Below are 116,132 nucleotides of genomic sequence, written 5' to 3' on the forward strand. Positions count from 1 at the left end.
GGAATGGGAATGTGATAGTCTAGGAGCTTCTGGAATAGGCACAACTTGAGCCATTCCAGGACCCTGGGATTCCCTCTAATGGATAGCTTCCTAGTGTGTCTGAGGAATCAGATACCTCTACCGCTATAGGGAGACAAAATTGAAAGTCACCTGGTCTGTCACCAGTAGAGATAAGTCTGTTGAGGCACTCTCTGTTTAGGACATACATGAGAGGCTGGTGTGGGAGTCCAGGTCAAGGGTCTGGGTGAGACTTCACCAGATTGCTCTGGTCTGTGTGGTGGCCATCCCTGGTTGTCATTACTGTGCACCTCTACATGTTTCTGTCAGTTCCTTTGATATAAGATGAAGGGAAAGTGAGCCCTCCTGGGGCTACAGCTGCTGCAGGCCCTGAGATGACACGCAACTTCTCAGAGACGCATGGTCCACAGTGAGCCACCCATGCAGCACTCCCTTCCATCTGTACACCCCACCCCCACCCCCACCCCCACTTCAGGCATGAGCTGTGGCTGTAGGGAGTTGCTGCCGTGTTTTGTGGAGGGGAATGGATACAATGACTATTTCTGTGAAATCGATTGACCGTCTTTGGAGTCAGGTGGTCCTTTGACAATTCGGGCAGAACATGGTGACTGGGAAAGCCCAGGAACGCCAGCCAGTTTCTTGTGTTGACTGGTGACTATCTCTGGTGTGAGACCCCCAATCTCCCAGTTGAAGACCTGTGCACTCTTGTTGGACTGTTCAGATCACCCAGAGAAACTCCAAAACTCTGTGTCCTCTCAGGCCTGCTGGAGGACATTTACTTCTCCGTCTGCTCCCTGAGCACCAGTTTGAGACTCTAGCTGCTTGGTCGCTTGCCCCAAACTGTGTACTCCCCACCCCAACCTGATCTAAGCAGCCAGTCGTGCCTGGGACAGGGAAGTGGTTACACTCCTTCCTCTTTTGGGTTTATGTCCTTTATCAATCAGTGATCTCTACCCAGGGGAGGCTCTGATAATTTTTGTCTTAGGATTAAAGGCAGCTGCTAAAAAATACTGCTTTTATCATGCAGTTGGCCCCAGATATTAGAAAATAAACTTCAGAAGTTAAAAGGATTTGACAATATGAATAGGCCCCAAGGATTGGAAATTGCTCAAAATGTTTACAGTAACTGTGACTCTGTAAAAAAAAAAAAAAAACAAAAAAAACCCAAACAAAACAAAAGGTAAAAGAGGTCCCAGAGAAGGAAGTCAGAGACACCAGGAAAGAAAGAAAAAAAAGGATGTCCTATCCTACATAAATGATTACACAGGGTTTCTTTGCCTAGGCACTGGGACCCTGGAAGAGGCCAGGTGCCTATCTGTCCAAAAGACTTGATCCTGCTTCTGCCTGTTGACTGGCTTGATTGTGGGTAATTGCCAATACAATCATGCTAGAAAACAAACTGACTTTGGGCCAGGAACTCCTCCTAAACACCTAACACTCTGTAATGACCCCAGAGAGAGGCGAATGTATAATGCCCAAATAACACATTATCAGCCATCAACCCAGACAGCCTGCTGCCAAACAATACCCCAAGAGTCATTTCCAAAACAGCAGCCCTGTTAGGGTCATCAGACTTCACCAACAAGGTTGGGGACACAGTAATGGACATACGGGGACCGAGTACCGACCCTGGGAAAAGAAGATGTGGTCCAGGCACTGTCCTGGCCACAGCTGCTCCAGCTCCTATCAGCAGGAACGGGAAACTCAGCTCCTTCAGGCAGGCTCGGGCGGTGCACAAACACTCATAGCTGTGGTGAAAGATGGAGCAGAGCAGCTTCAGCCCTCCCCGTCTCAAGCAGGGACCCAGCCCTGGCTACTGCCACCCCTGCAGGTGTGGCTGCTGCTGCCTTCACTCTGCTCTGGGGCTGGCTGGAGCCTCCACTCTGAGATCCACGGCAGCCAGAGTCTGCACTTCCTGAGCATGATTGCTGCAGACCTGAAGAGGTGCTAACTACGTGAGAGCAGTTTTGTTCAAGACGGAAGCAGGTTTGCCGGGGCGACAACTGTCTTCTTGGGCAGGACCATGTGTTTGGCACAAAGGACGGAGCTTCTGATTTTAACCCAGGCTCTTCACTGGGGGAAGGGCAACGCCAGCACTGTGCACATGGGCAGTTGATGTGTATTAGCCACTGCCGGTGTCCACTGGGCCGTCTGTAGAGAGGAGTGATCCTTAAACTCAGCCAGAAAGGACCCGGGAAGAAACTAAGAAGACAATCTTTCTCTAAAACTGACTCCTAATTATTAATATTCATGGAACCCCGGGAGAACATTTTAACGGATGCATACTGTATGCAATGATCAATCAAGTGTATCTATTATTAACAGATTCATCACCTCAAACACGTTTATCTATTATTAACAGATTCATCACCTCAAACACGTTTGTTTTTCCCTGGAAGTACTAAATGAATCGTTTCTCTTAGGTTTTCTGATATTTACAATCATTGTTAGCTCTACTTGACTATAGGACCCACTAATTTAATCTTTTTTTAAATAAATTTATTTTATTTATTATTAAGTATACAGTATTCTGCCTGCTTGCCAGAAGAGGGCACCAGATCTTGCTACGGATGGTTGTGAGCCACCATGTGGTTGCTGGGAACTGAACTCAGGTTCTCTGGAAGAGCAGCCAGTGCTCTTAACCTCTGAGCCATCTCTCCAGACCCCACTAATTTAATCTTTATGTCTAACTTTATACCCACTCATCGACCTCTGTCTACCCACCCCCACCCTGCCTCCCACTCTTCCTATCCTCCCCGTTACTCCACTCTCTAGTCCTATGAGGTCACCTTCCTTCAGCCTTTGCATACGAATAAGGAACGAGGTCTTTGGTTTCTGTGCCTGTTTATTTCGTTTAGCATTATCCTCAGGCTCATCTACATGACCACAAGTGACAAGATCTCATTCCTTTCTAAATACTTCCTTTATGTTTTAGAATGTTTTACCTACATGTAGGTATGTGCAGCATGTACTCACATGCCTGATCAGAATAAGGGACTCAAATTGCCAGAAACTGGAGTTAAGAATGGTTGTGAGCCAGCCAACATCAAACTAAATGGACAGAAACTCAATGCAATTCCTCTAAAATCAGGAACAAAACAAGGCTGTCCACTGTCTCCATACCTTTTCAACATGGTACTTGAAGTCCTAGCTATTGCCATACGACAACAAAGGGGGATCAAGGGGATACAAATTGGGAAGGAAGAGGTCAAACTTTCACTGTTTGCAGACGATATGATAGTTTACATCAATGACCCAAAGAACTCTACCAGGGAACTCTTACAGCTGATTAACACCTTCAGCAAAGTGGCAGGCTACAAGATCAACTCAAGAAAATCAGTAGCCCTACTATATACAGATGATAAAAGGGCTGAAAGAGAAATCAGAGAAACATCACCCTTTACAATTGCCACAAACAACATAAAATACCTTGGGGTAACGCTAACCAAACAAGTGAAAGACCTGTATCGTAAGAACTTTGAATCTTTAAAGAAAGAAATTAAAGAAGCCCTCAGAAAATGGAAAGATCTCCCATGCTCTTGGATAGGTAGGATCAATGTAGTAAAAATGGCAATCCTGCCAAAAGCAATCTACAGATTCAATGCAACCCCCATTAAAATCCCAGCACAGTTCTTCACAGACCTTGAAAGAACAATAATCAATTTTGTATGGAAAAACAAAAGACCCAGGATAGCCAAAACAACCCTGTTCAACAAGGCAACGTCCGGAGGCATCACCATCCCTGACCTCAAGCTCTATTATAGAGCTATAGTCCTGAAAACAGCTTGGTATTGGCACAAAAATAGACAGGTAGGCCAATGGAATCGAATTGAAAACCCGGGTATTAACCCACACACGTACGAACATCTGATCTTTGACAAAGAAGCTAAAAATATACAATGGAATAAAGAAAGCATCTTCAACAAATGGTGCTGGCATAATTGGAGACTGGCATGTAGAAGAATGCAGATCGATCCATGTCTATCGCCATGCACAAAACTTAAGTCCAAATGGATCAAAGACCTCAACATAAATCCAGCCACACTGAACCTCTTAGAAGAGAAAGTGGGTGGTACCCTTGAACGAATTGGTACAGGAGACATCTTCCTGAACATAACACCAGTAGCACAGGCAGTAAGATCAACAATTAATAAATGGGACCTACTGAAACTGAGAAGCTTCTGTAAGGCAAAGGACACAGTCAGCAAGACAAAAAGGCAGCCCACAGAATGGGAAAAAATATTCACTAATCCCACATCTGACAGAGGGTTGATCTCCAAAATTTACAAAGAACTCAAGAAGCAAGTCTCCAAAACACCAAAGGACCCTATTAAAAAGTGGGCTGCAGAACTAAATAGAGAGTTTTCAATAGAGGAGTCTAAAATGGCTGAGAGGCACTTGAGAAAGTGCTCAACATCCTTAGCCATCCGGGAAATGCAAATCAAAACAACTCTCAGATACCATCTCACCCCTGTCAGAATGGCTAAAATCAAAAACACCAATGACAATTTATGCTGGAGAGGATGTGGTGAAAGGGGGACACTCCTCCATTGCTGGTGGGAGTGCCAACTGGTTCAGCCACTTTGGAAATCAGTGTGGAGATTCCTCAGAAAAATGGGAATAAACCTACCACAAGACCCAGCAACTCCACTCTTAGGCATATATCCAAAAGATGCCCATTCATACAACAAAGAGGTCTGTTCCACTATGTTCATAGCAGCTTTATTTGTAATTGCCAGAACGTGGAAGCAACCTAGATGTCCCTCACCTGAAGAGTGGATAGAGAAAATGTGGTACATCTACACAATGGAGTACTATTCAGCAGAAAAAAATAACGGAATCATGAGATTCGCAGGCAAATGGATGACACTAGAAGAAACCATCCTGAGTGAGGTAACCCAGTCACAAAAAGAGAAACATGGCATGTACTCTCTCATATATGGATTTTAGACATAGATCTGGGGAGTGCCAGCCTACAATCCTATGGCCAGAGAGTCTGGGAAACAGAAACTTTATTTAGTGGCTGATCGAAGAAGAGGCAGACTCCCTTGGTTTAGTACTGAGCTGAACTCAAGAAAGCCAGTAACAGAGAGGGAGGACTGATGATCAAAGGGATTAAGACTGGGCTGGTTTAACCCCCAGAAACAGCTGACCAGACAAAGGTTAACTCTTGAATCCCAGGCATTAGCCTGGGAAGCCAGCATGGGACAGATCAAGACCCCCTGAATCTGGGTGTCAGTGAAGAGGCCTAGGGAATCTATTGAGCCTTGGGCAGCAGATCAGTACCCATCCCAAGTATACACACGGACTTTGGACTCCCATCCAACAATGTGAGGTGCACTCTCACCCTGAACTCTTGGGAAAGGGTCTAGGCCCTGCCCTATATGAAATGACACACTATGGACACCCCCATGGAGGGCCTCACCCTCCCTGGAGAAATGAGAGGATAACGGGGGGGGGGAGGGCACGGGAGGAAGGGAGGGAATGGGAGAGGGACCTGGAACTGACTTGTGAAGCAACCTTGATTCTTATCTAAATTTAAACTGGAAAATAAAATTAAAAAAAAAAAGAATGGTTGTGAGCCATCTTGGAGGTGCTGGGGAGCAAACCCAGGTCCTCTGGAAGAGCAATGAGTGCTCTAAACCGCTGAGCCATCTCTACAACCCCTAGGATCTCTTTATTTTTATGTCCATAAACATTGTGATTGCAGTCTTGTGAAAGACCCTGAGTCAGAGGGCTCAGGTAAGTCTGTACAGTTTCTGACTATAGAGAGCATGAGATAAGCATGTTGTCTTACAACCAGCCTACAGTCCCCAACCCCAGAGAACCTAGAGGACCCTAAGAGACACACATGAATCCTCCTAGGAAGGGAAATAGACAAGATCTCCTGAGGAAATTGGGAGCATGGGGGGCAGAGAGAGGGTGGAATGGGAGAGGGGGAAGGGAAGAGGAGTGAGGGAAAATGTATAGCTTAATTGAAAACATTGTCAAAAATTAAAAAAAGAAAAGAAAAAAGGAAAAATTAAAAAATCTTTCAATAAAAAAGAATGTTGTCTTTTGCTGTTAAACTTGGAGTAATTTGTTAAATTTGGAATATTTTTTTGCTTTTAGCTTTAATAAAATTAATTACAAATAGCACCAACCTACATACAAAGCCACTGCATATTTTACTAAAAATATGATACATTAAATATTTATGAGCCTTGATTGTATAATTGGGTACAAAAAAATCTCAACAAATGTGAGACAACAGAATCTGAACATTCCATTATCTCTGATTAGAAAATGCAGTTTTATATAAGTTACAAACCCAAAAATCTAATTACATGAGCATTGTCCTTCGTTTGTATGTATCATCCCAACTACACATTGCATGTGTCATGCATTTACACCCAAAGCAACAATTATAACGAGAATATTCATGTAGTTATAATGCAAGTCAATAAACCAAGAACACTGTCTGTACAAAAAGCCTTTGTCTGCCTTCTCTGAAAACAGACTCTTCTTCTCACCCACAAACAGTGTCCTTGCCTGTGTATGTGCCTAAGTGCGTGCGTGTGTGCGTGCATGTGTGTGTGTGTGTGTGTGAGAGAGAGAGAGAGAGAGAGAGAGAGAGTATATAAGTGTGTGATGTATATGCACAATTGTATTGTGCATCCAAGGGGTCACAGGCCAACATCCGATGTCTTCTTTATCACTCTCTGTCTTATTTTCTGAGACAGGGTCTCAAGTTGTGCCTGGAGCTCCCATTGACTAGAATCGCTGGCCTGAAAGCTCCCTGAGCTGACAGCTTCCCGGGATGACAGGAACGAAGCATCACACCCAGCTTTTTGTGTAAGACCCAGGTCCTCGTGTTTGCACAGCAAGCACTTCACTCTGGGAGCACCACCAGCCTCTCTCCCTACTTCTGAAACAGAGTCTTAGTGTCTTTTATTTATTTAATTTTTTTGTTTGGTTTGGTCTTAAATTTTGTCACCTACTTAAGCATCAAGGTGGCTAAGGTAGCTTGAACTTACTGTGTAGCTCAGACTGACCCCAAACTCACAGAGACCCTCCTGCTTTGTCATCCTAAGTGCTGGCTGAGATTGCAAGCATGTGCCACCATGCCTCACTCTCTCACTCGCTCACTGAGATTTCCGATGTGTTTTCCCTGTTAGCGGGTGTTGTGCACACGGTGTACTTATAGACTGCTGTTTGAAATTCTCTTTTTATGAGGCTGCCTCCCAAGCCTTTCCCTGGTTTTAATATGCCTGTCCTTCCATACTCATTTGTAGATGTCCTACCACATGAACTACCTTTCCCATTCCTATGATAATACACAAGAGTCAGCATAATGAAGGAGTTTATTTTGGCTTGCAGTTGGAGGGCACTGTCCATCATGGTGGTGGCGGCTCAGGACAGCTGTCTATATTGCATCCACAGTGATGGATGCTTATGTTTGTTCTCCATTTTCCTTTGTATCCAGTCAAGTCTATAGGTCAGTGCTGCCCACCTCTGGTAACCTAAGTAATCCCTTGCAGTTATGCCCAGAGGCTAACATAATCAAGGTGTTCCTGGAGGCATGGCTCTTCAGGCTCCTGGTTTGTTTGTTGAGACATGGTCCATGGTCTCACAATGAGCTGGGGTTGGTCTTTTATAAGAGTTGCCCAACTCATGGTGTCTCTTCACAGTAATAGAACACTAAGACAGTGGTACTAGGTCTGATCTTGAGCAACTCCAAACTCATCCAGACATGAGGCTTTTGAACCATACAGGTGAGATGAAATTGGGGTTACAAGTTCACAGAAAACCCCAACAAGCACACGCATATAACATCTCACAGGCAGGGCTCTCCTTTTTTTGGCATACTCTCTCTGTCTGTTCAACTGGTTTTTATTTTCACTGTGGATAGACTGTGAAAATAAGTTTAGTTTTACTTCTGACTCATCCCCTTTCATATGAGGCCTAAGGTTTCTTATTAGAATCCTCACCGCTGCTATACTTCTAATCTCTGGGCTTATGGACCCTGAAGAACAAATAAGAACCAGGTTTCCAAAGAATATCAAAGAGGGGAAATAAAATACATAAGCTCAGAAGAATGTTTACCCACCCAAAGTCAAATTAATTCTAAACAACATTGGCCCACTAAATCATCAATGCACTAGGTAGATGTGTTGAAATTCTTATTTTTAATCCCATTTCAGATTAATGGAATGGACTAGGAGGCAGAGACAGGAAGATCTCTCTAGTTTGGGGTCATCTTGGGCTGAATGCTGAGAGCCTATCTCAAAAGAATGGCTATAAGATCGTTCCATAGAAAAGAGCGGTCATCTCCGAGGATAACACATGCTGTGACTTGGTAACTTCATAGCTCAGATTTAATTCTATGAGCAGAAACTTGAATGACAGTTTGATGGAGTGCATCAAACTCTCATCAAAGGTGGCAGCTCGATGATAGAGCACTTGTCTAACTCACACAAACAAAAGGAAATGAGGGAGGGAGAAGGAGTTAAGAACAGTCATTCTGAAGAATTGCAGCCAACCTAGTTGTCCCACACTGGGAGGGGTGCTTATTAGGTCACTACAGTTCAGAAAGTGGAAATGATTGTTCCTATGTTACTATACAGAAAGGACTTGCGTGATAGCAAAGACACATACTGTGACCATTTTATATGTGCTTTAGAGAAGAAAACCTCCAAGGGAAGTTTCTGACTAGAAATGTCCAAGTGGTATTTTATACTTCAAAGTTTATGCTTTCAAATTTTATCACTTGTTAAATCCGATTTTTTTTTAATTTGCAAATGAAGTTGGGTGGGCGGTTCTTTCATTGCTCCTCTAGAGGGAGCCCAAGCGCTTGAATACTGGGAAAGTGAACTTCCTCAGGCATCTCCCCAGAGGTCAAGATTTTAGAGCTGCAGGAAGATGACCCTACATAGACTCTTCATTCCAGCTGGCACTGTGGTGGCACGGGCCTGCCATCCTAATACTTGGGAGCCTGTGACAGGGGACCTCGAGTTTGAGTCTACTAAGTGAGGCACTGTGCTGTCTCAAAACACAACACAGCACAACACCAAACAGAACAGAACCCTGAACTCTGTCTCTCCTGCCCTGCCGTTCCAAAAGGGAATGAGGTTTAGCTTTGGATGGTCGTCAAGGTCCATTTGGCTCAGCCTCTTTCTAACCGCTGAACCCAGTCTCACCCGTTGGTTGGATTTGAACTGATTTTAAATTAAGGTGCACAATCCCTTTCCTGTAACCCAGTTTTGCACCAAAGCGACTTAGAACCAGAAGCAAAACAAAAAAGCTGCATAGCAGCATCTTGAGAAGTTTCTATATGACAATCAAGGTAGCAAACGCTTGGGTGGGAAGAACCTGTGAAGTTTTCAGGGGCATTGGTCCCAAACTGGGAAAAAAAATTCAGACACTCCTAGAACTCTCTAGGCTCATGGGCAGGGGACCAGCAAGTGGGTGTGTTCATCCTAGAGTCTAGAAGTGGAAATGGTCCAGCAAACTCCTATCTGGGGATGGCTTGTTCATTTCCCCTTCAGTCTGACGGAAGAGGTGAACGATTGGGGTGGTTTATTGCCGTTTCAGATGTGGAGTCTTGGCCCAGACAGGTGCTACAGTCCCTTGTCTACTTGGAGGTACTTCCTCCCCTATCCAGTTTACCCATCCCACACATGTGGTACATACACATACACACAGACAGAATCCATACATATTACATAAATAAGTGATAATTAAAATAAAGATGATGTGTGCATGCTAACAAAAATACATGATTATATAAAATCAAGAGAAACGCAATGATACAGTATACTGCTACCACTGAGAAGTTACTACTGTGTACAGACACCTTGGCTCACCTCCTCCCAACTTCTGGTGAGTGAGGTGTCACTGAAGTGTGACATGCTTGCTTCACTCAAGTTTCCCTACCTTTCCACACACACGCTTCCACCTGTCTAGTTCTAGTCCAAATGCAGGTTTCTACATCATGTGCTCAAAATGTCTCTTTATGCTCCATTCGCTCAGATCACGACCTGGTTCCACACCATGTTTTGCCTCGGAACCCATCTTCTTGGAAACACACTGGTCCGCTGAAGCCTTCTTGTCTACTGCCCCCCCTGAGTGGCTTCCTTCACCTTCTTCCTGCTCCACTTGATCCCATTTGGACCTGCTGTAAAAGGAGTGGAGTCCAGTTAGGTCTTACATCTTGACTGTACCAGAGAGGAGACTTCCTTTTGTTTTGCTGTTCAAATCAAAGAAAATAACCATTGACTGGATGCTAAGATTCACTTTTGGGGATTGACAGTCTGGGCTTTTTGGGTATTGACAGTGCATTGTGCGGCAGTCAGAAGACAACTTGTGGGGTCAGTTCTTTCCCCTGACCATGTGATCACAGGGATCAAACTCACGTCATCAGGCTTGGTGGCAAGTGCCTGTACCCAACGAACGTGGTGGCCCAATTGGAGCTTTTCATTAAACCATTAGTCCCTCTTCACCCCCACCCACAAGAAAGCAACTCTGTAGTGTCACTTTTTTCTTATATGACTTTCTAGGTCCCAACAACCACATACTTAGATATTTTAAGAGTAATTTAACATACTTAGCTAAATCACTAATTTTAATAGGGATTACAGCATGTAGGTTTTTCTGATTGTCTTGCAATCTGCATTATTGGTTATTCTACACAGCAGAACTTTCATCACTTGGACCTATTGGTTGCCTTAAGATACATTTCTTGTAGAAAGTTTCCATGCTGTTTAATTCTCTACTTGATTTCCAGTTTTCAAACCAGGAAGTGAATGTACCACTCACTTCAAGTGAGAACTCTCTCTCTCTCTTGGTGCTTGTGACTAATCTAAAAGCTGTTTCCAGCCTCTTCTTTGCCTGTTTCAATGTTCCTGGAGAGACTTTTGCTTTTCTAATGAGAAAGCAGATGAGGGAGGGGAAATAGGTCCTGACACTGTCTCTCCTTTTGCCCTGCTTTACTTGCAGATGGAATGCCTTAACCCGTGGAGGAGCTGTATATTAACTTTGCGTGCATCATCCGAGCCAAGCAGAAAATGTCATCCAGAATGCTTGCACAGTCTTAGGCTAGTGCTCATCATATGTGACATGATCTGAAAAGCAGCAGGGAAATGATGCTCTCCATTCTAAAGAAAAAATGCAAGGCCCTGGACATGTTGCTGGCTTTCACACACACTGGACTTAAAACTTAGTCTCCACCAATGGTTTCTTCACGTCTGAAACCAATTACGCTTTAAGATCATAAAACTTTTTCTGTGGGTTACCGATGCCACTAAGACTGGAGGTAGCAAAGACACATGCAGATCCAGTTTATCCTCAACGGCTGCAGTCCTGCGTGGGTTCTAGTTTATCTTCACAGTCCTGATCTGTTCTTTCTCTCATCTACGACCAGAGTTCCACTCTGGCTGCCATTCTAGCTTGTCCTTAATGAGATTCAGGCTCAAAACAAGAACCAAATATAGTGACAAGCATTGTGATCTCCCAAGCCACTCCTCACCTGAGGTAGGACCTAAGGAAACACTAACTTCTGAAATGAAAAAAAAGTATCTTACATATCAGCTTCCCTATAGGGGAGTCACATATGGCTTGAGATGTACTCAGACTGACTAAATGTACCTTGAGAGCCCACAATTTCACCTTTAACTGATTTAAATTGAAACTGTCATACGGCTGCTGGCTAGCATATTGAGCAATGCAAGCTTGGTGCTGAATAACGACTTCTGCATTCTTTATTGCTAACAATGGACCCATTCTCTGGATGAATCTTGACTAGCAACCTGCACCTTTGTGGGAACACCAGACCTTGAGCAGAGACCCACTTTCCCTTCTGCCTGGGAGTAGGCAGCTGTAAGACAATGTTTAGTAAAAACATGTTTACTAAAAACGATACAATAAGTTCCTGGCCACTTCCCCTTCTGCCTGGGAGTAGGCAGCTGTAAGACAATGTTTAGTAAAAACATGTTTACTAAAAATGATACAATAAGTTCCTGGGAAAGGCCTCCCCACGGAAACCGCCCTAACCTCGACCTTGTCCAGAGACTAACCGCACCTTCAAAAACCCACACACATCCACCTCTGGTGTCAGAGCAGAACCAGCCAGGGTAGAGGAGAGAGCAGAAGCTTCTCTGGTGGGAGCTTTTCTTAGGAGGTTTTCTTGAACCTTTTTGGAGCCTGTTTAAAGTTTTCTTAATATCATTGAACGAGTCTCTGTTTTCAATACCCGACACCCTCCACACGTTCTCGGACACAGGCCGCGCAGCAGACGTGACAATTGGAGGTCCCACCGAGATCGTAAAAGCGAGGTAAGTGGACGGGGTTAAGAAACTATGGGGAATAGTTCCGGAAAGCTAGAATCATTACAGTGTCAACTAAAAAAGTTACTTAAAGAACATGGGACTGCAGTCAAGTCTAAAACCCTAGAAGGCTTTCTAAAATCGATCGAACGAGCCAGTCCATGGTTCATTACTGGGGGAAGCTTAAATATTCCAGATTGGGAGGAGGTTCGCCGTGATCTTCATAGACTTTTACGAAAAGAGGGATCTGAGTCCTTGCCCCCTACGACATTCTCCTTATGGAGATTAGTGAGGGGAGCACTTTTGACAGATAAGGTTCGTCACCGCCAGGTAGTTCAGGACACAAAAGAGGCTTTTTTAGAGTTACAAGAGACTGAGACTCAAGCCTCCTTGAGTTCAGGGGCAGAGAGTGATGATGAAGAGACCGTGGCTGAAACTAGAGGCTCCATTGTTAGTGAGGATGAGGAGAAGTCTCTTAGTAACAACAAAAAAACGGGTAGACATCTCCGGGCGCGACCCAAAAAGAAGGACTCAGGTCAGAATCGGTTATATCCTTCTCTATCAGACCTAGAAAATGAAAGTAGCTCAGACTCAGACTCGTCACAGTCTGAAAAGGAACGGTTACTTGCTGAGATCGCGGCCCTTAAAAAAGAACTAAAAAAGATTCTAATTAAAAACAGACAGGACAGGGAAAAAAACCCTTCCCCATACTCTGAAAAAAGGGACTCCTCCTATGAGATAACCCAGTCCTTCTCAGACCTGGAGGGAAGACCCAGAGGAGGGGTCCAATGCTGCCCGGTGGTGGCCCCAGTAATGGAAGTTCCAGATCCGAACAATTCTGGACAGGTCATTCGACATCATAACCCTTTAAATTTTAAGGATATAAAACAACTTAAAGAGGCAACTTTAAATTATGGAACACAGGCTCCCTTTACACTTTCCTTAATGGAATCTTTTGCGTCTCTTAATTTGACACCTGGCGATTGGCAACAGCTTTGCAGAGCAGCTCTGTTGGGGGGAGATTATTTGATTTGGAGAGGTGAGTTTCAGGAAAGATGCAGCCAGACAGCCCAAAGAAATGCACAGGCCGGACAGCCCCAGAGAAATGTGGAGATGCTTACCGGGAGTGGTCAATACGCCACCATTCAGCAACAAATGCAATATGACATCGCAGTCTATGCCCAAGTGGCAGCAGCGGCCCAAGGGGCTTGGAAAGCATTGCCTTCCAAGGAAGGAGGGGATCATCTGTCCAAAGTCCTTCAAGGACCTTCCAAACCTTTTCAAGACTTCGTAGACCGTCTCAGTCAGGTAGCAGAAAGAATATTTGGGGGCATTGGGCCTGCGATGCCAGTCATAAAGCAGATGACATTTAAAAATACAAATAAATATTATAAGGAAGCCCTTCGCCCCTATCGCAATAAAAGTCTAAATGACTATATCCGGATCTGTAGGGACATTGATGGGAACTTCATCCAGGGCCAAGTGTTAGCTACTGCCATTCGGCCCCAAGTGGGGAAAGAAAGACCTACTCTGGGAGGGAAAAAAACATGTTTTAGCTGCGGTAGGGAGGGACACTTCCGTAGAGAGTGCCCTCAAAATAGTACTACGGGTCTCAAGAGACCTGGTTTATGCCCCCGTTGTCGAAGGGGATATCATTGGGCCAATAACTGCTACTCTAAAACTGACCAGGAGGGAAATTTCCTTCCTGCTAATAATAATCAGGGAAACGGGAGGAGGGCCCCGCCCCAGGGCCCCAAAACCAATGTATACGGGGCAATGACCCCTGCTCTGGGCAGTGGCAGGACTCATTTTCTCCCCCCAGAGCAACCCCTTCATATCTCAGACCTCCTTAGAGCCACCTCGGGGAGTACAGGATTGGACCTCGCTCCCTCTGCCCGGGCAATCCTAACACCGGAAATGGGGATCCAGGCCCTCCCTACTGGGGTGCATGGGCCATTGCCCCCAGGCACGGTTGGACTACTCTTAGGACGGTCCAGTACTATTCTTCGAGGCATCCAGGTACACCCCGGTGTTATAGACCAGGATAGTGAGGGGGGAGATTAAAATAATGACATCAGTGGACAGTGGGGTTGTTGCCATCCCTACAGGAGAACGGATTGCTCAGATACTCCTCCTCCCTACAGCTCCTTGTGAGGCTAGAAAAATTAAAGAGAAAAGGGGCAACCAAGGTTTTGGAAGTACCGGCCCGGCAGCATTTTGGGTAGCCACTATGGAGAACCGCCCCCAGCTTACATTAAAGATAGAAGGCAAGTCCTTTAGGGGCGTCTTAGATTCTGGGGCAGATTTCTCTGTCCTCTCAGATAAATTCTGGCCCCCCACCTGGCCGAAAGAGGAAGGGACAGTGACCCTCCAGGAAATAGGACAGGCTGTGCCCCAAAAAAGCCTCAAAATCTTAAAGTGGCAAGACTCTAAAGGCCACACAGGGCTTTTCCAGCCATATGTTTTGCCTGGCCTCCCTATTAACCTCTGGGGACGAGACCTCATGCAAGAAATGGGAGTGGTCCTCACCACCCAGGCACCCAAGTCCAAAAGCAGGGGCCCCCAGATGACGCAAGGGAGGGGCTGGAGCCCGGGGAGGGAACTAGGTAAACTAGAACAGGGAGAGGTTTGCCCTGTGGCATCCCTCCCTTTGGAGACCAGGGCCCCAGGGGATAGGAAGGGTTTTGGTCATTTTTGAGGGAAACTGAGAGATCTAAAAGGCTGGCCAGTAAGGCTATGCGGATGTGTTAAAAAGGGGTACCAAGCTAGGGGTACCGGATTAAATCTCCAGGCCTTCGCCTGACACCAAGGTCAGAAAAGAAAGGGGAACCTGAGAGATCACCCTCAGTTGGAGGATGGATTAAAAGTAAGTAAATTAAAAATTGGTAACAGTTAATAAAGGAGGTACTGGTATTAAGTAAAAAAAAAAAAGACAAAGGTATATGAAATAAAAAATTTTGTTTACATTTAAGTTCTATTTTGTGAGTCATCTCTAAAAACTTTTGGCCAAAAGCCTGGCCTCTCCACCTTACATCTATAGAGTTACAAGGAGTAGGTACGGCTGTACCCCATGACTGTAGCTCAAATGGAGGAATAATAAAAACATATAGGACTTTTTAACCTTTTTAGTTCAAGGATTGGCTGGAGTTGTTCTTTTACATAGATTTCAATTAAGGAAGCTTCATTGCAACAGACTAATCATGACCTAGGGAAAAAGGATGACTAAAAGATGCATGTATGTTCTAAATGTATGGTGTGGCCACACCGGTATGTATGAAATGTGATTGTGAATGCGTGAGTGTAAACTGCTTATATGATTAAAAGGATACTTAAATCCCTTCAAAAATAGTTAAGAAGCTACCTAGATTGCTTTAAATATAGCCAAAAGGAACATCCAGCCAGTCTGTTAATGTTTTAAAAAAAAATTTAAGATACAAATGAGGCCTTATCAGCTAGTGAGAGTTCTACAGGTTAGATTGGGAAAGACTGCTCACAGACTTCAAATAATTTTCAAAAGTTATTTAGTAAGCCCAATTTACCTAGATAGTTAACCAAGGAGGGTAGACAAATCCTTCTACTGTTATGGTCCAGCTTCAACAGTTCAAAAAAGAAAACTTTTTTAGAAAATAAAAAAGGGGGAATAATGCCCCCAGTCCCCATATGACTCATCAAATAATACACTCCTCATTTAAAAATTTTATAATGTGAATGCCAGTAAGCTTCAGACAGATTCTGGCATGATGAAACTTGAGCAACCATTGCTCAGGTCAAATGGAGACATCCATACACTAGACAGTGGAGAAGACCGTAATTTGGGGTCGAGGGCATGTTTGTGTTTTCTTGCAGGAAAAGAATAAAGCTTCGACAACTGTCAGAACATTTAGTGAGATACATGGAGCAGAAAAAAACTGGACCTGAGACCATGGGAGCCTACCTAAGCCAGTTTGAGTGAGATCTCCTAAATCAATGTTCCTGACCATTGATGTCATCGAATCTACAGCCCAAGAAAGAAAGAAAACAGTCAGTTCGAGATTTCCAGTTTCTCAACAGACCTGCTACATCAACCTTCCGGACCGATGAGTTTTCATCGTGAAGCCAACAGAGAAAAAAGGACCCATTTAAAGCATTTGGACATTGGTATGGACTATGATAAGTGGCAAAAGCCTCTTTTCAATATTTGAACAGGACATGGTCACTTGAAATATCAGACTTGATGGTTCCTATTTCTGGAATCACGACTAGGCCAGTGTATTTTTCTGGAAAAATGCAACTTGTCCTAATGCGACAACTATTGTTCATATTTTTCGTAATGCTACATGTGTAACATCAATGATTGTACCTAATGTATCTGTACAAGTGCACTTTCTAAATGCTTTCCTGAGCAGATCTTAAAACGATTAAAAACTTTATCAAATTGTAAATGTAAATCACATGCGGGTTACCCTTGTAACAGATAAAGGCTGGTAGAATGTTATGGCCCAGATCTGGTGATGGGTATGGTAATGGAGAGGCGCTATGTCAATGGGGGTCCTGAAAATGGTGGCAGTGGCGGTAGACATTCTGGCTTTATGCCGAGCTCAAAGGTGCCTTGTTCCAGAGGCAAGAGATCCGTAACCAAGTATTGCTTAGCTTAGCCCATGGCAATCCCGATAGCCATAAAGGTTGGTTACAGATAATTTAAGGTTGGGGTATCTCCGATGACGGGCAACCTGTGGGGAAGACCCCTCCCACCTAAAACAGGGGTTCAAGGTCCCCCAAAGACGGGAAAGGGAGGGTGACCCTACTTGACCTAAGCCAGGAGTGCCTCATTTGAAAATAAAAAGGGGTGAATTGTGGGAACACCAGACCTTGAGCAGAGACCCACTTCCCCTTCTGCCTGGGAGTAGGCAGCTGTAAGACAATGTTTAGTAAAAACATGTTTACTAAAAACGATACAATAAGTTCCTGGCCACTTCCCCTTCTGCCTGGGAGTAGGCAGCTGTAAGACAATGTTTAGTAAAAACATGTTTACTAAAAATGATACAATAAGTTCCTGGGAAAGGCCTTCCCACGGAAACCGCCCTAACCTCGACCTTGTCCAGAGACTAACCACACCTTCAAAAACCCACACACATCCACCTCTGGTGTCAGAGCAGAACCAGCCAGGGTAGAGGAGAGAGCAGAAGCTTCTCTGGTGGGAGCTTTTCTTAGGAGGTTTTCTTGAACCTTTTTGGAGCCTGTTTAAAGTTTTCTTTATATCATTGAACGAGTCTCTGTTTTCAATACCCGACACCCTCCACACGTTCTCGGACACAGGCCGCGCAGCAGACGTGACACACCTTCAAGGGGAAGAGCCTGGCTACACGGGTCCAAAGGATAGGGAATGACAGGGTAGGAGGCAGGAATCATCCACCAGCAGGCAGTCTAGAAGCTTCACATGCAGGAAAACAGATCTTCCGTGGACTGTCACCAAAGACATCCATTAAATCCCATCTCTCCATTTTTCAGTGATTCTGTTTGCTAGAGAGAAGTGATGTGACATTTGTCTGCTGGTCCCAGATGATGTTCTTAGAACCCTCTTTAAAAATTGTTTAGACATGCAAAGAAATCATGAAGTAAAGATGTGGTGTTTTGAAAGATGTAGATAATGCAAACATAAGCGCTGATGTTAGCCTCCTCCATGTAGTTCTCATAGTTCTCCTTTTCCTTCATGTGTATCTTTGCTTCCTTTGAGGAATGACCAACAGTAAGCATCTTGCACTTGAGTTACAGACATGTAAAGGAAAAGCATGAATTTCAGATTTCAAGCAATATGTATTGGTCACAGTTCTTCAAAGAAACAGACCAAATAGTTTTTGTGTTTCTCTGTATATGTGTGTTCTGTGTACACGATCATATGCTACATGTTTTCTGTCAGTAGCATACTTCACACTTAAACGGCAAAACTGCCCTGCAACAACCTTCTCAAACTGCACCCCGGCCATTAACTTACACATAGCTCTTTTTGGGTGTCTACTTGTAAAGCTGAGGTTGTAGCTGGAAGAAGTCTTAAAACTGAAGAGTGGGGGGTTCAGAATCTATTCAGCATGAAGGCCTGAGAATCAGGAATGCAAAGAGCAGATCAATGCCCCAGATCAAGCTGGGAATCAACCTTTCTCTATGTTTTCAGTGCTGTTCAACCACCAACAGACCAGACAAGGCACACCCTTGCTGGAGCAGTTACCTGCACTCATCCATCCACAGGTGTGGTTAGTAATTCTTTTAGAACACCCTCCTAGATGTGGTCAGACTGTTTAATCACCTCCTGGGCACCCCATGCTTGGTTAAGTTGACACAAAATTACTAATCGCATGGCGTTCCCCCAAAAAAACAATGGCCTCATAAACAGGAACTGAAAATTAGCAAAGCTTTATGGCTCAATTCTAGAAGTGAGGGCGCTAGTATGTTTTCTGTCAAGAAATTCTATACTCTGGATAAACTGCAATTGAACTGAGATGCTGACACGACAGTTAGAGACAGGAAGAAGACACTTTTAACACCAAGATGAGACACTTCTATTTCCTGGAACCGATCTGGTCAAACTCAGGAAGTAGGGATGGCAAATTAACCATCTGGCCAGACTTCTGAAACACAACACAGCCAAACTGCTACCTCTCTCTGTCCAATACTAGAATCAAACAAGCAAGCAAAAATGGTAACGTGAGTATGTAGTAACTGAAAGCGTGCAGTCCAGTAGGTTAACTGGTAAGACATGAGCTCCCAAGAATTAGAAGAACCAGCTCTGGTCTTTTTGTGATAAATCCACCCATAAGCAGGAATTACTCACTGAGACCCAACGCCTGTACTGTAGAAAAATTTCCTTGCACCTGAGATCAGGGAATTCCCTGCTTAAATGTTTGTCTTATTTCTCATTTCTCAGCTTCCTACTATCTTCCTCCCCCAGGTTTACCCAAGGCTGCCCCACATGCATGGGTGCATACCTGAGGGTCTGAGGACTTTATTTAGGTTGAACAGAGCTTGGTCATGAGAAGCTAGATTGTCCACACAGGTCTGTGAGAATCTTCTCACAGCATACGATTAAGTAGTATAGAGACTAGAAAATTAAAGGCAAAGTTTGGGATTAGGATCTCAAATTGTTCTCTGGCATCCAATAAACTCAGCCGAGTCCTGCCACCATGTACTTATCTAGTAAAAATCTATAGGCAAAGATATAAAAATAGTGCGACAGGAGGCTTTGGTTACAAATGGATTCTGAAAATGGAAAGTATGTAAAAGCATTTGGAAAATAAACACAGTGAAAAAAACTGCAGCAGAATCATGCCAATTCTTCTCATTCGCCCAACTGCTTGGGACAAGATTGAGATGGAGAATAGTCCATTTTGGATGGTTTGGTTGAGGGTACCACTAGGCTGCAGTTTACGGCCTGAAAGAAAACTCAAGGAGTTTTGACACCCACTCCCTCCATGTCCCATGAAGTCTAGCAATGGAGTGAATAACTGCTACTGTGTGAAAATGAGCCTGTACGCTTTGCAACTAAGTTCTGTTCTTATGAAAGAGACATCTTGATAGTGGGAGCCATTATGGGGTTAGGAAGAAACTTGGTACTAGGGAAACTTCCAGGAATCCACAAAGATGACCCCAGCTAAGACTCCTAGCATAAGTGGAGAGGGTGCCTAAATTGGCTTTCTCCTGTAATCAGGTTGATGACTAGCCTAATTGTCATCAGAGAGACTTCATCAAGTAACTGATGGAAGCAGATACAGAGATCCACAGCCAAGCACCGGGCTAAGCTCCTGGAGTCCAGTTGAAGAGAGGGTGAAGGGTTTATATGAGCAAGGGGGTCAAGATCATAATGGGGAAACCAACAGGGACAGCTGACCTGAGCTAGTCAGAGCTCATGGCCTCTAGATTGACAGCTGGGGGACCTGAATGGAACCAAACTGGGCTCCTGAATGTGGGTGACAGTTGCGTGGCTTGGTCTGTTTGTGAGACTCCTGGCAGGATTTATCCCCGATGCATAAACTGGCTTTTAGGAGCCATTTTCCTACAGTGGGATGCCTTGCTCAGCCTTGATGCAGAGGGGAGGGACTTAGTCCTGCTTCAACTGGATATGCCAGGCTTAGTTGATTCCCCATGGGAGGACTCACCCTCTCTGTGGAGTGGATGGGAGGGTGGATGGGGAGCCAGAGGAAGGGAAGGAAGGGGAACTCTGGTTGGTATGTAACATAAAAATAATTAAAAATCTGCTTGCCTTATTATTAGTAAACCCTCTCTCTGTCCTCCAGTCCGCAAGCCAGAATCATGGTGGGCTAAGTCACAGAAGCAAGATGTGCTCTGCAAGCAATGTTTCCTTTGCCTTTTCTTTTTCCCAGGCTCCTGTGTAAACCTTTCTCAAAGCAGTCTCTTTTCCCACATGAAATATGCTTTTTCAAGTAGCATATAATTACCTACATTGTCTGCCAAGCTGAATTTGAAAATTTCAAAACATCCATGCATTTTCACTCCTCCGTCACTATGACAACAGATGCCAGGCAACTATTTGTGTCAGCTCCATTGTGAAAGTGACCAGTTACCAGCACACTCCCAGGAGCGTGTCTTTCCAGTAGCCCTTCCGGTTAACTGACTGTGAAAAGATGAATGGACGGCTAAACAATTTCTTCAAGACTGAGCTCGAGTACAGAACATTAAAGCGCAGTTATTTTCAATCTGTGGCCACAAACACGACTCTAGACGATTACAAGAACCGTTCCTGTTTTGTTTTGTTTAGGTTGCTTGAGCTAGTTGTCATGTGTTAGCGTTGATGTAGGAAAAAATAAAATGCTGAATCAAAGCAACTAATTGTACATCAGGCTGCTCTCGGTGGTCCCGTTCCTTGGATGGACAGGCTTGCTTTCACTTCCTTCCGATTTTAGTCTCACCCTTGCTGAGTGTCTTCTTGGGAATGTTAAGAAAAGAAAAAGGAAATCTACAACCTCTCTCATATTGTTCTAACTTCAAGTTGTCCAGAAGTTTTAGTTCCTCTGCTGTCTGCATCTCACAGGACTAGGTCGGTCCTACTTCAGCTTGGTGAGCTGGTTTGCTTTCCTGTTACCCGCAGCCTCACTACCCTGCCCTGGTTCCCAGCCATCTGCTAGGGTTAAAGGCTTCCGAGCTGAAGTCAGGCAGCCCTGCAACTTCCATCCTTGGTACCCCTCGGGAATGAAGACCCCACAGGCCGGCCACAAAGTGGATGCTGAGGCCCTCTTCTAGAGCCCAGCTAGTGTGTCTCTCCTTGCCCCCTCTAAAGCTCCCAGACAGTGGAAGCTGCTGGCCTGGAAGCCACTACTGGACCCGCCCCCCGGACTGCGCGGGCGGGCGGGGAGGGGAGGAGGGTGCTGCTCCTCTAAGCTCCCGCCAGCAGCTAGAGTGGGTGAGGCACAGGAGCCTCGAGGGTGACCCGTTGCTTCAAGGAAGTGGCCACTGGGCTCGCAGGAGGTAGACCCAGGCTGCCTTTGGAGCCAGCTGGGGGCCGGAAGGGAGCTCTGGATTTCGGTTCTTCCCCTTTCCCTTCTGTGTCTGGGAGCAGGTTGACCTTCAGACCCTCCTGCTGTCAGGTACCAGCCTGGAGGAGAGCGCATCTCTCTCCCAAACCCTACACCATGCACAATGCCTCCAATGACTCCGTGCGGGTGGAGGACTGCGAGAGTCGTCAGTGGCTCCTCTCGGGCGAAAGTCCAGCTATCAGCTCGGTGATGTTCTCTGCTGGGGTTGTGGGGAACCTTATCGCTCTGGCGCTGCTGGTGCGCCGTTGGCGCGGGGACGCGGGGTGCAGTGCGGGCAGCAGAACCTCCATCTCCTTGTTCCACGTGCTAGTGACAGAGCTGGTGCTCACTGACCTGCTGGGGACCTGCCTCATCAGTCCGGTGGTGCTGGCTTCCTATGCGCGGAACCAGACCCTGGTGGCCCTGGCTCCCGAGAGCCGCGTTTGTACCTATTTCGCCTTCACTATGACCTTCTTCAGTCTGGCCACGATGCTCATGCTCTTTGCCATGGCCCTGGAACGCTACCTCTCCATCGGGCACCCTTATTTCTACCGACGTCGTTTCTCGCATCGCGGGGGCCTGGCGGTGCTGCCTGCCATCTATGTGGTCTCCTTGCTCTTCTGTTCCCTGCCGCTGCTCAGCTATGGGGAGTATGTCCAGTACTGTCCCGGGACGTGGTGCTTTATCCGGCACGGGCGGACTGCATACCTGCAGCTGTACGCCACCGTGCTGCTGCTGCTCATCTTGGCGGTGCTGGCCTGCAACTTCAGTGTCATCCTCAATCTTGTCCGTATGCACCGTCGGAGCAAAAGAAGCCGCTGTGGATCATCCGGCAGTGGCCCGGGTGGCCCTGGGTCGCGCAGGAGAGGAGAAAGGACTTCGATGGCAGAGGAGGCGGACCACCTCATTCTCCTGGCCATTATGACCATCACCTTCGCCATCTGCTCCCTGCCTTTCACAGTAAGTCACTCGTTTCTTTCCTCAGCCCAGCCACAAGCCGCTTTCTCTATCTCCTACCACCCCACCCTTTCCACGTCCGGGCACACATTGGCGACTTGAAGAAAAAATGCCCTAACTTCTGAAGGTCTGTTGCTTCCGCTGGTTTTCCTTTTCACCTTTACCCACTTCCTTCCGGCACAGCCTTTGCACCTGAACGTTGCTAAGTTAGCACTTCTTCTATCTCTACAGGAACTTTCTCCACGGTCCCTACCCTGGGTTGGTTTGTAACTGAAGAGCAGGGAGTCCCTTCCATGTTAGGACAGTTGTCGCTGTTATTATAATCTGACCACTAGAGCCCAGTTTGCGGGCCTTAAAGCCCCGTCCCTTGGTGTTTTCATTTCTCCTGGCCAAAATGGACTTGCTGACCCGCAGCATTCAAGGGATCCAGGGTGTAGGAGTTTACAGCCTCTTTCATTTGACTTTAGGAATTTTAGGTTTAGAAATGTAGCCGACAGGCTCACCAGTTTACATATTAGAGTACAAGTCTGTGTGGTCATGAAAATGAGAGGAAATGTCCAACTGTGGCATAGTGCTTTTGTCATCTCTCACAGGTGACACTTGTAACCTCTTACAAAATATCTCTATATGTCTCTGTCAGGAATACACATAGACGCTTTCTGTTCTGTAGCTGAAAGTTATTCGTAGTAAGAGCTGGTAAATATCAGGGAAGCAGAGAAAAGGCTGTCTGAGGAATGGAGGCCAGGCCAGGGTAGAAGCCTGGGTGCTGCCCAGTTAGAGGGACCATTAGCTCTGAGTAAAGTAGTTCTAAAACAGATCCTGAGCTCCTAAAGTCTAGTGTGAAAGCAGAGTCAAAGCTGGAGCCTTGTGGCCTCTGGTGGAGAGCTGTAAACTGGAGATTTGGGAAAGGATGGCATGGATGCCGGCTAACGGAAGCTCTCACTTGTAGAAGCTGCAGAAACAGCTCCTTCCTGCCTCCTGCCCTCATCAATGCTTCTGATTAGTGTCATCTACTCATCCTCAAGGACAGAAAGAGAGTCAGATACGAACCCCGCCCACAGGAACGCCCCCGTTTCTCGGTCATATTATCTTTTCTCTCTCCCTCTTACCCTCAACTTGTACCCCTCCTCTGTCATGGTAGGAGATGGCCTGAATTGATAAGTTACACTTAATGTGGAATGAGATGGACCTGGTCAAGTTGCCTTCTTAAATAGTGAATTAGGCTCTGGAAGACAGCGTCTTCCTAAGCACCCAGCAGTAGAATTTGTGTTCTGGAATGTTGTGATTTAGAAACCAACATGGCTCCTATGTTTAGCTTTGTGGGTAGAGCGTCTTATATTTGGGCTGTCTCCCCCTTTTTTCTCTCAGAAGAGCAATAACTGTTTTCTATGTTTTCCAAGGTGTGTCAGCTCTCTAGCCAGGAAGGAGTAGCGTTCACAGCCAGAGCTGGTGGGAACACAGTCAGTCGCAGCTCTCTGGCTGTGGAGGAAGATAGGACGTAGGAAATCCAGAGTTAGGAACGAATTGCTAATGCCAGCCCTCTTCCCAGGTTATGAGCAGAGAGGAATCCTTCCTTCTAGAATGTCTGTCAGTCTAGGTCCTCCATTGTTCAGAAAATAAACCTCTCAAAATGGAAAAAAATTCCCTGTACAATGAGATGAAGTTAGTTCAGCCTCATGTATCATTACTCTGACACCCAAAAGATGTAGGGTTCTGAGTGTTCTTCATAGTCACCTCCAAGAGGTATCCAATTGTGGAGAGGAGTCTAGTAACTTGATCTTGAGCCTGCACCCAGTGGATGGTAGAGCCAGAATGGAAAATGCTGAAGCTCTGACACCATTGTGCATTGGTAGCAATAATGTCTAAAGAAATGTCCTCATTCCAAGAGTAACATGGAGGGAGATCCAATTATGGTTCCACAAGAGAACTGTGAGTGTATTTGGACCACCGTGTCTCTTTTTGCCAACTTACTAGCTTTAAAAATAAAACAGAATGTAAGCACTGGTTGTTTTTATTTCCATGTTAGTGTAATCATGTTGCATCATTTTCCTTCTCCACGGTCCTGTGAAATGCAAGTCTGGGACTGAGATTTTAGAGATTGGCTATTGTAAATGCTACTCTAAATTAAGAAATGATCAGATTACCCCTCACATAAAACCTTCCTTCGATGCCCATAAAACATTTCTTTAGTGATTAAAAAAGCATGTGGTGTTTATGAAATGACATTACTTTGGCTGTCCAATATGAAATCATGCATGAGACCAACAACATATTCCAAACCGTTTATTCACTAAATGAGTATTGTGTAAATTAATAGATTTTTCCTTATGTTAATAAGCTGTTGTCATCATTTCACGGTGATAGATTGAAGCTGGTTTTCTTCCCAGAATGGAACAGAACACAGGAAACATATAAGCTTCCCATTCCTGTCTCAGATACTGTTTGTGCCTCAATTTCCAACCTACATTCGGCCACTTTCCCAACACTTTGCTGATTGTGGTTAGCTTCTGGTCAGTTTAAACTGTTCTCCACATGCCAGTAGGATAAAGTGCTTATCCATTTTATTCACGTCTGAAATTTCAAGATCCTGCCATCGCCTCACTCTGAAAATATCTTCATCTTTACACATTCCCCAGGGTTAGAATTTCTAGAAAATCTGATTAGTGGAAATCTGATCTTTACACCAAAGGAAAAAAATTGAAGCAAACAATACTGGAGTTTCCCATTCATTCCTGGTTTCCTTGTGTAAAATGTCATGCAAGTAGGGGGTGAAAATCTGGAATGAAATTAGCCAGTCACAAGGATATAAACTATAAAAATCCAGGTAGTGATGAAAGCGAAACCTAGAAATCTCTGGGTGCCCACAGAGAACTTAGTGTGTAAGTGGATGCCCATGATGGCTGGAATGCCCGTTATCACTGAGACAGCATTAGTGATGTGTCTGACAGTTGTTGGGACCCTCTAAATACGCATTTCCTTTTAAGAGAACGCTCCTGCGTGTGGTGCTTTCCTCTGACGTCTCTTGCTTCACCGATTTTCTCTTCTGCAGGGGTGACTGCTCCTCCACCACATCGTGGGAGTTCACTAAGCCCCATCTCTCTGGCATCATTTTGCTACCTAAAACTGTTCCCTAAACTGAAAACAGGACTACACACTCTGAAATTAGGACACACGTGTAATAGGAATGGCCAGGAAAAGAGAAAGAGCATTTAGGGAAGGCTCAAACTTCCTGTGATGAGGGGTGTTGATTTCTGCTCCGTGGGTAATAGGATGTTGCTGTCCAGGACCTTAGCTGAGTGTGTTTACTCTGCCAGATAGGGAATTAAAAGGCGGGGAGGATCTCCAGTGTAACAGGCAGGGATAGGGACACAGCAGACAGAATCAGCAGGGGGATAAAGGTGTTTATTAGAGGAGAGGAAACACACATGCAGCAGGTACAGAGAGAAATACACAGCCAAGGTGTGCTGGGGGAGCTGAAGTCCCACCCCTCCCGAAAGGCAGGCTGGGATTAAGGGTCTGTGAGGAGTCTTCCTGCCCCATTGAGTGTTGATCAGTCTGAACCAAGACAGAGAGGCTGGTAGGTCCACAAGTTAGAGGTAAACATGTATTGATCCAGCCTTGAATTTGTCTTGCTGAGGTAGGGTAGTGGGGGAGGGACCACCAGGGGGAAAGACCACTAGTGGAGAAATAGACATGTCTTTAAGGTCTTTGTCTTCAGTCAAGCATATGAAGAAAAAGCTGGAAGTTTGCCAACTTTATTATCTGTTTGTGGTTCCTCTCCTTATTAGAGGTCTGGATGATGCCCTCCTAGCCTTCCACACTGATCACTCCACAGTCATCTGGGTGGATGAATCCTCAGAGCCCCTGTCCTGGACCGAATCAACCCAGAGCTGTAGACTTCAGAACTCTGACATCACTGCAGTCCTGAGGCACACAATGCCAAGGCCGTGCTCATTCTGAAGTCATGTCAGTGCAATGTAGGCTTCAGTCTCTATGTACCACAGACATGTTTGGCCAGAAAGTATTTCTTTAAAACATGCCCACCACCACCATCATGACGACAACACAGACAACAAATTAGGGGGTGAATTTGTGCAAAGCCTGTAGCTAGGACACCACAACGTCTTTCAGAAGGCAGATGAACACAGTAAGTGCAGTGTTCAAGTTCGTGTTGGTAAGTGTTGATGGAAGAAAGGCCAGGGAGAGCCAAAGAGAGACTCTGAAAAGGGGACACAGTTTTTCCATCTCTAAATGGAAGAGTGATAGCCACAGACTTTCATGACCCCTTGAACAAAACTGTCTGCGCATCTCCAGTTCAGACAGTTACTTGTGAATCTCACATGATGCTTTGCATCAAAGGCTTTGCATATTCGTGTCAGGATCCTGCCTAGGGACTGACATTGAAGATGGAGTCCCACCACTGCAGTATGACTCCGTAGGCAAAGTGACTAGTCTTTTAAGCCTTGGCTTCCTTCTCTCTGAAATGAGCCTGCACTCCTTTGGGAAGGTTATTAGAGCCCCTGAAGACCATGCCTTAACCAAGACTAAACACATCAAAGAAGCAAGGCCACTGAATGTTTTAAATCTCCCCCAAGGATCTCACTGATGAGCCAAATGAAGTGCGCATTCGCTCTAGATTTCTGAACCCACTTCGTATGGGATTAAAGATAGGAGCAATGGTTTAAATGATAACCCCTGGTCACTGCCAAAATAAAGCTTTCCATGGGTGGCTGCCTCAGACATGGCAGAAATAACAGATTCCCAACTGTGTCCCATCTGTTTCACTAGATATGCATTACAACTCTGTAGTCTTTGCAAAACTTGGGGCCGGGGTGTCAAGCAGTTAACTCATTGGACACATTAGACTAGCACCTGGTATTTTTCTCATCACAAATGTTTGGTAGTGTATTGCAGAAGGAACATGCATTCCCACCAACCTCTGAATTTAAATTTTAGAACATTACCAAAGCGTCGCTCATTCCTGTGTCGCTCATTCCTGTGTCTCCCACACGCCAGCTGTTTTTAACAACTGAGGATCAACCTCAGAGCAGGAGGGAGTGCCTGTGCATGGAGGTTCACACTTGGAGTTTTGAAACAGGTGGTAGTAATGGGTACTGTTCTTTACATTAAGTCAGTCAAGTGCATTTCCAAGAAGAAATCTGATAGAAATCCAGACAGGACTAGAACACAGGTCAGGATGAAGAAGAGGCAAGGGGATGGCAGGGTATGAGCTGCAGCCTTTATTGGGATTTCTGCAGGAAAGGCATGTCAAGGTGAAAGGATTAGGATTGGCAAACTTGGGTAATTATGGCAGGCCATCAACTACAGGGCAGTGCTTAGTTGCCTGGTAACAGGACCCTGGATTCTTAAGGAGAACATTACTGGTTGTGGGATCTACAGAAGAGGTGTATGTCAGGACTGATTAGCAATGTGTGTAGCAAAGACATACTCTCCCTGAAGCCCTTTGTTGGTTGCAATAATTAGCCATCCCAAGGAGGGGTAGTCTCTCCCAACTAGAGACTCTTACATATCTAAACATTGTGATAGGGTTGGGAATGTAGCTCAGTTTGCTTGCAAAGCATATGTGAGGTCCTCAGTTCAAGTGCCAGCACCATAAAGAAAAAAACTCACATCATAAAATATCATGATGTATAAAAACTATAACTATACTAGTTATATGACAACGTTAAATGGACTTGTGCACTTGAAAGTGCAAAAAAATGGTGCGTTTTATGTTATGTGTATTTCACTACAACTTAAAAAAGCATTGACTCCATAATGCAGAAGAGCAAAGGTCATATTCTAGTCAGAAGATAAGGACTGTAGAGGAGATGGATCCAACATCAGGAGCGTCAAAGGTGTCTGAAGTTGACTCTCTTCTGAGAGTAACAGAATTGAATCCTCTCCTACACAGTAGTGGCTCACTTCTGAAATGCATATTTTAAGCAGTTCTATAACTTACCCACCACAGTGAATGAAAAGCCAAAGAAGCTGCACAGAATTGTTTCAATGTTATCAGGACTCACTTCTCACTATCCTGGCCCATTCTACAAGATCAGCAACTGTGAAGTAGGTTGTTCTGCACTGAAAACCTGACTCATCTTCATGAGTGGAGCTGGTCATGAGGCTGCTGAATCCTAACCACACTGCTTGCCTTGCTTGCCCAACTCAGTATTGTTCTCCGCTAAACCAGCTCAGAGACAGCCAGGACTCTTTCTACAACAGGGTGCTATTACTTGAGCATGCAGTGTGTGTGTGTGTGTGTGTGTGTGTGTGTGTGTGTGTGTGTGTGTGTGTGTGTGTGTGTGTGTCTGTGTGTGTCTGTGTGTGTCTGTGTGTGTGATGTGTTTTAACCTGTCTGATGTACACTATTACTGAGTTTCTGCCTCCTAGCTGACCTCTTGGGCACATCATACTAAATATTTTGCATCCAAAGTAGTGCAGCGTACTAGAAAACTGTTGCCTCATCACATAGCCCCACCTAACTTCTCCCCGAGGTCTGAGAAGCCCAAGCCCACCATCAATTCTTCGTTTTCCTTACTCACATGCCAACTCTTTTCTCTATTCCTCATGCCAAGATTCTCTGGCATAAACACCTCTGACTGCCAAACCTTCCCGCTATTGTCCTAACATAAGCAACTCGAAGACGACTGCTTTTCTGTCTCCCTACAATGTGTTTGGTACATCCAGTTCCCAGATGCTGCATAGTTCAATACCAGGGGAAAGGAAAGGAATGAGTTATTTCGGGAAAAGAGTGTCAGGGAAGAAGTGGGTAGCTTCCCAAGTCACAGACTAGGCTAGAGGATCCCTGGAGCATTAAGACTTATGTGTTAGTTAGATGATGAGGTGTGATCCACATTTGATATCCTCCTTTCTGTAGGCTGGAACAAAGAGTATAGACCAAGTATGTACTGTTCCCTGCCAATCTGAACAAACTGCTTAATTGAGTCATGTGAGAGCACCAATTCTGGTTTGAAAATGCTGATCCAAGTATAAGAATGCGGCTGTCCACTTCCCAGAGGTTAGGACATCATCCTGAAGGGCCTGCTGTAACACTGCCCTGGGTGTAACACACAATGAGCACTGTACCAGCACCAGAAGTATTGGATTTGTAACCCTACCAGGCCACTAAACAACCTTAGGTCCATGGTGACATAACTCCTCAGTGCCTCTGTGTTCTCACTGGTGAAGTGAGGTCACAACTCACTTAATTTGTAGAGTACGTACTACAGGAACACAAGTGAAGGAGCTAACATGTTGCTTCCCATGACCCTGTGAAGTAGGTGTGATATCACCCTTACAGGCTCACAGTTTCTTGTCCGTGATAGATAGCAGAGTTACAGACAGAGTTAAATTCAAGCCAAAGTTCTCTCTTGCTGAATCATGATGGTCACATCAGGCCAGATGTTTGGAAGTGTAGCATGTTATTCTTAACATTCATGAAACTCACTTCCTCATCTGTTAAAGTTTCCATAGAACTAGGAAGAAAGCAGGTTCATGACCCGGTGTGTTTCACAACATGTATTTCAGGCTATTGGTAAATAGGAGCTACAAATATTATTATTACTGCTGATGCTATTAAAATATTCTATTTGGCAAAGCACAGTGACTCACACCTGAAATCCTACCTGGAAGGTTATAGGCAGATCATGTAGTTGAGGTCAGTTTGGGCTGCATAATGAGACTATCTGAAGGGAAAACAGATTCTGTTCTAGGTGCCAAGAAAAGTTGATTAATTTCCCTCCATTTCCAATGGCAAGACTACAAAGGTTAGTTCTAGCCAATGTTAATTGTAACCCTATGGCACTTGCTTTCATTAAGTTCACAGGAAAATGGTTGTTATGATTTATTTAGGAGATTTTTGCCATCCACCCTTTCATTGCCACAACCACACAAAACAAGGCTAACTCTCAAGAGGTGACGCATCTAGGTCAGTTTGCTTACAACGTAGAACTAACATCATTTTCCTCTCTACTTCTTTCAGATCTTTGCTTATATGAATGAAACCTCTTCCCGAAAGGAAAAGTTGGACCTCCAAGCTCTTAGATTTTTATCAATCAACTCTATAATTGATCCTTGGGTCTTTGCTATCCTTAGGCCACCGGTCCTGAGACTAATGCGTTCAGTCCTCTGTTTTCGGACTTCATTGAGAACGCAGGAAGCTTCACGAACTTCTTGTTCTACCCAGTCCAGTTCCAGCAAACAGACTGACCTTTGTGGACAGTTATGAGGACACACTTCATGAGGGACATCTGCAAAAGCCTTTGAATGGTTTCCTGGGAGAAACATAAAGAGCTGCCATATAAACAAATGAAACTGCCCTGCTAAAGCAAAGGTTTGACTGCAGATGTGATGACAAGATCCCTCAGGGGAGGCCTCAGAAGGATGTCTAGAGCCTGTGGCCTTTGAAGGACAACCAGCTGTGTCTAAGACCTGGTTGATTTAAGCCTTCCTGCTGAATGACAAAGCATGTGGTTTTGTAATTTGTTTAAATCTCTATATAGTTACTGTCTCCTGTTTTAAATTTCGATGCCACTGCTGTTATAAATGCAGTGTGCAGTCGGCCAAACGAAAACTCATTCTCTAGGCAGTCAATTCGTGCAAGCGAGGAAGCAGTCGAGGCAGACAAATCACTGTTCTGTGACTCTTAATGGACTCTTTATTTGGACTATGAAGTTGAAAGTCATTGGTCCCTTTTTCTGTAATGTTTGTGCATGCAGGCGTCCTCTCCAGTCACAGCTGAGAGGGCTGCACTGATTTGGTCAGTGTCAGTTTGGTTCACGCTTCCCTTGGGAGCCTTGTCGAGTTATTTATTCTGTGTTGTCTACTGTGATGATGCTACTGAAGAAGACAACAAGTTTCCTTCTCATAAAGAAATAATAAAAAATTCATTCCAATGAATGCCCTTCATCTTTTTTCGTCAGGGAAGCTTTTCTCAGTTGTATCTGAGGCCAGATTTTAGAATCAAAATCCAAAATACCCGGTCCATTCTTCAGGTATACTGGAATCTTCTGGTGTTGAGACTAGGGACATGACTAACATGCACATAACTTCATAAGATGATGTATTGTGTCACAGCAAATTCTTCTGTCTGTATTTTATTTAAGGATCATACTTTGACTCACACTACAGAAGAAATCATGCAACTGTGAGTCATATCTTAATGTATTTCCAAACATTGGGCATGGTGTAAACTCAGTATTAAAGTATTTCAGTGAGCGTGTACATTTTAGTCAGAGGAGTGGTGTAAACACAACTGAAATGCTACAAACTAAACTATAAAACAAAATGGGAAAGTGGAGTCCTCAACGTACTTACTTCCCAAGAACAGCTTGCAGTGAGCATAGACATGGCATCTTTTTTATTTTATTTTATTGAGCTATACCCCACTCCCTTTCTTCTCTCCCCTCTCCCCTTTCACCCTCCCCGATGCCCCACTCACTTTAGATTTACTCAGGGAATCTTGACTTTTTTCCTTCCTATGCCTAACCATGTGTCTCTCTCTTAGTTACCTAGGTTCTCTGGGGTTGTGGCCTGTAGGCTGGTTGTCCTTTGCTTTAAGACATGGCATCTTTTAAGTGAAATGAAAGTTGAAAAAAATCAAATTAATTTTTGGCAAGTTATTAAAATGTGTGTTTTGGGGTTCTTGATATTCGAAGAGAATTTTACTTTCAGTTTTCAGTCTTCAAACCCGGTCAATAGAATAATATAACCAGAGGGCAGATAAAATTGTGAGATGGCTGTTATTTTTTAAATTTTAGTTGTTTCTCAAGTTTCTTTGTTTACTCAAAGCTGTTTTCTGTATTTTCTGTATTTAGCTATTAAATTTGGTGATCATTTAGAATGACTCTAAATGTCTAAGCATCTCTGATACAGATTATCTGTATCAAATCAGCTCTTATTTTTAAAAGAATAAATAAATGATTGACATTTGTATAAATTTAAGAGTGACAAAGTTTAACAACTAAAATCTAGATAGGTATAAATAAATACACCCCTCCACCCAGTGTTTCATGCGGAAAAAAATCACACCCAGGGGAACAATGAACCCTGTGCTCAAATGTAAGGTTCTGGTTATTTTGAATCTGAACTTTTGATTCCTTTTATCAGATGATTTAATAAAATCTCAGAATGAAAAATTATTAACTACAGTGTAAATGGAGTTCTTCAGACCTCTAGACCTCTATGGTTAGCCAGTGGCAAGCTCCACTCTCTGACCTTCAGACAGGCTTTATCTGTACAAGCAAGATATCACCACACTTTTGTCTCTCAGACAACACTGTGCCCCTCCCCCATTCCAGAACAATGTCTAGAATTTTTTGAAGTAGACATATTACCAATGGAAACAAAATGATACACTTGTATCATAATATAAGACACTTAAATTATGAATGTATTGCCATTATTATGGCCAGTTTTGAGCATGGCATACTTGCATTTCTTTTGCATGTGTACACCCTTTATGGGTCTTCTACTTTATTTTTTGAGGCAGGCTCTTTCAGTCAAATGAAGAGCTCACCAGTGTGGTGAGTCTAGCTGGCTAGTTTGCTCTGAAGGTCCTCTGTCTCTGCCATCCCAGAAATTATGTGGGTTCTGGACACCCAAACTCTAGTTAGTCCTCATGCTTGTAGAGAAGGTCTTTAGCCATTTCCTCAGTTCTATTAAGCCATTTATTTTAGAACCAGTCAGTCTCCAGGATGCCATTTCATTCTGTGCTTCTGATATTTACATGTTTGTGACTAAGTTCCATTGCTTCCTTTGCAGCAATTTATACCTAGAAGAAACTAAATGCCAAACCTTTTTCTAACAATCTCATGGTATTTCATGGGAACTTAGAAAAGAAATGATACCTAGAAGGTATGTAACCGTTTCCTCTTTGGAGACCCTTTCCTGTCAGTCAGGCTTGTGTCAGTTGCTGGCACTATTTTCCAGGTAGATGAGAGAAACAGCATTTACATTGACATATTGCAGGTTGAATTTGAGAAAAGAAATCCTGAGTTTTATTTTTGCTTCCACCTGTCACTGGTGTGGAAAAGGAGAAAAATGGCAAGTGAATATTCACCTGAGAATGCCAGGCTTATGTTAAGGTGTCCTGGAATGGAACCAAGTGGTCTGTTCTGTGCTAGACTGTCTCAAGATGATTCTGTGTGTCCCTGGTCTCCTTGCCAAGAAAGATCTGGAAAGTGCTGCTATTAAATTATAATCTTCACTCTCTAGAGATGTGATGGAGAAACAAGTTTGCTGAAAAGTCTGTAGAAGACCTGAATGTCAAGAACTTTAGAACCAAGACTATGGCTAATCCCATGCTCCAGAATCAGGCACCCTAAACCATAGAACAAAGACCATCTGCAGTCAATGTTCTAGAAGCTACCATCCCCAAACAGCCCTGCCTGGCACACGTTTCAAGTGAGGGGGTACAATCGATCCCACCCCTTGCTCAGCATCTCTCGTCAAACTTCAACACTCTCCTCCCCAGTGTCAATGCACTTTGCAGGAGGAGTGTCCTAAAGCTAGGGTCAAGACAGCTCTCATTTGGACTCAGACAAAGAAAAACAACTCACTCTGGCTTAGAACTTTATAACTTTGAAAGGCAGAGGAGAACAATTAGCTCTCGCTTGGGACAAGGCTTGTTTATTTCACTTAGCTTAAGCCAAACCTAATGGTTTTCCAGACTTGGGAAGGGCTCTACTCAGGCCTTGCACAGAGATGCATTCCCCTCTGCAAAAGATCTTTTCTCTCTGCAGGGTCAAGAGCCTGTGCTTCTCAGCTGGAGGCCTTAGGGAAGAGAATTTCCTCTCCACCGGACATCCTCTCCAAGTGCACTTGTGACAGTCACTCAAACCTCTCAGTAGAATTTGTAACTTAAAAGTGTTTCATCAGTGGGCATGGGCAGTGGTGGCACAGGCCTTTAATCCCAGCACTCAGAAGGCTGAGGGAGAAGAATCCCTTTGATCTAGGGTCAGCTGGTCTATGTATTGAGATCTAGGTCAACTAGGGCTACATAGTGAGACCCTATCTCAGGAACAGTCAAAACAAACAAAAACAAGAGGCATTTGATCACCTGAAAATCTACAGAACATGGCAGCATTTCAGCAGCTCACAAAAGCTGCAATCGGATTCACATATAGCCACAGGCCTTGAGACAGGTGCTGTTGTTTTCCACAAAGTTCATTTCTTGCAACTTATGTGATTTAAAAAACAATTGTAGATATCTTTTCTTTCTTTCTTTTTTTTTTCTGAACTGTGGTTTTACTTACGGTGAAATGTATGTTGTATTCAAGGTCGATTTTAGTCATCCAATTCTGCCATCCTTTTATGTCATGTGGAAAATTTACAGTCACATGTAAAAGTCAGTGAGGATTCAGGTAGGAAGTGATGACACATTCAAGGATAAAGGAGGAATGTCTGACGAAAGAGTATTTACAGAGGGGTGGCAGCGTAAAGGAGTGGCGGAGGAGCTCTTGGAAGCAGTTCTTCCTCCTAAGCAAGAAGAAACAAGGCAGGAGCGGTTACTGGACCCCAGTGAGAGATGTAGAAGATGCCATCCAATAGGAGCCATGATGACTGGGGAGGGAATCAGCTACTGCCCAGCCACGGGGCAGGAAGGAGTTCTTCTGTCCCCCCATGGTAGTTAGTCTACAATGTAAGAGGACCTAGTTGTGCACCCAGGAAGTACAGGATGCTAGGTCTGGAGGGTAGAATGAAAACCAGCCAACATGAGTAGATCAACCATTTGCATTGGGTAGTTCTGCTTGTCATCTTCTACTCCAAACAGATATTCTTTAGCACGTGTGGGAAATAGAGGTCTGCCCCATTTGCATGGAAAGGGATAAAATACCATAGATCTCCTTCCAAAATACTTGCCCTAGACTCTGCATACTGGTTTAGAACTGAAGTCGTATTTTTGAGAAGGACCACTGGGAAGAGAAAAGCCTAAGTGTGGGCAGGACATGTCACCCAAACCACAAGTTGGATAGATCCGCACTGCCTTATAAAGAGCATATGAAACAATTCAGCAATGTCTAACCGCTAATAAGAGCCACAGGGAAACTGTCACGAAAGGGCACGCCTGTAATCCCAATGCTACAGAGGCTGAAGCCCATGAAAGTGAATTTGAAACCAGACTTGGCTGCATAGTGAGAAGCTGTCTCCAAAGGAAAAAATGAAGAATGGAGTCAGGGAGGGGGATGACAGGGAGAAGATTTTACAATGTGGGGAAAATAGCACAGCACAGCTTCCGGGAGCAGCGGCCAGAGTGACTGACCCTGATGCATGGGGTTGGCCTTTGCGCCTTTACTCCCTTCTCCCCACGTTTGCGACACAGTCTCACGATGTAGCCCAGGCTATACAGGCTATCTCAGACTCCAGGTCCTCCTATCCCACCTTCCGGAGGGCTAAGGTCACAGGCACGTGCCACCACACTCCTTACAGTGCTTTCCTTGGTACAGACTGCATTCCGACTCCCCCCAGCACGCACGCACACACACACACACACACACACACACACACACACCTTGTTTCCTTTGATGTGCACACTCAGCGTGCAAACTCTAGTATAAACCTTTTTCAGACTCCCCAAGTTTTCATTGCTCAGAGTCCTAGTTTCCTCATCTCTGTAAAATGAGAATAACATAATCTACCCTGTAAATTTCTCAGGTATTCAGGCCATCTAGCACTATGCCTGGACAGGGTAAATGTGAGACGTATAGGACCTATGTTTTCCTAGATGCCCAGTTTAGAGACCTTTCTGACTTCACACACACACCTGGCTCCACTTTCTGACCCTTGGAAGTGGTGATGGCTGGAGTGATTCTGCACTTGTTCCCCTATCAGGTGACAATAAGGAATTGTGACAATGGTATAGCAGAGGGCAGATGGTATATCAAAATGCAGATGTGTCCACGTGTGCAACAGAGAGGGATTTGTAAGTGTAAGAAAGAGAGCCAAGAAGACAGAAGGACAACTGGAAATACAATACCCCCACCCTGACTGCCCTCCTCCAGATCTGGACCAGCCAGTATTTCAGGTCAGAGCCAAAACTCTGAGAAATTAAAAAACTAGTCCTGGCCAGTGTGAGTTCTGCTACATGGACTCCTGCCTTAACCGTATGTTTCTACTAATGCCACCCGAGTTTTCTTGGAAACAAGTCATACCTGAGATCCTTCAGCAAGTGAAATAAGCCTGAGTGCACCAGTTTGCACACTGGGAGGCTAGGTATGCAGGGTTAGGTGAGGAGGCTGTCAGAGGTGTCTTGGGTTAGCGTTACTATTGCTATGATGAAACACCACGACCAAAAGCAAATTGAGGAGGAGTTCGTTTGGCTTACATTTTCACATCAGTGTTCATCACTGAAGGAAGTCAGGACAGGAACTCAAACAGGACAGGAACCTGGAGGCAGGGGCTGAGGCAGAGGCATGGAGGGGCGCTGCTCACTGGTTTCCTCCCCATGGCTTGCTCAACCTGCTGTCATATAAACTGAGGGCCCCCGAGGGTGGCACCATTCACAATGGGCTGGGCCCTCCCACATCACTGATTAAGGAAATGTCCTACAGGTTTGCCTATAGCTGGATCTTCTGAAAACACTTTCTTGAGGTTCCCTCCTCTCAGAAGACTTTAGCTTATATCAAGTTGACATAAAACTAGACAGCACAGAGGGAGGGCATCCTTCAAGTTGCCCCTACGATTGTGGTTCTGATAGAAATCTAACTTGCAATCACATGATCACCAGTTTTTCTTATTTTTGTTTTTGCTGCTTGGCCCTGTATACTAGTGGAATGTGGGGATGAGCATTGGGTTGTTAATTGAACTTGGTCTTTCATGAATGTGGGGATGGGCATTGGGTTGTTAATTGAACTTGGTCTTTCATGACGGTGACTTAGTTCTCAGGTGATATCAGAGCTCTAAGAGCTCTAACCCGCAAATGGACACTTCCTTGGAAATGGGACTCCCTGGCTCCTAGTTATCAAATGACATCTTTACCAGAAATAACTAGCAGATACCCTTCTCAGCCCTAAGGGTGTGCATGATAAATCCAGTGTTTAAAACCACCAACAGCCAGACCTTTGTGGATATAGTTGAGACTACCTTTCAGCTCTTAAAGAGTATCTCAGTATTTCCACACAGACTTTACAGAAACCAGTCAAAAGGGCCCTGACTTTTGAAAACACGCATTCGCTTTTCTGTGTTCTTAAAAATAAATGTCCTAGTGTTACTTGGGAATGAGAGACATGATAGCCAAGGATGCTATGAGCTGCGTGCTGTGGTGTGCTAGTCTCTGACCTGTAAAAATAAATCTCCATGTGTGAGTAGACATTCCGATGAAAGAAGAACATGTCTAAATGAGGGACCTTTATTCTCTTCACTACCTGGAGTAGGTGAGCTCCCACTCTGAGAGGAAACACCAGCTCAGATGCTCACATCTGTCCATGACACATCAATTTGAAACACTAAAGAAGAGAAAGAAATGGACATCTCCTACCTTTTCTATTTTTCTTTTTTTTTTTTTCATTTTTCTGGGGAGCAACACCAGAGCATCGTGACCTAGGCAAACACTAGACTACTGGGAGGAGTCTTCAATCCCCTTCTAAGAATCTCTTCAGTTTTTTAACAAAAATGTTATACTGACACATAATGACATGATGACATAGTACATGGCAACTTCAAACAATAAAGTTGTGCCTTTAGTTTATCTATTTAACCTGTAAAGACAATACTAAGTATAATATTTTATAGTAGGAGTCTAACATAGGAGACCAATCACCCTGGAAAAATCATAGTGGTATTCTGTACACAACACTCTGAAAAAACGAACTGCAGAGGGAGAAGGCTTGGGTGGTTTTATCCCTTTCTCTCTCTCTCTCTCTCTCTCTCTCTCTCTCTCTCTCTCTCTCTCTCTCTCTCTCTCTCTCTGCCTCCTTCCTCTCTCACCTCCCTCCTTGATCAGACCCCTGACAAGAGTCACCAGTCACTGTTACCTCTGCACAACACACCCAGAAAATCTCAGTATTAGGATCAGTTCCCTGGCTCTTTTCTCTACTGGAAACAGCTGCGTTTCCTCCTGATAGCCATGGCTTGCTTACTTCCCAACTTCTTATCTCCTTCAACCTTCTGTGGATTCTCTGCCTAAAACTGTACCCCCAAGATGGCCTCAAATTCACTATGGAGTCAGGAATGACCTTGAACTCCTGTCTCTGCCTCCCAAATGCTGGGATTACAGGTGTGTGCCACAATGTCAGGTTTTCTGCAGTGCTGGGGATAGAGTACAGGTTGTAAGCATGCAGGTGAGCACAATAGTTACAGCGCCTGATATGCTCCCTGTTAAAACAAGTTGCAACTCAATAAGTTCCTCTAAGCATATTCATTATCTTTTTTTTTTTTTTTTTTTTTACGAGACAGGGTTTCTCTGTATCGTTTTGGAGGCTGTCGGTCAGCCCGGGCTGGAACTCACAGAGATCTGCCTGCCTCTGCCTCCCAAGTGCTGGGATTAAAGGCGTGCGCCGCCGCCACCACCACCCGACTTCATTATCTTTTTAAAGCTATTTATCTAGTGTACATGTTTGGGATGTGGCTGAGAACATGTGGAGGTAAGACAACAATTTGTAGGAGCTGCTTCTCTCTCTCTCTCTCTCTCTCTCTCTCTCTCCCTCCCTCCCTCCCTCCCTCCCTCCCTCCCTCCCTCCCTCCCTCCCTCCCTCCCTCCCTCTCTCTCTCTCTCTCTCTCTCTCTCTCTCTCTCTCTCTCTCTCTCTCTGGTTTTTCAAGACAGGGTTTCTCTGTATTGCTTTGGAGGCTGTCCTTGAACTTGCTCTGTAGACCAGGCTGGCCTGGAACTCACAGAGATCCGACTGCCTCTGCCTCCTGAGTGCTAGGATTAAAGGCGTGCGCCACCAACGCCCCGCCCTGGTTTTCTCTTTTGATCATGTAGATCCTAGGAATCAAACATAGGTCATTCATCATGATGGTAAGCCCCTTTAACCACTGAGCCATCCTGCCCATCTGAGATTTAAAGTAAATTTACATAAGACTTTTCCATAATGTGGCTATCATTCCATTCAACTTTCCACAATTTCTATGTGACCAGCAAGTGAATCTCTTCACAGATTTTGTTCACCAACCATAGATCTCTGCTGGAGAGCAGAGAGGGCTGTGTTTACTCTAGAGAGTATAATAACAGCACACCCAGCAGGGGCATAGAGTTTGTTGTCTGGACATTGGTCTAAAGGGTGGCTCGTTCTTCTCAGTACTGATATCCTCCCAGCCTGTCTTCCCCAGGCTGACAGAGGTTTTTCCATTGGAGAAGGAACAGCACAGTCATAAGTATAAAGTTCAGGCTTCATCTCAAATCTTACTCCCACCATTACTTCTCAAGACAACATCAGAACCACCAATAGCAATGCCGCCACCACCACCATCACCATGATGTTTGCATGTGCCCAGTTGATTTGTCAGATGTTCCTCTCAGGTCTAGCAGATTGAGGTTGACTGAAGCCCTGGGGTCCTGAAGTCTAAGGTGATATTGCTCATTGAAAATACATTGTGTTCGTCATAAGAAGTATCATGACTTGGAGGGGTGGAAGGGAGAACTATGGTTGGAAGTAAAAAAATATGAAATAAAAATTAAATGGAGGAATAAAAGAGAAATATCCTGACTTGACCAAGCTCTCCACTTCTCTCTATATCCACAAACGGTGTCTTTCCACAAGTCTCAATTTTCACTCTCTCATTTCATTCAGGCCGTGGCTCAATGTCACTACAATAGAGAATATTTTTGATCTACATAAAGTAGAAAATAACTCTATATCCCCTTCTACCCTCATTCTGTTTGCTTTTTATTCTTTTCATTTTTCTTGAGACCGGGCATTATGCCCTTGTCTCTGTGTTCACAGGCTTATTGTCTTTCTCTCCAAGTAAATAAGACTCCATAGTGGCAGACCCTTTTTTGTTTGTAACTAAAACACTACTGCAAATGATAGATTTTCAATAAATATTTATTGAGTTAACAAATGAGTGGATCTAATTTTCATCTCAGTTTAGAAACAAATAACCCTAATTTTTAATCAAGTCCAAAGGTCCTTGGGAAAATACAATATTGCTACATTTACTAAGGTGAGAGGAAGAGGAGAAGAAGGAGGAGGAGGAAGAAGATAGAAGGAAGAAGAAGAAGAAGAAGAAGAAGAAGAAGAAGAAGAAGAAGAAGAAGAAGGCTTCAGTATAGCTAATAAAGGGCAAAGCCCCTCAAAATAGCCTTCACCATGAAGCTCTTGATAAACATTAATAGCAGTGTGTACTTCTGTATTTTTCCTTTCTTTTTCATTTTGTGACTGCCTTTTCTTCCTCATGACACAGGTTTCCAAGAGCAATACCCCACTCTGTAGCATCTAGAGCAGTAGGAGCCTTTCTGCTGCCCAGAAACCAGTTCCTTCCTAACTCATCAACTCCCTACACCATTGCTTCCTATCATTCCTAGCCTCTCAGTGGGCAGAACCAGTGTATGCACATCTCAGTTCATGAAACCTTGCCATCTTAGTTAGCCTTAACTGCCACAGTCTAGAGTCACCTGAGAAAGGAGTCTCAATAGAGCGATTGCCAGAGTCAGACTGTTCTGTGGGCATATTTATGGGGTGTAGGTAGTCATCTTGATTGTTATTTGATATAAGAATATTTGATATACAACCCCTTGTTGGCAGCATGATTCCCTGGACCTCAGTTGTATAAGAAGCTAGCGAGGCATAAGCCTGTAAGTGAGGCTTGGGCCCCTTTCCTGACTGCTCAGTGATGATGGGTAACCTGGAAGTGTAAACCAAACAAACCCTTTCTTCCCCTGTGAGTGACTTATCCCAAGGAAACTCAAACCATAACACCTGCCATCCTAGAGCTGTCCTGAAGCCTCCCATGCCTCAGTTTCCCTGATACCGGATCCATTTACAAGTCTTTGAGGGGCAGACTTCTTACAATGATCATGAAGAAAATAAAACCAATTTAACACTCTGATCAATGATGTTTGTAACCCTTCCCTACAAGCAGCCCAGTCCTGTGTATTTCTTAAAGGCATGTCTTTTTTTTTTTTTTTTTTTTTTTGGTTTTTACAAAACAGGGTTTCTCTGTATTGTTTTGGAGGCTGTCGGTCCAGCCCGGCCTCGAACTCACAGAGATCCGCCTGCCTCTGCCACCATCACTCGGCAAGGCATGTCTTTAATTTTTTTTTCCTGAAAGATAACTCACCCAATACTGTATCAAACTCTAGACACAGTGCTAATTGTGTTAATAAAATGCACATCTTATCAATGCCTTCAAAATTGTACTATGACCCAAGTCATAAAAAGGAAATTTAGTATAAACAGAAAAATAACATCAGGCTAGTAGCTTTTCTCCAATGGAGGATCTCACAAACAGCAATCAACCTTTAAGAAAAAGCAGGGAGCAAAATAGAGCCCCGATGTGGTCATCTGCTCGTTGCTGAACTTACTCTAGCTTAACTCAGAAGAAAATGACACCAGAAGCTTAGGTTGCTCAGTATCTAAACCATAAATTTTAGTTAAGTTTTATCAGAGTGTACATTATATCTTGGGAATAATGACTTTCTACTTAAACCCATCATTTTCTGTGAACTTTTCTCCAGGCAAAATAAAACTGACATCAGATAAGCTTTTTATTTCTGCTGCCAAAGAGCAAGGCACTGGGATTTAAAGCTAGAATCTGAATCTTGCATCCCCTAAGAATTCAGATAAAAATCTCAAAGTAGTGACAGAAATAAAAATCCACGCCAAAAACTATATACAAAACCCTTTCAGCAGGCTTCCAATGTAAATTTTTAACCAGAAATCTTATTTTTCTTTCTTTTTGGGGGGCAGAGGGTTTAAGAAAGGGTTTCTCTATGTAACAGCCCCAGCTATCCTGGAACTCACTTTGTAGACCAGGCTGGCCTCGAACTCACAGAGATCCTCCTGCCTCTGTCTCCCAGGTGCTAGGACTAAAGGTATGTGTCACCACACCCCGACCAGAAATCTTATTTTTCATTCAGACTATTTCACATGATGAATCTTTGGGTTTTTGTTATTTTGGTGCAAATTTACAGCCTTTCATACACTAGGCAAAGGCTGGACCCCTGAGCTGCAGGCTAGAGTGAGGAATCCATAAAGAATCAGGAGCAACATGGGCTTCTAGCTTTGGCTAAAAATTAAACACAAAAGTAAACCAATCAGTGAGTCCCTGCCATGAGAGTTTGAACTTGGAGTGTGAAGAGACCATTTTGACTGTTGACTGTATACTTCATCTTAAATGTGAGTGACTGACTGTGTCCACCAAGAGATTCCATCTCCTGAATGCATTTACAGTGAAAGGGGTTCTTCCACAGACTTCCTCGGAAATGTCCTAGGAAAATCTGGTGACGTTTGGTTTTAGGTTTTAGATCCTATAGTTTTGCAAAAAGGATTTAAAGACAGTGGCAGTGTCAAACCACACACAAAGTGCATAAAATTGTTTGCATACATGAACAACATTTTTTAGAAATTACTCTTCCTTCAAGACTCCATTGCCTCTCACATATGTTGATGGAGCAGAAAACATTTGCTACCTTATAATAAGAAGAAAATAATCCCAGCACTCAGGAGGCAGAGGCAGGCAGATCTCTGTGAGTTTGAGGCCAGCCTGGTCTACAGAGCAAGTTTTAGGACAGCTAGGGTTATTACACAGAGAAACTCTGACTCAAAAAAATAAAATAAAATAAAGGAAAGGAGGAAGGGAGGGAGGGAGGAAGGAAAGAAAGAAACAAAGAAAGAAAGAAAGAAAGAAAGAAAGAAAGAAAGAAAGAAAGAAAGAAAGAAAGAAAGAGAGAAAACAAAGTTCAATTGTTAGTGATGAAGGACTTGGGAATACATAGCACCCAATAGTGAACAAAAGAAATATCCTTCAAATTGTATCTTCTTATTAGACTGTTTCAGTCAAGATGATATGACTGATGCATGTAAGGTACTTAACTGGGCAGAACAATTACAAGGCTTTTTTGGTGTGTTTAAACTCCAACTCTGTTCCCCAGAATTGCCTTTTTTCAAGGCTGCCAGCACTGCTCTGGCCATAGCAATTTCTCTCTGGCCTCTGCTGCCCTCATCCTGTCTCCTTCTCTGGCTCTGACCCTCCTGTTTCCCACTGCTCATTGCTCTAATTATACCAAATCTACCTCGATAATTCAGGGTTTTCTCTCTATCTAACATCTATAATTATTTCTGCAAGTGCCTTTTACCATGTAAACTAAAAGATACAGGACTCTGGCATGCACATTTACAGGGAGACATTACTCTGTCTACCATGCAATTTTGAAGAATTAAGAAGTTGACCTTGCCACACAAGGCTTACTGTGAATCTTACTAAGGCTTACAATGAATCTGTGCTAATTAGAATGATTCTTGGAAGGATATAAATAGACAGATCTAAAAGAAGGCTACCATGTCAGGAACTTAGTATAGGCCTGAAATAGCTTTGCAAATTAGGAGGGAAATACTAATAAACACCATTGAGACTATTAGTTGTCTAGGCAGGAAACAGTAATTAGATCTCTACTTGACCATATATGAAAGTAATTTCCAAGTAAGTCATGTAGACAGAGGTTAAAAAAAATAAAAAAGTATATGCAAATAATCTTACAAGCTCATATGAAAAAGATTTCTTAAACAGAACCCAAGAACACACATGGTGAGTTGTATACATAAAAATGTGATGCTTGTCACAATAAGAATGTCATTCATAAAGTAAAAATACAATCATGAATTCAAAAACATCTCTACCATTCTTGTAGCCAAAATATTAGTATTTAAGATAGAATTTCTACAAATCAGTGAGAAATTATAATTACATAAGATTAACTGGAATTAATAAAAATATATAAATACAAGAGCTAAAACCATAATAATCTTAGGGGGGAAATAGAGATCATTCTTCATAACACTGAACTAGAAATAATTTCTTAGTTATAACATCAAAAGCACAAATAAAATAGAATAAGATTCATCAAAATTTGAAATTTTTGTGCATCAGAAAAACATAATGAATTTCAAAAGCAACATATAAACTCAGAGAGGAACTCACAAATTATGTGTTTGAGGCTCCTAGAGATGTTCCTAGCATCTAGAGCCCTTAAAACCCAACAGAAAGATAGCTCATTTTTAAAATGGAAAGTGTTTGAACAGATATTTATATTGGTGTAGCTGCTGCAGAATACAGCCCTCACAACACTAAACAGAATTACACATGACCCAGCATTTCCACTGGGTACCTTCCCCCAAGAATTGAAAACAGGGACAAAAATGACGTGTACATGCCAATGTTCATAGAAACACTATTTACAATAACCAACAGACTGAAGTGATCTAAATGTCTGTCTATTGATGGGCGAATTAAAACACATGCTGTATACACATAACCCAGTGCCATTCAGCAATAGAAAGGAATGAAGCATAAGTCGGAATGCTGAGAGGGCTGTAGACAGAAAGACCCCTAGGAGTTTTCAGACGGGAACCGGAACTCTACTGGGAGTCAGACCGGAAGACATCCGTGTAACATTCTGGCAAACAGCTTGTTTACATTTTGTCTGTGTACTGAAACCCTAGCAGGTTGGATTGAAAGGTGATGGAATAGTTAACCTGGGGGAAGAGATATCCAGTTAGCTCAGAATTCAGGCTGTGGCTTGGGCTTTGCCATCAAAGTTCAGTCAGATGTACAGGGGCAACTGGGAGCATAAAGGAGAATGGAAAGATTCCAAATGCTTGCCTCAGACCCAAAATGAAAAGCAAAGCTGGGCCAAGGGAAGCGTGACTGTTACAGAGATTAGCAACATTCAAACAAGCCAAGCGCTCCTACTCTGACAGTAAGAAAGATGCCTTGAGGGGACTTCAGGAATTGGCTGGATCCCACCCATCCCAGGTCTTGAATCATTAGTAAAGACTTAGTTTTGAGACAAACGAGCACTTGGAGGTGCCTTGCTCACACAGGACTACCAACAAAAGCGTTTCCTCATGTTCAGTCAAAGGCCACTCTGTCACCAGGGAGCCTGACCACCAGCTAGGCTGGTGGCAGACCTCGGTGTCGGCCATGGGATGCTGGTTTGGCGTGGATGGAGAACGCAGCAGATGTGGATGTTATGTGTGGGGTTTGATGTCTGAGGGGATCCCTGAAAGGAGGGGTATGGAGATGTGAGAGCAAGGTAAAAAAGGAAAGACAGGGGAGACCCCAACCAGCTAGAGACGCTAGGAATGTAGACTATCCACTGAGAAAAGGAACAAGTAACAGAGCCAGCTCAGGACGGCCTAGGCTGTGGGGGAAACAGAGCCAGCTCAGGATGGCCTAGGCTGTGGGGAAAACACGTAGGCAGCCATTGGGGCTGCGGGGGCTGGGCTGCATGAATAAGCTCCTGGGAACTCACACGATGACACCCAGGCTTCCTAGACACCAGATGTACCAGGGTAACAGGGTTTAACGCTGGCCCAGATGGATCTCAGTATTGCTTCTGTCCCAGCCTGCTCCCCGCGTCCCCACATCTTACACTTGGATTGGAAATGTCACCCTGTTGCCCTGTGCACTACAAATATGAATCGGCTCCTTTTTTTTTTTTTTTTTTTTTTGGTTAGGGGCTTACAGATAGGAATCTTGGATTTAACTTTTGAACAATGCTGTAAGTGTTAAGGCTGTGGTGGGGTCTCTTAGAGGTACAAGGGCTTCTTCTGCTTTTTGGAATGGACATGAGCCTTGGAGCAGAGTGGAATACTATCATGGGAAGATGAGACATTCCCCCTAAGCTCATGTTGGTCCCCATCTGGGGGTGACATCTTGGGAGGTTTAGAAAACTTCAGGAGGTGGGGCCTGGTTACGGAAAGCAGGCCACTGGGGACATGCCCTAGGGGGATGTATTAGGACTCTGGCTTCTTCTTACAATGTCTCTCTGCTTCCCAGCCTCAGTGACAGAAGTAGAGCTGTCACGCCCTGCCTTACCATAGGCCCAAAGCGAGGAGGCTAGGTGACCCTGCAGTGAAACGTCAGAAACCATGATAAGCAAACATTTCCTCTCCAACAAAGAAAACATAGGGAATGAAGTACTAACGCGTGGTACAACTGAATGAACGCAGAGAGCCTGTTAAGTGAAAGGAGCTGGACAGAAGTCACGTGTTGGTTGCATGGTTCCACTTACGTAAAACACCAAGAATCCACAGCCTAAGAGATTCATGTTTTCAGAGGCCTGGTGGGGAAGACAGGGCGGGATTGCTCAATGCATATGTGTTCCCTTTCCGGGTGATGAAATGTTGTGTAACTAGACAGGGGTGGTGGTTACACAGCATCGTGGAAAACTTGATTTCACTAGTGGTGAAGGTTGTGATGTGTACACTTTACTACATCAAGTGAGCGATATACTTCATACATCAAAATGCTGTGTCTCTGCGCAATAAAAAGCACCGTGAGACCTGTCCGAAGGTAAGCTACTAGTTATTCTTACGGTGCTTGTCACCCATGTAGCCAAAGAAAGAATAGTACCGAAATCATAGAAAGAATGTCCATAAGTCTTCGTGAGAATGCAAACAATCCAAAGGGGAATGAGCTGAAGACCAACCAGACGATCTACAGAAGAGTCTCATATGAAATGACCAAGAAAGAAGAGCAAAGCTAGGATCCGCCTCACTGTGATCAGGAAAGTGCAGACCCAAGCATACTTTGTGTCTTACCAGACACAAGTCAGACACCAGTGGAAATGAGCGATGGCTTAGATACAATGCCTTGCTATGGAAATATCCTCCAAACAGCATCCAGCAAAAAGGCAAGTTTCAGATGGATTTGTAGAACAAACTGACACCTGTACACATTTTTAACACATCAGCTGTGAGTGGAAACATTTATAGAAGGCAGGAGCACATGAGGAAAGAACCCAGCAACTTCTTGATGGTGGCTGTCCCTGAAGACGAGTGTGACACCAAAAGAACACTATCTACGACCTTCGTTTCTTACAAGGAACCTGAAGCCCACAAAACACATTGTTGATGTGTGTCAGTTCTGAACAGTTGGCACCAATGTCTTTGTTACATATCTTCTGTGTTTTTTCAACTGAGAAGCTCTTTCAGAGTTAAATAATAGTTTATTAATGGCTTTTAATGGCCATGTAAAGACTATATAAATTTTGTTATGGAAAGAAAGTTGATTAAATGGGTTAAATGTGTGTATATGTGTGTGTGTGTGTGTGTGTGTGAGAGAGAGAGAGAGACAGAGACAGAGACAGAGACACACAGGCAGACATATAGACACAGAGAGAGAGGGAGACAGAGAAACAGAGAGACACACACAGAGAGATGGAGATGGAAGTGTGGCAGTGATGTTCAACATTGCTAAGGTGCACACCCTGAAAAGATCACGCAGTAACGGCTCCCACAACACATCCTAATCAGAGATCCCTGAACAGCGAAGTGCCTGAACCTCGCGTGTTTGCCCAGGACGCTGTGTGCTGCAACTAAACACAGACACCTCCTGTTCTTCTGAAGAAGACAGACAGACAGCCAAGCCCAGAGCAGCATCTGTTACCCACCTCTAGTTCATTCCACATTTCCATATTTTCATTTGACCTAACATTCACGTGCTTCCTTGTTGAGTTAAATCTCATGTTAGCCATAACACGGCAGATAGTATCAAGCATAGATTTCAGATGATCTTTGCTATCATACTAGCAGCTGGTGGGGGAAAGTCATCTCCAAGCTATTTGTATTTGAGGCCCTACTCTGACACCAGCTTGCATCTCCTGAAGGATAACAACTGGAAAGTGTTGCCACTCACTATTTGATAAGTGAACTAGGCTGTGTGTTCTAACCTGCAAATTGCTATACAAAGAGAAGTAACTACCAGCGTGACTGAGTGGTTCTGTAGCCCCGCGGTCCAGATTTCTTTCTTGGTGTGACGTGTCAAGATTGCTGCCTGCTCAGCACATAGGAATGCTCCATTTACAGGCTACTTTCCCCAGTTGGTAAACATTTCTTTCTAATGCAGGCTTGCTGGAAGAAGCCCCGACTTGGTGCTCTTAGGCCTGTCTCTTGAACCTTACCCAGGAGATAAAGCAGAGAACTCTGTTCTGAAGAACCACAATGAAAGTATAAATACTGCATGGTGGTAAATATAGCTTAAGCATGAGAAGCTATCTGGTGAGGTTGGTGACTGTTGCTTTTGAATAGAAAGAACAATAGCCGAAAACACAAAAGTTATTATCACATCTCACTATCTGGAATTTTTTTAGAACACAGCTCTCTTTGCTAAAATACTAATTTCTTTGTCCCGTTTGGTTAGCGCAGGGCCTGACACCTAGGAGGGACCTGTGATAAGCAGAGAAAACTACAGGTAACTACAAGGTTTGCATTAGCTCATCTACAAACAAGCTGCGATCCCTATGTTCCACTGTTAGAAGAGTTAATTAAAAACAAACAACATAAAAATATTAGGATTCTGACCATTCTGAATCCGGAAAAGCATCTTTAAATATGGAGAAATCACAAGTACCGTGTGAACCTGTCACTGTGACTAAGCAACTTCAAACAAGAAAGATTTCAGAGGTCTAGTCCATGGCCACTTGGGCCTGTGATGACTCAGCAGTGGAAGAGACAGAAGAGAGCTGGGATCCCAATGCCCACTTGAAGGACGCATCCCCCAGTGATCTAACTTCCTCTCATCCGGTTCCTCCTAAGGTCCCCACCTTCCCAGTAGCCCCACGGGGAGAGGTCAAGCCTTTAAACACATGGCTCAGACTGCTAAACCACAGACAGCACAGCTATTGTTATTCTAGAAAAAGGCACAACTCCCACACAAGCATTTGTAATTGTAAGTAGCACACAGTCAATCACCCAGTAACGTCTAGAGAGTCATTCTTTGTACTGAAGGACAAGGATCAAAGAAGATTTAAGGTTGATAAGCAGATGCACCGGAGTGCAAGCCGGAAACGCACTGCCATGTGAGCTGACATCCTGTTTGGTTTTTCTTTCCTCTTTTTCCAGCACGTGGGGAAAACCCCGACCTACACTGACTAGGGCAGAATCTTTAACTGGTATTATGAGCTGGAACCAATGGAGTTGGGTTCAAATTTACACCAGCAACAAGTCACCATAGGTGCTCTGTGGAGGCTAAGTTTGTCCCCCACCCCTGAGAAATGAAAGCAGAAAAAGGCAGTCATCAGGAAGAGAGGCCAAAGAGGTGAATATTGTACCAGTTTCCTGTTGTTGCTGTAAAATCATTAGCAGGTAGACTTGCTAGGCCTATGGGGCGGAAGTGTAACATGGGCTGGTGGGGCTGTGCTCCAGGAGGCTTCTGGGAACTGCTGCCTTGCTTGTTCCAGCCCCTGAGGGCTGCCTGAACTCCTGGATGATAGACATATCACCCCTGCTCTCCCTGCTGCATCTCTCCAGTCTCCCCTCATAATCACGCTGGGCCCACCTGGTTAATTCAGGACAGTCTTTCTAGCTCAATGTGTTTAATTTAATCGTATCCACAGCATCTGTTTGCTATGTAAAACAACATTTTCAAAAATCCCAGGCATTGGGACATCTCTGGGGGGAGGGGTATCACTTTTGCCTACCAAAAATATCCAGAGAGGTACAAAGGCCATAGAGAAAGGGCAGGTTCCCACAGGCCTTTGCTTCCTGAATTCCTAAGGGTAGGGTGCCAGGACACACCTTTATGTCCTTGCGGAGCCTCCTGGGTAACAGTTACCTAGAGTGTTTTATCAAGAATCCTGAAATCTTCCAGAATTTGTCTTTATCATCGGCATCACCACCTCCCCCATCCTCGGTATCGTGTGTATGCACACGTGTATAGGGATGCCTGTGGAGGCCAGAGGGGTCATCGGACCCTCTGGAGAAGGAGTTCCAAGTGGTTGCAAGCTGCCTGAAACAGGCTTGGGGAACTAAGCTCAGATCCTCTGCAAGAGCCATCTCTCTAGGCCCCCCAAGAACTTATAGGAATGACAAGACCATCGAGCAGTATCTTCCCTGGATATTGTTCTAACTAAACAAGAGAGCTGTGTGTGTCATAAACTCACCACTCCTGTTCTACTTCAGAAGAGCAGAGCTGGTCTAGCCAAGTATGGAGTCTTTTCTCTTATGAAAGTGGAGTTTAAACTCTAAACCCTTGTTAACAGTAGCAGAATCTTAATTAAGGGATATTTATATCCCGCAGGAGACTGCCTGTCACATGTAATCCCAGGAGGCTCAAAGGGGAGGGCACCTTAGCTTGTGCATTTCTGCCTGGTTACTCTCCCTTCTAGCAGAGCGGTTGTCTCCAGAGCCTCTGGCCCCGATTCCACGACCTGGATATCAGAGTGACTGCCCTCCCTAAGTAGCCTGGCAGCCGTCAGGGGCAGCACATTTGACAGTCTGAAAAACTTTTCCACGTGGAAGCACATTGTTCTCAAAAGAGAAAGGCAGTGGTTTCAGGAACCAGACTTTTATTTCTGTCAGCTTTGTTTGGTGCTGTGTGCCAGGGGTTCACTTAGGCCTGGATCCTTGGCCCGGCTTTTGTAGGGAATTCTGCCTGAGGGGACACTTGACAACTTCCCTAATGGCTCACCCCAGTGCTCTCTGTGACCTCCCAGGGCTGAAATGGCAGTGCCACCTTCACCCCACCCCTGACAAAAACAAGGGTAAGCGGAGCCCATCCTAAGCCCAAATTTATGAAGAACCAAAGGGGGGTTGGAAAGTATCACACGCTTCTAAGTGGAATCATGACTCAGTCTGTGTCTCAGAAGCAACAGGAATGTGAGGAGCAGACCCAGGCTGAACTGCACAGCGAAAGAAGCTGCTTCCTGTTAGCTGCCTTGCCCTGTCTTCTTGTGAAGACTTCTTCTCTGAAGATTGAGGAAGTCTGTCTTTAAATCCTTAAATCTTTTAAGACCCAGTGAGATGGATGTGTACAAGGTAGAATCTTTTACTAGGTCCTGTAGAAATACTATCTGTGTGCGGTATTTTGCCAAGAAATTATAATCTGGTCTTTGCCAAGGAGCATAAATATACTTGGCAGAATACAGAGAGGCTCAGTAGCAAAGATAAAAGTAATCTTTCCATTCAGTCAGTTGCTCTCACTTATTACAAATCATCTGTCTTCCCCTGAACAGTCCTCCTTCCTGCTATAGCATGGTTCAGAGGGCCTGTGAGATACTCAGGGCCAAATCTACAGTTTCCTATACACAGAACATAGGGGCTGTCCCTAGCCCCAAGGCTTTCCTCGCTCAGCCATCTGCTATTTTTCCTTCTAGTAACAACCAGTTTTTAGGAAAGACATTCAATGTTAGTTACATTGTTCTTTTCACAACTTTAAGACCTGATTTGATTTTCTTCAGCTCTCTGGGTATAAAAAAAAAAAAAAGTCAGTAGGCTCAGCAGGCTGTCAACACATGGGCTAACCACTGATTTCCTGGCTTTACAGTCACCAAATCAGCTCAGGCTGCTCACAGGAGCACTAGGGAGTTTTCAGGATTGTGCATTTAGGAGTTAGGGAGACAGAGACAGGGACAATACCTGAGGTTTAGGGGTAGACAGTCAAGCTCAGGCCCAGGGAAATTCTGTCTCAAAACATATGGTGAAGCCAGCTGGGGAAGACATGATCCAAAACAAATTTTTCAAAGAGTTCAGAGAAAGAGAAATAAAATGAAATCAAATGGCAGGCGTTGGTGGTCCACTCCTTTAATCCCAGCACTCAGGAGGCAGAGGCAGGCGGATCTCTGTGAGTTTGAGGCCAGCCTGGTACAAGAGCTAGTTCCAGGACAGCCTCCAAAGCTACACAGAGAAACCCTGTCTCGAAAAACCAAAAAAAAAAGGAATCAAGTGAAGAAAAACCCCAACATCAACCTCCGGCCTCCATGGGCACACATGCATGTGTATATACACACTCTCACACACAAATACATACACATACACATGAGAACACACCCAAGCAGATATACACAATAAATAAGCAGGCAGTAAATAAGTAAGAGGTCACACCCTTAACCATCCATATGTCCCTGAATACACATATCTCCAGGATGATTGTGTATAGCCTCAGTAGCCTGATTCTGGGCAGAACCTCCTGTCTGTGTTCTTGTTCTGTGACTCCTGATCAAGAGATCATCAGATTGTCATCTCTGTTTTTTGATCTTAGCCATTCTGACAGGTGTAAGATGGTGTCTCAGAATCATTTTGATTTGCATTTCCCTGCTGACAAAGGATACTGAGCAACTTCTTAAATGTCTTTTGGCCATTTGAGATTCTTCTGTTGAGAATCCTCTGTTTAGTTCTGTACCCCATTTTTCAATTGGGTTATTTTGTGTTTTGATGTCTAGTTTCTTGAGTTCTCTGTATATTTTGGAGATTAGCCCTCTGTCAGATGTAGAGTTGGTGAAGATATTTTCCCACTCTGTAGGCTGCCATTTCGTCTTATTTACTGTGCTCTTTGCTTTACAGAAGCTTCTTAGCTTCAGGAGGTCCCATTTATTGATTGTTGCTCTAAGTGGCTGTGCTACTGGTGTTAAGAGACAGCTGACCTGAGCTCATGGGAGCTCACTGCCAACAGCTGGGGATCCCTACTCTTGTTGCAGAGGAGGAAGGTGCTTGGTCTTACCAAGCTTTGTTTACTCCCCATGGGAGGCCTTACCCTTTCTGAGGAGTAGATGGGGAGTTGGGGGAAGGGGAGAGGAGGGGGAGGAGGAGAAAGAGAAGGAATTGCGGTTGGTATGTAAAAACCACTGACAAAATAAAATAAAAAAGAAACCGGAATGTCAAAATTTAGTATACACGCAAATTTAAGATTAAAAATAACTTAAACTGGGTAGAACTTTTAATGTGATTGAAAGGTCAAGACATGCCTAACATTTCAACAGAAACTTACGTCATCATCAGCAAATAAAATTTGATAATACTTGTTGGCAGCTAGTTTAATTTACTCTATGTACTTGATAATAGCACAGCTGCATTTCTTTTAAAATTAACTTGTAAAGGTTTTTAAATTACTCAAGAGCCCGTTTGTTTAGAACTATGGTTATTTGTGTCCCGATTGCACTTTGCATTTGAATTCCATATTCCTGGAATGGGGGTATATCAAAGAATGAGTCAGACCCGGTTCCCGTCCCTCTGGAGTTCAGACAAATACAAGAGTCAGGATCCATGCTCCAAGGGCCCCTTCTTCCTCTTCTGTCTCTCTACTACACTTGCAAAAGCAAAAGCAAGCCCTGCAAACATCTCTCATTATTTATTTAGCATTTCTGTGGGGGGGGTGTTCATGTGTGTGCATATGTGTGTTGAGTGGGCAGTGTCCATCTGTATGTGTGTGCCTGCAGAGGGCAGAGGCTGAAATCAGGTGTCTTTGTTAATCATTCTCCCCCTTATTAATTATTTATTTATTTATCTGTTTTGACACAGGGTCTCTGGATGAATCTGGAGATCTCTATTTCATCTTAGACTGGCTGGCAGGTAACCACCAGAAACCTCTGGACTCTATCTCCTAGAGCTGAGATTACAGACACACACCACGGTGCCTGGGGTGTGTGTGTGTGTGTGTGTATGTGTGTGTGTGTGTGTGTGTGTGTGTGTGTGTTGGTTCTGGGAATTTGAACTCAGGCCCTCATATTTGGTGCTATTTTAAAAAGCTTCCATCCAAAATGGATTGCTGTGGGCACTTTTGGGAGAACTTCATCCAAATGATAATCGTTACTATAAATCTTCATACAGTGAAGCTCCTACCTGAGATCTCTGCTGTATCTCTACTTGGAAACTGGAGTATGGTGGAAAGACAAAGGAGGTCTCTCTCAATCGAATGACTAAAGAAAGCCACTTGGGAATATGGCTACATTGTGGCTCATACTTTCTTCTTATTAATCATTACTATTCATTTATTCCCAGGGTAGTTTTGAACTTGCTTCAGTCTTCTGAAGGCTGAGATTTTAGGCACATGTCACCATGCCCAGCTGCAGTTAATGTTCTTTTAAAAAGCTGCATGTTGTATATTGTATTTAGATTATGAACTATTTTTTAAAATCAGACATCCCTGGGAAATGTTTTCAGTACATCAACATTATTATCAAGATGTTTCCCTGCAGAAACACAAGGGAATGAGTGTGAGATGCCACAGGTCTGCTCATTTCATTATCCAGTGAAGAGCTACACAGACCAGAGCTTCTCACAATGAGACAAGCCAGGACCCTTCCAGGAAGGAGAAAAGAATACAGTGGAAACAATGTGAAATCTGCCACCACGTTGCTTAGGCAACATGCCACCTATGAGCAATTACCTTCTGCCTCCTTTAGCGAACTGAGTTTGCCCAAACTTGGATTTATATTAAAGTAATCTAGAAAACGATTCTTTGATAATATCAACTTTTAAGTGTCTGACTCTTCTGTTCTTCTAAGCAGGTTAGAAACACAGTTTTAGAATTATATAGCTAAGTAAAAACTTGGATCAATGCGACAGGAAACAAATTTTCTCATTAAAAACACAGATCTTCCAAACCCCCAGCAGAAAATGGAGTTCCCAGAAATTCATGCTGGGGTTGGAGTCCCTGTAGATTTTCCTCATATTGGTTACTACCGTACTATGACTCAAAAGACACACACACACACACACACACACACACACACACACACACACATATACCCTGGACACCAGCCCATTCCCTAATTCCCTTTAACCCAGTTGAAATGAACTTAATATTTTCTTTTAGACTTTTTTTTAAATATCTTTGTGTTCCTTTTGATTTTTTGTAGCTTATCACTGACCTTCAAAAAATTAACTAAATAAGGGAGAATATAAAAAATAATTACAGGACATCTTAACTCTAGAGTCAGGCACATTTCCAAAGCACATATTTATGAATCTAAAATAACCTCCCTAGAGCCTGATGGGCCTTTTGTAATCACCTTGCCCAGCTTCCACAGCCTCTGGTTCCCTGCATTTCTCAAGTTGGCCAAGAATTCTCAAACGTATACCAGTAAGAACCAATCTTAGACACTAAATTTGACACCCCTGCCCCCATGCTTTTAACTTTCCCTTGCTCCCAGCATCTCCATTTAAGTCTAGTTTTCAACTCAAAGGAATTCATAAGCTTGCCAACTACAGCCATTTTTTGAACAATGGAGGACTTCTCTCTACCTCTAGTAACAGTTTCTATCTCCGGAAGAAGCTTCAGTTCAGGGCCAGCTCACTAAGAACCAAGTCAAGCATCTGATGTCCCTGAACTGGACAATGGCTGCTGTGTCCTCACATCATCTGGTCTTGCTGAGCACCACCGGCATTAAAAAAGCATGAAATTCAGGGGACTCGGCTGCTCTGGCCTCTTGCAGTCCACCATTTACAACAGCAGACACGTGTGGAGGCCACACACCTCCAGACTTCAGGAACAAGCAGAAATGTCTTGTCAGACAAGGAGATTTTTGTTCTCTAATAGTCTTGGGATTAAACCCAAGGGCCTGAGAATGCAAGGCAAACACCCTACCACTGAGCTACATCTCCAGCCTTGGAACTACAAGGCTGGTCATGTGAACAGCAAAGGGGTATGGGAACCTAGTCCTGGGGGACTGAGATCTCAGAGTAAAATCCAGGCCAAAACAACATGCTGTTTAAGATCCGGGGCTATCAACTTTCACACACATAAATTTATTCGCATCTGAAATACTCATTAGGGAAAACAATACAGTCAAAATTATCAACATACTTTTAGTAATTAGAACAGGTTCTACATTTCTGACTTCATAAAGAAGAAGAAAAGAAAAACAAAAAGCAAGCAAGAATAGCCAGGAGGACCCTGGAAGGAACCGGCAAGCACTGAGAACAGTGGAGGTAGCTTGGAGATGCTGATGTTGGAACACGGCTGGAAGTCTCTGAAGTTCAGCTGTGTGGTGCTGGACCACAGGAGGAGGGTGGGCAGGCTAGGGAGAGGCCCATGGAACAACAGGACAAAACGAGATGGATTGAGTAGGAATGCAAATGGAGCAGATGCTACCTCATCATAGAGAGGACAGAAGGTTTCTCTTTTTCTTTTAACATATGCATGGATGTTTTGCCTGTGCACCATGTGTGTGCCTGGTGCCCTCAGGGGACAGGTGTAAGGTCCCCTGGGACTAAAGTCACTGTCAGTTGTGAGCAACCACCTGGGTCCTTTGCAAGAACAGCCACTGGCTAAGCACCACCTCTCTGGCCCAGGAATAGATGTTAAGACATGCTTTTTAATTCATTTCATTTGGAAATTTAAAAAGGGATAGCCCAGTTCTTTGTTGTTAACAAAATATTAACTTAGAATTTTAAAAACCAATAGCCAAATAAACAAAATAACATTTATATTTCATAATGCAGGCCTGGATGCATTCCGAAGTAGTCAGGATTCTAAATGTTCAAAAGGAACCCATGCCAGCTTTTTAAAATAAATATATATGGGTAAATTCACTAAATCTAAAAGTGGGGCAGAATAAGATAAAAACATTTTCAGAGGGCAAAAGACAAATTGGGAAGATACCCAGTGCTCCCAGTGGACCAATCCCTCATTCTCTATGGCACTCCTACAGATGGAGAAGGAAGGGGCCAACAGCCTGATGGGAAACACAGCCTAGGCCGGCACAGTTTACAAAAAAAGAAAAGCAAATGATCTTCACATACAGTAAAAAACCTCAACCTCCTTTGTACAAGGACAGTGAAAACTTAAATGCAGCGGCATATTGGTTGTTTAGCAGCAAACTGGCAAATCTAAAATCTACAGTTTACTCAGTTCAACAGGTGTGGGAAAACATACATCCACACACAACATAGGGGGTAATCATGAAACCTCTGTGGAGAGGTGTTTAACAATATTTAGAGGAGATTCTGCGTCTCTAGCTCTTGATCCAATCTTCCTACTTTTAGAAATCTAGCCCAAATGAAAACCAATACCAGGGCAGCGGTTCTCAAACTTCCTAATTCTGTGCTCCTTTAGGACAGTTCGATACAACTTCATAACTGTAAATTTGCTACTGTTATGAATTGTAATGTAAACATCTATGTTTACCAATAGTCTTAGGTGCCCCTGTGAAAGTATCATTCAACCCCCAAAGGGGTCATAACCCACAGGTTGAGGATTGCTCATCTATCGGTATGTGTATATTATATTTTATTATCCAAATGTCATTTATTATTGTGTGTGAGCACTTGCAAGAGACAGAGTTTGGTCTCTAGCAACAGACCTCACCCTCCAGGAGGGAAAAAAAACACTGACAGTTCTTTGGAAAATGACTAATTCCAAGTTTGCAGAGAGGAAAAAAATGGAAAGAATACATATCCTAGGTCTCTGAAATACTTTTGTGCTAAAAGGTCATGAAATATTTTTAAGATCGATAGGTTCATATGTAAAAGACATAGAAAGCTGAGGGGCCAGCTGGGAAAAGCTGGGGAACAGGAGGGCTCACCCAAGCACACACAAACTCGGACGAAAGGTCAGGCTGGGGTTTATTTACAAACAACAGAACATTACTTGAATTCCCCAAAGTAATACTTCTGGGGGAGTATTAACCATTAGCCAGAACTCCTCCAGTTTGCTGGATTCTCAGGGAGCAATGCCAAGACATCTTGTCTCTTCTGTTCAAGAAGAGATGGTGGGCATCCCTCATCCTCCTTGGAATAGTCAGGCAGATCCTGGCTTTTCACACTTTTACCCTTTATAGATGAAGCAAGCAATAGACACTATTATATTACTGAAACCTCTGAGAACACTGAGCAGTATAGAAAGTAACATATAAATATACCATACCTAAAAGCCAGAATTTTACATTTTGACATGATTGCTTTGCTTATTTAACAAAATTTTACATTTTGACATGATTGCTTTGCTTATTTAACAATAAACATCACAGTAGGCTTCAGTTCCTTTTATGTATGAATATGATAGAGAGAGAGAATGGCTTGATACACTTTTAAGCTATTTCTACAATAAACTATGCACATGTTACCATCCTATAAGTATCACCCTTCAAAGTATGTTTGTCACTTCATAAGTATTTTTCACGACTCTCAAATACAGATATAATTTATTCATTTTAACTATCGACTATATCCTTTAAGGAGAAGAATACTACCATTTGATTATTTCTCCTCCTGGTGGGCATTTCAAATATAAACTTGTAGGTTGCCCAGTTTGCTGCTGTGGTGAGCACTCTGTATTGTGTGAGATCGATGTGTGCAAGACTTTCTCAGGATATATGTGAAGTGGAATGTCTGTGCATCTAGCTTTTCATCTAAACCTGACCCCACAGCATAGCCTGTCTTTTAAGTGCTTTGATCTTGGCTGTGACAGACAAATCCAGCAGAATTGGTACAGGAGATAACACATTATGGATTAAATAATTCATGAAGTCATGTGCTTCGTTATCTTTTAATTTTGCTCATCACTTAGTGACTGTGGACTTAAATTTTGAATTATAAGTTAATGGCCTGCCCAAACTTATAGCACATATAAGTATACAAGTTATCATACGGCAAGAACGCTCTCCCATCAATCTTTGCACACCCACATAACAAAGTTCAGGTCCCCTTGAGATGCCTGGGATCACAACCTCTCCCCATCTTTCACCTGTCTGTCAAGCTGTGTAAGTCTCTCACTTTATGCTAAGAAGGGCTCATTCCATGTTTTCCATCTTCACAAGGAAGCCAGAGTTACCACATGACTTGCCTAATGTCTGCTGTATCTTAGTGTGTGAGCTGTCCTGTAGTTTCTCCACTGCAGTCATTCAAAGGGTGTCCTTAGTCCAGAGTGCAGCTGAGCCCACCTGTAGAGTGTGCACTTGAAAACGAATAAACATGACCTTCACGATTAGCACACTCAAATGTCTCCTTTCGAGTATTCATACGTGCAAACGGTCACCTAGAAAGACATGGCAGAAGATAATCCAATGTGGGGGACAAAGGGAATGGAAGAGCAGCGTAAATTACGAGTTGACGATGCTCTCCACTGATGGCTTGTAGCTGTGCCTTCCCTGCCATTTGTCACCGTCTGATTTTCCATCCACAAAGGATGCAATGCCATGGTTCTCTCACTCCTTCCTGGGGGAGATGTGAAAGCCGGAATGTTGCTTCAGTCAACTCATTAAAATGTCAGTTTTATTGAATTGATCTAATCCGATTACTCGAGACAAACCAGGTTGTCTTGACTGAGACCGCCATTAGATTGCGTTATCTCTGTTATCTCCCAGAAGTGCAGGCAGGACAAGTGGAGTCTGTTCTGCATCTCTGACCTCACAAGCATCCTCTAAAGGACCTGGCATCCTCTAGTACGGACCAGGCATACTCATTTCCTACCTCTTGCTGCCACGTGATGTCTCTCTGTGTAAGCCACATCAAAAGGAAGCCACCCGAGATCTGTACGCCCTTGCCAGTAACTACAAAACTGAATAATCAGTTTCTGTGGGCCAAAGTGGGATACGATAAAGGTTACTCATCCACTACCTATATAATTTTAGTTTCTATGCAGATGATATGTGTCTCTGAAACATTTTAAAGACACCAAGATTCAACTCCTGGCACATCATATAAACTGGGTTTTCTTTTTCCAATCGCAATCAATCAAGGTTTTATTGTTTCTTTTCTGTGATGATCCTACTATGTATCTTTTCATAGATTTCCCTAAAGATGTTTACATGTCATAGATTTTTAGGGTCAAAAATTGTATGTAAAGCAAAGTTGCATTGCTAGTTTGCACTTCAACTGAATCCTATCAGTTAAAAGCCACTGGCTTGGGCAAATTCCATTTATGGTAAAGCCTCAGAGGTGGAGATCCAAACCCAGGGGTAGCTGGGGCCTTTTAATACTTAATGGGTGCCAGGAACTTATTCAGTGTGATATTCTATGTGTTCATTCAGCCCATAACTACATGAGGGAGATGCTATTACTACCTCACTTCACAGGTGAGGTATGCAGAGTTACAAAGATCTGTCACATGTGATATTGTGCATTAGAAATGAGCCAGTATTGTATGTCCTTCCTGAGCCAGCTACCTATATGTTAGCTATGACTTATAGCTCTCAAGGAGACGGCATCTCTTACAGAGTTATTTCATGATTGGAGCCACAGTGTCAGTTTCAAAATGCCGAGGAAAATATAAAGAAAGTCAGGTGTGGGCCCCATAAATCTCTCTGGAGCAACTGTAAAGGTCCTCCCACCTCCCCAAAAAGAGGGCGTCTTAAAGTGAGGAGAAGGATGGGAGGGTAGGGCAAAGGAGGGGAAGAGGAGAGGGACAACACTAGGAATGCTTGGAAAAGCCACATGGAAACCCCGCTGTTTCATAAGGGGTGTGTGTGTGTGTGTGTGTGTGTGTGTGTGTGTGTGTGTGTGTTTAATTGAGGTACCATACACGAAGGGTTATACTCCTTCCAGAAGCCATAGGTTGCTCAATTAAAAGCCCAGAGAGAAGCCAAGTGTGGATATTGCCCTCAAGCTGTGGTTCAAAGGGGTCATGGAGACTCCCAAAACAATACAAGCTACTATTCTGCTCTTAGCTGCCCACCAGAGCTTGATAGTAAAACTCTTTTGCTGAACACATCACAGAGATTTTTCATGAGACACAGGGTAATCAACTTCTACTGGCCAGTAAGCTTCCTCCTCAGGGGCTGGATTTGCTAGCACAGAAGGTGCTGTGCAGGCTGCTGGAGGAATAAAGTCATAGTCAGTCATACCAATCTGTGAATTACAATAATGATCAGCACACAAGATACAGCGATGCTATCCGTTAAAAGCCACTGGCTTGGGCAAAGTGTTATGGGGTAATCAACCACTTTCTGATTGGATTAAAGTTTACTGTCTGCAAGAGGAAATGTGTGTCTGGTACTGCAAATCTGGCCAAGAATCCATGGTTGGGAAGCTCACAGGCCCCAGGGATGAACCCATTACTTACTATTATTCTGATAAATGGACATAGTGTCAAACTACCCTATAAAATCCTATATTTCTAGCATAGATTAGCTAAACTCACAAACCTCCTCAGAGAAGTGGTTTTGTGCCACAAATATGATTAACACAGACATTTACACCTAGCCAAAGTGGAAAGATTGTCACTGGAGTGGTCGGCCATAAATGGGATATCTATATCACACACATACATACACCTTGTAACACCAATAATAAAAACCCAGAGACTGGGACATCCTTATCACACACACACACACACACACACACACACACACACACACACACACCTATAACACCAAAAATAAAATCCAGAGACAGATATTTGGGTTAAAGTTGAAGATCAGCAAAGCAAAGCAACCAGCCACTAGCTCTCACCTCTACCTCAAACCGAATGGGGGATCCTCTCTCCAGATTCTTCAGACTGCATCTCTCTCTTGGTTCCTCCTGCCTCATATTCTTCTCTCTTCCCAGTCATATCACTCCTGTCTCCACCTCCTTAGTCCTGTGATTAAAGGCATGGGATCGCAAGTGCTAAGATCACCTTTGTTTGAGCTCTGTTTCTCTCTAGACTGGATCAATTTTGTGTAGCTCAGAGTGGCCTTGAGCTCATAGAGATCTGTCTGCCTCTGTCTCTGGGTTTAAAGTTGTGTACCACCACTGCCTGGCCTCCAGCAACACCCTATGGCTAGCTAGTGTGGCTAGGTTTGAATGCTGATCTTTAGGCAAGATTTATTGGTTAGATCATAAACAAAACCCTGAGACTCAGTGACTATCTCAGAAGAGGAGGCTAAAAGATTGTAAGAACCAGAGGTTAAAGAGGACCACAGCAAAAACAGTGTCTTCTGGACATGATAGGTTCCCTGCACTCATGAATTCACGGCACCTGGGGTTGCCTGCACAGACCCGCACAACATTAAGTAAGTCAACATTCTAGATGGAGGGGGAAGAGGTTGATAAGATCCCTTCCTTAATGGGGAACTATGGAAAGTTGATGGCTTCTGGGGAAGGGGGATCATTTTTCTTTAAGGTTGTAGCCCCTGTTAGGTCACCCATACTTCAGTAAATGGTCTTCTACCCAGAAGAATACAGGCAGCACAAATTGGATCTAATGGATTATAAAGAAAAGGGAAGACATGTTGCTTGGAGGGTAATGAAGGTGAGGTGAGCTCATCTGGGATGAGCTGGGAGCAGAAGTAGAGTCAATGTAATCAAAATTCACTGTGTACTGCTTGGTTTTGTGTGTCAACTTGGCACAAGCTAGACTCATCAGAGAGGAAGGAGCCTCGGTTGAGGAAATGCCTCCATGAGATTCAGCTGTAAGGCATTTTCTCAACTAGTGGTCAATGGGGGAGAGTCCAGCCCATAGTGAGTGGTGCCATCCATGGCGTGGTGGCCCTGGCTTCTTCAAGAAAGCAGGCTGAGCAATCCAGGAGAACAAGCCAGTAAGCAGCTCTCCATGGCCTCTGCATCAGCTGCTGCCTCCAGATTCCAGCCTGCTTGAGTTCTTCCAATGATGGACTGTGATCTGGAAGTGTAAGCCAATAAATCCTTTCCTCCCTAACTTGCTTTTTGGTCATGGTGTTTCACGGCAGCAGTAGAAAACCTTAAGACACATTGTAATAATTAAGAAAACATTCTATGTACAAGTCCTCCTCTAGCCAAGGATGTGGCTCTTTGGGAGGACGCTTGCCCTTCATGCACAAAGCCCGGGTTTGATCACTGGCTATAGCCATTTGCTTCCCTCCATACCTGGTGTAAAACTCAGAAAGCAAGGTGCTGTCTCTCACAGCCCTAGCCTGTGGACCTCCTCTAACCCAGGCAATTTAGGAAACAGGTCTGGCTTTCTGGATTTTTCTCTAGGCAACTGTTCAGTTGGATTTATAACTCTCCATTATAACCCTTGTACCACTAATAGGTGGGAAGAGATCTTCTGGTTGAATGAATTTGAAAAAAAGTAACACTGTATTGAAAATGAATATATTGAAGACTCATGGAAGCCCTGAAGTTTGAGGCAAATTTAAGTTTATATAGGCTTGCTTTCCCAAGCTTGCACCTTAATGTTTCCATGGGATGCCATTTGGGCCTAGAGTTTTAGAATAAAGCTGATCCACGGTACCTTCAGATGGATGTGGAAAGAAACAGGTCCCTGATCTGCCACACCTAGAACACATTCTACAAACACAGTTACAACACCACACCCCTGTTGTCATCATGGTACCTTCAGATGCATGTGGAAAGAAACAGGTCCCTGATCTGCCACACCTAGAACACATTCTACAAACACAGTTACAACACCACACCCCTGTTGTCATCATGCCTGTCCTCCTCCTGTCCCAGGCCTGTCCTGTCCCTGTTCCTGTGCCCCCCACCCTATTCCTGTCCCCCATACCCTCTGCCCTGTCTCCTGTCCCCAGTCTCCCGCCTGGCCATTGGAAGGCCTTATCTGCAACCCAGTTCCTCTCACCTGACCACGGGAAAGCCTTGCCCTCTGGACTCCTTGGCAGGGTATCGTTTTGAGGCCAGTGTTTGACACTTCCAGACCATGGTTTGACTTCCTAAGTCCCCTTGGACTTTTCTGACCAACAACTTGGTGTGTGGCCCTGAGCAACTTGAAAATGGGCCACTGGGTTCTGACTCCCAGAGCTTCGGAGGGCGGGGAAACATTGTGTTTGGAGTTTCAGAAAATCCTAGGGAACATTCATACAATAAGCAATGAGTCATAGCCATCCGTGATAGACAGGAAACACGCTGTCCTATGGCTTGCTCTCCAATGGGGAGCTAAATCGAATTACGTTCATTCCTACACTGTGCTACTTGGAGCTTCTAAGAGTCTGAGAAACCTGGATATCACAAGGCAAGCCACAAATGAGCTTTTCTGCTAAGTCATGTCACTAATAGAAAAAGTCCTCTGTGGCCAAACTCAACATCCAGTTCCCAGTCCACCAACATTCAAACCAGGCAGGCACTGTCTCACAGTTACAGCCTTCACCCAAACTCTCCAACAGGCCGAGGGTCTATGATCTTTTTAAGAATGAAGACTGGTTGAGGCTTCCATCTAACTGGAGCAGAGCAGCTCACAGGAGAAGCCACTTGCTTGACGGCTTATTTCCTTTTCTGGTATTGAGAAAAAGTGAGAACTGGGATGGTTTTGCAGTTGTTGCCAGCTGTTGGCATGCTCTCAAGGATGGTGCACAGAATTAAGTGTCTAAGCTGCAGTTCTCACGATGAATACTCGGACACCACATATTAGGTTATGAAGGCAGTGATCCCATGCTGCTATTGTAGCAAGTGAAATGGGCATGCTGCAAACAGGAATGACTATGTAAACGCAGTAGGCTCTCTTCATTTCTGACTTTAGTTTCTAGAAATAAAGAAATTTTTAAAAAATGAGTGCCATAAACTTCTCATCTCATTGCTTAGTCTTCATAGGCTAGGAACTTGTTACGTAGACTACCAGGCTGGCCTCAAACTCACAGAGACCCTTCTGTCTTTGTCTCCTGGGTGCTGAAATATTAAAAGTGTGCACCACCACACCTGGCTTCCTAAACTTCTTTTAAGTTGTGACAGTCTATGAATATGCTATAGACTAATCTAAAATTGGAAATGAAGGCCAGGAATAAAACCCAATAGTGGAGCAGGAGGACCTAACTTCAGTTCCTAGCAATGCATGCACACAGACAAACAGACACACAGACACAGACACAGACACAGACACAGACACATCTGGACGGCACTAATTTCCTATGTCCAACCCAACTGGCCTCCTCTTAGTGTTTGCTCTCCTTAGGCTTGCTACAACTTGGGGTACACTGTGAAATTAAGCTTTTGCTCTTCTCTTATCCTTTTAAACACCTGAGCACCAACAGTTCCACTAAGGGAACTGCTGTAGAAAGGAGAACTCAACAGTCACATGTAACAGAACCCCAAAACCCAGCTACCGTGGTTTCCTATTTCTGTGAGTTTGACTTGGAATTTGAAGGCTAGAATTCTCTGTACTACAAGCATGGAAAAACCAAGGATACTGTCTAGAAAATGAAGCCATGAAGAACTGGCTTATAGATTCATGACATTAACCGGCCCAGCATAATGGCTAATCAGCGGGGAGCAGCCTCAGGAGCTGAGTCTGAGCATCAGGAACTGTTTCAGCTATAGTTACAATTGCTGCAACAAAACACCATGACCAAAAGCCAAGTTGGGGAGGAAAGAGTTTATTTGACTTACTCTTCCATGTTGATGTTTCTCACTGAAGGAAGTCAGGACAATACTTTAAACAGGGTGGGAACCTGGAGTCAGGATCTGAGGCAGAGGCCATAGAGGAGTGCTGCTTGCTGGTTTGCTCAACCTGCTGTTTTACAGAACCCAGGATCACCAGCCCAGGGCTGGCATCACCCACAATGGGCTGGGGCCCTCCCCTATTTATCTAGGATTAAGAAAATGCCCTACAGCTGGGTCTTATGGAGGCATTTTCTCCATTGAGACTCTCACCTTTCAGATGACTCGCTTGTGTCTGTGAGTTGATATAAAATTAGCCAGGACAGGAACTGTGACACCAGATGTTCTATTCCTGTTTAGTTCTGCACATGAAAGAAGCAAGAGTATGAAAAAGCCACAGTAGTCGCCTGCAGCATTGACTCCATTCAGCTCTTCCCAGGCTCTACAAACGCCAGGCCAGGTGTCAACTGTGTACACAAAACACTGGCCGCCCATACTTCTGTGATTTGAAGATGAGATGGCAACAATGTGTAAGGAAAGGACAGTTACTGTAAACCTTTGCTTTTACATTTTATTCTTCCGTGTGACTCTGAGTGGGGGCGGCACATGAATTCAGGGTTGCTAGAGAGAATGATCTTTAAAAAAGCAGGGAGGGAGGACAGCAGTCAGAAGTTAACTACTTCATTGGAAGACGTCTGATGCTTCTGTCAGAGGATGCTCTGTAGAGGGTAAGTCTAGAACAACAGGCAGTGTGAGAGGAAAGACACTGGAACCCAGCCTAAGAGCTCCAGAGGAGGTGGAGAGTCATTAGGGCTGGAGGAACACGACAACAGGAAGGGGGAGGGGAGGAGGGAGCAACTAGCTTTGGCAAACATAAATGAAGTGAACAAATGGAAAAAATAAGCAAAGATGAATAAAAACTTTGAAGTGGGTGACCAGAAGGATGATACTATGTATCATTACCAAAAGCAACCATGGAACTTGGAAAGGGACGGAGAATGAAGAGGGGTAGAAAGGAAAGCTATGAGTTCAGTGTTGAGTATGTCGACTTAGAAGTGTCTACATGGCATCCAGGAGCAAGCTTCTGGCAGCAAGTGGACAAAGATGAGAAGAAAAAATCAACCAGTTATAGCTGGGTAAAGAAATGGGTGTGGCCCAGCACAAAGGAACGACTCCATGAGTAGACCGGGCGAAAAATAATAGCCCATCAAATAACATCGCTGAGCCCTTTCTCGCTAGGTCCTAAGCTGTAGCAGTAATGGTAACATTGCTTTCATGAAATTTGTTTTCTAGGATGTAAAACAAAGAGAAGTTTGGAGAACACCCACTCTTAAAGAATGGAAGGGATACAGAGCAAGACAGGTAGCAGAAAGAAAGAAGATATCTCAACAAATAATGATGAACAGGAGAGGAGATCAGTGTGTTATAATTACTCCATTGACATGCTCGCCTTGAGCCTGCTAAGCATGAGGCTGCATCTGAACACCAGAAGAGAGGTGCACCCACCTAGAGAAAGCATTTATTCCAGTAATGGGAAGCAAAGGTCAACAAAGAAATGGTGGTGGTTTGAATAATGGCCCCTAAAGGCTCTTACGTTTGAGTGCTTAGTTATCTGGGGGTGACACTATTTAGAAGGATTAGTAGGTGTGGCCTCATTGGAGGAAGTGTGTCACTAGGAGTGGGTTTTGAGGTTTCAGAAGCCCGAACCAGGCCCAGTGGCTGCCTGTGGATCTAGATGTAGAATTCTCAGCTCCCTCTCCAACACCGTGTCTGCCTGGATGCCACCACACTCCCCTCTGTGGTGATAATGGACTAAAGCTCTGAAGCTGTAGCAAGTCCCAATTAAATGCTTTCTTTGACAAGAGTTGTCTGGCCACGGTGTGTCTTCACAGCAACAGAACACTGACTAAGACAAGCAGTTACTCACTGCCACAGTTACCGTGTGTAACAAACGTGATGATGATGCTGTATTTGGATATGATAGATGCATCCTCTATAGTTCAGGTGATGCAGACCTGGTCTCCAGTTCAGTATCCGGAGGTGGGACTTTGGGGAAGTTACTGATTCCTCAAGGTTCTGGCTCTACCAATAATGGGTTAATCCAATGATGGATTCAAATTTTGATGACATTCCTCAAAGTGGTGGAAACTAGGAGGTGTGGTCCAGGAGGAGAAAGCAGGTCACTGGGAACATGGCATCCTATCTTGCTCTCTGTCTTCCATCTGCCACAAGGGGAAGAAACTCTCTTCTACTTCATAGTCTCTGCCATGATGTTCTGCCTCGCCATAGCCCAGAAAAAAAAAAAGCAATGTCCATGGACTGATACCTCTGAAGCCACGAGCCAAAATACATTTTTTCTTTATATTCTAAGTTTTTTTTTTGTCACACAATAAAGGACTAGTTGAGACCTAAAAGCAGTGAAGGAAGGGGAGAGAACTTACATGAATTTACCAGCTACGACTCCTGATTGAAGACACTGAACACAGAGACCTGAAGATGGCAAGCCATCATTACTTTTACCAGCAGGGGAGAGTTCCAGGTAGAAAGAACAAACGAGAATGGAGACATGGCTTGAGCGTGATCTGCCCCACCAAAGTTCAGTTCCTCGATGCAGCGGTGTGGGAGGAGTTTGGGTCATCCTCACAGTGGATTATTAGCAGCTCTAGGAGATAAATGAGTTCTCACTATCATGGGACTAGCTCTGGTGCCCGGAAAGCAGCTTGTCACAAACCCTGTTTATTATCTCTGCACGGAGACGAGGGCCATTGTTATGGGTGGTGACAAAGGAGATAAGGAAGGAGCCAGGTCTGAGTTAGAATCAAAATTTGTTAACGTATATTAGCTATGAAGAAAAGGGGAATCAGGGCTGGGGAGACCTCTCGGTGGAAAAGTGCTTTGCTGGACAAGCATAAGGGCCTGAGTTCAAATCCTCACACCCACACGATGCCACACACAGTAGCTCCTCCTGTGAGCTGCAGCCGTGCATAGCAGCAAAGAGACCCAACAAACAGGATGGAGGGCGAGGACCAACACCTGAGGTTGTGCCCTCACCGCCATGTGCACGCTGTTGAGCCAGCAAGCCCTCGCACACCAGAAACATAAACACACACACACACACCAAGGGGAAAGAAAGGAGTCAAAGTGGTAGGAAGGGAGACCGTTTATTTTACAGTGAAGGAATGGAGACATAGATTGGAGGGACGAAGAGTTCCATTTGGGATCTATAAATCTGAGGGTGCCCAGGATGGATTACTAAATAACTGGGGTTGTTTTGTTTGGAGGAGGGAGGAAATTACATTTATAGGCAGGTCTTTCCATGGTCATTCTCCAGCTGTTTCTCACAGCCACTTCCCTGCCAACCCAAACAGACAGTCCCAAGGAGGATCCAGCTGTTAGATCTGGGCCCGTACCCAGTTTGGGGGTCTTGGCGTTGGGCATGGCTGCAGGTGCATACGGACACGGGAAATAAAGGGAGGTGCAGGGGAGATGCTCCCTCTCTTTTCGGGGTTCCGGTGGGGCCCCAGAAGCCACTGAGACCGACCTGGGTTGCCAGTTGCTCTTGTCAGTGCCTTTCCACACTAAATAGTCACCTTTATCCTCACTCAGTGTGGGATTTGCATTTCTCCAGAGGTATGTAAAATAAGGAGAGATTGTTTTAATAAAAAAGGGAAAAGGAAAGTCTCAGATAATAAATTGAAAGTACATTTTCTTTCAAGTTCTCTGGGATAAAAATGGAAAAACAATGTGTTTCTTTTATTAGAGACAAAAGCTTCACGAATAAAATGTTAACAATATGTGGGAATCTCTTTGCCAAGCAGGGTTACTTTGATGGTACAGCCAGTTGGCCACTCCTAAGTGACTCTTGCTGAGTGGGAAGGTTGAGTAATACACTTGCTACTTGATCTAAGCTTTTATTCATCCCCTATTAAACAAGGATATCTGGGGTATCTTTGTGCTAGGAGATGTGGGGTCTATAAGATCGTATGAAGCAAGTTATTTAACCCTTTGGAGAGATTAGGCATGGACAAAAAGACTAAAAGCAAAACTGTGTTAAGTGCCCAAATTCCTCACTAAGAACTGGGCTATGACACCTGAAGGAGGTGGCGTTTGGGCACAGAAGAAAGAAGAAAGAAAGAGGAGGCCTTGCTAAAGCAGGAAGACAGGAAGCTGTAGACTGGATTGTAAAACAGCCAAACACCCTGGGACTGAATTCTAAGTAAATGTGACAAAACAAGACATAGAGGCTGAAAGGTCGGTGAGAGCCAGATGAGGGGGGTCCTTGAGCATCAGGCGTGCGCTCTAGCCTAGACAGGACATGTCTTAGACATCTGAGCAAAGAATGCTATGACCCAAGCAGCACCTAAGGAAGGAGCCTTGGTGAGGGTCAGAAGAGCGTTTAGAGGGGGAAGGGGAGGGGTCAAGTGGCCCAGACAGCTCAGTGTCTGAACACAGAGCTGAGTTAGCAGTGCCCGATAGAGACGTGGGAGCTGGGGAGAGGACTCACTGGGTACAGCACCTCCATTCGAGAGAGAGGACCTGAGTGTGGGTCCCCTGCATCCATAGGGAAAGCCAGGCACAACAGCATGGTCTTGTCATTCCAAGGCTGGGAAGGCACAGACAGGAGGACGCCCGGCTTGCTGACCAGCCAGTCCAGGCACTCAGTGGGCTCCAGGTTCAGTAAGAGATCCTGGTGGAGCACCACTGAGGAAGACTCCTAACATCACCCTCTGGCATCCACATGCACACAGAACGTTCTCCAGCATGCACCAGCCCACACACATGAGCATGTACATCCACACACCACATGAACACAGACACGCAGAAGGAGAGAAAAGATAAAGGAGGAGGAAAGGAGAAAGGGAAAGACATGCAAATTAAAAGGTACTAGCCGGGCAGTAGTGGCACACTTTAGTCTCAGCACTTAGTTCGAGGCCAGCCTGGTCTACAGAGCAAGTTCCAGGACAGCCAGGGCTACACAGAGAAACCCTGTCTCGAAAAACCAAAAGGAAGGAAAAGAAAAGAATAGAATAGAAAAGAAACCTAATATATAAAACCAATGAAAAGAAACCTAAGATTTAAAATCAATGATAGATTATCAGTGGACTCCTTTTTTCCCTTCAGATACTTGCATGTTACAGTCTATAAAGTGACTACTGCCTTGGAAAATAATTGCAGCAAAGCCACATTGTTCTAATTTTACAAATATGCTGAGTTTAGAATATGGAAAAACAAAGTGCAAAGAAAAACACCATGTTACCTCTAACCCTGATCCAGAGTTAACCTGCCCAATGCACAATGGTCTCAATGGTTTACTAGTATAAACAACAAACGTCACGGTAAACAGCCTTACTTCTGCTCACTTCTCTAAGTACTTTCTTACAGATTCCTCCACGTGGACTTGGGTGACCTGGATTTGCACCCCACCTGCCCTGTAGCAGAGTGTCTATTTCCTCCATACTCTCCTCTAATCCTGTATATTAATTTGTATTAATGCGTAACTGGGTTGGCTTTTCCCTGAGTGTAACTGATCATTGGTATCTTGTCTTCCGTAGTCACTCGATTGTGTCTCTTGACCCTTTTAGTTTTGGTTCTTCATCTCCTTCTTACTTTTAACTGTTTATATAGCAGGGTATTAATTCTTTATCTGTCATATACATGACAAATATCTCCCTCATTGTTTTCTTGCCTTTTGTGTTTGAATTAATTTTATGATTTTTGTGAATTATATTCTTATAAAATCTCCCCCACATTAATGAAAAAATAGTCACCTTTATTTTCTTAGAGCTTTAAATGAATCATCTATGTATATGTGTGTGTGTGTGAGTTTTGCATGTAGAAATTTTCTGAGTGTATTTTATTTCAGCATTTTCATATGTGAATAATTAAACATAACATTCTTCATGCCTTGTTTCATGGATTTTTTTACAGGAAGATGTAAATTGATGCTTTGAGTAAGTTTGGATAGACTTGCATTTTATAATGCCTATTTTAGAAATTAATAGTAATAAGTATAATAAGTAATGATCTTTTAAGGAATAAGGAATTCCAGAGAATATTAACTCAAGGCTCTATATTTTAGAGCATGGAACTTACACTTTGAAACTCAAATAATAAACTCAAATATTTATTGCATGTCTGCTATTTTTATAAAAATAAAGAATTAAAATACTAGAAAACCAAAAGACACCATATCTCCAAAGGCTTGCAACCAGCCTGATGGCACACACTGTGATCCTAGAACCCAGGAGGCAGAGGCAGGCAGGTCTCCGTGTGAGTTCAAGGCCAGGTTGGTCTCCATCAAAATTCTAAGTCAGTCAGAGCTACACAGTCAGACTCTGCCTTAAAAACAAAACAAAAGGCAAATTTACAGTCAACAAAGGACGGCTTTAGAGACAGAAAAATGGCAGTTCCCATTACAATGGACGGCATCATGAGTGTTTGTCATTAATGCACAACATGAAGGTGAAGAAAGGAAAGTCCAGCAAGAGTCCCTGCGGCTGGCAGAAGGACATGTTGAGCCTGGGCATGTCCAGCTTGAGCTGATAGTACGACGTCTGAATAGAGTAACGCAAAGATGTAGAACAAAAGTCAGATGGGACCAGAACAAGAGAAAAATCTTTAGAGGAGATTAGTAATGTAAGAGCTTGGACTGCTATATCAAAATATCATACGGAGAGTGGCTTGGCCAACGGGCATTTATTTCTCACAGTTGTGGTCACCACGAATTCTATTTTCACTTGGAGAGAGCCCTGCCCCATCCTGGCTTACAGATGGCTGCCATCCCACAGTATGCTCGGATGTGCTCTTCTCTGTGCTCCTGAGAGAAGAGAGGGCTCTGCTGTCTTTTCTCGTGCTGGCACTAAACCCACCTTGAGGTCCCCTGCCATGACCTCATCTAACTCCAGTACCTCATGAAAGCCTCGATCTATCTGTATGCTAGATTTCAGCATGCGAACTGGGTGTTGGAGGTCACAGACAGTGAGTGTATGGCCAGAGGAGCTCACAGAGGCACAGCTTAAGCCCTGGGTTGCGGCTGACTTCAGGAAACCGTAAGAAGAGTTAGAGAAAGAAAATCATGATGGCATCAGGGAGGCAGGGGAGTCTTCAACAGATTTAGAAGTGCTCGGGTAGGTTTATTCTTACAGAATAGTTCTGAGATTTTTTTTTTTTTTTTGGTTTTAAGAGACAGGGTTTCTCTGTATTGTTTTGGAGGCTATCGGTCCAGCCCGGCCTCGAACTTACAGAGATCCGCCTGCCTCTGCCTCCCGAGTGCTGGGATTAAAGGCATGCACCACCACCGCCCGGCTAGTTCTGAGATATTTTATTAAAAATAATTGGTAACTTCCTGGATAAAAAGCAAGTAACTTGCTTGGAGAGCTATCATGATTCAGACACACGACAGGCTACTATGTACGAAATACAGCCAGAAATGAAGCCAAGGAATAAAACAAATTCTGCAAACTAAATTCAAGACATATTATTCTAAAACACAGAGAGCTTAAGATAAATAGGTATAATTTCAAAACCCCCATGGCTGCACACCAAACTGCCCTTTCTGCTTTGAGAGAGCAGAAGGGAACAGGCGAGTGGCTGAGAGAACGGGAAGGGGTGAGCACTTTCGGAATGGGAGCTGAGGACCACATACAGCTCTCCAATCCTGCAGGGTAGCAAATGGGCAGGACAGTATGCTAACAATAACTATTAAAGCCGGGAAACCTCCTCTGGCGGAGGAGGAACAGAAACTAGAGACCTCTTGGGAGAAAAATGCTTGGTACCCTCGAGGTAAGGGAGTCTCAGATGAATCACAAATGGAAATCCCTCTTGCTTAATACCTTCCTTCTTGTTCTTCCATAAAAACATTGAACCCACTCACCTTCTACCCTCTGATTACCTGATCCTTGATTCTCCCCACACATTAAATTGAATGTTCATGACAAACCTTAGACTAAAGGGAATTTCGTACTGTATCATACCCAATATTGTTGGTCCAGACAGGATTTCTATTTCTACCTTCTCAACGATTCCCTGAATTAGCTACTTTTTTCCCAGCTATAACCAGAATACCTTCCTCCTTAAATGAGGATGAGTTTATTTTGGCAGGGATGGTACAGCAGAGCAGTTCAGTTCCCTCCACAGAGGGCCTGAGAATAAGGAAAGGAAATGTCAATGGCCAGCTTTTCCATCTGAGTCCACAGCCACCTACACTGAGGGCGGGTTGCTCCCCTCGGTTAATCCTTTCTGGAAATGCCCTTATAGACACAAAAGAGGCGTGTCTAATCCTTGGGTAAGTTAAACCTAGTTTTGTTGACAGTGAAGATTAGCAACATGTTCTCACAAGGGTTTTCATTATCTTTTTTCAACTGCCCTTGCAAAAATACATACTTGGATGGCATGCTACACTGTTTTTCTTATACACCCTTTAAGGAGCACAAGTCAACTGACTTACCTAGGAATTTCTGCATTTTCCTTTGTAAGCTATTTGTGACTTCACTCTCCTGAAGACAGTACATTCAATTAAGATTGCATGTAGCATGAAGATTTCCCTGTTGTCCTTCAGTTGGGGATAAGCATATTCCACTTTGTGAATAGAAAGTAGGTAATTCAAGTTGCCGAGAGAAAAGGAGGAGGAGGAGGAGGGGGAGGAGGAGGAGGAGGTCGGAGAAAAAGTCTCAAGGTTGCCGACAGCTTCACAACCCTGACTGAAACTCCTTTCTACTACTGATATGTATGTCTGTCCATAAGGTTCTTGAGACACCCGAATTCCCATGGTAATTTTCCATCGGGATTCTCTAGAGAGACAGAAGTGACAGGATGAATACATTGAAAGGGATTCAGGGGGTAAAGGTGCTTGCTGGTCAGTCCAGAAACCTAAGCTCCACCCCATGTAAAAGGAGAAGGAGAAGTCAGACAGAGGTGGTGGCACACGCTTTTAATCCCAGCACTCGGGAGACAGAGGCAGGCGGATCTCTGTGAGTTCCAGGCCACCCTGGGCTACAAAGCTACACAGAGAAACATGTCTCAAAAAACAAAACAAAAAGTGGAAGGAGAAAACTAACCCTGCAAAGCAATCCTGTGAGCTCCACACACACATCGTGGCACTCGGGTCCATGTGCACATTAAGTTTCATACTCATGGACAAGTTTCCCTCGTGCCCAGTCTCACCACTTCTATCTAAAGAAAAAGTTGCTTAAGGTATTCCAGGTGATTCCCTCCTAGCCTGTCTTTGTTTGCAACTCTTCTTTATTCATAAACAAAGCCAACTTCCTTGGCCTCCACTCCAGCTGCCACAGAAGTTCAAGAGTTCCTAAAGATTGTTCAAGACCAGAGTGAGGCCAGGATTGAGGTGTGCCACTGTATTGTCATAGACTGTGAGGGTGACGTCGAAGCTCAGCTACCTTGTCCAGGGTCTACCTTCAGTCTCTCTTTTCCAAACACTGGATTGTTATTAGTGCCTCTCAGAATGATTTTTGAAACTGATCCTCAACACTGATCACGATCAACATTCATGGGCCTATTGCTAAGAGCTAATGGCTACCTTCTTCATATACATTATTCCTTTGTAAAGATGAGAGGCTAAGTGGAAGAACCAGGACTCAATCCAGGGTGTCTAACTCCTCATGTGTTTCATTAAAAAATCAAGGTGGATTGCGAGCGTAGCAGACAGGCGGAGTGGGTGCCTAGTGTAAAGTTTGACCCCAGATTCCCAGTCACTAAAAAAAAAAAAAAAAAAAAAAAACAAGGCATGGTGGAGAGAAGAGGGACACTCTCTCCTCAGCCCTTGACAAGAGCGAGCGACAGAACACACTAGTGAGAAGAGACTGAGTGTTTGGCTGAAAGAGGAAGGAAACACAGCAAAGTAGGTAAGAGGCTAGAAAATGAAGATGGTTTCTAGCTGTTAGGAAGCAGCCCTGCTCCCCTCCTCCCTGTCCAGCACGCTTCCTTCCTGCTCCTGCCCAACCGTGTCCTGGAATGCCCTCTCTATTTTCCCTCTGCACACTCTGTCCACCCAGGAAGCTCCTCCAGCCCTCATCCCCTTCACTTTCCCTGACCACACACACACACACACACACACACACACACACACACACACCCCTCCACTACCCACTAGAATGCATAACCTCACACTGCTTGAGATTGTTACTTAGCACTTTGAGGTGTTTGGTGTTTCCTGCTTGTCCCTCCAAATCAGTGAAGAATTCTGATGCCCCAGGCCATGTGTCTACAACCATTCCTTGAAAAGTTAATCATATGTTGGACATTCCTTGAGCATTTGTTGACTCAAATACCATCCTTGCAAGGAAACGTCTAAGTGACCTTTGCATGAGTGAGGTATTAATCTTTAACTTTCTATTTGCATGTGGCATACTAATGACAGCCATTGTTTGAAACTGCTTCCAGAATTTCTGTTTACTAAGTATGGTTTGAATTAGTTCATGCAGACAAAAAAAAAAGCAACCATTTGCTTCCGGAAAACATTCTTTATAACATTATTACTGGCAACTCACACCGACATAATTTTAGCTGAACTTTGATCATAGATTCCTATTCTCCAAGTTTCTTTTGGAGCCAACTTTACCCTCCTGCAACTTCCTAAGACTGGCAGCTAAATCTTCACATGAAGTAGAAACAGCCACATGTTAAAAGAACAATCTAACTGGTAGTCCAATGTCTACGTCCATTTTTCTGCTTAGTGTTCTGTAAGCAGTAAAGTTGGGTTCCCAAATGTTCTCCATATGTATGAGACCAAGGGAATGAAATAATTTCCAACTGTGATCAGATGACAATATGGCCTATTTTCTGTCTTACTATCGAATGTTTGATATGAGTAGTGACAGGCAAATATATTTTACAAGGCAACATGAGGCTTTCCAGGTCAAAATCATCCCAGAATTCATAGCACATGGGTCCCAGAATTCTATCCGTGCCTAGAGTGTCATGGAATTCCAAGATCTTTGAAATACCCATCATAGAGTTTCTTAATGTTGATAAATTCTCATAGCACAATTTTGTAAAATTGTACAAATATCTTACATGAATTTGAACTGTTTTCCAAGTAGGTTTCAAGCTTTCTTTAAATAAAACATTTTTGCATTTCATTGTGTATTTTGTAACACTTATTCCCAGTTCTTTGAAACCATATCTCAGCGAATGTATTTGGTTCATGATTAAGCCGATAGATGTTTAAATTTTTTTTGTCAAACACCACAAGTATCTGTTTATTTGTTTTGGAACTTTGCATTCAGAGGCTGTTATCATCCTTTATTATGTTTTACTTTCAATTGTATAGGCTATAGTTGACCAGAGGAATGCTAGACTAAAAGAAGAGCTTTAACAGAAGCCTGAGAAGTGTTACCTTTCAACGGAATAAGGTCTGGTCCCATCCTAGATGTCCTTCCTCCTTGATCCAATGCTAGGTAGACACTCTGTATGACAGTCACTACCGCAAAGCTATGGGCTCCTGTGTTAGTCACTTTTCTTGTTGCTACAAATACCTGAAAAATCTCTTACACCCACTCAGGAAGGAAAAAATAGTTTTCTCCAACAGAGTCCTACTGGATATACAAACAGCACTTAAGGAAAGGCCCCAGGCTCAGTAGCAGATGGCCAACATAAAGTGAACTTAATGCTATTTTTGGAGGTGTGTGTGTGTTTCTTTGTTTGGGCATCTTTTACCTTACATGCCCTTTGCTTGTATATTATGATTTCCAGTTTTATGTGGTTTGTTTGTTTTTATGGATTGTGCTTTTCCTTTCTTGCATTTTTAATTTGCCTGTTTGAGAGAGAGAGAGGGAGGGAGAGAGAGAGAGAGAGAGAGAGAGAGGGAAAGAGGGAAAGAGAGAGAGAGAGAGGAGAGAGAGAAAAGAGAGAGAGCGGGAAAGTAGTGAGGATCTGGGAGGAGATGAGGGAACGAAATCGTGATCAGAATATATTGTGTGGGAAAAAAACATTTAAAGACAATAGCAATATAAGGAAGGGAGGGTCCATTTTGACTCACAGTTTGACAAGGTACGGTGTGTTGTAGAGAAGACATAGCAGCTAGAGTGGGAAGTCGATGGTCATGTGGTGCCATCAGCCAGGAAGCAGAGTGAGAGATGACTGCTGGCTTTTGTGTGTGGGGGGGGTCTTACTCAGTCTGTGCCTCTAGCCTATGGGACAGTGCCATCCACATTCAGGGTCAGCCTTTCCTCCTCAGATAAACGTCTCTGGAAATACCATCAGAGACATTCCCAGAGGTGTGTCTGCCAGGGGATTCCAAATCTAGTCAGGTTGACAGTGAAGATTAAGCATGGCAGCTTACACATACGACAGTACTTGAGTCTGTCTGCTGATGTCCCCTGCTCCTAGGAACATGGAAAGTTGTTATGAAATTCGTGACCCCTGCGAAAGACCATGGAGTCAATACAGATTATAATTAGTTAAATTTAGTGGTGCTGCCAGCAGAACAGCAGTTTCTGAGCCAAACTTGAGACTGCCTTGAAAAGGAAGGTAAGGGAAGGGTTTTTAAAGGCAAAACTCATAAGAAGACCTTGAGTTTCTGTAATTGAGAGCAAGCCAAGAGCTGTTCTGCTCTGCCTAGATTAGGTAGTCAAGATGGCCTCAAAATAGTCCTTGAATGTCTGCATAAGCTGGTTACAGAAGCCAAAAGGTAGTCATGGTGGAACAGTTGTGGGTGAGAGTCACTGAGTCAGGGTTTCTAGGAACTTATTTTATCTTCCAGGGACTGGAGTCAGAGACAAATGGCTAGTGGGTACCAAGATGGACGCCTGGCATAAAAGGGAGTTTCTTTAGCCATCACAGTGATTGCTGAGACAACATAACAGCTGGTACACTCACTAATCCCCACCCCGTTCTTAGTGTACCCTAGGTTTCTCCATTTCCCCAGTGACTGGTGGCCAGTGTGATCCACTGCATGCTATAATACGTCAGCCAATCAGCTCTGTCTTCCCCACCTCCACTTTCTTCTGTGTTCTCTCTTCTGCTCCCTGCAACCAGCCTTTCCTTAAGAACCATTGTCGGCCGGGCGGTGGTGGCGCACGCCTTTAATCCCAGCACTCGGGAGGCAGAGGCAGGCGGATCTCTGTGAGTTTGAGGCCGGGCTGGACCGACAGCCTCCAACACAATACAGAGAAACCCTGTCTCATAAAACAAAAAAAAAAAAAAAAAGAACCATTGTAAGGAGAGTGCGGTCTGAAGTTCTCTCCAGTGCTGACCTAGAACCACAGGAGCTCTGCTCTCTTCATTCCTGTCAGTTCCATAGCTACTTGCTGAAGCCGCTGCTCCCTCCCCTCTCCCTCACCTCTTCCTCCCCTCTCCCTCACCTCTTCCTCCCCTCCTTCCCTTCCCTTCTCATACCCAGCCCACATTAGGAAGCACCATGCCCCGCCCCTCCTGCGGATTTCACCAGGACTTGTGGGGGTGTCAGGACAGCGTAAGTGAGGGGTTGAGAGTGACAGAAAGGTAGGAGGAACTTTCATTTCTGAGATTGTAAGAAAATAAATTCTTGGAGTTCCCACTTGGTGGCTGGAATAAGCAGAATCAAAATGATGGGGAGTAATTGGTTTCTCTGGCCCATGATTACAATTTGGACATACAAAGGGACATTGTGAAGACTGGTCTAGAAAATGAAAACTGATTGGAAGAGACATTTACGATACGGAGTACGACGATGTCTAACCTGTAGTCAGGCCTAAGGTCCTCATCTCCTGTCCTTCTCCCTCCTCTCTACATGTGCTCCTCCATAAGCCAGGCTTGGTCGCTCTCCTATTGCTAGGAAGGTGCCATGACCAAGGGAACTTACAGAAGGAAGGGTTTATTGGGAGCTTCCAGTCGTAGAGGGTGAGTCCACACACACAGGGGAGGAGAGCGTGGCAGCAGACAGGCAGGCATGCACTGCAGCAGTAGCTAAGAGCTCACATGTGGAGAGAAAAACCACAAAGCAGAGAGAGATAGCAGGAATGGCATGGGCGTTTGAAACCTCGAAACCCATACCCAGTGACCACCCCCCCCCACAAGGCCACGCCTCCTAATCCTTTCAAATAGCTCCAGCATCTGGGGACCAAGCATTCAAATATATAAGCCTATGGGGGACGTTCTTATTCAAACCACCATAAGCTCATTGACTCATATAGTTACAATTCATGCATCTGTGCACACGGAGCAAAACCTACACAGTGGTTCTCAGCCTCCCTAATGCCACAACCCTTCAATACAGTTCCTCATGTTGTGGTGGCCCCCAACCATGAAAGCATTATCATTGCTACTCCATACCTGTAATTTTGTTACTGTTATGAATCATAATGTAAATATCTGTATTTTCCCATGGTCTTAGACAACTCCTATGGAAGGGTTGTTTGACTCCAAAGGGGTCTTGACCCACAGGCTGAGAACTGCTGCCCTAGTGGGACATCTGGTCTGAGTACCACACACATTCACCAAGCAAATGTGCATCTCAGCAGCTGAGGTCCACGCTTTTCACCTCAACAAGTTGCCCACAGAGATCTGCCTCTCCCCTTCTTACCAGACCAGGGCCAAGGCAAAGCATATTAAAAGGCATTTTTCCTGTAGGGAGGGAGGAGGAATTTGGATGTGCTAGTGGGTTTTCATCACCATGAGGCCATTCCAGAGGCAGTCAACATCTCACATTTTATTTTGACTCACCCCCCCCCTTTTTTTTTGGAACTAGCTCTTGTAGACCAGGTTGGTCTTGAACTCACAGAGATCCGCCTACCTCTGCCTCCAGTGTACTGGGATTAAAAGCGTGAGCCACCACGGCCCGGCTTGGCTCACCTTTTTGAAGGGTCTAGTCTGAGACTAGTTGGCCCTCCTTACTCGGACCTGTGGCCTTTGAGCAGAGTAAGGAGCAGAGAACTGCCAATCACCTCACAAGCCAGGGAAGAAGGCGGGGCTTGCTCTCTACAACCCCCTAAGGAGACTTACAGACCTCTCACAAGGTCCCACCCCTAATGGTTCCACACCTCCCAGTAGTGGTACCTTGAAGCTGAGTCTTGGTGGGGGGGGGGCATTCACTCCACCCCTTCTGCTGGGCACTGGAAGCATAGCTTCACAGCTCAGAGTTCTTGGCTCGGCTGCCAGGACGTGAGCTGAATTCTAAGGCAAGGCTGTCATTCCTGAGTGGAGGTTCCTCACCCAAATCACCCTTCCTGCTGCTATTTTCTTAGTCACCAAGCCGTGCCGTCAGTTCTCCCAGCAAGGGTTTCTTGACCCCCAGAGTAGATCAGGTGCCTCTCGGCACCCCGGGTTCCCCCTTCCTATGTGCAATGGCAATTCCCAGTACCGGCTCATTCTCACCGCTAGACCAGAGAGAGCTGGGAGAAATGAGGAAACCCAGCCACCTTGTTCAGCTGCTTCTTGCAGCGATGACCTTATCCCTCTCTGTATCTAAGCTTGCACAGATGTGGAAGAAATACTGTTGCTTTTTTTTTCTCCCTTTCACCATTTCATTTTTACTTTCAACTCCAACTCACACTGCCTTTCAGTTTCCTGGGGGAGGCTCCTAAGGTTTGGAGTTATCCGTGCCTGGGGCTCTGGAATCAGTAACGCGGTGCGATGCTTTCTCTTTTCTAAGCCCACAACCAGGAGAAGACCCTCCGCATACGCAAACGCTGGGAGAGTCCACCACCGCCATCTCCTGTCTCCATTAGGACACCACCCACGACTTCCTTAAGTACTCAAACCCTACACAACAAGGGGAAGTGCTTTGCAGGCGACTTCTGCTTTCTGCTCTCAGAAGCAAGATCGGAGTGAGACTCCCTGCTCAGATGAGAGAAGAGTTTTAGGGGGAAAAATCTTATCTCAGAAAAGTTTACAGCCACGTATCATGCCCCCCCTTAGTCCCACCTAAGTATTCACACCCCCATCCCAAGTACAGACATAGCCTGCAGGGTGAAAGACTTTTGCAGGTGGGATTGAGCTGGGGACCTTGGGTAAGCCTGAATCATCTGGGTGGAGTCGGTTCTTAAAAGAAAGAGATGGACAATAGAGTCAAAGAGAGGGAAGCCATAGGATGAAAGCAGAGGCCACCAAAAGGAGGTGTCACTCTGCTCCTTTTGAAGATAGAGGAGGGGGCCACAGAGTGGGAAATGCTGGCAAGGAAGTGTAGTGTCCTCTAGAGCTTCTGGAAACACAGGTCTGCACCTTGAGGTTAGCCCAGTGGGACTGAATTTGGACCTCTGTTCTCCAGAACAGTTGACATAATACATCTGTGTTGTTTTAAGCCACAAGTTTGTAATAAGTGGATCCATTAATAATAACAGGTCATGGGCTGGAGGAAGTTTTACACAGAAAATTCCAGAAATGTTTATACAATTGAATTCTCTTCCTCTTACAGGCGGAAATCAAAAAGCAGATACTAGCATACTGAATCTAAAATAAATGTGGTATGTTTAACCAGAAAGGAGTTTGGACAGTAATGTTTTAACTTCTAATTGTATTTCCCCTCCATCATCCAAGCGGTATCTAGAACTTTCCTTGTGCACAGCTTCCAGGGTGCAGATGAACTGCAGCTGGCAAGACGAAGACTATAGAGCTGAGCTTCTGTACACTTCAGGAGACCCGTAATCAGTTATAAGAGTCAGGGATTTATAGAGTGAGTTTGTTTGCTGGTTTTTTTTTTGGTTTTGTTTGTTTGTTTGTTTGAGACAGGGTTTGTCTGCGTAGCCCTGGCTGTCCTGGAATTTACTCTGTAGACCAGGCTGGTCTCAAACTCAGAGATCCACCTGCCTCTGCTTTCCTAGTGCTGGAATCAAAGGTATGCATTTTAAAAAGTTTCCAGAAATATTTTTTTAAAATATCATCAGACACAATCTGTCAGAATGCTGGGCATGGAGTTCATAGCCCAAGTGGCAGAGCAGAACTAACGTGCGATTAGTTCTTGCAACAGCAATTCTCCCCAAAAGAAAGGCCTTGTCAGCAGGAAGGCGACAGAGACTGCTGGACTCAGGTTGGCACTCACAGAGTCTGTGCTTTACATGCCCTGTCTCTGGACCCAGGCATGAAGGGGCAAGAGAGTAAGGTGACAGAGGGGACCCCTGAGCAAACTTGGGAAATTCCGGTACAGAAAGGACAGAGTAAAAATACAGGTGCAGGCGATCCAGCCCCACCACCGAGGACATGGGCAGGAGGTGCCCGTGAAGCCACTCAGCTTGGTGGGGAGCAGCATGCGGTACCCCAAGATCCTGCAGCCCAGAAGCACCCTCACCCTCGTTCCCCAGCAATAGGGTGAGACCTGATTGTTGCCTTATTTGTTAATCACAAACAGATTGCTTGACCAAGCCCCTACTTAAGTCTGTGCTATGAGTGAAATATTTCAGTTGGGGAGAGATGCAGACAATTACATTTCCTCATGTCAGATATCTGCAGCCTGATAAAAATGTATGTGGAAACCAAACATCTGTTATCCAAGGCTTGCATTCAGTTCGAAGAAGAAACTTCCATTTCATGGGACTCAAAGTGCTGGGGTTTTCTTATATAAAGGGAAAAAACCAAACTGTCCTCGTACACTATAATTTTCTCTCTTAGGCCAATGTAAAACTCGATTTTACAGAACTCTTAGGGTTTTTTATTACTTAGTGTGTATGTGTGCACACACGTGTCTGTGCATGCACACGTGTTCCAAATGAAAGCCTCAGGACAACTTGACGAGGTTGGTTTTTGCTTTCCACCGTGTAGGTCCCAGGAATCAAATTCAACTCAAGGCCTAGCAAGCGCTGTTACCCGCTTAACCATCTCACCAGCCCCAATTCTGATTCAAATATGCATCCTTTTATAACAAAAAGCGTTTCCCCCATTATCAAGCATGAGCCTTTCATTTCAATTCATGTATTGTTACATATCTTGAATAATGCTCTTAAAGATAAATTCATTATTTTATGTTTATGTGCCTGTGTGCAATTGTGTACCGTGTGTGTGTCCTGAAACTGGAGTTACAAGTGATTGTGAGCTACCCTGTGTGGGTGCTGGGAATGAAACCCAGGTCCTCTGGAAGAGCAGCCAGTGCTCTTAACCACTGAGCCACCTCTCCAGACCTTTACTGAAGAATTTTTGATACAGAAGAAATGTGGCCTTAATTCACACACAGCAAGAGACCCACAGTGATTGGTAGGTCCCAGGCCTTGTCTTTGGCACGCCCACCTGGCCTCCTGGTTCCCTGTAGCTGGTCTCGGGATCACAATCCATTCCATACTCTTTGTAACATTTTGTTTCTTCTCCACCCATTCTAGAAACACAAAGGAGTAGAAGGCTCTCCTGGCTGCTGCTTTTCAAACTTGACTGTGTGGCTCTTATGAAAACATCCGCTCCAGTCCAGCAGATGATGACCACCAGGGCCTGCCAGCCGCACTGGTGCCAGCTCCGGAGGAACGGTCCACAGCACACATCTCCCTCCTTACCTCCTGCGAGTGCAGAGTGCGGCTGGCCCACTATCTGCAGCTTCCACATCCACAGATCGGACCAACTGTGGCTTGAAAATCATTTTAAAATTTGAGTATGTGTCAAACATGTACAAATTCTCTCCCTGTCTTAAGTGCCTAGACAAATACGGTGTTACAACTGTTTACATGGCATTCGACCTGATGAGTAATCTAGAGCCGACTTCAAGTTTATGACAGGACTGCCTGGGAAACCTGTGGGACATGTGTGGGATTCATGAAAGATATGTGCCGGATATGACCGTGATTGCTGCTTTACGTAAGGGACTTGGGATTTGGCTCAGTAGCAGTCCTGGAACCACCTACCAAAAGATTGCCGTATTTGTATACTGTTAATATTTTAAAAACACATTTGAGATCATTAAGAAACAAAAGTGCCTATTGTCAAGTTTGGGTCTTAAATGTTCTCCAAAGCTGGTGCACCGAAGGCTCAGTCCTTGGCCGACAGCACTGGCCGACACAGGAGGCAGGACCTCACTGGAGGAGGTAGGGGACATGCCACTGAAGGGTGTGTTAGGACCCTTGCTCTCGCCTCTCTCCCTTCGCTGTGTGGCTGCTGTGAGGCGAGCAGCTTGCTCCTGTCACGATGTTACCTCAGGCCTAAAAGCTACTGGACTTGACAACACCAGCTGAATCCTCTCCTTTAGCTTCTCTCAGGAGGACAGAAAGTAACACACTGTTAGAGACTGACGTTCACTGGGCATGGTGTCCCTGTTAGTCACCATAATCATATGAACACATATAGTGTTGCCGTAGCCCAGACCTTCTTAAGTCTCACCAAGTGCTAAAATCCCAGAACCTGTTTTTAAACACATGCCCACTCCCTATACCCATACATGAGGGAGGAGTACCATGTATTTCTCAGAAACTCTGGGACTCTGAGAGCCAGCACTGGAGGCTGGCCCCCCAGAGGAAGGCACTCCAGGTATGCCACCTTGTTGTGAATGATGCTGTCACCCATTAACCCAGGGCACCCATGCATTCACATGGAAAGCTGAGTTAAATTCTACAACTCACATAAAGACCAATGCCTTGTAACTCCGTGCGGCCTTCAGGAAGGAGATGGGCCCTCCCCAGCTTTTTCTGGTCCGTGGAAGGCAAGTAGGGAGACTATAAACTTTCAGCACACCTGCTTAAAGGAAGACTGTTCATTTTCTTTTCAGAACCCTCTTACAAGCTGAAGTTGTAAAGTTGGCAGAAACCAGAAGAAGTGGTCAAAATTTCTGGAACTGAAATGTCAGCCAGGCAATTCCTCAGTAGAAAACCAGACTTTCCAGTGTGTCATACTGGCTACGAAGCCAACCTTTCAGGGTTAGACATAGAGCCTTGGACAGCGTTCTTGGTGGGTTTCCACACTATTAAAATTGGTAGTGGTGCTGGGATAAGGCTATAGATGTTAAAATGAGTTCATGTCTATAAGACTGAATATGGGGTGTAGGACCCACCCCATTTTTAAAAATGGTGCAAGGGCTAAGGACATGGCTCAGTGGTGTAAATTATTCACCATGCAGGCAGGAGGAGGAATGAGTTCGGATCCCCAGCACCCACATAACAGCTGAATATGGCGGCATGCAGTCACAGCACTTGGGAGGCAGACAGGAGTATCCCTGAGGCTTACTGGCCAGTCAGTCTAGAAAACACATCAGGTTCAGTGAAAGACAGTCTCAGCAAATAAGGCAGAGAGCAACACCAGAGTGACACCTGAAGTTGATCTCTGGCCTACACACACACACACACACACACACACACACACACACACACACACACACAAAATAATGTAAAGAAAAGCAGAGTACATAGGTCAAACAGGGTTTGGAAATATCCCATCTCTTATTGAGTCCCAGGACTTCTCTGCTCCCTCTGCAAGCAAAACCACCACAGAATTTACATCTGCCATTTGTGGTTTTCCTAAAGCAAAGAATTCAAACCACTGATGTTTCCATTTCTACCCCTAAGATGATGACAGTTGGACAAAACATGAGGTTTTTGTCTTCTGACGACTCCCAGCTAACCCTGCGGCCATGTCCTTATTTAAGTTTTATAACAAATATTTCCAACACCTCTGTCACTTTGGAGACTTATATTCTAGGTCCCTACCAAGACTTAAGTCAAAGAAGAAGAGCAGGTGACTAAGGATCATGCCACAGATCATTCTGGAACAGTGAGGGTTCTGTAGATTACCGTGGGATTTTCTTGTAAAAGAAGCAAACCACTGGCTTGTCCCAAGTATCTTGTAACCTTAGAGTCAAGGAGTTTGTCACTGAGGTGTGGGGCTTGGCCAGGTATGATGCAGAATGTGTCTCAACCTGCAGGTTGAGATTTTGTCCCCACAATCTCCCACAGGTTAAAGCCCAGATATGTCACGTTAGGTAACTTGACTGAATGTCTGCATCACAAAACCATGAACTACTCTAAAGTAAGACAAAAGCGTTCCTTCTAGCTGATGAACGGGAACTTGTTGGGAAGTGAGTGGAAGTGCTAATAATAAATCGCCAGTCATCCAGCTGTGCAGAAGTTCAAGCAATGCTCATCAAGTACTCCCTGAATGCTAGCCCCTGTGTTTCACCAAGTTCCCACCGTAACCTCATAACCCTATTGAGTAAGTAATATTATGAACCTCATTTTCCAGATGAGGATATTGTCAGATTAAACAGGTTGTACAAAGCCACAGAACTCCAAAGCCAGGATTCAAGCACAGAACCTAAAACTTAATGCATCTGTGATAACATGCAGTCATGGTGCCAGCTCAAGGTGTAGCGGGGAAGAGCTCCTGATTACAACACAAAGCTCGTCTGCAGGAAATAGAAGACCATAGGAAGTAGAAGACAGTTGTGTTCAGGGAGAGTCAGGAGGGAGGAAGGCCAGGTCTCCCGGAAACAGTCCTATCGGAAATGTGGCCAAAATAAACAAGGCTACGGGATTTCACAAAACAGGGAAAGAAGACATTATAGGGGGAGGAAACGATATGAACAAAAGCAAACAGCAGATGCACTTGTTGGTTCTCACTACTGTGCTTCATTCGGTAAAGAAGCGTGGCCACGTGAATGGACAGAGACTCTGCAGAAGGCCTGAGAAGTCGTAGGGATTGGAACCTGATGGTGGAGGAAGAGAAGGCAGGAGAGAAATCTATGAGGCATCATATGGAAGAATGCCAAGACTTTTGTTTCTGTCTAAGGCTAATTCAACTTGTATTTGGGGTCCCTGGCCCCAATCTGGCACATAGTAAACTCTCAAGTCATTGTCTTAGTTACAATTCTATTGCTGTGATAAAACACCACGACCAAAAGCAGCATGGGGAGGAAAGGGTTTATTTCACTTATCTTCCTTGTCCCAATCCAAGGAGGTTAGGCAGAAACTAAAGCAGATGACATAGAGGACATGCTCACTCCCTTGTAGTCCATGGCTTGCTCATCTTGCTTTCTGATAGTGTCCAGGGTCATCTGCTGAGGGACAGTACCACCTGCAATGATCTGGGTTCTCTCGTATCAATCATTAATCAAGAAAATGCCCCCCAGACTTGCTCTCAGGCCAGTCTGGTAGGTGAATTTTCTCCATTGAGGTTTGCTCTTGCCATATGACCAGGATCGCCCTTTCAGACTGTGGTAGAGGTTAAGAGTTAGTGGCTGGCTCTTTTGCTTTTCTGATATTCAGCTTGGAGCTTGAACCACAATATCTGTCTTTGGATCTTATTTTGTGCTACGATAATGGGAATGAAAGACTTGTCAGAGAAACAGTCTAACTGTTAAGCAGATGTAAGTTGAATGCAGAGGTGCACCATCTGTAAAACCAATGTCAGGGAGACAGAGACAGGCAGCCCTCTGAATTCACTGGCTGACCAGGCTACACAAACCAGTGACCTCCAAGTTCATAGAGAGATCCTAACTAAAAAATACAGAACTTGGAGCTGGAGAGACAGCTCAGGGGTTGAGATTGCTGGCGGCTCTTCCAGAGGACATAGGTTCGATTCACAGCCCTGACATGGTATACACAGCTGTTTGAAACCCCAGTCCCATGTTGTGTAGCAGTTTCCTCTGAGATTGAAGCATTCACTCCTGCAGGGAAGTTCCTTAAGACAATGTAAACAACTCAAAATAGTTCCAGGAAGTCCCTGAAACAGACCAAATTCACTAGGCCCCTCCCTCTCAAGAAAAAATTGTAAAGACTGTTGCCAGCGACTCTCAGGCAAGCCAAGCTGCAAAGAGGACTCTGAGACGAGTCAAGCAGTCTGTAAGAAGCAGAAATCAGATTAGTTGCCTGGAAGAGGGCCACACCAGATGAGGCACCTGGAAAGGATGCTCTCCAACCTGTTCAGCTGCTTGCAGGCTGCACTGCATGCTCCAGGTTCTCAGCTTTCGTAAGCTGTCACCGGTGTTGGGGCAGGCTTTGGTGACGCAGCTGGTTTTGAGTCATTTCTGCTCCTGTAAGTAACCCCAGTAAAACTCACTGGTTCATCAAGTTGGACTTTGGTGGTATCGGTACTTTTGTCTGCCATGGACTCCCTGTCTGGGGGAGTCCGCACGTGTGTTGTATCTCTCTGGGAAACATCTATCACACAAACCCCAGGGAACCTGACACCCTCTTCTGGCCTCCATAGGCACCAGGCACACAAGTGGTGCACAGACTTACATAGCAAACACTTGTACACAGATAGATAGATAGATAGATAGATAGATAGATAGATAGATAGACAGACAGACAGACAGACAAACAGATAGGATGGAGAACAATTGATAAAGACACACACTGACACTGGCCTTTGAACTCCAAAATGCACACATATAAGCACATACACACGTTGCAGGAATCTTTCTGGAACAAGCACTCGACACCAATGAGAGTGGAAGAGAGGAGAATGCCAGTCAACGGTAGCCAGGGTTCCCAGAAGGCTTTGAGGCTGAGTCTAGTTCCTATTCTCATTTTATACTCTAAACCACCAGGTGGGGTAGGCAAGCAAGCTAGCGTTTATAGAAGACACGGCAGTCAGAAGGTTGTCAAGGGCAACAAGCCATTGTTTCAGCTGCCTCTCTGGGTCATTCTGTTCCAGGTAGCCAGTGAAGTCATTCCTGGCAAAGGAGCAGTACGAGCTTTAAGTAAGTCTTAAATAAGTAAACAAATCAATATCTAATGATTGGTCTTTTCTACTTTATTCTACACTTCACACACACACGTGCATGCACACACACACACACACACACACACACACACACACACACGGCTGAGTTCACACCGAGAGACAGCTGCCCTGCAAAGGACCCAGATTTGCTTCCCAGCGCCCATGTTGGGCAGCTCGCAACTGCATGTAACTGCAGCTCCAGGGGAACAGACCCTCTTCTGACCTCCACTGACACTGCATGCAAATGTGCAAGCCCACACACAGACACACATACACATAATTTAAAAAGGAAAAAAAACATTTTTGAAAAAGCTGAATCAATTATCTTTCTCTTTCCTGCAACTTCCATGTCCAATCCACTGGCACTTTGGTTTTGCCTGCCTATCAGGCCAGTCGTAACCACCACCATTCTTCCCTGGAAACCACTGTCGGTTCCCACAGATGCCCATACGTCTCCCCGCTACCTTCTCTGTTCTTCTATGGAGTTGTTTGCCTCACTATGGTGAAAACGTTCTGATTCAGCAAACCAGGTCTTGCCACTTTACAACTTGATACCCTTGATGGCTTTCCATCCAGTTTACTATAAAATCCGAGTGCATTTGCAAGGATGCATTGGCCGCTTTCCGTCCAGTTTCCTATAAAATAAAATCCGGCCGGGCGGTGGTGGCACACACCTTTAATCCCAGCACTCGGGAGGCAAAGGCAGGTGGATCTCTGTGAGTTCGAGAACAAGCCTGGTCTACCGAGCGAGTTCCAGGACAAGCTCCAAAACAATACAGAGAAACCCTGTCTCGAAAAAACAAAAACAAAAACAAACAAATAAAATAAAATCTGAGTGCATTTGCAGTGATGCATTGGCTGCTTCCCGTCCAGTATACTATAAAATCTGAGTGCGTTTGCAAGGATGCATTGGCCTCGGGACATTCCCATCCCAGCCCGTTTTGTCAGCCTCACCCCCTACCACTGTTAAGAGAAGCTTTTTCTTTGAGAGGAGCCTTCCCACCCGCCTGGTTCCAGATCCCCATCAGTCCCAAATAAACACACAGGAGGCTATATTAATTATGAAGCTGTTGGCCTTGCTTGTCTCTTACTGGCTAGCTCTGACTTAAGTAATTACCCCATAATTGTTAATCTAAGTATGTCTCTTACCGGAGAGGTTTCCGGGCTTCCTACCCCAATGGCGTTACATCTCGACTCCCTGTGTTTCTCCTTCCCAGAATCCTCCTGGACTCCTAGCCCCACCTATCTAGATTCCTATAGGCTCAACAGTACTTTATTGACAAATAACAGGCAAATAACAGGACTTCCCCAACATCTCCTCTTTTCTGTTTAAACAAAAGAAAGGTCTTAACTTTAACATAGTCAAATTATATACAACAGAACAGTTATCAAGTAAGAATACAGTTACAATATTTTGTCTATCAACATTCAGCAAGATTTAAAGAAAATATCATCTATCTCATTCTTGTGAGTCCAAAGTCCTATATGTAGCTTATCTTTTATCATAACTAAGGAACACTATAACTATCTGTCTTCAACTCCATCAAAGACCACAGAAGGATAATATATAAACACTAGGATTGACAGAGACATCTTACTGCCTGGACAGTCACCCGAAGTTCCTCTGTAACGTTGGGGCATCCATCTTCAGCCCATAGGCCACAATGTGTCCAGAAGATTTCTCAGGAAAGCAGGAAATTTCAAACTGTCCATCTGCATTGGCAGTCTGTCAGTCATTTTTCTGTGTCCTGCAGAAAGTCTGGTAGACTCTTCCATGAATCAACCTCCCGAATTCTTTATTACCAACGGCCTTTATGTTCACAGCTTCCCTTTGGTAGACAGACACACACACCTTTTACCCATCTGTTCATTCTTCAGTTAGGCCAGTTGTCTCAGACATGCTCGTTTCTATTGTCGTTTAAAAAAGAGGGGCTAGTTCTGGCCACGGTTCTGGAAGTCCATGGTTTAGGGCCATGCTGGTGATGGCTGGCTGGTAAAGTGCTGATACCAAGCAGAGCGCCTAGGGTGAGAGGTTGGGAGCAAGCATGAATACGTGTATGTGTGGTCTCTTCTTCATAAGCCATCAGGATTAAATCATGGAGACTCCACTCTGGCGGCCTCATCTAATTCCAATACCCTCCCATAGGAGGTGATGGTAAGAACATTTAAGGTCTGCTTTCCTAGCAATTTTCAAGTATAAAATACATTATTAACGTCTCATCCAACATATCACCCTCATAATATCTCACAGTGAGGTGATGTCATAAATATTATTTTATTCTTTAGTTACATGGAATGGATAGTCTCTTTGTCATTGTCGAAGGCTAGACTACTTGAATAATAAATTTTAATTTAATTCAAAAAACAGTCAATAACAAGTTGAATTTACATTTTATAATACCTTTTATTTACTGCATTGCTAACACGTACACGTACCTATACATCAAATCAACTACATTTAAGAATAAAATGTCAAATAATAGCAAATTTGATACTGTGTTTTTATCCCAGACCATTTTGTACCAGTTAACTTCTTTTGACCTTTGCTTTAAACATGTGTTAAAACCGCATCATTAAGGGTCAGAGAAAATAGCACACCAAGCAATCCCACAGCATCTTATACTTTCTTCAGAGGCTCTAAACCCAAAACAGGAAGAAGATTATGGGCTAGATAACTGTTCTTAGGACTCTCCAATGAGAAACAAATAAAATAAAAAATTTTAAGTTACACATAGCAAAAGACCAGTGCTTCTCAACTAGATATTTGGAAATAAGCAACAAGTGATTGGTAAATAGTATCAGGCATGTAGTGCAATAATACTCATAAGCTTAATTTCAAATAAAGGTATATTTGGATCATTCTAGGCAGAAATGAATTTGCTCTTTTGAAAACTCTGAGAAAGGAATAAACCATTCTTCTTCCATCTTTTATTAAAGTAGCATTTACCCAGCCCCCCAAAAAAGAGCAAATAGAGGTACAGGATCTGTGAATTTGAAGAAAATTTTAAATTCAGGCCATGGATTTATATTTTGATGCTACAGCCTTCCGTGTGTTTAGAAAATGTCATGAGTAATGAATCACAATATCTGATTTCCTACATGACACCAGCTGGCTGGAAAGGCCAGGTGAAATACAAAATAAAATCAAGCAACATCCAAGGGAAAGGAACCAACACGCTTGCAATCCTATGCACTGGTCATGGTCCACACGCTTGCAATCCTGTGCACTGGTCATGGTCCACACGCCTGTAATCCCAGCACTCAGGAGTTTACAGCCAGCCTGGGATACTCAGTGAGACATGAGAGCCTAACTCAAAACACATTCTCTTAGGGAGCAGGATGACATCAAACGCTGGTTCTGATGTTGGAAGCTGGACCCCTTTGGTGGTGCTGTATCACCCCTGAGAATCAGTCTCTCCTGTTAGAAGCCTAGCTTCTCCTCACAGGGCCAAGAGTACATAACGCATACAGAGTGCCTGGCATTGGGTGAAGAACAAGGTAAGTACTCATTAAATGGAACTGTGTGAGCCTATGGCCCCAGCTATCCGGAGAGTGAGGCAGGATAGCTTGAGCCTAGGATTTTGAGACGAGTCTGGGAAACATGGCAACATCCTGTCTCAAACACAAACAAACAAAGAAACTATTGTTAAGATTACTTAAGTCTCCTGTAAGATTTAGGTAACTGTAAGAATAAAGATAAAAATGGGAGAAGACCTTTGTTGGAAAGTATTAGAACCAATACTTTATCCCTGTACTTCTTAGTTTGTTGGGAATGATAACTGGGACCTTGTGTCTAGCCCCGATTTCTTCACCACCTAATCTATAGCTACCATGTGTGAGTACATCTCCATCCACATGGGCCAGGCTGGTCCCTGATTGGCAATGCCTTCTGGGATTGCTGTTGCCTAGAACATGGTATGTAGCAAAGTGGCCAGGTATTAAAAACTGAGACCACTGGTAAGGTGAGGACTTTTCCAGCCCCTTCTTCAGTGAGGTGGGCACTGGCAAGCATGTTCCCAGAGCAGCGTGCAGAGCTAAGAACCATGGTCATTGCTGGATTTCTCACGTAGGCCCAGCTCTTCTGCGGAGAGCAGTTCATCACCGGTAATCAAGACGCTGCTAATGTCTATGCCCCAGGGCACTACACCAGGGGCTAGGAGGTCGCCCACCCACTGATCGTCTTGGAGGTGACATCCTTGATGAGATCATCTGGGTTTAATTCATAAGCTGAATGGCCAGTTTAGAGGTCCGCAGGGCTTTTTGGTTTTCAGGGCTCTGAAGTGGGATCTTACTCTGGGTTCACCTCCCTACTGATAAAATGTCTCCATCTTGATTACACCAAGAAGTCCAAGCTGGAGTCCCCTGTTTACCCAGTTCCATAGTCATATGTGAGTCCTACAACTCCATCCTTACCGCACATACCATCCTGGACCACTCTGTCTGTGCCTTGATGGTGGGCAATGAAGCCATCTGTAACGCTTAGTCATAGATACCTTGATATTGGATGTTCAAGCTACACTAACCTTAGCTGCCTTTCTAACTGGATTCCCTCTCACCATTGCTTCTCCCTGAATGTTGATCTCACAAAATTCTAAGCCAACCTGTTGTCCTCTCTCTCCATCCACTTCCTCTGACCGCATATGCCCATCATCTCTGCCTTAAAAATAAAAAAAGGCTGACTGTGAGCAACTTTCTGCAAGAAAGATCACCAGGACTTACTCTGAGACAGCCAATCAGATGAACTGTAACCCTCTCTATGGGAGATGCATGCCTTGCTGCCTGGTGTACCATGATGATGTGGTTCCCAAAGATGTCAACGTCGTCACTGCCACCACTGAAACCAAATACTTCATCCACGTTGTGTGTTTTCACCCCGCTGGCTCCAGGGTTGGCATTAATGCCAGACTTCTTTTTTTTTTTAATTTTATTTTCCAGTTTAAATTTAGATAAGAAACAAGGTTGCTTCACAAGTCAGATCCAGGTCCCTCTCCCATTCCCTCCCTTCCTCCCGTGCCCTCCCCCCCCGTTATCCCCTCATTTCTCCAGGGAGGGTGAGGCCCTCCATGGGGGTGTCCATAGTGTGTCATTTCATATAGGGCAGGGCCTAGACCCTTCCCCAAGAGTTCAGGGTGAGAGTGCACCTCACATTGTTCTATGGGAGTCCAAAGTCCATGTGTATACTTGGGATGGGTACTGATCTGCTGCCCAAGGCTCAGTAGATTCCCTAGGCCTCCTCACTCACACCCAGATTCAGGGGGTCTTGATCAGTCCCATGGTGGATTCCCAGGTTGATGCCTGGGATTCAAGAGTTAACCTTTGTCTGGTCAGCTGTTTCTGGGGGTTAAACCAGCCCAGTCTTAATCCCTTTGATCATCAGTCCTCCCTCTCTGTTACTGGCTTTCTTGAGTTCAGCTCAGTACTTAACCAAGGGAGTCTGCCTCTTCTTCGATCAGCCACTAAATAAAGTTTCTGTTTCCCAGACTCTCTGGCCATAGGATTGTAGGCTGGCACTCCCCAGATCTATGTCTAAAATCCATATATGAGAGAGTACATGCCATGTTTCTCTTTTTGTGACTGGGTTACCTCACTCAGGATGGTTTCTTCTAGTGTCATCCATTTGCCTGCGAATCTCATGATTCCGTTATTTTTTTCTGCTGAATAGTACTCCATTGTGTAGATGTACCACATTTTCTCTATCCACTCTTCAGGTGAGGGACATCTAAGTTGCTTCCACGTTCTGGCAATTACAAATAAAGCTGCTATGAACATAGTGGAACAGACATCTTTGTTGTATGAATGGGCATCTTTTGGATATATGCCTAAGAGTGGAGTTGCTGGGTCTTGTGGTAGGTTTATTCCCATTTTTCTGAGGAATCTCCACACTGATTTCCAAAGTGGCTGAACCAGTTGGCACTCCCACCAGCAATGGAGGAGTGTCCCCCTTTCACCACATCCTCTCCAGCATAAATTGTCATTGGTGTTTTTGATTTTAGCCATTCTGACAGGGGTGAGATGGTATCTGAGAGTTGTTTTGATTTGCATTTCCCGGATGGCTAAGGATGTTGAGCACTTTCTCAAGTGCCTCTCAGCCATTTTAGACTCCTCTATTGAAAACTCTCTATTTAGTTCTGCAGCCCACTTTTTAATAGGGTCCTTTGGTGTTTTGGAGACTTGCTTCTTGAGTTCTTTGTAAATTTTGGAGATCAACCCTCTGTCAGATGTGGGATTAGTGAATATTTTTTCCCATTCTGTGGGCTGCCTTTTTGTCTTGCTGACTGTGTCCTTTGCCTTACAGAAGCTTCTCAGTTTCAGTAGGTCCCATTTATTAATTGTTGATCTTACTGCCTGTGCTACTGGTGTTATGTTCAGGAAGCTGTCTCCTGTACCAATTCGTTCAAGGGTACCACCCACTTTCTCTTCTAAGAGGTTCAGTGTTAATGCCAGACTTCTATTGTAGTACCTAACAGAGAGCTGGTCAACATCCAGTAAGCTGTGTGCATTTGGAGCAAGGCCACAGCCATTGCTGAGGCGTGGGCTTGCCTAGACCACAGGTTTGACCTATGTAGGTCAAGCATGCCTTTGTTCACGGATATGTGGGTGAGGGGATAGAGAAAGGGAAGTTTTCTGGGGTCCGTGAGGACGGGGCTGCCCTAGAGAAGGACGATGAGAAAGGGGAAGAAGCGTGTGTGGGCTCCGCTGAGGTGAGGAGAGGAGGAAGGCCGTCCTCACTGTGTTTCCTTTCAGCCCTGCAGGCCACACTTGGAGCATCTGAGCTGCAAGCCGACTGACAGGCGTTAATGAATTATCTTCACCTAGCAGTAATCATGCCCTGCCTTCTCCATGTGACCTGTGACATGTCCCCAAGATGTCTCACAGTGCACGCTTTCAGAAAGGAAAGTAGGAGTCATATAACCACAGCCCAACTGTGTTATCTGCTGTGAAGAACACCAGACAGTTAGCAGCGTAATTGACAGAAATCACACTGAATTTTTTTTTTTTTGCCGGAAGTTTGTCATTTTGAGGTGGCGTTTTCCTGAAGTTACATGACTCTTTTCTTGCAAGGCACTTATGTTTCAAGTGGATGTTTCCAGAGGCCAGAGGTCCTCTCTATGATTGCATGGGGTTTTATGAAAATGACAACGTCTAATAGAAAATTATTTGTGAGGAATACCAAGCATTGTTTCCTTTGTTTGATTTTTAAAAGACATGATACAGGGCTGAAGAGATGGCTCAGCCATTAACGGCTAGGCTCACAACCAAAAAATACAAACGACATGATGTGGTGACTCAGAAAAAGTATGTCCATGTGCCTGGAAAAAAATCTTATATTAAAATCAATCTACGGAGTTTTTTCCAAGAATGTCTCCTCTCTCATGGTTTCAGCTACTCCATATTTTCCCATGACTCTGAATTCATATCTGGCACCAAACTTCCCATCTGTGTCTCAGATTCACATGCTCAAGTGATGGCCACACAACTCCATCAAACAGCATGTCAGAGCCACACTTGCCATCCTGCTGCCCAAGGAACACAGCATATACCTGAACAGCACTTTCTCCCTTCTCCCCAAGTGTCAAAACCTTTCAATTGCTTAGATTTTTGCCTCCTACATTTCTCAACCCATCCTTCCCCTATACTGGGATCACCACTATCCTAGTGGGATCTCATTTATGATCGAAAGGCTATTGACCTGGCCAACTGTGGCTTCCTGTCAGAGGCCACACTGTACTGAGAGACATCCATCTACAAATTAAGCTGATCTCCTCTAACTCCCCCTCAGTGTCACCCATCACTTAATAACTCCATTATTATCAGGGAAAGAAATCAACCACTTTAGCATAGCATACAAGGCATCTATCGAGAGACCCCTTCCCATCTCTCCTAGTCCAACTTTATTCATTCATTTTATTTCCCCTTCAACTAACTGTTACTGAGTGTCTACCCTAGAATGGACACTGTTTTAGACACTGAAGAAGGTGTAGGAAAAACAGGTGGGTTTTTCTCCCTTCACAACTATATGTTACACTAAGACACACCAGAAAGAATAAACAATAAGGAAAACATGTAGTATCAGGTACTGAGATGCAATATAAGGGAATATGAACCACAATAAGTGGATGAAATTGGATGGAAATCACTGATTTTGGTAGAATAGTTAGAGAAGGACTCCGAGAGGAAAAGACAAGGGCAAATTTTAATCAAGTTAAGCAGTGAACAGTTTTAAAGATGTAAAGAGAAATGTCTGTGATGGAAGGACACAATGCCTATCTCCTGAACTGGGGAAGCCTAAAAACTAAGCAAAAGACTCATAGAGTTGAGATGGCCTGCAAAGATGAGGCATGATGGTAACGAGGGTGGAGAGGAAGCAGCACAGAAACGCCTCAGAAAGGTGGGTGCTCTGTTTTCAAGTCAGATACATGCTGAACTACAATTTGCATACAAAACAATTTGCTGCTCTAGTGTGCATCAATTTTTTTTAAATGTTTGAGCATGCGACCCCAACTACTGAGATACAGAACATCTCAGTCCAAAGCATGCCCTCACAAGTAACAAAAATGTCCCTTGCAGCCATCCTATTTCCTCACAGACTCCGCTAAAGACTGACCTTATTTCTGTTGCTGTGTAATCAATACAAAAGAATCATACAGTATCACACAAATCATACATGTGTGTCCAGCATCTTCCACCTCGTGCAATGCATTTAAAATGCATCCTTGTGCAGTTCACGAGGCCCGCGCTGAGGAGCAGTTGGCAGTTGACATCTGCTGGAGAAGAGGAAGTCATTCTTCTCCGGAGGCATGGCTGTTGGTGCTCCAGTGGGTGGCCCCGTGCCTGTGCACATGTGGCCAATACCGACTGGACTCGTGAGTTATTTTTTTTAAACGAAGAGGCCATGAAGCTCTGTTGGAAGAATTGAGGGTAGTGTATACAGTGGAGGGAAATAGGTGGTGGATATGGATATATTACACTATATATATGCCAATTCCCAAGAAATCGCTCTTTTTTTTAAGACACAAAATTTATCCTTGTGGTTCTGTGTAGCTATATAGTATGCTACTCATTTGTGGTAGTATCCATTACAGATTTTTCACAATTTGTCTGTCTAGTCATGGACAGATAGTTTATTTGCAAGAACATCTGTTGATTTTTTTTTACTTGCCTTCATTCACTCTTTTCATAAAACCCTTGCTGCCCTATTTTCCCCTAGAAACTGGCTTTCATGTGCTTTAATCTATGAAGTTTCCAGGGGTTGACTCTGTTCCCTAGAATCAGGACCACAGCTGCCTGGCCACATTACTTTTCCAGAACTTGATGCTGTTAATCCTGTGCATTTTTTCTGGGGTTGTTGAGAGGTCTGGTATTTTCCATTCACTTACTGAGAGCCTATGGGCCCTACTTAAGATCCATCTTGTCGCCATTAGAAGAAAAGCCCACACAGGAGAGCAATACAGACATTCCCAAGGGAGAGAGAAGGTCCTGATGTCAGAGTCTGGGGTCCTGAATCCAGCCTGAGACCTATTCTTCAATATTTCAATTTCTTAAACTATTGAGTATCATTTAATTTGTACTGATCTGAGTAGGAGTTTCTGTCCTTTGTAAACAGTTAAGTCTCAACTAATGAACAGGATTTTTGGTTTAATTTCTCCGAAATAACTTGAATGGTAAAGAAAGGCAACACATGGTGAGGGTACCCAAAAAAACCTGTTTCATCTTTAAGAGGAGTTGCACAATCAAGTACATTCTTGTTTACATCAATAGAAGTGAATACTCTGTCTTCAGATGAAATTGTTCCTTCCACATTTGTTTTTGGCCTATGGCTGTGTTCGTCCCATTTTGAGATTTACACATGACCAAAACAGACCCAGAATTCATCACAAACTGAATGCAAAGGGTTAAGACCAAAAGTGTGTATAGTTCACAGTGAGAATCGAACTTCTGAGCAAAGGAGCCAGATGTAAATGCCCGCAGTCCTCGTGCTGAGGGCTTTGCTACGGTCAGTGCAATTACAGTCGCTTTCCACAGCTGACAAGCAGGTCTCCAGGCTGCTTTGCTTTCATTTGCTGCCTTTCCGGACCATTCCCACCTCACCTGTTTTTGAGGACCCCTCTACAGTGGGTGACACCTTTTTTGGTAAGAAATAAAAGTTACTGGTCGCTGGGAGCCAGTGTGTTTGTGTGTGATATATATATATCTTAAAACAGTTTCAAAACCAGTATTCTATCTTAAATATGCTAGGCCTTGAATTTTATAAATGTCTTCATGGTATTTTCATAGATAAAATTATTAAAAAGCTAACCTTATTCAGTACTTAGTTGGAGTTGCAATTGATCAAATTATACACTGGAGAGGTGTCTATTATTGATTTTGAAAAGCCTTGGCCCTGTCTGGGGAAGTGTTTTCTATTTTTGATGGAAGAAGATGCTGTATAAACAAATTAACACGAACAACAAAAATTCACAGCATGACATGCAAGCATATTATACAGAAAAAATTGAAAACAATAATTGAGAGAAATAATAACCATCACGTTCTAAACTTTGCCTCATGTGAGGAACATCCCAGGCTTTGAATCAATTGTATTCAGTAGACTTGAGTACAAAGTGAGTTGGGACAAAGGCATCGTTGCTTTGGGGTCATCTATCCTTTGTTACATCAATAGGGGCTGAACTAGAGCAGAGGCTTCACCGCATCATTCTAGCCATGATTGGATGGTGGAGAGCAGTCTACTCGGGAAAGGATGGTGGGAGGGCAGGACCACACCCCAGAAGGAGCGAGCAGAGGGTGGGAGGGGCTCCGTGTGATCTTGGAAGAAAGGCTTGCTTTTCCCATGCTCGCCCTGCAGTACCCTGTTTACAGGCAGCAAACAGGCTCTACTAGAGAGGGTAGAGAGAGGCCAGGCAGCAAAGCACAGGTCAGTGACCCTGACACGGAGGACAGGGAGACCCAGCAGGGGCTGGGGAGATGACTCAGTAGGTAAAGTGCTTATCACACAGGCATGGGGACCTGAGGTGGGGTCCCCAGCACCCTGTAAAAAGCTAGGTGTGCTTAGTGTGCATCTGTAATCCTGGCATAGATCAGGTGGGGCCAGACAGAGCTAAAAGGGTCCCTGAAGCTCACTGGCCAGCTAGTCTTGCCAAGTTGGTGAGCTCCGGGTTCAGTAAGAGACGCTGTCTCAAAATAAGATGGAGTATGACTGATGGAGACAAATGACATTGCCTTCCGGCTTCCATATGCAAGCATACATGCTCCTCTACACACACGCACGCACGCACACACACACACACACCAGCAATCACCAAAAAAGGCACACTGTCTTCACAGGTTCTCTTCAGAAGCTAGAGCATTTGCTTTTCTAGTGAAGCTGCATTAGCTAACTACATGGTTCTTCTCAAGCCTAAGCTTGTATAACTTATTTACACAGTACTAAGACAAGAGATTAAGGCCTACAGAATCCAGCCCCATCCAGGGTACTTATTCTCAGGAGGTAAGTCAGGAAGTGAGATGGATGTCTCTTCTTATTTACCTTTTGTAGCAGTTGGTTTTGCTTTAGTTGCTACTGCAACTGGAGCGGAATTTCTGTCTGGTTTCACTCCATTGGGTGGTGGCCTGAAGCATGGGACATAGAGACAGACTGCTGCGCTCCATTTCTGCCTTTACTCGTGCACATTTAAGGCACGCTGCTTAACCTCCAAATTTCAATTTCCAATCTGTAAATTGGTGTGACATACCTGTTCACGGGGTGTCTGTGAGGATAACGCAGGGTGAGATCCAGTACTTAGTGCAGTGTGTAGGGCATAGAAAACGCTGGAAAACGCCTGATACGTCCTCTCCTTTTAAATACAGCTCCTGGATTTTAACCCTCTGTAGTTGGATTCTTTCTGCCCCTCCCATCAGTTCCCATAGCTGCTAACTCGTAATAGAGAAAAGGAAGTGGAGAGTCAGATGGGTGAGAAGATAGGATCTAGGAGGAGAAGAGGAAATGGATCAGACTATATTTATGAAAAAATGTTTTTGGTTTTAAGAGCTGAGCACCCTAATAATCACAAAGGATGCGCTTTCTGGTTTGGGGAGATGGCTTAGTTTGAAGAATACATGTCACTCAAACATGAGGCCTGAGTTCAGATTCCCAGCACACACACAACAGACTTGATGTGGTGATGGGTGCCTGTGGAGGCTGTAAGCAGTAGGTCGCCGGAGCTTGCTGGCCAGATGGTCTAGCCACATCTCTGAGCTCAGGCCCAGGGAGAGACCTGCTTTAAAAACAAGGGCTTCGGGAGACACTGGATGCTGACCTCTCTGGCCTCCACATGCCCGTTCACACATCTGCTCATCCACGCCCCCATGACAAACACACGGATATGTGCACATGCATAGCTATACACACACATACACACAAACACACACTTTTCTAAACAGTAATTTACCATCTCCAAAATAATACACCTGATCCTAATATATACACATTTAGAATAGTGTTAACTTAAAAAGGGCCAAACTTAAAACATTAATAAAAGCTTTCTTTCAGCACAAAGTTAAATAGAGAATCTTTCTAATCGTGGAGAATTACGACTTTAAGCTAACGGGGGATGAATGAGCTACGACACTGTTTGTTGTGTTAGCACATGGTTGGCCTCTCTCTCCAGTGAGCGTCCTACGGAGTCACTAGAACATGAAACATGCAAGTTTTCAGTTGTATCAGTCTCACAAGATGAAACTGTGTAACCCTGCACTTTCCCTGTAGTCCATAGCCTGTGCAGGTCAAGTCAATACAGTCCACTTACTTTAATTTGTTAAGTAGTATCTGAGTATGAAAAAGCAAAGCAGGAACTCCTGATAAATTTTGTCTCAAGTTATTCAGTGATGCTTACAAAAACTGAAATATATTGCTCCATGCCCATAGGTATCTTGTAAACTCTGTGGGGTGTGTGTGTGTGTGTGTGTGTGTGTGTGTGTGGTGTGTATGTGTGCAAATGTGCGTGCATACCCTAAAAAAATACAGGTATGCCCCCCTAAATACAGGTATGATCATTACCTTCTACCCCAGGAAAGATTCTCTTTAGACACACAGAGCGGAGCGTGACATTAGCCCTGCCCTGAGCTCCAACCGCTTCCCTGCCCCGCCCTGAGCCACTGTGTGGCATCAGTCAGCGCCTGGTCTACAGTGAACAGGAAGGTGGAATGATGCGTTCTCTATCTTTCTTTACTCAAACGTATCCTGGGATGTCTCTTTGATTTATACTTAAAGAATTCTAGATCATTAAACCAAAGGTCAAATCAGATTATTAATGTTACAAATAATCGTGACTTTTGTTCTTATTTTTATTTATTTATTTGAGATAGGATCTTGCTCTGCAGCAAAACAGTGACATGGGTGGCCTGGAGCTTGCAATCTTTCTGCCCCGGATTCCAGGATTGAGCCCCTGTGTTCTGCTCTACAACTCTTGTGTTAGCACCTAAAGGAGAGCAGTAACGAGAACCTAAGCAACTTAAAACCACAAGAAACAGGACCACTATCCAATGATGCTCAAGTTACACTATAAAAGTAAAACAGGAGTGAGGTAAACCAAAGGCATTGGTTTCTCTTAAGACAGTTTCTGCCGGGCGGTGGTGGCGCACGCCTTTAATCCCAGCACTCGGAAGGCAGAGGCAGGGGGATCTCTGTGAGTTCGAGGCTGGGCTGGACCGATAGCCTCCAAAACAATACAGAGAAACCCTGTCTCGAAAAACCAAAAAAAAAAAAAAAAAAAAAAAAGACAGTTTCCTAAATCAATTCATACTAGAAACACATAAAGGTAAGCATTATATATACATAACAGGCATGTCTAGCCAAGCTTTGAAACTACACCAACATGTACAGAATTTACACACATATGGATTTTTGAATGTTGTTTATTGTTAAGACTACGTCTTTTCTCAGAATAAACACAAAATGTGAATCCCAAAATATCAAATAATAACTTTGGGGTTTCACTCAGAAGGGAAATTTTAATTTAGGGTTTCTTTTTAGCTTTAAGTATGTATACACATAGGGGATATGCAGATCTGAGAGCACTGCCTGCAGAATCCTGAAGAGGGTGTCAGATCCCCTGGAGCTGGAGTTACAGGGGTTTGAAAGCCACTGTCGTAGGTGCTGGGAACAAACTCAAGTCCTCTGTAAGAAAAGAGCAGAGTGCACTCTTAACTACTGAGCCATCTCTCCAGCATCCATTTCCTTAAAAAAAAAAAGGCACAAAAAATTTTTCAACTTAAAGTTTTATCTAGTCAACTGCCTGTTACACCTGTGTATGACAGATCATTTATCCAACTGACTCTTCACTCCGAAAGCATAATGTGTGAGCTGAAATATATCACCAAATGTAAAGAAGTCTATCTTTAAAAGACATTGAAGGGCTGGACTGATGGCTCCTTAGTTAAGAGCACAGGCTGCTCTTCCAAAGGACACAGGTTCAATTCCCAGCACCTACATGGCAGCTCTTAACCATCTGTAATTCAGAGGAGGCTCTGGCCTTTACAGGTACTACATGTATATGGTACACATACATGCAGGCAAAACACACATGCACATAAAATAAGAAACTTTAAATAAATAAATAAATAAATAAATAAATAAATAAATAAATGGCATCTGAGAGCCAGGCATGGTGGTGCATACCTATAATGCCAGTACTTTGGAAGCCAAAGCAAAAGGATAACAAATTTGAGGACAGCCTGGATTACAGAGCAAGACCCTATCAAAAATAAAATAAAACATTAAGAAGAAGACTGGAGGCTAGAGAGATGGCTTAGTGGTTAAGTCATTGGCTGCTCTTCCAGAATTCCTGGGCTTGATTCCCAGCACCCACATGGGGGCTCACAACCATCTGTAATTTAAGATCCAACACCCTCTTCTGGCCTCCACAGGCATTGCATGCATGTGGTATACAGACATATATGCAAAACATTCAAACATTCAAAACAAAAATAAAGGTTTAAAAAAGTTTAAAGATTGTTGGAAGCTAGGAGTATAATTCAGTAGTTGAAAACTTGCCTGACACATACAAAGTTCAGGGTTCAAACTCCAGCACACACACACACACACACACACACACACACACACACACACACACACACACACACACACACACCATACAAATCATTACTTTCTGTAGCCGACAAAATCTGTAGACTGCTCTTGGGAGAACAGACCAATAGCACTGGAGGGAGCCTGACCTCTTGGATCTCCTGTATTACCAGTGGGGATAGAAAGCATCTATTTTATGAAGTTAGGATTAGAGCAAGTGTTAGCAAAATAAAATGTTACACATATTTTAAAAAATGTATCTCATGTTTGTCCATTAAGGGAGCAAGGGAATTACTGGAAATAACTCTGGAATTCTTTCCCACCAACATTTCTCTTGACAATCCACGTCTGAGGAGAAAGAGGACAGCAAAGCAATCGCTGAGCACGAGCAGCCATGTGCATTGTGGGCAGAGGGCATGCCTCGGCTGGACGAGTGCTCGCCAAGTGCGCCCACAGCCTTAGCTTGGATCTCCAGCACCTATAGACTGGGCATGGGGGTTCACACCTTTCACCCCAGAATGTGAGGGGTAGAGAGGGAGGAGGACCATAATAAAGTCAAGGTCAAAGTCACCCTAGCTACACAGAGCTGAATGATAGCCTTGGATGCATGAAACCTGCGTGCGTGCGTGTGTGTGTGTGTGCGCGCGCGCGCGCGTGTGTGTGTGTGCATACATATATGTGTGCATCTTTAAGGAAAGAGTTTATTTTGGCTCCCAGTTGGCGAGTATGGTCTCTCATCCCAGGCAAGTCATTCATGGCAGCGGGAACTTGCCTAGCATGCACAAGGTCCTACATTCAAATATTAGTTCTACACAGAGAACGAAAGGAAAACAGAAGGAGGGAGAGAGGGAGGAGGGAGGGAGGAAGGATGTTCTTAATGTTAGCCTCAACTTGTTTATAAAAATTGAAATTGGATGTTTGGAAAAATACCAATTGTATGTAGACTTTGCACATGTTTTCAGAAAGACAAACCACGACGTATGCCCCATAAGAACAAGGCCATTGTGAATTTTCAAGTTCATGTTTATAAAACGCAAAGGTGCTTTCTCCTGGAACAATGGAAGAAACAGCCAAGCAGAGCTCAAGGGGAACCAGAGGGGGTGACTGGCGGGGGCGGGGATGACCTGCGGGGGCGGAGGTGACTGGCAGGGGTGGGGGTGGGGTTGGAACGCGCAGATGAAAGAAGTTTCAAGAACTGTGTGTCCGGTGGAGAGCAGTCTACAAGAATGAGAATGAGACGCCTGCCTTGAATCCTAGAGCTTGAGAAAGTCCTTCAGCAAATCCCACGCACAGTGATAACCTTGCACGTAACGAGCCGAGCGTTCACCCCACCCCCTTACGCTCTCTTACCCCTCCTTTTTTTCCCAGTCAGTCCCATATGACTCTAATGTCTGGAGGTTTTGGACCTACTGAGTTTGTGATCGCTTACATCAGCATAGTTAGGGGGTGTGTTTACTAGAATGTGAGCTGCCTACCCTTTGCTACCCCACTGGAGAAAATGACGCCTCCTCTCCCGGCACTCAGTAACTGATCATAGGCCATGGAGGGGGCAGGGCCTCCAGAGACCTTCCCCCAGGCATCGAGAGGGTTCCTTCCGGTGTAGGTAAACACAGCTTCTGAGAGTCTGAATAAAATGACTGACACTGTTTGCAAGCCTTCTCCCAGTACTAGCCCTTAGATTCTCTCCCCTCTCTTCCATGAATTTTGGAAGGGTGACAAAAATGTTTCATTTAGGGCCAAGCACTCTACGATTATTTATCAAAATAAACATTAAAAAGTTTTATATGCACTGGATGTCATAGTGCACACCTATAATTGTAACACTTGGAAGCTTGAGGCATGAGGGTCATGAGTTCAAAGCTAGCTGTGTCTAAACCAGTGGTTCTTAATCATTCTAACACTGCAACCCTTTAATACAGTTCCTAGTGTTATGGTGACCTCCCCAATCATAAAATTATTTTCATTGTTATTTCATAACTAATTTTGCTACTATTATAAATCACAATGTAGATATCTGTGTTTTCTGATGGTCTTGGTGACCCCTATGAAAGGGTCATTCAACTACAACCCACAGGTTGAGAAGCATTGGCCTAAGGTTTCTAAGGGTACATTACACTAGATTACACTAGAAAGTAAGAAGTGTAGTACTCCTTTAATCCCAGAACTCAGGAGACAGAGGCAGGAGCATCTCTGTGAGTTCAAGGCTAGCCTGGTCTAGAGTGAGTTTCAGGGCAACAGGGCTGTTACACAGAGAAACCCTATCTTAGAAAAAAAAAAAAAAAAAAGAAACCAGGCAGTGGTGGTGCATGCCTTGAATCATAACACTTGGGAGGCAGAGGCAGGCAGATCTCTGTGAACTCGAGGCCAGCCTGGGCTACAGAGCTAGTTCCAGTGCAGGCTCCAAAGTCACACAGGTAAACCCTGTCTCCAAAAACCAAACCAGAAAAAAATGAGAGAGAGGAGAGAGAGGAGAGAGAGAGAGAGAGCGCGCGCGCGCGAGAGAGAGAGAGAGAGAGAGAGAGAGAGAGAGAGAGAGAGAGAGAGAGAGAGAGAGAGAGACATCACCGAAAGCACAAGCCCATTAAAAAGTGTATTTATTCTTGAGAATTTCATAAAATATATTTGATCATATTCCTTTCCCTCCTACACCTCGTCCCATCCACCCCCCTCTCCACCCAACTTCTTGTTTTCTGTCTTTGAGAATAAAAATATCATTTAGTCCAGTTTGTGCTGGCATAGGGACTGTCCTAGAGTGTGGTCAATATGCCCACTGTCACTTCTGTGAAGAAAACTGGCCCTTCTTTCCCGGAAGCTATCCATTGCCAATAGCTCCTTAGCCAGGGTGGGTCTCTGTGCCCACTCCTCCAGGCTGGGATTTCATCTGCCTTGGGCCTTGGCAGGTCTGGTGCAGGCTGTGACAGTCCCTGTGAGTTTACTTTACACCTGCCCTGTTGTGTCTGAAGGACACTGCTTCCTTGAAGATATCCACTTCCGGCTCTTACAATCCTTCCAGCCCCCTCTTCCACATAGAGCCCTGAGCCTCAGGGGGAGGGGTGTGATAAAAACAATTAAGTCCAAGCTTCCCAAAGTTATTATCTGCTTGTTGAGCATGTGGGTTTCTGAAAACATGGCTCTCAAACAATAGGCAATGAGTAAACAGAAATTCTCCCGAATCTGGTTTTTTCTTTAAGATGTGCAGGTGAAGATGATCAAAATACACTGTATCTATAAAATTGCCTAAGAATAAACAAAAAGTGTTATTTTAAAAAATCTAACTAAGGCTGAAAATTGTCTTTGATTTCTGACAAATAAGAATTTGGAAAGTCATGGTTTTAAGTCCCAAAGACAAAAATCCCATAACCACAGGTCAGGGTTTCTTGGCTGACATAAACAAAGTAACAAATGTACCAACTCATCCAAGCCATCACTATGGTAGCTTGAAAGAAAATGGCTCCCAAAGGGAATGGCACTATTAGGAGGTGTAGCCTTGTTGGAGTAGGTGTGGCTTTGTTGGAGGAAGTTTGTCACTGTGGGGGTGGGCTTTGAGGTCTCAGTATCACAGTTCATTTCCTGTTGCATGTGCATCAAGATGCAGAGCTCTCACCTTCCCCAGCATGTCTGCCTGTATGCTGCCATGCTTCCTGCCGTGATAATAACGAACTAACCCTCTGAAACTGTAAGCCAGTCAAATTAAATGTTTTCCTTTGTAAGAGTTGCTGTGGTCATGGTGTCTCTTCACAGCAACAGAAACCTTGACTAAGACACTCACTCTCACAAGCTCAGTTGAAGAGTTGAGGCTTGCTTTCAGGCTTCTAGAACTTCCTTCCTCCTTCATTCCAGATTCTTCTATATCCTTACCATTTATCATTTAGTCACGGTTGAATGGATTCTCCCACATATTTGCAGAACAGTCTTAGGCAAAATCAACACTTTTTTGAGACTGAGTTTCACTATTGATAATAGAGAAATGGAAATGTCTAGAACTCAGATCTTCCCTTCCCTAGAGAAACCCTAATTTTTCTAAAATGTATAATGCTCTTCCCTGTGCATCTAAGCGCTGACTAGTTGGTTGGATGACAACTGTCAGTGATTAGTCTTCTAACAGGCAGCTTCACATGGACTCTTTTCATCTTCCCTGTGCGTCTAAGCGCTGACTAGTTGGTTGGATGACAACTGTCAGTGATTAGTCTTCTAACAGGCAGCTTCATATGGATTCTTTTCATCTTGCCCCGTTGACACCTGGGGAAACCTGCTTTCTCCTGTCTCACTCATCTGTGCTTTGTCACTTCTCACACACAGAAACAAAAGCATCGCATACACAACATGACAACCATACCAACATCATGTCTGTCCTCCTCCCCTCTGTCCTGTGCAATGCTACCAATAAGAAAACTTCTGGCCATTAGGTATCATTTCACCTCTACCTTTCAAATACTACTTTTGAAGGAAAATTCCTGAACGATGTGTTGTGGCATGAATTGCCATCGCTCATCAATGCCCTTCTCGACATCCCGGCTCAGCCTCCCACCTGGTGTTCCTACTCGTGTGCAGTCTGTGGGCAAGCCCCTTGACTTGCACTCGGCATCCTTGGGTTAGAGTTCTGGCTGTGTGGCCCAGGAGCTTTAGGAAAGTCTCTTCACCCAGGAGGCCCCAGTCAGGATGACTAATAGCATTGTTTGTGTGGCTTCTTGACTGTCGAGGAATTTTGGCAATGGAGTGAGTGATGAAGCACACAGATCTATTTTATGGAAAGCTCACCTAGTAACTTTTCTTAGCTTTTGAATACTGAGTCCATTTCATAGTGCTATCATGAACATTAAAACAATGTCTGGGAAAGGGCCTCACACCTGGGGAAAGTGTATGCAATACGAGACGATATGAGTTCATACCCTTGCGGGTTCAGAGTAAAGAAACCTTCCTACAGAAACCATCATACAGAGGCTTAGAAATTAATATGTCAATGTTGATTATCTAAAATGTTCACGATACAATATCTTAGAGTATACCAGAGATTAACTACAAGAAGGAGTCTTAAACCAATAAATGTTTTCGTTGTGTTTTAAAATAAAGAGACCTAAAAATAGTTGGCCCTCCATGACTTCTTCAATTGCACTAAGAATCACTCTGGGAATTCAGGTCTCAAAGGCTCCTTATTCTAGGAAACATCAGAAACAATGGCACACCTTGAAACAAACCAAAGAAAGGACAATGTTGTGCAAATACCATCTGTCCTCACACCATAGCTGCTTCCTAGAACTGTAATAACTGTGGTGCTCGGGAAGCTTGATGAATTCCCATCTTGGATATTTTCTACTGCATCGGAAAAAACGGTATTCTAATAGCCTGGAAAAATTACTGCAGGAAATGACTTCCGCCCTAGAGAGTATCTGATTCATTATGGTTTCCAGGATAAAGCATTCGCTACAACTTTACATCTCTGGAGGATTTAATCTACTTAAGCTAATACAGGCAAGAGGGGCTGGTAGAAAGAGTCTTCCATTCTAGCATGATGGAATAGTCTTTGGGATAAGGACCATGAGCTTGAAAGTCAGCCCTTCATAGATGCTTCATTTTTCTCTTTAATCAAAGTGGGAACATCTGAAGTTAACTTAGGGTTATCCTTAGGTTGGTTGTAGAATCACTGGTGGTTTATAACCTATACCCCAGAGGCCAACTCAGTAATTCAGTAATGCTTCCTGTATTTGGCTCCTGTTCCTCTCTGACCTTCTGGACTTTTCTCCAAATCCCCTTCACTCCATATAGAACTAGCACCTCCTTCTGCAGGCGTTAGGTTCTTCATAGTCTCCATGTTGGCAATGCCTATGCTCTCTCCTGTTCTTGTAAGTTCCTTTAGTAACTTGTACTCCAAATTTCAGCTCAAGTATCTTCACCTCTAGAAAGACATCCATTCATCAAGCCAATGGAGTTGCCTCCTAGCTGCCCCAAGTATTCTAGGTAACTGTCTATTCTAGCACTTACAGCCCACAAGGGACGAGTGTTCTATGTTACTTGTCCTCACACAGGTAGGCCCTGTCAACAATGGCTGACTCCTGATTTAATTCTATGTTCACGGCACTTAGCTCAGTGTCCAACAATTATAAATACCATAGAGTTTGCTGGTTTAAAGGACAAATATAAATGAATTTACGGTATAATCTAAAAATAAAACATCAAATAACTGATTATGGTACTTTTAAGTACATTTCCTAATTTTTTGTGTGAGCCATATTTTTCTATCTTTTTAAGTGAGGGAAGCAGGACTCCATTCCTCTGGTAGGAAGCCCAGGAGTTTCCATATTCTCTGCAGAGTCACTTGTATTGGTTCCTAGTCACTGAGCAAAGGAATCAAGACCAAGCTGAGGAAACTCACAGAGGCAGCTGACCTAAACAAGGGGGAACACATGGACCCAAGACTGATGACTGAGAGGCCAGTATGGGACTGATCCAGACACCCCTCCCCCAACCTGGATGTTAAAGAGGCCTTGGCGGTTTATGGGATTTTGGAGAGTAGATCAGTATTTATTCGCAGACAAATAGACTCTGGGAGCCCATTCCACATGAAGGGATGCTCTCTCAGCCTGAACACATAGGGGAGGACCTAGGCCCTGACCGGGATGATATGGCAGGTAAGGCAACAATCTTCCCAACACCAGATGCCTAGATGCCGGTGTAAAAACATGGTCAGAATGCCAGGACAACAGATCCCCATGGGAGTCCAGCAACCCCTTCTACCTTGAGAAAAGCAACAGAGTAGAAGCACAAGAATCTCAAATAGTCCTCATGAATATGATAAAGGCTCTTAAAAAGGAAATGAGTAAGCCCATTAAAGAACTCTATAAAAATGCAAACAACAGTGGGAAGAAATGAAGAAACCCGTTTAAGATATCAAAGTGGAAATAGAATCGATAAAGAAAACCCCAACTCCCTGAGACACAGAGGGCAACTGCACAGAGCGGACCATGAGAGCCTTCATGCAGTACTTGATGGAACCAGATGCAGAGATCCACAACCAAGCACCAGGCCGAGCTCCAAGAATCCAGCCAAAGAGAGGGAGGAGGAAATACATGAGCAATGGAGGCCAAGATCATGACGGAGACATCTACAGAGTCAACTGAATCAAGCTCTTGGAAACTCATAAACTATCGACCGACAACTATGGAGCCTTCATGGAACCGAACTAGGCCCACTGTATGTGGGAGACAGTTGTGAAGTTTGGGCTGAGGAGACCCTGGCAGTAGGACCAGGATCTATCCCTGGTGTGTGAGCTAGCTTGTTGGAGCCCATTCTCTATGAGGGATGGCATTCTCCCTCTTAACTCAGGGGAAAGGGGCTTAGTCTTGCCCCAACTTAATGTGCCAGACTTTGTTAACTCCCCATGGGATCCCTTAACTGTTGGAAGGAGTGAATGGGGGATAGGCTGGGGAGGAAGTGAGGGGGGATAGGAGGAGGAGAGGTGGGAGAGAGAACTCTGGTCATAATGTAAAATGAAATTGTTTAAATTTAATAAATAAATTTAATTTTAAAAACCCAAGCTGAGGAAAATTTGGATATGAAAAGTTTAGGAACTCAACAAGGAATGTCTGAGGTAAGTCTCACCAACAGAATACAAGACATGGAAGAAAGAGTCTCAGGGACTGAAGACAAGATAGAAGAAACGGATACCTAAGTTGATGGGGGAAGTCCTTCTGTGTATATGTTGTCTTATGGTTGATAAATAAAGCACTGTTGGCCAATAGGGAAGCAAGATAGGTGAGACTAGGAGGATTCTGGGAAATGTAGTCAAGAGTAGGGAGTTGACATGTGATCCTGGGAGGAGAGGACTCGGCAGGATGGCATCCTCGGAAAGATAAGTCCTTACAAAAATATATATGAGCAATTATGGGTTAATAATTAAGTCAGAGATAGCCATTAAGAAACCATAGCAAACAGCCAATAGCTTCATAATTAATATAGCGTCCTGCTTGTTCATTTGGGACTGACACGGCTCTGGGACCAGGCTGGTGGGAAGAAAGCATGCTAACACTAGGTCAAAGAAAAGGTATTTTAAAAAATTTCTGAATGTATGTAACTAGAAGAACCCATCCTGAGTGAGGTAACCCAGTCACAAAAAGATAAGCATGGTATTTACTCAATAATATATGGATATTAGACATAGAACAAAGGATTACCAGCCTATAATCCACACCTCCAAAGAAGCTAGGAAACAAGGAAGACCCTAAGAGAGACAGACATTCATGGTCCCCTGAAGAAGGGGAAAGAGGCAAGATCTCCCAAGCAAATTGGGAACATGGGGGGAAGGGAGAGGGAGTTAGCTGGAGAAGAGTGCGGGGAGGACATGAGGGACCAGGAAGATTGAGTCTGGGAAGAATAGAGGAGAGCAAGAAAAGAGATACCTTAATAGAGAAAGCCACTATAGGTTTAAAGAGAAATCTGGCACTGGGGAAATGTCCAGAGATCTACAAGGATAACCCCAACTGAGAATCTAAGCAATAGTGGAGAGGCTATCTTAAATACCCTTCTGCTATAATGAAATTGATGACTACCTTATATACCATCCTAGAGCCTTCATCCAGTAACTGATGGAAGCAGAAGCAGAGACCCCCAGCTAAGCACTAAGCTGAATTCCTGGAATCCAGTTGCAGAAATGGAGGAGTGATGAGCAAAGGGGTCAAGACCAGGCTGGGGAAACCCACAGAATCAACTGACCTGAACAAGGGGGAGCTCATGGAGTCCAAACTGACAGCTTAGAAACCAGCATAGGACAGAACCAGGCCCCCTGAACATGGGTGTCAGCTAGGAAGCCTGGGTAGTCTATGGGGCCTCTGGTAGTTGAACAGTATTTATCCCTAGCATATTAATGGACATTGGGAGCCCATTCCCCATAGAGGGATACTGTCTCAGCCAAGACACACAGGGGAAGGCCTAGGCCCTGCCCCAAATGATGTGACAGATATCGATGATCCCCCATGGAAGACCTCGCCCTTTCTATGGAGCAGAAGAGGGATGGTATGTGGGTCAGTGGGGGGGTGTATGGAAGTTGGGAGGGAATGGGAACTAGGTTTGATATATAAAATAAGATTGTTTCTAATTTAAATAAAAAGGAAAATAAATAAATAAAAACTTCTAGCACAAAAATTCCAGGAAATCTGGGACATTATGAAAAGACCAAATCTATGAATAATAAAAATAGAAGAAAAAACACAAGTCAAAGGCACAGAAAATATTTTCAACAAAATCATAGAAGTAAATCCCCCTAACCTAAAGAAAGAGATACCTACCAAGGTACAAGAAACATAGCAAATAGATAGAGTCATAAAGAAATTCCCTTTAGCAAATAATATTCAAAATACTAAATTTATATACCAAATTAAAATTTTTAAAGCTGCAAGGGAAAAAGACTAAATAATGTATAAAGGCAGACCTATTAAAGTAATAATCTGACTTCCAATGGAGACTAAAAACCAGAAGGGCCTGAAAAGGTGTTCTACAAACTTAAGGAGACCACGGATAACCTCCTAGACCACTATACCCAGCAAAACATTCAATCACAATAGATGGAGAAAGAAAGACATTTCATGATAAAACCAAATTTAAGCAGTACTTATCTACAAATATGAAAGTCTGAAGAGATTAACCTCACCAAAGAAAACACAAGGAATAAATAATATCAGACCGGCAAATCAAAGGAAGGGAAAAAACATACAAGAATAAAATTACAGGGCTGGAGAGATGACTCAGCAGTTATAAGCACTGACTACTCTTCCTAGGTTCAATTCCCAGCACCCACATCGCAACTCATAACTGTCTGTAACTCCAAGTTCTGACACATTCACACAGGTATACATGCAGGCAAAATTCCAGTTCACATAAAATAAAAATATAAATAAATTTTTAAAAAAGAACAAAATAACAGGAATCAAGAAACACTGCTCAATGATAGCTTTCAACATTGATGATCTCAATTCTCCAGTAAAAAGACACAGACTAACAGAACAAATGCAAAAACAGGATCCATCCTATGCTACATCCAAGGAACATACCTTTAACATCATGAATAGACATCATCTCAAGGTAAAAGGATGGAAAAAGACAGTTCAAGCAAACATACCTAGGAAACAAGACCGTCTACTCATTTAATATCTCCCAAAATGGACTTCAAAGCAAAACTAATCAGAAGAGATAGTGAAGAACACTACATACTCATGAAAGGAAAAACCCACCAAGAAAACATTGCAATTCTTAACATAGATGCACCAAACACAAGGGTACATAAATTCATAAAAGAAACAGTACTACAACTTAAATCATATATTGGCCTTACATATGGACAGTAAGAGAATTCAACTCCACTCTCACCAATAGACAAGTAAGTCATATACACAAAAACTAAACAGAGAAATACTGGTGATAATTGACATCATAAAGTAAGTGGACCTAACAGATATTTATAGAACACTTCACCTAACACACACACACACACACACACACACACACACACACACACACACACACACACACACACACACACCTACCTTCTTCTCAGCACCTTATGTAACTTTCTCCAAAATGGACCAAACACTCGGACACAAAGCAGGGCTCAAGAGATACAAGACAAGCAAAATAATACCCTGCATCCTGTCTGACCACCAAGGATTAAAGTTGGATACCAATAACAGAAAGCTTACAAATTTAGGGAAACTGATAAACTACTGAACGAAAAATGGGTCAAAACAGACATTCGGAAAGAAATTAAAACTTTCTACAACTTACTGTAAATAAAAGCACAGCATACACAAACTTTGAGACACAATGAAGGAGGTTCTAAGAGGCAAGCTCATAGCACTAAATAAAAAAAATGGAGAGATCTCATACTAGTAACTTAACCGCACACCTGAGAGCTCTAGAAGAGAAGAAATCACAACCAAAAGGAGTAGACAGCAAGAAATAACCAAACTCAAGGTTGAAATAAATAAAATAGAAACAAACAAAGCATACAAAGAATCAACGCAACAAAAAGTTGTTTCACTATCTGGGCAAAGCTCGGCAGTGGTGGTGTAAGTCTTTAACCCCAGCACTTGGGAGGCAGAGGCTGGTGGATCTCTGTGAGTTCAAGGCCAGCCTGGTCTATAAGGCTACACTGAGAAACTCTGACTGGAAAATTTTTTTAAAAAAGAGGTGTTTGAGAAAATAAGTAAGAGTGGCAAACTCTTAGTCAAATTAACTAAAAAGCATAAAGAAGATCAAAACTAACAAAATTGGAAATGAAAAATACGACATCACAAGAAACACTAAAGAAATTGAGAGAATCTTAAATTAGAAACTTGTACTCCACCAAATTGGAAAATCATAAAGAAATGCATAATTTTCTCAACACATACCATCTGCCAGAGTTAAATCAAGACCAGAAAAGTAATTTAAACAGACTTATAACCCCTAGTGAAATAGAAGCAGTAATTGTCTCCCAATCAAAAAAAAAAAAAAAAAAAAAAAAAGGCCAAGGCCAGGCGGTTTTAGCTCAAGATTCTACCAGACTTTCAAAGAAGAGTTAGTGCCAGTACCCTTTAAATTATTTCACAAAATAGAGACTGAAGGAACACTGCCCAATTCTTTTGAAGGGGCCACAAGTTACC

The 116,132-nt window shown here is 44.0% G+C and overlaps 1 protein-coding gene across 3 annotated transcripts; it reads left to right on the top strand.

Moving 5' to 3' along the window:
• The first annotated feature begins 21,667 nt into the window (after positions 1-21,667).
• On the top strand, positions 21,668-84,705 carry Ptger2 (prostaglandin E receptor 2). Of its 3 annotated transcripts, none has more exons than XM_021222825.2 (2): positions 21,668-22,780; positions 84,122-84,705. In XM_021222825.2, exons 1-2 carry the CDS (start codon positions 21,938-21,940, stop codon positions 84,185-84,187), a joined length of 909 nt encoding a protein of 302 aa, XP_021078484.1. In that variant the 5' UTR covers positions 21,668-21,937; the 3' UTR covers positions 84,188-84,705. The 3 variants fall into 3 exon arrangements, with proteins under 3 accessions (XP_021078484.1, XP_021078483.1, XP_005085847.1); XM_021222824.2 differs by lacking the exon at positions 84,122-84,705 and adding an exon at positions 30,875-31,678 and having other exon boundaries at positions 21,670-22,780; XM_005085790.4 differs by lacking the exon at positions 84,122-84,705 and adding an exon at positions 30,762-31,678 and having other exon boundaries at positions 21,675-22,780.
• The last annotated feature ends 31,427 nt before the right edge of the window (positions 84,706-116,132 follow it).

This window comes from Mesocricetus auratus, unplaced genomic scaffold, assembly GCF_017639785.1.
Source record: "Mesocricetus auratus isolate SY011 unplaced genomic scaffold, BCM_Maur_2.0 Super-Scaffold_100048, whole genome shotgun sequence".
Taxonomy (NCBI): Eukaryota; Metazoa; Chordata; class Mammalia; order Rodentia; family Cricetidae; genus Mesocricetus; species Mesocricetus auratus.

Coding starts and splice junctions, on each gene's coding strand:
- Ptger2 (XM_005085790.4), top strand. CDS start 21,938: ATGCACAATGCCTCCAATGACTCCGTGCGGGTGGAGGACTGCGAGAGT. Junction 22,781..30,761: donor TCTGCTCCCTGCCTTTCACA/GTAAGTCACTCG, acceptor TACTTCTTTCAG/ATCTTTGCTTATATGAATGA.